Source organism: Saccopteryx leptura, chromosome 7, assembly GCF_036850995.1.
Source record: "Saccopteryx leptura isolate mSacLep1 chromosome 7, mSacLep1_pri_phased_curated, whole genome shotgun sequence".
Classification (NCBI taxonomy): domain Eukaryota; kingdom Metazoa; phylum Chordata; class Mammalia; order Chiroptera; family Emballonuridae; genus Saccopteryx; species Saccopteryx leptura.
The window spans coordinates 108,066,122-108,209,579 of record NC_089509.1 but is presented as its reverse complement, the minus strand read 5'-3'; the positions used below and the strand labels follow the sequence as shown (position 1 = coordinate 108,209,579).

Here is a 143,458-nt window from a genome sequence, read left to right as displayed (position 1 = left end):
CCGCCAAATGGGTTTCCCCCCAAACCGCAGCTCCCCCGGGCTCCCCGCGTGCCTCCTGCTCCCTCTTCCTTCAACATCCCCCCCCCCTTTTTTTCTGCAGTGAGAATAAGAGAGGCAGTCCTTCTCGCATGTGCCCAACCGGGATCCACCTGGCATGCCACCAGGGGGCGATGCTCTGCCCATCAAGGGCGTTGCTCCATTGTAACCGGAGCCATTCTAGCGCCTGAGATGGAGTCCATGGAGCCATCCTCAGCACCCGGTCCAATTTTACTCCAATGGAGCCTTGGCTGTGGGAGGGGAAGAGAGATAGAAAGGAGAGGGGGAAGGGTGGAGAAGCAGATGGGCGCTTCTCCTCTGTGCCCTGGCTGGGAATCGAACTCAGGACTTCCATATGCTGGATGCTCTACAGCTGAGCCAACAGGCCAGGGCCAACATCTTCTCCTTTCTGACGGTGCCTTTACTATCAAGTCCTGAAAGCTCAAATCATTTTTGTTGTTTTTTTTTTTTAAGCAAAATAAATGACTTCCATGTTATTCATTTGATTTGATTCCTGAATACTCCTCCTTTAGGGGTATTTTCTGTTGTTGTTAGTTTGGGATTTTTTTCTTTTTTTTTTTTGGTTATTGTTTGTTTAGTGCAGTCCTGGCTGAAGGCACTGCTGCTGGAGTCTGGAATTTTCCTCCAGCCCTAGCCAGCCACGCCCGCGTCTTCCTGCTGGCCTGTCCCAGAGGCCCTGTTCTGTGGCCGGAGCAGTGCGGTCTGTCCCCAGGCCTCCCAGCCTCCCCTGCCCAGGCTCCGCCCCCCTGGCCGGCTGGGAACCTCCGATACCCAAATTCCCAGGCTCCTCCCCAGACACTCTCAGACCCCGGTCTCCTGGGAGAGTATTTCCTCGCGGTTATTTTTTCAGCAATTTATAATTTAAATAGGTTATTTATTTATTTTTATTTTCAGGAAAGGTACAGTCGATATCTTTTGAAATGAAAACCTTCTGGGGAAGTCTGCAGAATGAGCACTCAATAATATATGGTATCCTTCTCGCCTTGCCCCTAGTTTATTTTTTCCTTTAAGTACAAGGTACTGTTACCAACATTGAAAGTCTGTGTTTAATACCTTCGTTTGTAGAGCCCGGGATATAATAGGTACTCAATGTTTGTGGAGGCAATGGACTTGTTGATACTTCCCCATAGGGTTAATAGTACCATACTGTGAAGGTTCAGTTTGCTCTTACGGCCAGTGAGTGACTTTGGCATACAGAGTCCATGGGCTTGCTATCTATCCCTGGAATGTGTTCTTTTCCTATATTTTGAAAGAATCATAAAGTTCCGCCCAGTTTATCTTATTTTGCAGAAACTGGGGTTGTGAAAGGTCTGTACTTCTTAGAGAGGGGAGAGGTGGTGGGTGAAGTAGAGTGGACTTGGACTAGCGAGTCCCCTGGGTTTCCTGAGAGTGTTGCGTGGGTGTGGAATTGAACAGCGTTGACACACCTGCTCGGTCTTAAGGCAGACACTGATATCTGGGCAAGGGCTATGGATCTGTATTTTTAAACATGTACCCTGTGGAGGATTTATTTTTTGCAAAGATAGCCAAAACCCTCCACCCTTCCTGGTATCCATGCCGCTTACAAGGCGGCATTGCAGCTCTTCCCATGGAAGAGGTGGTCCCTTCTGCACCTTGAAGCTGGGCTGGTCTTTGGTCTTGCTGGAGCCAACAGAGTGTAACAGAAGTATCGCTGGGCCAGTCCTGAATCGAAGCCTCAAAAACTTTGCTTGTTTCCACTTGTCCTCTTTGGTTACTGCTACCAGGTGAGCAATCTCAGTCTAGTCACTGGATTATTAGAGACATGTGGCCCCTGTCACCCATCACCCAGTTGACATCCGGCCAATCATCAGACAGGAGTGAGACCATACAAACTACCTGAGAAGTGACTGCAGACACAGATGGAGTCCTGCCAAGATCAGCCGAGCCAAGCGAACGCGCAGATTCACACCGTCAGCCCACAGATTGGCAAGCAACAGTAGACGGCTGTTTTAAGAAAATTGGTTGTGGGCCCTGGCCGGTTGGCTCAGCGGTAGAGTGTCGGCCTGGCATGTGAAAGTCCTGGTTTCAATTGCCAGTCAGGGCACACAGGAGAAGCGCCCATCTGCTTCTCCACCCATCCCCCTCTCCTTCCTCTCTATCTCTCTCTTTTCCTCCTGCAGCCAAGGCTCCACTGGAGCAAAGTTGGCCCAGGTACTGAGGATGGCTCCATGGCCTCTGCCTCATGTGCTAGAATGGCTCAGGCCACAGTGGAGCAAAGCCCTAGATGGGCAGAGCATCGCCCCCTGGTGGGCATGCTGGGTGGATCCTGATCGAGTGCATGCAGGAGTCTGTCTGACTGCCTCCTTCCTTCTAACTTCAGAAAAATACAACAACAAAAAAGAAGAAGAAGAAGAAACTGAGTTGTGGGATAGCTAGCCAATGCACACCCTAATAATGCCTATAGTTAAGTAAGCTTAGGAGATGTTAGCCTAGAACATATCTGCAACTTGATTAGAATAAAGAGGTAAATATGAATGCCAACCTCTATAAATCCCTTGCTATTTGGCTCTTCTGCCCCATTCATGAAACAGAAATGAAAATATAATTAGTAAAAGCTTATATTGACTTTTAATAGCTTAAAAATTCACTGAAAACTATAAAAATAAACATACTCCAGGATCGTCACAAACTTTCTAAAAAATGTATTTCAGTTTTCCCATCTCCAGATGCAAAAGATATACTTAATATCTAAAACAAGTAATATATCTTAATTGTGTTAATTCTAGAATAACCAACAATGGTATCCGAATGATTTTCAAGTGCATAATTTGGGAGCCTGGAAATAGATACTGAATTCTTTGTTTTCTAGCAATGGACACCTTCTGCACTGCTTCTCATCCCTTGCTTAATAACAATACTGTATTTTAATATTAATGATTAATACCTATTGCTGATATATGCTAAGATTAATGGCTTGATGACTGGTCAGGAAATCCTGTGTATGGCCACAGGCAAGTTGCCATAGCCAGTTATTAATCACCAAAAAGTGAACTATACTGAGTCACAGCAGCAAATGAAAGAGAATAAAAGCTTAGTTATACTGATCATATTTAATTTGCCGTTGGGCAACTAGAATGCATAATGCAAGGCATTATAGGGAAGTTATGTCTAGTAAAAATACCAGGAGTCAAGTTGCCTGAGTGATCTCAAATTTCCTTCTTCTTCGAAGGCTGAGGAATGAGCTACAACACGATCCCAGTGATCTGACAACAAGGAAAATGAACTCGTTTCTGAATTAACACATTGATTATAGATTTCACAGCTGCTTTCATCTCCTTTTGCCAGCTAATTAGTTTTCCTATTGGGGGAAAGAGAAAAGAGCAGCCTGGCATGGCCTTGCCTATTATAATATTTTGCTTAGACCCTTGACGTTTTAAGACAATAAAAAGAAAAATAGCACCATGAAGGTGATCCAAAAAATAACCTTTCTTTGAACATATTTGCCTGACAGTTAAAAATCACACCAAGTTTTGTTTAGCATAAAACAACTTTAGAAGAAAAAGAGTGTTTATTGTTTGAGAACCCTTCTTTATGAGCTATGTTATGAGATAGCATAACCATATCTCAAGTGGAAGAAGACTGAGGAAATAAAAACAAACAAACAAGCCAACACCCTGGCTGTGTAGCATTGGGGCTTCCTGGGGCTCGACTGTATGGCCGTGACAGTTTCCCTCGATCCCGTCTAAGAAGTAGACAGGGCATGTTCCTTTCCAGCCAGTCTGTCGATGGAGAAATCGCAGTTCAGGGACGTCACCTTGCTAAGTACACAGAGTGTACATGCTAGAATCAATAATCAAGTACATTTAAAGCAAGCAGGAAACATACACATCTATCTCCTCTCCTGCCTGTGCCTGCGCTAATTTATTGCAGGGGAATAATAAGATTAATTGTAAAAGGTAGACACTCACAACAAAGAAGATAAAGGGAGGACCATCAATAGATTTAAGATTTCAATAAATTTCTTGAAAAATGGAAAGCAGATGCAGGTACTGCGGATGGTCCAAGGGAAACACCAGTGGTCAAGAACAAGTAGAGATGGTGAGAAGGAAGATGATCTGCCCTGATTTGAAGAACCACAGGCAGCCTTGGATTTGGGGGTTCTAGGTACAACAGAGGGTCCGGGTAAACCATGAGCCTAAATATGGGACAGGAGGCAGTTGAAGTCTACAGAATACAGGTCAAGTCAGCCTCTACCCCCTGGAGCAGATGCCCCAGTGAACAGGCATTTACCCTTCCAGTAAGGAGAGGTCTTTTCTTAAAAATTAAATGAAAGATTTCAGAGAACTAAGGCCCTCGTTGTGGGAGATGGTGCCCCAAAGAAATGGTTTGTACAATTAATATTAGGGTTTCTAAAGCAAAAGAGATGGAACGCCATGCTTATATACTAAATTAGATAATAAACAAGCATCCTTCTTCTTTGTAGACCTGCTTTCCTTAGAAACACTTCTGGTATATGTGACTTTCAACAACACACATTTATTTATTTTTATTTTTATAAGTTGTTTCTATATATTTGGAAATTAAAAACTGAAGTAACTTTCTTATTCAGTTCTCTATCATTCTGGCTTAAAAAAACCACATATCTTAATATAACTTTTTAAAAATGTGAATTAGTTACTAGATTGGTCTTCAAAGCATTGAATATTATAACAAAAAAGTGAAAAAAAGACAATATAGAAATTATTAAACAAATCACTCAATGAAATGTATGAGGCTAGCCAAAATTTTAGAATACAATTTATTTTCATAAAAATACTTTTAACAAATATTACTGAGTAAAAATTAAATTGCAAATTTAATATAAGGCATTATTACAGTTTTTATTTAGAAGTTATACTTAAATATGTACATATATATATTGATAAAAGTCTAAAAAGATATTTAACAAAATGGTAACAGTGGTTGGCATTGGAGGGTGAGTTTGTACATAGTTTATATTTTCTTTCTTTTTATATTTTCTGAATTTTCTTTATAAACATATTATAAGTAATTTTATAGTTTTTGTCTTACTTTTCCACTTAACAGTATAATTTAAAGTTTTTTCATGGTAAATGCTTTTAGTACAAATGCTTTGTGTGATGCACTTAAACTCTTTTTTTGAAAACTGTGTACTTACTATATTACTATATCATAATTTATTTAAACATGTCCCTATTGTTGGATATTTTTGGAATTATAAATAATGCTAATGGAAAAATCCTTACTCAAAAATCTGTATCTTATTTCTGAGTTTTCTGAGAATGTTTTTCTAGAAGAGGAATTGCTAGACTTAGGAATATGAATTTTATCAAGGTTCATGGTATACATCTCCATATTTTATATTTGTAAATCTTTCTCCATCTCTAGTTTTTTCAAAATTTAATTTCTTAAATTTACTATTTAATAGAACTACCTTATGACCCAGCAATCCCTCTACTGGGTATATACCCCAAAACCTCAGAAACATTGATACGTGAAGACACATGTAGCCCCATGTTCATTGCAGCACTGTTCACAGTGGCCAAGACATGGAAACAACCAAAAAGCCCTTCAATAGAAGACTGGATAAAGAAGATGTGGCACATATACACTATGGAATACTACTCAGCCATAAGAAACGATGACATCCGATCATTTACAGCAAAATGGTGGGATCTTGATAACATTATAAGGAGTGAAATAAGTAAATCAGAAAAAAACAAGAACTACATGATTCCATACATTGGTGGAACATAAAAATGAGACTAAGAGACATGGACAAGAGTGTGGTGGTTACCAGGGGTGGGGGGAGGGAGGACAGGGGGAGAGTTAGGGGGAGGGGGAGGGGCACAGAGAACTAGATAGAGGGTGGCGAAGGACAATCTGACTTTGGGCGAGGGGTATGCAACACAATTTAATGACAAAATAACCTAGACATGTTTTCTTTGAATATATGTACCCTGATTTATTAATGTCATCCCAATACCATTAATAAAAATTTATTTAAAAAAAAAATTACTATTTAATACTTTTGTCATAGTTGTAAGATACAATTTTAAATTTAATTTTATCTTTAGATATTTAGTCAATATTCCCAACAACTATTGTTCAAAATCATTCCTTTATATTAGGTGCAATATCGATACAATATCTATGCAATATCTATGCACACTCAACTGGTTACACAACTACTTGCTTTTTTCTGACGATTTATTTATATCACCTTTTGTTGCTAAGAATGACACTATTTTGATTATCAAAGTTTTAAAGTGAGTAAATACTTACTATCATAAGTTCCTTCTTAACTGTTTTAAAAAACTTTCTAAATAATTCTTACCATATGAATTTTCTACTGTTGTGCCGTAGATTCAATTACCACAAACTGAGTGGCTTAAAACAACACAAGTTTCTTACGTCGCAGAATTTGTGGGTGAGAATTTCCCAGGGTTGATATAGGGTTTCCGATCTGAGGCTTGGAACCCTCTGCCAAGCTCAGGGGCTGTTAGAGAATTCAGTTCCTTGTGGTTGTAAGAGTCCATTTCCAATAGTGAAGACAGCACTAAGTTTCCATGATGTGATCTGGCAACAGAGAAAAGCAAAAATCACCAGTGACTACTTTCAGTCAACAACTTGTAAAAAAGCAAGAATTGGGTGACTGTGAAGTGTCCTCCAGACATTTTTGTGTTTTCAAACATTTGAACATTTTCAAATACTTTCAAACATCTTTGCAAACTAATGAATATAATGAGCTTGGTGGGGTCCTTATAGTGCTGGACAAAGTTAAAAAAGAAAAGGGTGAGTTCAAGGATTCACATTCCCAGCTCAAGTGGGATGAATAAATGTCCTGAAAGCTTCGGTATGTGCCCTGAAGGAGCCCCTGATCTGCACTAGCGGGCTGAGGTCACTGAGAATCAGTGTTTGAGTGGATTTATTACTTAAGATCTACTCAGCCATATTGGGAGGGTCCAGAAGACATACCTTTCAGCACTACTATGAAAAAATAAATTCATGAGGGGAACTCTGGCACCCATGAAGAGCAGAGTGATCCCCCTTCTCTAGGTAGCCCTTCCAGTGGAAGCTGTAGCCACTTCATTGGGAGTGCAGTAGTTTCCACCCCATACCACCTTATCTGCGGCTTTGCTTCCCACGGTTCTGGTTCCCTCCATTCAACCTCAGCCTAAACATCTTGTATATAGACTCTGCTGGATATAAAGTCTCTTTCAGTAATGCCTCTTCCCAATGCACCCAGATTGATACCCACTGGCCCTGGTCAAGAAATGGAAAGAAGACAGAGAGCAAGGAAATTCTGACCTCTCTCTTTTTTATTTGCTAAGGTTGCACCATGTTGCCAGTCATTGTTCTGGGCCATTTCATTTATATTCTCTTCCGAGAATAGGTGTGATGTCTTTTGCTTCATTTATTTTTCACAAGGGTTCATTGAGCCCAGTCATTAGCTTTTATAACAGAGTCCTGTGCCTTCATTCTTCATCATCTCTTGCGCATTCAATGTTTTTGTGTGTGCGTGACCTTTGAAAATGTGCACTCACTGGAGAGCTCCCTGGGGGACTTGGGTCGTTTTAGGAACTTCCTTTGCTGCCTCATGCATTTTTTTTAAATGCCCTTCCCTCTTGAGTCATACTCCTGTTTAATATCCTTTCTTTCAATCTTGGACACATGTCTTGCTACATCTAGAATGTCTTATAAACAATGAAATGGTCATGAAGGCAGGAATTGACCAGATGTGTTGATTTAGGCAAACAAAGCTTCCAGCTGATGACGTAGTGCTGAAGCCTCTCATCACTATAAAATCTCACTTTTAAGCTGACCTGGTTTTTTTTTTTTTTTTTTTTTTTTCATTTTTCTGAAGCTGGAAACGGGGAGAGACAGTCAGACAGACTCCCGCATGCGCCGGACTGGGATCCACCCGGCACGCCCACCAGGGGCGAGGCTCTGCCCACCAGGGGGCGATTATCTGCCCATCCTGGGCGTCGCCATATTGCGACCAGAGCCACTCTAGCGCCTGGGGCAGAGGCCACAGAGCCATCCCTAACGCCCGTGCCATCTTTGCTAAAAGGAGCCTTGGCTGATGTGAGGGGAAGAGAGAGACAGAGAGGAAAGTGCGGCGGAGGGGTGGAGAAGCAAATGGGCGCTTCTCCTGTGTGCCCTGGCCGGGAGTCGAACCCGGGTCCTCAGCACGCTAGGCCGACGCTCTACCGCTGAGCCAACCGGCCAGGGAGCTGACCTGGTTTTATATATCTTCATTAGGAAGCATCAGCTAGACCAGTGGTAGTCAACCTGGTCCCTACCGCCCACTAGTGGGTGTTTCAGCTTTCATGGTGGGCGGTAGCAGAGCAACCAAAGTATAAATAAAAAGATAGATTTAACTATAGTAAGTTGTTTTATAAAGATTTATTCTGCCAAACTTAGCGAAAATCCGACATAAAGTACTTGGTAAGTAATTATTATTATATGCTTTAACTTGCTGCTTTATAAATTTTATAAAGTAAAGTTACTTCCCTACTTTATAAATCACCATTACTGTGGAACTGGTGGGCGGTTAGAAAATTTTACTACTAAGAGAGATACAAAAGTGGGCGGTAGGTATAAAAAGGTTGACTACCCCTGAGCCAGACTGACTAGTCTGTAAATGATGGTGTCCTGGCATAGACCGTGGTCATGTGCTTGGACACTGAGCCCCTTCCAACATTCCCAGGTAGACATCGTAGACATCATCTCTCCTGTTGCCTAGTCAGAACGGCAACTCTGCTGTTGCCTTTAACCTCTGTGCTCCTTGGCCTGGAGCAACAGAAACCCCAGAGGTTCTCTTTCAGGCCCTCAGGGGGGAAATACTGGTCTTCCCAGGTACACTAGACCTTAGTCTGTACTCACGCCTGGGCCCCATCTGCTCCTTAAATCTTATCACCTTCAGATAATCCAGGTAATAAGCAGTCAGCACTGTCCATGTTACTGAGGACCACAACCCTCCACCCAGAATACTTACTAAACTCTTACAGTAACCCCTCACCACACTTCACTCTACTCAGTAACTTCCAGTTTTAGGAACAGGTTGCTTGGAGATTTTGAGGTCAGTTGGCTGGACAAGGTGATGGTGGGGGTGGAAGAAATAACCTCCTTCCATTACATGAGGCCAGTGGTTCCTGACTCTCCATCTCTCTGTCTTCCTCTCCACTTTCTTTTCTAGAACCTCTTACCTACCTAACCATTAAAAGTAATAGGGCCATACCTGTAAGTATTTAGTTAGACCCAGAAAAGAGACCTACCATTGATTTTTTTATGACAACTTTTACAATTCAGGGATATAAAACAACTTATTTGTCCTCAGCTTTGAACCTAACATAGCTATTTAAAAATGATATATAAAAGGACTCAGTCAATAACAGGTTACAAAGGAAATATATACGCCATTGATTTCAGATAGCTTTAAGTGCTATGAAGAAAATGAAATAGGACATGACAGACAGCAACAGGGAATCACTTTAGACAGGAAGGTCAAGGACAGACTCTATGAGTAGGTGGTACCCAGCACCCCGCAGAAGGATGGCTGTCACTGAGCCCTTTGGTCATCTGGGAGAAGAGCATTTCAGGCAAAGAGACACAGTGTGCAAAGACGCTGGGTGGGATTAAGCTTGATGAGTTTGAGAAAGAAAGAGAAAGCCAACGTTTGTTACAATATGCATTTTGCCTGGGATGGGCAAGACTACACCTCCATCTTCAGGGTCCCATCCGAATGACACCTTCATTTCTCAGTAAGAGTACATTGCCACACCTCTGCTCACAATAAAGAGAGGAGACAGGTGGGTGGTGGGTGATGCTTGGTAAAGCCATTCTTAGAAGGAATGACCTAGAAACAAGTTTGACAAAACACATAAACACTAAATATCACAATGGAAAAATCATTCTTGTCTACTTTTATGTGATATTATATAATATGGGAAACCACACCTGTGGTCATTACCCTTTATTGATGTCTGCGTATCCTTTAAAATGAAGGAACTAATTGGCATCTTTATAAAGGGACCGAGTACCCAAGAGGCAGCAGTCTAGAACTCTGAGTAATATAATCAAGAAGGCTTTAAACAATTGAATGAATCAGACAGACAAAAGTGTTTCACGGTATGCATGTCATCAGCAACAGAGCAAAATAAACTGGTTAACACTTCACTACACCTTCTAGGAAGGGACATGACAAAAATGTTTCTAGGAGTGAGAGGTGGTAAAACAGAAATTAATTTCATGATTCCTATTCTTAGCTGGGATTATAAAATGTCATTGATATTTTCTTAAGGACATTTTCATTTTAAAAAAGGTTTTTAAAAGACCACCCAAACTTAACTCCCAGTGGAGAGGTACAGCCAAGATTCCGTCAGTCCACGGTGGTGAGGGGGAAGGCCCAGGCTGAGTTCTTCTCTTATACTCTTCCCTCATTCTTGGACACCCAGTGACCAGAACAAAACAAAGTTCTCCTTTTTCTTCCTCCAGTCAAAAAACAAGTCTCCATGCATACTCACTCAAGTGGTCAAGTGGTATTCAAGCATAGTGCAAGTATACATTTACTTCATTCTCTGTATTTCTGCTCTACAGAGCCAAGTCTTTCAAAACACTAATGATGATCAGGTTATGGTACTGCTTGCTCAAGTCTCAGATGATCCCCAAGATGGTTCTCTTCCCCACGCCCAGTATTCACCCTTTGCATAATTCCCGGGACTACAACTAGAATGAACTTTACCCTCGCAATTAGGTTATGTTATATGTCATAGATGACCTTACATTAGGGAGATTATCTGGGTAGGCTTGACCTAGTGATATGGGCCATTTGAAAGCAGGAATTTCTCCTGCTCGTCACAAAAGAGGAAATCAGAGATTGGGAAATGGAGGATTCCATGTACTCTGCTGACTGGAAAATGGAGGAGGCTATCTAACCAACAATGTGACTGGCATATAGGAACTGAGGGAAGCCTTTAGAGCAGTGGTCCCCAACCTTTTTTGGGCCACGGACCGGTTTAATGTCAGAAAATATTTTCATGGACCGGCCTTTAGAGTGGGATGGATAAATGTATCACGTGACCGAGACAAGCGTCAAGAGTGAGTCTTAGACGGATGTAACAGAGGGAATCTGGTCATTTTTAAAAAATAAAAGATTGTTCAGACTTAAATATAAATAAAACAGAAATAATGTAAGTTATTTATTCTTTCTCTGCAGACCGGTACCAAATGGCCCATGGACCGGGACCAGTACCGGTCCGTGGCCCGGGGGTTGGGGACCGCTGCTTTAGATGATAGCCTGTTGACTTTCAGAATAGGAGTGTAGTACTACTACCACAAGGACTAAATTCTGCCAATTATTTAGAGGGGCTTGGAAGTAGATTCTTCCCCAGAGCTTCTAGAAAAGAACTTAGCCTGACTGACATATTGATTTCAGCCTGTGACATTCTGGACAGAAAATCCAGCATGTGCCTTCTGATTTATGGCACTAAGAGCTAATGAATGGGTGTTGTCTCAAACCATCAAGTTTATGGTCATTTGTATGCATCAATAGAAAACTAACACAGAGGAAATAGCTCTTTGATTAACTGAAGTCATGGTGTTTTTGTCTGTCTGTTTTATGATACCCTCAGCCTCAGAGTCTCACTCCTGCTCCAGGAAGATAGAACACCTCAGTGTTCTCCCAAGCCCTGAGGAACACACAGATGTATAACCCCAAGATGGGTTCTGGGTCTCAGACCAAGAATTATTAGAAATACACTATTCAAATATTTGTATTTTTTTTCCAAATCTTTCTCCTTCTATTCTCTGATATGCAGGTAGGTCTCTTTCTCATTATCTCCCTTACTTATTAGATATTTTCTTAGACACAGTGTAGGAGACAAGCTGTGGGCTGGCAGGGTAGTTATAACCTATGGCTGAGTTTAAGACTGGGCCTTTCCCACTCTTTTAATACTAAGGTCTCTTAACACTAAGATCTTTTAATACTAAGATCTTTTAATACTAAGATATTTTCAACACTAAGCTTTTCCCCTCACCCTTGACTGTTGCATGATTTAGGTCAGGGGTCGGGAACCTACTGCTCATGAGCCAGATGTGGCTCTTTTGATGGCTGCATCTGGCTCACTGACAAATCTTTAATAAAAAAAATAATAACGTTAAAAATATAAAACATTCTCATGTATTACAATCCATTCATTTCCTACCGCTCTTGTTCATGGTTGCAGGTGGCTGGAGCCAATCACAGCTGTGCTCCGGGACAACACCAATTTTTTTTTCATATATTTTGGTGTCCTTGGTGCATATATATTAAGAAGTGTTATGTCTTCTTTATACAATGTGACCTTTAACATTATGAAATGACCATCTTTGTCTCTGGTTACCTTTTTGTTTTGAAGTCAGCATTGTCAGATGTGAGTATAGCTACACCTGCTTTTCTTTGAGTATTATTTGCTTGGAGAATCGTTTTCCAACCTTTCACTTTGAGTCTACTTTTGTCCTTGCAGCTTAGATGCGTCTCTTGAAGGCAGCCTACAGTTGGGTTTTGCTTTTTTTTATTATTAATTTTAATGGGGTGACATTGATAAATCAGGGTACATATGTTCAGAGAGAACATCTCCAGGTTATTTTGACATTTGATTATGCTGCCTACCCCTCACCCAAAGTCAAATTGTCTTCCCTCACCTTCTAACTGGTTTTCTTTGTGCCCCTCCCCTCCCCCAACCCCTTCTCTCACCTCCCCCTCACCCTGTAACCACCACACTCTTGACCATGTCTCTGAGTCTCATTTTTATGTCCCACCTATGTATGGAATCATATAGTTCTTAGTTTTTTCTGATTTACTGATTTTGCTCAGTATAATGTTATCAAGGTCCATCCATGTTGTTGTAAATGATCCAATGTCATCATTTCTTATGGCTGAGAGGTATTCCATAGTATTATATATATGTACCAAAGCTTTTTAATCCACTTGTCCACTGATGGACACTTGAGCTGTTTCCAGATCTTCGATACTGTGAACAATGCTGCCATAAACATGGGGGTGCATTTCTTCTTTTGAAACAGTGCTATGGTGTTCTTGCAGTATATTCCTAACAGTGGGATAACTGGGTCAAAAGGCAGTTCAATTTTTCATTTTTTGAGGAATCTTCATACTGTTTTCCACAGTGGCTGCACCAGTCTGCATTCCCACCAGCAGTGCAGGAGGGTTCCCTTTTCTCCACATCCTCGCCAGCACTTATTCTGTGTTGTTTTGTTGATGAGCGCCATTCTGACTGGTGTGAGGTGATATCTCATTGTGGTTTTAATTTGCATTTCTCTAATGATTAGTGATGTTGAGCATTTTTTCATATGCCTATTGGCCATCTGTATGTCCTCTTTGGAGAAATGTCTATTCATTTCTTTTCCCATTTTTTGATTGGATTGTTTGTCTTCCTGGTATTAAGTTTTACAAGTTCTATATAAATTTTGGTTCTTAACCCCTTATCAGACATATTGTCAAATATGTTCTCCCATTGTGTAGTTTGTCTTTTAATTCTGTTCTCATTGTCTTTAGCTGTGCAAAAGCTTTTTAGTTTGATATCGTCTCATTTGTTTATCCTTTTATTTCACTTGCCCGTGGAGTTAAATCGGCAAATATATTGCTGCAAGAGATGTCGGAGAGCTTACTGCTTATGTTTTCTTCTAAGATGCTTATGGTTTTAAGGCTTACATTTAAGTCTTTTATCCATTTGGAGCTTATTTTTGTGAATGGTGTAAGTTGGTGGTCTAGTTTTATTTTTTTGCAGGTAGCTGTCCAATTTTGCAAACACCATTTGTTGAAGAGGCTGTCTTTACTCCATTGTATGCTCTTACCTCCTTTGTCAAATATCAGTTGTCCAAAAACGTGTGGGTTTATTTCTAGGTTCTCTGTTCTGTTCCATTGATCTATATGCCTGTTCTTATGGCAGTACTAGGCTGTTTTGAGTACAATGGGCTTGTAGTATAACTTAATAATCCAGAAGTGTGAGACTTCCCACTTTACTCTTCCTTTTCAAGATTGCTGAGGCTATTCGTGTTCTCTTTTGGTTCCATATTAATTTTTGGAATATGTGTTCTATATCTTTGAAGTATGTCATTGGTATTTTAATTGGTATTGCATTGAATTTATAAATTTCTCTGGGTAATATAGACATTTTAATGATGTTTATTCTTCCTAACCATGAGCACAGTATATGCCTCCACTTGTTCATATCTTCCCTGATTTCCTTTATCAATGTTTTATAATTTTCTGAGTACAAGTCTTTAATCTCCCTGGTTAAATTTATTCCTAGGTACTTTATTTTTTTTGGTTGCCATGGTAAAGGGGATTGCTTCCTTATTTCTCTTTCTGACAGTTCATTGTTAGTGTATAAAAATGCCTCTAATTTCTGCGTATTAATTTTATATCCTGCCACCTTGCTGAATTCATTTATCAGGTCCAGTAGTTTTTTGACTAAGACTTTAAGGTTTTCTATATACAATATCATATCATCTGCAAATAATGATAGTTTTACTTCTTCTTTTCCAATTTGGATGCCTTTTATTCCTTTTCCTAGTCTGATTGCTGTGGCTAGGACTTCCAGAAACAACACCAAATTTCTATTGGATAATGCGTAACGTAAACGGGTCATTGTGAGGTCAGGAAGTAAACTTCCCTCCTTTTAATCAAGTAGTCAGCTAGCTAATTGCAGAAACCCTTTTGACAAAGAAGATGGCTAAAAGAAAAAAAAGATGAGGAGTATTGTACTTTTCATCAGGAATGGACAGAGGAATTCACTTTTGTGGAGAGAGCAGGTTCTGCAGTGTGTCTACTATGCAATGATAAAATTGCATCAATGAAATAGTCAAATATAAAGCAGCACTTCGACACACACCATACTACATTTGCATCAAAATATCCAGCAGGGGACAGCAGGAAGAAAGCATGTCAAGAGCTACTGTGCAGAGTGCAAGCTAGTCAGTAGCAACTCCGTGTTTAGACCCAACAAGGTGACTGGAATTCGGCTACCTTTGCTGGTGCTTTAGCAATTGTGAGAAATGGAAAGCCATTCACAGATGAGGAGTATGCTAAAACATTCATGCTTGATGTTGCCAATGAACTTTTTGACGACTTTTCAGATAAAGACAAGATAATAAAATGAATAAAAGACATGCCTCTGTCAGCAAGAACTGTTCACGATTGTACCATCATGATGGCAAATCAAATTGAGGCAACACTAGTGAAGAACATAAATGCAGCACCATTACTTTCTTTTGCTTTGGATGGGTCAAGAGACGTAAGCCATTTATCCCAGTTCAGTGTGATTGCAAGGTATGCTGTCGGTGAGACACTATGTGAGGAAAGTCTTGCTGTTTTGCCTATGAAAGAGACAACAAGAGGGGAGGATTTATTTAAGTCTTTCACTGAGTTCGCTAAAGAAAAAAATCTACCAATGGATAAACTTATTTCAGTGTGTACTGATGGTGCTCCATGCATGGTGGGGAAAAACAGAGGATTTGTAGTGCTTCTTTGTGAACATGAAAAAAAACCCATCCTAAGTTTTCACTGCATCCTATATCAGGAGGTGCTTTGTGCTCAGATGTGTGATGAGCAGCTAGATGAGGTGGTGTCACTGGTCGTTCAGGTGGTCAACTTTATTGTTGCCTGAGCTTTAAATGATCACCAGTTCAAAACACTGCTGGATGAAGTTGGGAATAATTATCCTGGTCTACTTCTGCACAGCAATGTGCGTTGGTTGTCAAGAGGGAAGGTGCTCGGCCATTTCATGGCTTGTCAGAGCGAAATCCGGACTTCTCTTGAAATGAAAAATGTCAAGCATCCTGAGTTAGCTAACACTGAGTGGCTCCTGAAGTTCTACTATCTCATGGACATGACTGAACATCTGAACCAGCTCAATGTGAAAATGCAAGGCGTTGAAAATACAGTCTTATCCCTTCAACAAGCAGTGTTTGCATTTGAAAACAAGCTGGAACTCTTCATCGCTGACATTGAAACAGGTCGTTTACTACACTTTGAAAAACTGGCAGAGTTTAAAGATGCATGCACAGCAAGTGACCCTGCTCAACATCTTGATCTCCAGCAGCTAGTGGACTTCACCTCTAATCTCCTGCAGTCTTTCAAAGCATGCTTTGGAGAATTTTGTGAGTGCACTCGTCTTTTTAAGTTTATCATCCATCCACACGAGTGCGCAGTGGACAGCACTGACCTCAGTTACATCCCCGGTGTCTCCGTCAGAGATTTTGAGCTACAAGCTGCTGAACTGAAGGCCTCAGATATGTGGGTGAATAAGTTCAAGTCACTGAATGAAGATTTGGAAAGACTTGCACGGCAGCAAGCAGAGTTGGTGAGCAAACACAAGTGGGAGAAATGAAAAAACTTCAACCCATGGACCAACTAATTGTCAAAACTTGGAATGCACTTCCCGTCACATACCACACACTGCAGCGTGTGAGTATTGCTGTACTGACAATGTTTGGCTCTACATATGCATGTGAGCATCTTTCTCACATCTAAAGAATGTTAAGACCAACCTACGATCATGTTTAATGGATGGAAGTCTCAATACCTGCATGAAGCTTAACCTTACCACGTATCAACCAGACTACAAAGCCATCAGCAAAACCATGCAGCACCAGAAGTCGCATTAATGGTAAGAAGTACTTTATTCATCATTGGTTAGCAACAGCATAACAATGTTATTAAAAAGAATTCAGAGACTTATTGTACCTTAAAAGTGTTGGTTTTACATAAAATGCACACATTTACTTGTATTTAGTATTAAACATATTGTATGTCTCTCACAGAATTACATTTTAAAATACAGTGTGTTTGTAAAGTCATGGTGCACTTTTGACCGGTCACAGGAAAGCAGCAAAAGATGATAGAAATGTGAAGTCTGCACCAAATAAAAGGAAAACTCTCTCAGTTTCATACTTATTCAGTGCAGTTCGATGTGGGCTCATGCACAGATTTTTTAGGGCTCCTTAGGTAGCTATCCTGTATAGCCTCTACATCAGGGGTCCCCAAACTTTTTACACAGGGGGCCAGTTCACTGTCCCTCAGACCATTGGAGGGCCAGACTATAAAAAAAACTATTAACAAATCCCTATGCACACTGCACATATTTATTTTAAAGTAAAAAAAAAAAATGGGAACAAATAACAATATTTAAAATAAAGAACAAGTAAATTTAAATCAACAAACTGACCAGTATTTCAATGGGAACTATGCTCCTCTCACTGACCACCAATGAAAGAGGTGCCCCTTTTAGAAGTGCAGTGGGTGCCAGATAAATGGCCTCAAGGGGTTGCATGCGGCCCACGGGCCATAGTATGGGGACCCTTGTTCTACAGATTCGTCACTGATTGATGGCCTACCAGAACGAGGTTTCTCCACCAAACTGCCCGTTTCCTTCAACTGCTTATCCCACCGAGTAATGTTATTCCTATGTGGTGGCACTTCATTATAAACGCGCCAATATTCACGTTGCACTTTGGTCACAGATTCTAATTTAGCGAGCTACAGAACACACTGAACTTTCCTCTGTACCGTCCACATCTCGACTGGCATGGCCGTGGGCTGCTCTGCTGTATACACGGTGTTACGTCATCATCTGCACATGCGCACATGCTGCCACATCATCCTACAGAAACTGGGAGGGTTTTCCTTTTATTTGGTGCAGATTTCACATTTCTATCATCTTTTGTTGCTTTCCTGTGACCGGTCAAAAGTGCACCATGACTTTACGGAGACACTGTATGTAGCGTTCATGGCTCTCTCAGCCAAAAAGGTTCCCGACCCCTGATGTAGGGTGGTGCACTCTCATAAGGAATCCAATTTATGCCTCAGATGAGTGGCTTTGTATCAGAGACTTCCCTATTTGTATGTTGACTTAAAGGCTTTAATTGTCTATACTATATAATAAAGCAAAGACCGAAGCTCGCTCTCTCTAATCTTGCCATCAGCATTGCAGAGGCCTCCCAATCCCATCCTTTTTTCTCGGTGAGTCTGTTTTCTTAATTCCGCACTGTTCTCCCTCAGGACCTGGAATTACTAGCTGTGCTGGTTTGTGGCACATAAGAATTTAGCCTTTTTAAAAATCTGGGCTCAATATAAATGGACAGAATGAACAGAAAATGGTATATGTGACAGACAAGGAAAAAAGAAAAAGAGAAAGAAGAGAAAAAGGAAGAGGAAGGAAAATGTATGGAAAGAAAGAAAGGAAGGCAGGAAGAGAGGAAGGGAGGAAGGAAGGGAGGAAGGAAGGAAGGAAGGAAGGAAGGGAGGAAGGAAGGAAGGAAGGAAGGAAGGGAGGAAGGAAGGAAGGAAGGAAATAAGGAAGGGAGGGAGGGAGGGAGGAAGAAAGAAAGGAAGGGAGGGAGGAAGGGAGGGAGAGAAGAAAGGAGGAAGGGAGGATGGAAGGTAGGAAGGTAGGAAGGAAAGAAGGAAGGAAGGAAGGAAGGAAGGAAGGAAGGAAGGAAGGAAGGAAGGAAGGAAGGAAGGAAAGAAGGAAGGAAAGAAGGAAGGAAGGAAGGAAGGAAGGGAGGAAGAAAAGGGGGAAGGAAGGAAAAGAGGGAGTTTTCAATTATCCATTGCCACATAACACATCACTCTAAACTTTGTGGCTTAAAATAACAGCTAATTTATTATTTCATGTGGGTTGATTGGCTCAAGTGGATAGCTCTTCAGCTCTCTATAATATTGGCTAGGGATGAAGGCATCTAGAAAAATAACTTATGTTGAATGAGGTGGTAAAGATGGAGAGCTAATCTGATTCTTTTTAAGCACTCTCTCCTTTGCCATGTGAGGACAAGAGGGCAGCTGTCTATAAGCCAGAAAGAGAACGCTCAGCAGGAATGAAATCAGCCAGTACCCTGATCTTTGGCTACAAAACCCAAGAAGACAGCTGACCCGTGATATGAACTGCTGTCTGGGAGCTCAGCTGAGGCTGTCGCACCACATGTGACATCTTTATGTGCCTTGGGCTTCTCACAGCATGGCAGTTGGTTTCAAGAGGCAGAAAGAAGAAATGGTACATTTCTTTAGGTCTGGGCTCAGACATCCATGAACATGACTTCCTCTTCATTCTTCTCAGTCATATGAACAGCTCAGATTCAAGAAGAGAGGAAATAATCTGTACCTCTTAATATGAGGAGGATGTACGTGCACGGATTGGGGGAGAATTATTGTGCAACGTCTTGGGAAACTCACAACCACAGGAAACAAAAGAGAAGTACACACACCTGCACTGCAGAGATCAGAACAGGTCAGATCATGTAACCTCTCCCCTCAGGATATTACAACCATCTACCAAGTGGTATAAAGCCTGCTCCAGCTCTTGAACCTCTCCTGAGTCCGAGTTCTTGCACTCTGTTCCTGGATCACTGCCTTTGAGACCCTCTGGTTCTTAGCTGTTTCTCAGACCCTCCAAACACTTTCTTATCTCAAGGACTTTATCTTTGCTCTCTTGTATGGAATGGAAAACACTCTCCAGTTACCCAAAAGGTCCCTCCCCTCACTTCTGGCTCTCAGATTGGAAGTCAGGGAAGCGTGCCCTGACCATCCTACGTCAGGCAGCAGCCTCCATTGTCTTGCTGCTGTGAACTACACCGTGTGCCCGCAACAGGCCTGCACTTGGCAGGGGAAACAACTAATGTTAAATGAGGTTATAAGGATGGAGACCTTTCTGATTCTTTGTAAGCACTTTTTCCTTCTCTGCCGTGTGAGGACAAGACAGCGGCTGTCTACAAGCCAGGAAGAAAGCTCACCAGGAATGGGATCAGCCCGTACCCTGATCTGTGACCCTCCAGCTTCCAGACTGGGAGAAGCTTCTGCTGTTTAAGTTACTTGGTGTTTAGTATTTGGATGGCAACTGAAAATGACTAGGACACCCAACAGCCTCTGCCCACCTACCCTGCCAGGTTTCTTCCCACAGCCCTTTATGCCCACCTGGACAAAGCTACATTTACGTGTTATATGTATGTTGTCAGTCGTCCCCCCACCCCCACCCCGGCCAGACTGCATGCTCCAAGGGGAGAAACTTTGTCAATAAATATTTGCTGCAAATTTGGAATGAATGGATAAATAAGGAATATTCTTGTGCATTAATAAAGGTAAAAACAGCATTGTTTCTAAAATCCTAACACCTCTCCCCTTCCCCCAGCAAAGACAGCAAATGTTTTCAAGAGGGAGTGCGGCTGAAATACGGCAGGGATGACACTTCATTTAAACCGTATGAACAGAGGGGAACGGGCACCAGGCAAGTGTGATGCTGGCGGGGGATTTTGGACAGCGCACAGCCCAGACTCCCGAAGGTGGACATATTTCCTGTTCTTCCCTGTTGTACACGTGCATGTATCTGGGTGCCCTCCCCCTCAGGAACCTGTCAGTGCAGCACAGGTTTGCGGGTCTGTCCACTGGGGAAAAGCGGTTCAGTTCATTCCAGACCCGTGATGTGTGTTTTGCATCTGTGGCGACACCGAAGGTACATCTCAGGGCACCTTCTGAGAGCTCTGGGGGCTGGTTTCCATAGCAGGCTTGCTGGCCGTGCCCACAGAGACATGGCATCATGAGCCCGTGCCAGAATATTGATGCCAGAACATTAACCCTGTAGAGGAGGTCATCCCTATCTCGTTGACCAAAACCAAAAGGCTACCTCTGCCACAGACGCCGGGAGAGAACTGGGAAGCAGCGGAGACACCTGCTCCTGGGGCTTCGTGAGCACATCACTTGCCTGTGACATTTATTAAATGCAGACTGTTCAGTCTCTCTGGCCAACGGCTAAATAAAGCTGCTGATGGTGCAGCCTGGTTTACCGACCGGGAAACGGATACGGCATAAATTGTGTAAGGTCGGGTCGCAGAAGGAATTAAAGAAAAATCAAGATAAGGAGTTGAGGAATTCAAACTAATGGTCTAGTTTTTACTGCCAATTCCACAGCGAGAACATAAAAGCCGGCACCTAAGAGGTCACACTGAAGGGACACTTTTCCAGCTTCCGAACCAGAAGACCCAGCTCAGTGTCCCTGTGATCAAACCATTTCTCTGAAAATGCATCCTCAGAAGGAACCTGAGTGCTCTAGGGCGCAGGTCCGCAGAAACGAACTTGACAGGCACCTTGGATGACAAACGGCCATGAACGTGGTGGCTTAAAACACAGAAATTTACTCTCTCACATTCCTGGAGGCCGGAAGTCTGAAATCAAGCCTTTGACCACCTTCTGCGGGTTCTGAGAGAGAGAGTCCCCTCTTTTCTCTGTCAGCTTCTAGTGGCTCTGGCTGTCTTTGGTCTTCCTCCGCTTAGGGACAAATCACTCCAATGTCCAATGCCCGCCTCGGTCTCTCCAGGGGGCTCCCCTCTGTGTCTCTCTGTGTCTTCCCTTCTGTCTCTCACAGGGTTCTCACCACTGGGTTTGATGATATCACCTGGAGAGTCTTGTCTTAATTACATCTGCAAAGACCCTTGATCACATTCTAAGGTGCCAGGGGTTAGAACTCCCAACATTTGGACAGAGTAGGGGAGAGACGCTATTCAACCGAAAACACTCTCTTAACCTAAACTCTAAGTAGGCTCCCACTCTCCTAGTCACAAATGCTTGCGTTACTTGGCTTTAAAGCACGGAGGAGATGCATGGCATTGAGCCCTTCTAACCTGTTATACCCTCTCCCTCTCTAAAGACCTGGGCTATTCTTTCTTCAAAATCTTCTCCATTTATAGCTTCTCAAATTCATCTAATATTTGTATAGATTCCAGCCGCTCCCTCCCCCACGCTCACTTGTTTCTCAGACAACTTCATTTTTACAAATTCTTATCTAGTTACAGAGTGTGTTGAAAAGCATATGGGCTGTAGATCCTGACCCTGTGACTTAAAACTCTGTCATGCCACCTTGAATGAAGTGCCCATCTACAAGACTGAGTCTCCCTATCTGCAAAACAGGGTTTGCCGGGTGAATGGAGGTCATTATATATAAAGCACTGGACTCACTGTCCTGTTAATATGCAGCCAGGGCTTGGTCAATGCCATCCAGTGTTACTGTTCTTCTAGGGAACACATTTTGTCTGAGTGTCATTCAGTGCCTTACTTTAGGTATGGCGCAGTAACAGGCATTGTGTGTGTGTGTATGTGTGTGTGTGTGTGTGTGAGAGAGAGAGAGAGTGTGTGTGTGTGTGTGTGTGAGAGAGAGAGAGAGTGTGTGTGTGTGTGTGTGTGAGAGAGAGAGAGAGAGAGAGTGTGTGTGTGTGTGTGTGTGTGTGTGTGAGAGAGAGAGAGAGAGAGAGAGAGTGTGTGTGTGTGTGTGTGTGTGTGAGAGAGAGAGAGAGAGAGAGTGTGTGTGTGTGTGTAGGGAGGAGGTTCTGAGACCAGAGAAGAAACATCATCACCTTGAAAAAATGCACAAATAGATTCCTTTCTGTTTTGAAATTATTAGAGGAGGAAGGCTCAGTAATGCCCTGGGATCAGGACGTGGCCTGGACTGGGCGGACCAGGCTCTTTCTGTGTCCAGGCAGACAGGCACTGGCCCCATTACTGATAGCAGGTGTTTATCCTAAGTTAAACCTCTGCCCAAAATAAATTACATTTCAATAGCAACCTTTTTATCTTCTGAAAAACTGCTTTTGTAGCAGCTTCCTGGCAATTTTTACCAACAAAATAAGCCCATCACCTTCTAATTTTCTCCGTGATTACTGATTTTCAGCCATTCAATCACCTTTTAGCAGGCTTCTCTTCTTTTAAGCGGTGCTGTTTTGATTTTCCCAGCAAATTCTGCAGGTCTGACATCCACGCGGCCAACGCCTTTTGAGCGCCGGCGCGATCAAATGGAAGTCCCTGCCTCGGACCTCTTTGGCTTCCCTGGTGCAATACAACTGTCGGCAAAAACGATGACCCAGAAACACTGCCAGGCTCCCCGGGTGTCTTTCAAATCATTAGGAGATTTAATAATGATCACTTCAGTTGGATGCTAAACATATTTTCCTCTCTGCCAATTTCATGGGAATGACAAATCCACATATTGTTTGTAAGATGGAGCTTGTGGATTGTCACCATGAATCATAAGCATGATGTTGATAACACAATTACTCAGGCCCCTAATCTTCCTAGATAGCAGAATGCCACTATATTCTAGGATCACGTTAGCCACTATTACTTCAATCCTTTTTGTCCTTACAAAGCTCCTTTGTAATTTATTCTTTTTTACATTTTATTTTTCAGTTACAGTTGACATTTAATATTATTTTATATTAGTTTCAGGTATACAGCCCAGTGGTCAGACAATCACATACTTTACAAAGTGGTCCCCCTGATATTTCCAGTCCCCACCTGGCACTGTATGCAGTTATTACAACATTATTGACTATATTCCCTGTGCTGTACTTTACATCCCTGTGACAATTTTGTAACTACCAATCTGCATTTCTTCATCTTTTCACCTTTTCCGCCCAATCCCCCAAACAGTCATCAGTCCATTCTCTGTATCTATGAGTCTGTTTCAGTTTTGTTTATTTAGTTCTTTAGTTTCCACATATAAGTGAAATCATATGGTATTCGTCTTTCTCTGCCTGACTTATTTCACTTAGCATAATACCATCTAAGTCCACTCCTGCTGTCGCCAATGGTAAGACTTCATTCTTTCTGTGGCTGGGTAGTATCCCATTGTGTAAACGTACCACCACTTTTTTCATCCAGTCATCTGTTGATGGGCAGTTGGACTGCTTCCATATCTTGCCTATTATAAATAGTACTGCAGTAAACATAGGGATGCATATAACTTTTGAATTATTGCTTTGGGTTTCTTCAAATATGTACCCTGGAATGGAGTTATTGGATCATAAAGCAGTTCCATTTTTAATTTTTTGAGAAACCACCATGCTGTTTTCCATAATTAGGGATTGTTACTTAAATCTTGACTCCTTTTTTAGGTCCAAAGGTTACACACTAACATCCCATGTAACTAGTTCAGCTCCCAAATAAATTTTGTTTGGAAGATATAGTATAAAAAAACTTTTGTTTGGGGGTTTTTTTTCGGGGGGAGGGGTTGCCTTTAGGGGTCAAGTGCTTTCCCATTCAATATGGTCCCTAACAGTCTCTAGTGCATTTTTATTCACTTATTTACTACCTAAAGGCGTGTGAATTGGTGAGCCCTGGAGAAATGTAACAATACAATTGGAAGATGTTCAGTAGTGTTGGCTGACCGGTCTGCTTAGAGTTACTAAAAACTCGTGGTCTGCTAGGCACACCCATGCGGAGCTGGCTCGGTAATCCTGACTCATGGTTTTATATTTCACGCTTAGTCAGACAGTTAATTGACAGATTGTTCGATTCCAAGAACCACACGGTAAGTTTCATTGAGTTACAGCACTTGGGTATTTCTTAAGCTTTGCTATAAAAATACCAGAAACAATATGCTTTGAAATTTTCCCTCAGTAAAACACTTATTTTTTCATTTAACATTTTATATAGAATCTGGCCCAATAAAGCTCAGAGCACAGTTTAAAATGTACCCAGGAGCTTGAGTTTACATGGCAGAGCCAACAACACCAAACAGACCTAGCCGTCTTTCTCACATGGAAAACTCGATCTGCTCAAATCGGTAGGTGTTCCCTGGAATAAATGTTCCTTTGTCAAATATATTGGGCCAACCCTCTGATAAATATAGGTAAATCGTTTGTGCTGTAGGACACTTGTGTCGTGACAATACTCTGAGAGAAGCAATAGTACATGTCATTTCCCAAACTCATTTATCCAGGAAAACCTTTTTGTCCAGAACATCTGTTCACCAGTATTCCAAGGCACAGCCTTTAAGAGTGGCTGATGCAGACTGATGGGCAGAAGTTTTGAGAAATGCTTAATACTTCCATATCATCCTGGTGACTGAGCCACCCCTAAAAGCCATCAGACCCGTCTGTGACCTTCAGCAGGTCTCAGAACTGCTGTGAATCACTCTTTCTTCATCTAGAAAGTGAATGTGTTCAATTCTCTTCCTGTTTGAGTAGTTTTTTATTTTCCCCCAAGCTTAATAAAATCTTATGTGGCAATTTTCATTAAATGACTAATGGGAAAGAAAGAAAAAAAAAAGACTACTATGTTATAAAACAGTTCTTGGTCTTCCCAGGCCTGCCCGATTTTGCACAGAAAACAGTTAGAATTCCAAGGCCAAGTGGTAATTATTTTCCCAGAGACTCATTTCATTTTCCTGAAGTGGCATTTCAAGCCTTTGAGTGTGAAGATCACTAAATCTGTCTGCCGTTGGCTGCTTCACCAATTCAAGATTTTTAAATGGAATTATCATTAAAACCCTAAGACAATCTCACTTGAGTAAAAAAAAAAAAAAATCAAGAGAGCCTAATGAAGTTTATTATTTGGTTTCTTAATCTTGATAGAAATAGGTGTGGAGGAGGTGTTTCCAGTTTATCCATGTGTTGAGCCTTCTTTCTTTACAATGGTGAATGAGGAACCACAAGGCGATGGGCCCAGCTCCTCCCTTTCTGAGTCTTTACTTCCTGGTGTTTAACTCTTATGACTCATCCTCAGGATTGGCTTAAGTGTTCTGGCAACAACCCACTATTTTCAACAATAATTTGTCTTTTTTTTTTTTTTTTTTAATTTTGACAGGAGAGGAGGCAAAGACAGACTCCTGCATGCGCCCAGACCGGGATCTATCCAGCAAACCCACTAGGGTGCGATGCTCTACCCATCTGGGGCTGTTGCTCTGTTGCAAGTGGAGCCATTTTTAATGTCTGAGGCCATGGAGCCATCCTCACTGTGCCCGGGCCAACTCACTCCAATTGAGCCATGGCTGCAGGAGGGGAGGGGGGAGAGAGAGAGAGAGAGAGAGAGAGAGAGAGAGAGAGAGCAGTGACAGGGGGTGGGGTGGAGAAGCAGGTGGGCACTTCTCCTGTGTGCCTGATGTCCATATACCAGGCCGATGCTCTACCGCTGAGCAAACCAGCCAGGGCCAATAATTTGTCTTTTGATACTTCAGGAATAAGATAAGTAAAAACAGTTAATACAAATAAAAAATACAGGCCACCAACCTCTTCGATTTATGACTCTTCTTTAGAAACCTAAAAAATGGAAAAATTAATTTATGCTTGTTTCTCAACCTAAGAAAAAAATAAGTTTTCTGTACTTGCTTCAGCAGCACATATACTAAAATTGGAACGATACAGGGAAGATTAGCACGGTCCCTGCGCAAGGATGACACGCAAATTTGTGAAGCTTTCTTATTTTATGAAAAAAAAAAAAAAAAGAAAGAAAAGAATTTCTGGTTATGGATGAGAGCAGAGTTTTGTCTGAAAATAATACTCCAATTAGGTAAAAAGCTTATACGATAGCACATTCAAAAGTAAAATAAATTCTTTTTAAACAAGTCATTCTTAGCACTATTGGTTCTTATCAAAGACGCAGCCATATGCTTTGGCTTCTCTTTCAGATGATAATTTGTACTTGAAGAATGGAAAGTCTTTTGTCATAAATCTGCGTGACTTTGGGAAAAACTACTACCTGTCTTACATGAGAAATTGCTTATATCATTAGTGGGCAATTTATACATAATGGCTCTAACAAAGGTTGGAGGAAATGAAGAAAAGAAAGCATTTTTGGGTCGTCGTTTTAACCCATGTCTATTGGTTGCAAGAGATGGAAATCTAAATCAAATTTGCAGTTCAGCAAAATCATCAGTCGGTGGCTGGGCAGTCTGGGGGCGCAGGTATGGTGAGATCTGAGCCTGTTTGTGATGCCAACTCTCTTTCTCTGAGTCCGTCTCCATCTCTCCATTCACTTCCGCCGAGATGTAACCTCAGGCTCTTTCTGCATCTGGCAGCGAGTTGTCTGCTCTTAGTCCCAAGCCCACTTCGTTCTTACAGGTCCTGGTCCTGGAAGAAGAGAGAGACTCTCTCCCAGCTTTCACATATCAAATCTCATGGAAAGGCTCTGCAGGGTCATGTGCTGATGGCCCAACCTATCACCATGGCCAGAATAACAGGCTGCTCTGATTGGCCAGTCTTAGATCACGTGCCCACCCTAAAGTCAAGACAAACGGAGAGGCTCTCCAGCGCAAGGGGGGGGGGTACAAAAGACACTCCTGAAACCTCGCAGCGCTGGAGAGCTTAGGGTGAGCACACAGCTCGCCTGGTCTCCTCTCTCCTGTACGACTCTGCTGAGGGCTCCTGATGGGGGTGGTCGCCCAGAGCACATTTGCAAAACCTTTCCTCCCCCATTATCTCCTTTCTAAGTGATGCTGGTTGATTGGACACTTGAAAACTGGGCACTCAAAAATGTAATAAGAATAAAAAGATTAGTGAGATAAGATGCCTAGAATTAAAGAAAAAATTTTTTTGTTTTCAATTTCTTATTGGAAAATTTGGATTCACATAAACTTCAGGAATTCCTCCCCTACACTTTGCAATTGCTTAAAATAAGGTTACATATTTTTTAAAATACTGCCCTACTCAAATATCCGCTAGCCCAGGACTTAGTCAACTGGCATGAAAACTGTAAGTCACCTCATGAAGGCAGAGTCAATACCCGAAAACATCTGCTGAAGACTCACTTCCAGGCCCACCCAATCCTGCAGAAATAAGTTCAAAGTCCAAGAACAAACAGTGATGATTTTCCCAGAAACTTATTGTATTTTCCGTAAGCGGTGTCAGGTAGAATCCATGATTCATAGTTTAACATTCTTAAAATTCTGACTGGCCCTCTGAGTTACAGTGTACACATCTGCTGTTCCCTTGCCTGGAGCCCCCACCTCCTTCCACATGTGACTGGCCCCTTCTCTCCTCCCTTCTCCCCTCCACAGAGACGCTCTCCTGCCCACTCAATGACAACGGGTCACTCATCAGTTATTTTCTCCCTGAGAGTCCTGTTGCTTCTCTTGTGGAGCTAATCACAGTTGAATGCAGGTTTATTTGTTTCTTTACCTGTTTCCTGTTGGTCCTAGATTAGTCCCCATGAAGACAGAGGTGTGCTTTCTGTGCCAGAGCCCATCCAGCAGCTAGCATTGTGCTTGACACATTGTAGAGAATGAAAAATGACTGAATAGAGTATACCAGAAGAAAGAACTAATTTAGGACTTCTTGGTCATTGGCCAAGCTGAGAAAAGCATGGGGGAGCAAGCCTGCTAGGCACAGACCATTTCTGTCTGGCAGAAATAGGGAAGGTGAGGAGGCACAGCAGGAGGGAAGGGACCGGAGCCTCTGCCTGAACCATCATCTGTAATTCCTACCATCTTTCTGCTTCTGTTTTCATATGAATTCCCCACTTTCTGCCCCAGCAAAACTTACTAATAAGAAGGAGCAGATAAACTCTTTCACTGTCTTGTATATGATTCAGAACAGATTAACACTGTAATTTTTAAATACAAACCACAGCCTCAAAGTCGTATGGATAGGTTTCAGCCAAGGATGATAGGGAGATTAGGAGGTATTCTGAGAGTCTGGAAAAAAAAGGGAAATATACAAAATGTTTTCTATGATGTCCTCATTTTGTAAATAAATAACATCATCTTTTCTATGATTCTATACTTCGTAGACATCCTATGTTTCTTACTTAATGCATATGTCCTATAACATATTATGTATGTGAAGGGAAGGGACTACTTAAAACTTATACTTTTAGAAGGTTCTGGGGTTAAGAGAAAATTAATTCTTCTTGACTAGAAGTAAAGAAGGGACAAGGCTAATAGTCTAGCACCCTGGAGAAATTTTTATAAGTGGCTGTGGGGTAAGAGACAGAGTAAGCGCAGACGCAGACGAAAGGGGAAGAGGGAGGAAGAGGAAGATAAAAGACCTCTTCGTGTTGATAACTTCGAAAAGCATGATTGGAAAAAAAATATTTTTGCCTGGGGCAGGTAACCAGGGTTTAAAGTGTGTTTACTTATGTATAGAAACATTTTGTTGTTGTTCTTATTGAGATTTGACACTGAGGTCAAAAAATTGTCTAGCCAAGATTGAAAGAAATCAGATTTCTAAAGTCTACCCCTTTGTGACACACCTTGTTGGCTTACAGGTTTCTAATGTTTCTTAAAACACAGGCGTGCATTTGGTCTTTCCATGGGTGTAGGTCCAACCGGTGGGGAAGGCATATAATGTATGTTTAAGAAAACCTCTAGACATCCATGCTCGTGTGGATGATGTCTTTACATGGTAGCCTAGCTACTCTGTGTAAGGTCTATTGTTTCTGGACTAAGACCCTCTACAGATATGTTCTTCTGAATCCTTGCAGCTGAACTCACTTCCAACCTATCACCTACCTCTCCAACTTGCCAGTTCCGTGCTGTGAGGAGGATCTATGCCATGAAGCAGACTAAATACTAGATTCCAACTTACTTAGGAAAATGTAAGTGACGCTATTCACAATTAGAGACACTGGGACTTGCTTTTTGTTTTCTTCCTTCTGGAAGCCTCCACTGGAGATTGAAAGGTGGTGAAATGAATCCCTGAGTGGCAGCCAACATCTCAGTGCCAGATAAGACTTGCTAATGCCACAGCCACAAAGAGAATCAGACTTGACTTCCTTCTACGTGTGGTCCTGATAACGATGGCATCAACCTGTACGGAGGGGCCTGAGCCCAGTGCTCAACTGGCAGCTCATGTCCGGGTCACGTGTTTCCATGAACCCTGGTAACCACTTTTTTGTAGTCAACGAACTAATGTGATAGCAATTCTGTGCCTTTGTCTTCACCAGCAAGTCTGTTAAAGGGATTGCTCAACTTTTCAATAGCTCTGCTTTTAGCATGAAATAACAAGTCGACACTTCAGTAAATACTGCCATTTCTTCAAGCATTTGAAATATTTTGAACAAACCGCAAAAGCTCTGAGTTTCCTATGTCATTTATAACCATTTTGAATGGACACTAATGTTCAATTCAATTTGTTTTGGGGATTTCCACACTAACAAACCATATTCTCTCTGTCAAGTGGTTTTGGGAATTGTGAATACTGGAATTTAATTACACGGACATATTTTCCCAGTAATGGCTTGTTCAGGTTTGTCCGTAGATATTCCTTGGGTCAAAATAAGCTGCTCTCTGAAAAATACATCAGAGAAACCAGTTAGAAATGGAAACACCTGAGATGAGGCTGCAGTGTGAACTAAGAGACTAACAAAACTCCAGAATGGGCTGGTGCACACTCAGTATAGTTTATAGATGATGTGTTGTGCAATTGTGTATCTGAAACCTGTATGTTTTTGTTAACCAGTGTCACCCTAATAAATTCAATAAAAAGGAAAAAAGAAACCCTCCAGAATGAACACAGTTTTCATTCCAGTCACTTGACTCTGGATTTCAATGAGCCACTTCTAACTTCCCGTTTTACAAATGCGGCCCAGAGAGGTTGAAAGTCTGGTCCCAAGTCATGGAGCTGGTTAACGGCTGAGTTAAGATGGAGCGCTATACCTTGACTATAAAATGAAGCATTGCCTTTGCCTATGATTCTTCTCAAATCAAATCTGTCATCATTTACTCAATCAACACAAATTTACTGAGGTGTCCAGCATCAGGACGTCACTGTGAAATAATGCAGAGTGGGCCTCAGCACTCATGGAGCCTACATTCAAGAGGGTGAAATAATGAACAAATAAGTAAAATGATGACCACTTAGGATATAGGTTATAAAGGAAACAAGCAAGGGGCTGACAGAGGGAATAACAAGGAAGTGTCCAAAGACCCCACCTTGGGTCCCACCTTTCCACAGAGAAGCATTTAAAAGCAGAGACTTTTAAGGACAAAGACAGCTGTGAGAAGACTTTGGGAGACGTGAGAAGACGCCAGGCATTCGGAGGTGTTCTCATTGTTGTCGCTCATGAGAGCAGTCTAAACGGTTCTGTGATAGAAGACTTACTTTGATGTTCAAAGATGAACCATGCCCGTCCCCCATACATACCTGGTTTAACTCTTCATTCAACTCAAACAATGTTTCCTATGTTCCTAAGAAGGGGGCTCTTCCCGTTACTCAGAATGGGACCCACACTCTTATCCCTCCTCTCCCCCACCCCACCCACCTGCCAGAAACAACAGAAGCAGCTGAGTTGCTTGGGTCCCCACTCCTAGCCCTGCTCAGAGGAGCTTGACTCCTCCCTGATTAAACTGAGGATAAATCTCCCTTGCAAGGAAAGCAAATAATAAAACATAGGACTTAGGAAATTATTCAAATAGCTCACGAGCAGATGAGAATTCCACCTGCCCTCATCAGTTATATTTATAGCGTAATGAGCTCAGTTCTGCACAGTTTACACACTAAACAGATGTGGGACTGAAAAAGTACACTTGCATTGACCTCCTGATTTGATGACACGGAAGGTTTTGATCGCACCGGAATCCATTGGCTGTCTCCAAATCTGTCCCATTAAAATATCCCAGAGCCACTGATGTTGTTTTCTCTGTAAATCTTTTTGTTTGTTTGTTTCAGTCTCCCATTTGGACACAAACAGGAATACTTTCTTGAAGTTTCAGCCAGCCCTCACTAAGATTCCCTCGTATTAGACCTCACACATTACAATACGAATATTTTGTAAATAATGAATGTAAACCCATCCTGTCTGTCTGACTTAGTAAATAACTTGACCGCTCAGATAATCTTGGATCTGACTGTTCAGCCTGCCCAAATCCTGGTTGCTCTCCGCCAGTGGGTCCTGCTGGAATGGTACTAATGAGGCTGCAGCTACAGATTCGGGTCCCCTGGGAACTAATTAGCTTCACGCAGAGACAAAAATTCTTCCAAACTTTCCACAGAACCCCAGCCATCTATTGTGGAAGTACACTCACTGGGGAAGAATGGGCATTCTAATTCAGTCTTCCCAAATCTACAGATCCCTCTTATTCTCAACTAAGTTTCTTGCAAGAGAGGCTTTAGGCTCATTAGCTCAGCCTCCTTATTCCAGAATTATTTCTTAAACATCTGGATTCCTTCTTCCTCCCAAAAATCCATTAAAATAATTCTTGCTAAAACGACCAACAATCTGCTAACTGCCTCAAGTAAGAACCATTCAGAGCGAATCCACTTCTCCGAAAAGGAAGAACAATGATGAACACGGTCCCGCCAGTGGACGGTAAGTGAGCTCACTGGGCGCTGTGCTGCCAGGCCCCTTCCCTGCTGCTGGGGTGGGTGGGGTCTGGAGACTCCCAGAGGAAGTGCCCTTTGGGGATCCATGTCACCTGAAGGGCCATCTCTCCCAAATTTTTGTGCCTTTCTGGGATCAGCCGGCAATCCAATAACCGTTTGAGGAGGGGAGTGAATAGGAAGGTCCAGACCTCTGACCTTAAAGCAAGACCACCCTGAGGGGCCATCCTTGTTCTCAAGCTCCTTGTGGAATAAACCGTTTGTTGCAACTGCCGTGACATGACACCACCCCTTAATGAGAACTACACTGGACTCTTTTCACCATGGAAGGGACAGTGTTTGCTTCTGACAGGCAAGTGAACACATTTTGGAGGATCTAGATTTGACTTTCTTCTCCACTGGGCCTCAGCCGGCAACACTAGCTGCGTGCTTACAGAGCCTTTGAACCACTGACATAGATTCCGTATCACAGCATACTGGACCAAAGAGCGCACTTTATAGCAAAGAGGAGTGGCAACGGTCACGTGACAGTAGGATCTACTGGTCCCATTACTTACTGCCCTACTCAGAAGCTGCTGGCCCAATAAAGCAATGGAATGAAACTTTGAAGGCGCATTTAAGGTGCTATCTTTGAGATCGTCCCCTGCAAGGTTGCTGCCTCCTTGCAACTAAGGAAAGATCCAGCATAAATCAGTGACCATCATAGGGTTCTGGGCCCACAGAAGGTACAATATATGTATCTAGAACCAAAGGGTACAAGTAGGAGTGGTCCCATCCGTCAACATGTTTGGTGATGTGCATTCGGTCTCAATAGCTCTAGTTTCCATGGACATAAAGGTCTTAGTTCCCAGGGAGGAAACACATGCACCAAGGGGTAAGCAGGAGTCCCATTGAACTTTAAGTTGCCAGGCTCCACTGTTCACGTTTGTCTTCTTATGCCAAGAGGCGAGAAGGCCAAGCAGGTTGTTTCTACTCTGGCAAGAAGGATTGATTCTGCTCACCAGGAGATTAAGGCGACTGGAAGGGAAAGACTATGTTTAGCACCCCGGTGACCTACTTGCACTTTTCTTGGTAGTCCCCTGCCCGGTGTGGACAGTGAGTGGATGAATGTGGCGGCCATCGCCTGGGAAGGGCATAGGAACCCGTGCTCAGAACACTCAGGGGTTGAGGTTCTGGGTTCTCCCAGCAGATTGACCACCTGCACCAGCAGAAAGGACAGCTGAGGGTGAGGTACCCGGACGGGGAAGATCAGCTACAGTTTGGAGACCAGCTACAAGGGGCCTGCAGTTTATCCTACTAACCGTTTTCTTATAAGTTTACCCAGGGAAGGAGATGGGCCAGGATCCTGGGGAGCTGTTCCCAGAAGCTAGTATGTGAACAAGATGGGATCCCAGCAGTGTGAAGTGCAGACAGCAGGGCGTGTTGTACCCAGTGCCCCACCAGGTGCTCCCTCTGAAGGCCAAGGCACTCACCCCCCGCTGCTGGGCTGCTGATGGCAGACTCTCGGAGGCGTCCCCTCCCTTCAGGGCCCTTCGCACAGCTGTCTCCACATGGTCCTGCCTTCTTGTCATGGCGGCCGCGTCAATGGCTGGACAATCCCAGAAGAGTGTAGAGAATCAGCCCCTTTGCCTCAAAGCCGGGCAACTCTGACGGGTCTGACTGTGACACCGATTGTATTTCCAAAGCTGTCAGGTGTCCCCGAGGCCTGGAGAACCAGAACATCCTCGGTTCTGGTCGCCTCTGGTTCTCTGACTCCAGACTACACGCATAACCCTTCTTTGAGGTTCTCTGACCATTCCAGAGAAGGTTCTCTCAGGTTCTCTGACCATTCCAGAGAAGGTTCTCTCAGGTTCTCTGACCATTCCAGAGAAGGTTCTCTGAGCTTCTCTGACCATTCCAGAGAAGGTTCTCTCAGGTTCTCTGACCATTCCAGAGAAGGTTCTCTGACCATTCCAGAGAAGGTTCTCTGACCATTCCAGAGAAGGTTCTCTGAGCTTCTCTGACCATTCCAGAGAAGGTTCTCTGAGGTTCTCTGGCCATTCCAGAGAAGGTTCTCTGAGCTTCTCTGACCATTCCAGAGAAGGTTCCTGAGGTTCTCTGACCATTCCAGAGAAGGTTCCTGAGGTTCTCTGACCATTCCAGAGAAGGTTCTCTCAGGTTCTCTGGCCATTCCAGAGAAGGTTCTCTCAGGTTCTCTGGCCATTCCAGAGAAGGTTCTCTGAGCTTCTCTGACCATTCCAGAGAAGGTTCCTGAGGTTCTCTGACCATTCCAGAGAAGGTTCCTGAGGTTCTCTGACCATTCCAGAGAAGGTTCTCTCAGGTTCTCTGGCCATTCCAGAGAAGGTTCTCTCAGGTTCTCTGGCCATTCCAGAGAAGGTTCTCTGAGCTTCTCTGACCATTCCAGAGAAGGTTCCTGAGGTTCTCTGACCATTCCAGAGAAGGTTCCTGAGGTTCTCTGGCCATTCCAGAGAAGGTTCTCTCAGGTTCTCTGGCCATTCCAGAGAAGGTTCTCTCAGGTTCTCTGGCCATTCCAGAGAAGGTTCTCTGAGCTTCTCTGACCATTCCAGAGAAGGTTCCTGAGGTTCTCTGACCATTCCAGAGAAGGTTCTCTCGGGTTCTCTGGCCATTCCAGAGAAGGTTCTCTGAGCTTCTCTGACCATTCCAGAGAAGGTTCTCTCAGGTTCTCTGGTCATTCCAGAGAAGGTTCTCTCAGGTTCTCTGACCATTCCAGAGAAGGTTCTCTGAGCTTCTCTGACCATTCCAGAGAAGGTTCTCTGACCATTCCAGAGAAGGTTCTCTGAGCTTCTCTGACCATTCCAGAGAAGGTTCTCTGAGGTTCTCTGACCATTCCAGAGAAGGTTCTCTGACCATTCCAGAGAAGGTTCTCTGAGCTTCTCTGGCCATTCCAGAGGTGCCACAAGACATGAGATCTTTTCTGTACTCACTTAGGCAGTTTAGACGGAAAAGAACATTGAGTTAAATTAAAGCTAAGTGGTGAAGCTAGTTACTTTATTAGAAATGCTTCAAAATGCTCTCTGCAGAGTTAGGCACAAGTTGGCTGTGTATTCCACAAACACTTACTACCTTCTCTGGTGTGCCAGGACTTTTTCTAGGTGCTAACTTGTCAGAGGTAGGAAAGCCTAAGGAAAAGCAATGGTTGTTTAATACAATGTCCATTTCCTGAGGTCCACGTTCCTCCTGCAGACGAGGGTTGGACATTGGTGTGTCTGAGTGGAGAAGACCCACTGGAACTCCGCTCAGAGTTCTACCTCTGACCCTTTACTTGGGGTGTTGCAGCTCACCCTGCAATCCACTTGCTTCTGAATGTACTCTCTAGACATGCTGTCAGGGGACACAGTGTCCCCAGGAAACACTGAACGAAGAGGCTGCATCCTTTCAGTTCTAGTTAGTACAACCTCCTCCAAAATGCTTCAGAGACTTCTCTGGCCTAAGTAACCCATCCACTCATGGTACACTGGGCTGAACCACCCATGGTAACCCACACATATATATATTTATATTATTACTTCACCGCTTTGTTAAGTGTTATCTCCCCGAATAGTGGATGGGCACCTGGAAAGCAGGAACGACATCCTAGCATTGTCTTTGCTCAGTAACCATAATAGGTATATGATCAGGCCCTGGCCGGTTGGCTCAGCGGTAGAGCGTCGGTCTGGCGTGCGGGGGACCCGGGTTCGATTCCCGGCCAGGGCACATAGGAGAGGCGCCCATTTGCTTCTCCACCCCCCCCTCCTTCCTCTCTGTCTCTCTCTTCCCCTCCTGCAGCCAAGGCTCCATAGGAGCAAAGATGGCCCGGGCGCTGGGGATGGCTCCTTGGCCTCTGCCCCACGCGCTAGAGTGTCTCTGGTCGCAGCAGAGCGACGCCCCGGAGGGGCAGAGCATCGCCCCTTGGTGGGCAGAGCGTCGCCCCTGGTGGGCGTGCCGGGTGGATCCCGGTCGGGCGCATGCGGGAGTCTGTCTGACTGTCTCTCCCCATTTCCAGCTTCAGAAAAATACAAAAAAAAAAAAATAGGTATATGATCATTTGTTTAAATGAGTATTAAATGAAATTCATCGACAGTTGGAAAGTGACTGAATCTTGACACTTTTCTCCTCAACGCCCGCAATGGCTTCCCATCACACTCAAAGGGAAAGCCAAAGTCACGAGAGTGGCCACCAAGGCTCTCTGTGTCTCAGCCACCTGCCACCTCTAGGGCCTCAGCTCCTATTGGTCTTCCCCTTGCTCATGTCTCTGGCCTTCTTTGTTCCCTGAACACACTCTTTCCTCAAGACCCGGCAAGAGTCACCAGATTCAGCCAATAAGATACATCATGCCCAGCTCAAGTGGAATTTCACTTCTTGGTATTTGCGTCCCATGCAATGTTTGAGACATACTTATACGAAACACATTTTTTATTTAAGTCTGAAATTTAACTTAAACCTGACATCCTGCATCTTCACTGGTAAGGCTCTGTGCTTCTCCCCCTGCGTGGATTGCTCTGGCCCTAGGTGTCTACGGGGCTGAGCCCTCCCCCACTTCCCTCCGATGTCACCTCCGGAGGGAAGCTGCCCTTGGCAGTGTCTGAAAGAGCTCAACACCCTCAGCAGCGCTGCCCTCTCCCTCCCCGTTCCCAGGCTGACTCTAGCACTTGTCATAACCTATTTTTACAGGCTGTTGTCCATGTTCCCCACTGGCATTGCCACCCCGTGTGAGCAGGGACTTGTTCTATTTACTGATGCATTCCTCAGTCTTGGGACAGAGTCCGGCATAGGCTAGGTCCTCAGTAACTACTCACTGAAGAGATAAATGTGAATGGCTCATAACTAGCTTGAAAGTGTTGATTCTATAGAGACTATTTGCACATAAGTATCCAAGTTTTAAACTTTAATGTTGCTCTCCTTCAGGAGTTATATTCTCCCTCGTTCTCCCCTTCACCTACCGTGATACCCTCTCCCCATAAGAAGACATCTCAAACACGGCCGGAATTTACCCTGACTTAGCCTTCTTCAACTGTGCCCCTCATTGGCTCCATGCTGAATGCCAGCTTGAAGACATAGATGTCACTTATTCAGAAGTTACAGGAAAACATTTAAGTTCTCATCCCTTAATTGGCAGAAAAGTATAGCACCAGAGGTCCCACTGATACTTGAATTGGAAGACTTGCTTGACCTTGAGTTTTCCCTGAGATGTGGTGTGGGCCAATTTCTCTGTAATTGACAGTCTGGGGAAGGCAGAAATGGACATTAGTAATAGAGAGAATAACTCATGTTATTCCATTCCATGCTTCACTTTTCTATTTGTCCCTTGCCTGGGGATAGGGAGAAAAATTGCCCTCTGTTTTGTTATAGAGTTCCGGTAGAAAGAAAATTGTAGCCATTGTACCAACTACCAGGTGAGACATACTCTTCTCATTCCTATTTCTCTTGCACTTGAAGGATGAGGCATTTTATGTAAGCATCTGATGGGCAGTCCCCTGGTTTCTGCAAAGTTGCCAAGAAGGAAAGGGAATCTGAGATCAGCCATCTAGTGCCCAACAGGACAGCTTCTTGCCTTCTGAATCTGAAGACTCCAAGGATAGGTTTTTCTGTTTCTGGTTGAAGAACTTGTTGAGTTTATGGGGAGATTTTCGGTATCGCTTCCTACCGCGCCATCACTGTGACGTCATCCCTCTGCCTTCTGAATCTTTGCCCACAGCAGGTGTTTGAGCCAGAACAGTACTGGTCAGTCTAGACTACATGGGGCTCAGAAGAAACTACAGCTCGCCAACACTCTAACAGTGAAGAGCTTTGTGACTTTCTCCTGCTCCTGCCACCGCTGACACCTCTGGCCAGGGTCCATCAGCATGTGTCTGACCCCCTGCCAACGGACACTTGGTTCCAGGCTCTGCCTCAGGAATCTGAGGTCCCCGCCAGGCACTAATCTTCATGGTTTCTTTCACTTGTTCAGAAATGGTTAGTGATTGTCTGGCTTCCGCCCCACCAAGGGCCTCTGCCTGGCTTTCAAACCCTCATCATCTACCTTTTCCCCACCCAACTCTCTAAGTTCCACCTTCCTTTCTGGTCTACATCTGCCTCCGAGCACGCTTTCTGAGGACTCCCTTAGCCAGCTCTACACCCGAAACTCGCCTTGCCTTCAATGCCCACAGCAGCCTTGAGATCTGGAATAACTATACGGAAAATAAAAACCAATCTGAGGATGAATACATTTTCACATGGTCCCAGGAGCACAGCACCGACCACCTAAGCTGGAGGCTCTTTTCTACAAGCAATAAGAAGAGAGGTCTTTGTTGGCTCAATGGCTTTCCAACAGTGGACTTCAAACAAGCTCATCTGACCAAATTTGGGGAATCTTTAGTGTCATGATGCTGGCTAAGTAAAGGCTGGGCTACGATTTCTTTCTGAGAAATCAAAAAGAAACATCAATATGCTCAACACTGATTATGCACTTAATTCTTACAACAAACTTATGCAAATGGATTCTTGTCCTCATGTTAAGGTTTTTAAAAAGCTTGGTCAGATGAGAAATGCTCCCAAGTTCACAGTAAAGAGTGAAGCCAGGATTTGAACACAGGCCGAGCTGACTTTGAAGCTCTTGAATTTTAACCTCTCGCTTATTCCACCGGTGGTAGAGATTTCAAGCAGCCGCACCATTAGAACACAAAGGGGTGAACAAAAAGAAGGTGGGTTCAGAGGATCGAATGTCCGGATAAACTGGCAGCATCGTATGGCTAGGAATTGGTCAATGCATTATTTCTTTACATTTTCATGGATATTTGAAAACAGTAAAACCACAAAGTCTTCAGAGAACACCATGTTTGTTCAAAAATTTTCCATGCTGAACTTGATATTGCTTAAAAAATATTAAACATCTCAATGTGATTAATTATACTCCTTGGGGAGAATCAATGTTTTATTTTTCTAGTAGTTTGGTAGAGCTTTTTTTTTTTTTTTTAAGGTCTTCCTTTCAAAATCTAACTACTTAATTCAAGTAAGTCCCTGGGCCTCACATAGCCCTGTCTTCCATTGAAAAATGCACCGCTCGATCACTAAAAAAAGTAATTTACTTACATCTCTTACAGAATATCAAAAGGGATCAAATTCTTAAACCAAGAGAACACATATTCAATCCATTTCCTCTAACACTCATTTCTCTTCCATACGGAAGTTGTTTTAAATCCTCTCATTTGCCAAATCCCCAAATTCTTTCTGAAATTTAATCCACATGACCTCTCTTTCTCTCTCTCTCTCTTCCTCTTCTTTTTCCTCTGGTCACTATTTCTCTTCACAGTTCTTCTCATTTGACATCACACACACACAAGATTAGCAGAGTTGTGACATTTTTAAGTGTGGAAAATTAAAAATGGCCACAACTTTTCATACCTCTTTAGATCTCTACCATTTGCAATGTAATTTTGTAGCTTCTGCTTTGAGGTTAAAATAACAGTGTGCCTGTTCCAAGATTAAGCTTGAAAAAAAAATGCCTTGACTGTTTTGTCTTGCTTTCTGTCTCTCTGGAGCCTTTTGTAAGAGGAAAAGAACCTCATTAATCCAACAGGTAGCCCTCCAACTTAACACAGACAAGACCAACCAAGACCAGAAGAATCACCCAGCCAACCCACAAACTCGTGAGCTAATTAATATTGGCTGTTTTCAGCCTCTACTTTTTTGATTGGTTTGTTACACAGCACTAGCTAACTGCTACATTAGTGAAAAGGGGAAAATCAGAATTGGAAGCAGAAGTGAAAGAGCATATAGTCACTGATAAACACATTTTCTTTCCTTTTTGTAGAAGCTGATAATTATCCGTCAGAGTTTCCAGCAGTCAGCACTGACAGGGTTTAGTGTTACCATTTCCTTCTTTTTGTGGCATAATCTACCAAAATAACTTTGATTAAAATATATATATATATATTTTTAATAAACTTTTTATTACAAATGTAGAACTCTTTTCTAGTTGACCATAACAATGTAATCTGCAACCTCCCTTATAATCCAAAGCAAAGGTCTTTTACTGCCAACCGCATGGCTTCTGGTCAGAGTCCACTGCTTGAGGGTTTGGCTGAGAGCAGTGCCTACCTATCAAAGAAGCATTGATCATAATCTATGAAAGGTTCAGGTGTGAGCAGCAGCAATGTGTAAGTCACTGGTCCCTGACAGAGCAGTAATGAAATCCACACAGTGGCTGCAGCCACTTAGGATATATTCCCCTTCTGAAGATATTTGTTGGCCTTCAGACATTTTGGACCTAAATTGTTGTGAAGTAAAGGTATATACCTCTGACATATTGCCAAAAAACTGCTTTGATTACATCCAAAGTCTATCCCTACAAAATATTCTATAGCTTGGTTTTTTAAAAGCAGAAATATAACATAATAATGATGAGAAAGCAGTTCCTCCAGTTTTAACACATTTTGAGATAAATTCAATTAGGAGATAATATGTAATGTCACCATCTGGTGACTCCCTCAAAATGTTATAACGATCTCCATACCAATAATCAACATTTTATTAATGCCTTAAAGCAAGAAAAGATAATTTTTAAAAGAGCATATGGGAATTGTTTTGTAGTGTTTAATAATCTCGTAAAGAACAGTGTATCGAAATGTCTTCGGGGGTGCTCTGCTTACAACACAGAAATCGACTGAAACTAAATTAAGCAAAAGGAAACTTATTGAAAAGGATATGGGATGGCTCTTACAAGAATAATAGCCAAAACAGCTAAAAAAAAAAAAAAAAACAGGCTTCAGAAAGGACAAGGAACATGGCAGCCCCAGGGGTGAGATGTTACCTCTTCAAATTGCCTTTGTCATGATTAACAGTCTTGGGCTATTTTCAGGCTTTTTGGGGCCATTTTGCTACAATTTCAGTTCCAGGAAGAGAGTATCTATTTGGCCTAACTTGTGTCACTTACTCAATTTTGCCCAAGGGAGGGCTGGGCCATCTCAGTTGGTGGTTCCCACCAGGACTGCTTCCAATGGGGCAGCGTGTTTGTGAGAGTCAAGGTGGTAGCTCCCCAAGGCAACAGCAGGGTTCCATAATCTGAAGAAAGAAAAATGGTTGCTGGGAAATCAAACACCACAAGTCTGCACAGATGTCAGACTCAAAAGACCTTGGGAAGCTGGATAAAACTTAAGTAAAGACCCTTCCTCAATCCCTCCCTCATCGTCCGCTCTACAAAGTAGCTTGTGAATATTGTTTAAAAACACTCTATGCACAAGGTCTAGGGCAGGGGTCCCCAAACTTTTTACACAGGGGGGGCCAGTTCACTGTCCCTCAGACCGTTGGAGGGCCGGACTATAAAAAAAAAAAACAACTATGAACAAATCCCTATGCCCACTGCACATATCTTATTTTAAAGTAAAAAAACAAAATGGGAACAAATACAATATTTAAAATAAAGAACAAGTAAATTTAAATCAACAAACTGACCAATATTTCAATGGGAACTATGGGCCTGCTTTTGGCTAATCAGATGGTCAATGTCCGGTTCCATATTTGTCACTGCTAGCCGTAACAAGTGATATGACGCACTTCCAGAGCCGTGAGGCATGCATCCCACATCACCGGAAGTAGTACTGTAGGTGAGCGACGCTGTGCTTTGTGGCACATCCTGTGCTCCTCTCACTGACCACCAATGAAAGAGGTGCCCCTTCCGGAAGTGTGACGGGGGGGGGGGCGGATAAACGGCCTCAGGGGGCCAGAGTTTGGGAACCCCTGGTCTAGGGTGAAGGTAGGAGATAAAGTAGTTTGAGGGAATTTGAAAGGCGAGAGGGTGTTAGCTTTCAGTTTAATTGAGCATGGAGAAGTACCTGTTATAGTCTCCAAAGCAAGGGGAAAAAAGGGAATAGGAGGCATGGAGAAGTGAAAATGAACAGAGACGATGCAAAGTAGAGGGAAGGAAATAGATCCATTATGAAAGGAAAAAAAAAAGCCACAACAATGATTCCTTCCCAATTAAATTGTGTAGACTAAACAGACCCAGAATCTGTGTTTGCTTACGTTAGCATCGCTGCATTTTACACCTTAAATGTAGCTCCAAGGATACCATGAACAATTCTAATTTTTGTATTTTTTAAAGCTGATTCTATTAAAACTATCTCTATCCCTTTTTTTCTCTGGACCTAAACTGACTCTTTCCTCTTATAATTAATTTACTCTTGGACTATTATTAGTGATCGTGAAGAATAACATGGCATTACATTTTCTATAAATATCTTCTTGTGTGCTTACCATTTTTAAACTTATCTCCAATTCTGCTATGAATCAAGCTGAATAATTAAAGCAATCTTTTCCCATCAGTCCTATGTATTCAGGCTTTTAACGAGCTTTACTGAAAGGAGATGTCACCTTCACTGTGCTTCCAGATGTGTTTGTTCTCTACTCAGAGTGGAAATGCCTTTTTTTTTTAAAAAAAAAAGGAAGAAGAATTATACTGACCTGACTTAAGGTTGATCCCCATCCTTTACTTAAAATATATGCATGTGACTATCTTCCCACACAAATATGATGGCAGAGTTTCCCTAGAGTACATTAAGGCACCTTTCCCATCTTTGGTGGGAAAGGGGCAGAAGCCATAATAAGAAGAAGCAAGGGTAAGGTCAAGGAATAGTCCCCAATCAAAGCAGCCAATCATGAAATAAAATAACAATATCAGGTCATAGTTATATGTGGCGGAGTACATGATTAGGTCTAGTACTTGACAAACATGATCTCATTTAATTGCCTTATCTACCCTTGATTTAAGGTTATTCCTCTTACCTGCAGATAAAAACAAGGATCAGAGGTTGAAAAAATTTTTATTAAAAATGACACTTGTAAGAAGTATCAGAATCATAACTCAGATCAAGTAACCTGGCCCCTGGCCCAGGCTGGAAACTCCTCCCCCCAAGGGAGTTGTCCAACGCTGGAAGGTGAGATGGAACACTCAGTGTGGTGGGCACGGCCTGAAGGTCCTGGGAGAAGGAGGAAGGCCAGCGCCCCCAGAGGGAGAATTTGATAAGGGCTGGGTAGGATATGAGAAATCCAGTCAAGCCTGCACAGCCCCGCCAGAGGTTGGGCCTGGTTTCAAGTCTTAGCAAGACCCACGTGGGAAGCAATGTCTGCCTCAGGCATGCCCAGTGTAAAGAACAGAGTGACTTGCTACCTGATAGGTCACTTGGGCAGAGCCCAGGAACCAATCAGAAACAAGCCTGGCAGCATGTCAGCGGTGGCAGACCATTAGGGCCATGCTCAATGTCTGACCCTGAGCCCAGAAAAACGATCACTCAAGAGTCCCTGAGATGGAACCAAATCAGAACCTATGTACTCCCTACCCCACAACAGCCCCGCTCACAACCAGTACTGCGCATGCACAGTCACTGTAGCCATCCAGGCTCCTGATCTATCGCCTGCCGGACCAGAACCCTTCAAAGTCAGCCCCTTCTTGCCCCCCCCCCCCCTCCAGTGAACTGGTCCCAGTTCCTCAATACAGAAGCCATTTGCCGGTAGCACTGTTTCATTCCAAACACATCCTCCCTAGATTCACAAGGCATCCACTCATGCTGGCCACCATGACTATGCGAGCTTTTACTACTACTTCCTGTGACCTTCCTCCCCAAGCCGGTCCACCTGGCTCCTGATGCCAGGTCAGGTTAATGCCATCTTACTTGGTACTTTAGATGGCTGGCTACCTTCCTTGAGCAGGATCTCCCGAATGGTTACTCCCAGCTCTATCAACTCTCGTGGCCCCAGCCCAGTCTGAGGCAGCTTACTCTCCTACCGGCCACCCACCAGCCTGTGGATGAGGTCCCACATACTTGGGAACTAAACTTGAACACGTCATCATAACGGGTTGCAAAGTAGAAGCCCAGTTTTACTAACCAGCCCTCCGTGGCGGGGCAGATTGTAACGAGTGTCCACACAGCAGGATTAGGGCTGCTTGAGCTGCCTGATTCTACACAAGAAGAGCTGGGGCCCACGGAGAGCGACACGTCCCCGCTCTCTCGCGCGTGCCTCCCCGCTTCTGGGCTTCTGCACCGGATGTTCTGTTATGGGGGACCTGCCCCCTCTTACTTCTGTCCCAGGTTTCCCCAGGATATCTACTAGCTTTTCCCATTTTGAAACTGCATCTCTCTTCTGCTCGTGTGTTTGTTTAGGGGGACGAAAGCCACGGAAGTCTTTCCTGCTGGTGTCCCGCTGGCCCAGCTCCGCGCAGGGGGAGCGTTGCTCCTTCAGGCACCGCTGCGCTGTTAAAGCTGCTGGCTTCCCTCCCTTCGAGCACCATCGAACCTCCAGGCGAGCCTCCCAGAGGACAGCCCGGGCGTGGCTGCTGCCCAGCCGCTGTCAGAAGCTCGCCCAGAGAAGCTGTATTTCTGGAAGTCTGCGGCTCTTCCCCTAGAGCCCAGACTGTTCGTCTGAGAAGGAGAATGCGTTTCAGGAGTCATTATATCTGTATAAAAAATTTTTAATATGCCTTTTCCTGCCATCAGGGTCCATAGCTTTGATCAGATCCTCTTCCTCACCCACACTTCCTACGTCCTATTAGTATCGCACCTGGAATAGACCTGCACCTGCATTCCCCCACCATCACCTGGTCCAGGCTCTCAGAATGGCTACCATAGCCTCCCGTTGGCCCCCTGCTCTATGTGCTCTTGCTCGCCCCCACCAATCAGACTCTCAGGACAACCAGGATAATCTCTGTAAATGCCGGTTCGGCTGGGGCAGCCTGTTAACTTGAGAGGGTGCTAGGCTTCCACTAAATATGTTGCTTTTAGCGCCTGCGCTTCCTGGTTCTTTCTGCCTTCTGCGCACGTTCCATTTTTACCAGCCCCGCCCCTGCGACTGCAGTGATCCTGAACCAGGAGGGATGTTCGGAGAGATGGCACAGAGAGAGCTGGGAGAGAAGGTGAGGTCCCGGTCACCCAATGGGCCTGCTGGCTGAAGCTGGGGAAGAGTGAGGGGGTTGGGGGAGGAAATGAGAGGTTCCAGAGCTGCTTTAGAACTGGGTGCATAGAAATGGAGGCTGTAAGAAGTGCTGTCTGTTAGAAAGTATATCCTGTGTTAGCTGTTGTAGTGGGTCAACTAGTGTCCCCACCCAAACACATATCCACACGGAACCTCAGAATGTGACTATATTTGGAAATAGGGTCTTTGTAAAAGTGATTGGTTAAGGTGAGGTCATATGGTGGATCAGAGTGGGCCCTAAATCCAGGGCTGGTGTCTTTATAAGAAGGCCACCTGGATACACAAGCAGAGACACGGACATGCAGAGAAGAAGGCTGTGTGTGCGAGGGTGGAGGCAAGGCCAAGACTGGAGAGATGCAGCTACAAGTCGAAGAAGAAATGCCCAGGGTTGCCAGCTACCAGAAGCTGGAAAGGGCGAGGAAGGATTCTTTCGTAGGCCTTTTGGAAGGAGCAAAGTCCCTGTCCAAACCTTGATTTCAGACTTCTAGCCTGCAGAACCATGAGAAAATAAATTTCTGCTGAGAATAATACTCTGCCAACAATCCCCTCTAGAAGGCAGGCATAATGATCTGAAATTTCTTTGTCTTTTGATGACAGTGTTTTGCATTTGAATGCAGTGCTGTGGCAGGACTGAGCCCCAAGGTGCCCAAAATGACATGGTTAGGTTGCCAATCATGTCACACCCAGATGATAGCCCTTCTTTCTTCTCTGAGGGGAGAAAAACCCTTACTTACTATGGTCTCTGAGATGGATGGAGGGTACGTCTTCTGGACCCTGATGGCCCCTCTAGACTTCGGTGTGACATTCTCTCCCCAGTCCGTCTCCTCCTGTCCCACTGGCTCAGCCCCCTCCAGGGCTCCTGCGCTTCCCACCCACGGCTCTGCCCACACCCTTCCCCTCCCCAGAATATTTTCCTGCTTCTACACTTGCTTCAGGACCTCAGTTCACACATCGCTCGCTGAGTAATGGTTTTACCTTAATGTTGTCACAGCCAAACCTGCTGAGAATTTTTATGAGTTTATTTGAGCCAAACTGAGGACAATTGCTGGGAAACAAAATATCAACAGATTGAGGAAATGTTCCAGAGAGTGGCCATTTTGCAGCTCCTTTTATACATGAGAGTCACAGGAGGAGATGAAAAGGGGGTTCCATCAAGTCCATTGGTGGTAGATGAAGGGGGTGGGAGGAAGCAAAGTGGGGAAATCTCTGGGATTACAGAAAAAGTAAAACTGAGTGACACACACTTTTTTTTACACCCATGGGAATAGGATAGTTAATAATTAACAATTACAGGACATAGACGTGTATGCAGGGAACAAGATAACAATGAAAAAAGATTACTCTGACATTTTAATGGTGTATTATCTTAGATGCAAAAAGAGAATAGACAGGTTCATTAAGAAAATGTTTGACCTTTGCCAAAGAAGCTACTGGTCTAGGATGTGACTACCTACTGCGAACAGATTTAAGAATTTCATGTTCAGGCCATCCTATGTGGTCACTTTGGGTCTCTGAGGTTATAGGTCATGCAGGCCTCCCCTGAACTGATCAGGTTTAGTATGTGATTCCTTCTCTGTCTGCAATCTCACCCTTTCCCAGTCTAAAATTGTATCCTTCAGTTATTTTCACACAGTGATACTTTCCCTTCTTAATATTTATCACAGTTTGTTTTTATATGTGCATGTTAGTATTTGATCAATCTCTCACTATTGCTTCCCTTCCTCAGTAAATATTTATTAAATAATGAATGAATGGGTAAATTATGGAAAGTGCCATGGGTCTCAAAAGGTTAATAATTGCTTTAAAATATTCTAAAGTAGGGCATATTCATTATGATGCCTTTAGCTGTAAGTAAAGGAAAGAATACCTCAAAATTGACAGAATACTAAAGGATATTTATTATCTTATATAACAAGGGGTTGTATAGGTAGGGGGCCTCTTGTGTTGGTTAATTCAGAAGCTCAGTGACATCATGAAAGATCCATGCTGTCTCCATCTTTTGTCTCTTCATCCTCAGCATGTTGCCTTACTTGATCTCATGGGTCACAAGATGGCTGCTATCATTCTGGGCAACAGGTGGAAAAAGTGGTCTCTTCTTTCAGGGTAATTCTCTTCTTATCATCAAGGCAACCTTTCTCAGAATCTGTCCTGCCAGTTGACTTCCCAGAAAAATCTTTTCGATCTCTAAATCAAGCATTGGCAAAGAGAATGGAATTATCATAATCAGCCAGGATTAATGGGGTATTTGCTCCTAAAACAGGTTCCGGAGAGATAGATGGAAAGATGCCTGAACTAATCCCAATTCTTTTATCAAGAAATGCAAATGGCCTTCACAAAGAAGCAACTGTGTCTGCTACAAACTGATTGACAGTTAGTGTGCTGTAGAATATCATAAACCCTCCACTGGTGCCTTGCCAGATTTGGATCTGAATATATAATTTATTATATAAATAGCCATCCTGATATGTTAATAAGTATCAGATAAGAATGCTATGCTGAACTGATTGTACTGCTGTGGTGTGGTGCAATGTATCTTTTCTCAGGAATAAGAGGCAAGAGGCATAAAATATAACCGAGATGTGTGCCCCGGAACACATGAAAACCTTTTCTCATGAATAAATCACAGTAAGTGTTCAGAATAATGAATATATAGGTCTAAAGAGAAACCAAGTAGATCATTGTATACCTATAGATATAATTTATGCATCAACATGTCAGCATTAGAGACTTTTGGGAGGTGGTGCATGCATCAATAGACGCACAAATACATTATCGCCAGAACTTGGTTTCTAAATGCTGTTCTTAAATAAAAGGAACCAGAGCTCCTTGAAGAATGATTGATTCTAAGGCTGAGTAGAGAAAACACAAGATGAGTTTGGAGCATCTTATGGTCCCTAAAAGCAAGGAAGTGATGAGAAGACCCAAGGATGGGAGTGTGTCAAAGAAACATAGAAAGAACTCCTAATGTTCAAAGCTGGACAATTTGAGCAACAAGATGAATACTGTGGTATTGTATTCAGCTCCAAATATAAAACAATTAAACATAAGTGTATACTGATGTAAATACATAATTGAATGAAATAAATACATGGAAAGAAGGGACAGATCTTCCTTACAGAAGAGTCCCATTTAATATGTTTTACCTCCAGAAGGTGGAACTTGACTTTTTTGAGTGTGAGCTGGATCCAGTGACTTGCATCCAAAGAATAGAATATGAAGAGGGGGGAAGTAGTAACTCTACAATGGAGAAATGGCCAACATCACTTTAACTGTATAAGGAAGGTTAAGTTCCCCAGTGATGATACTGACAATCCTGATGAGATGTGAGAAGAAGGGCACCTCACTTCTCTGGTCTTCTTCTCCCAAAATCTGCAGTCATGATTAATGAGGAAAACATCAATCAAATTTAAATTCAGCCTGACCAGGCAGTGGTGCAGTAAATAGAGAGTCAGCCCGGGATGCTGAGGACCCAACTTTGAAACCCCGAGGTCGTCGGTTTGAGTGAGGATTCATCAGTTTGAATGCAGAGTTGCTGGCTTGAGCTTGGGATCATAGACATGCCACATGGTGGCTGGCTTGGGCCCAAAGGTCCCTGGCTTGAAGCCCAAGATTACTGGCTTGAGCCCAAGGTCGCTGGCTTGAGCAAGGGGTCACTCACTCAGCTGCTGCTCCCCGGGCAAGACACATATGAGAAAGCAATCAATGAACAACTAAGGTGCCACAATGAAGAACTGATGCTTCTCATCTGTCTCCCTTCTTATCTGTCCATCCTTATCTGTCCCTCCTGCCCTCTCTCTCTAAAAAAAATAATAATAATATTCAGAGACATTCTACAAAACACTACAAAATAGTCCTCAAAACTATCAAGGTCTCAAGGTCATAAAAAACTAAGCAAGGCTGAGAATTTGTCACAAACCAGAGGAGACTAAGGTGACATGCTGGCCAAATCCAATGGGTATCTTGGAGCAGACGGAGGTCATTAGGGGGGGAAATCTGGTAAAATCCAAATAAAGTCTGGTGTTTAGTTAGTGATAACGTGCTCATTTCTGTGTTCATTTCTAAGTTTTGATAACTATAAGATGGACTCTCCAAAGTATCATTGCAACTTTTCTATAAACCTAAAAGTATTCCCAAATAAATAAGATGTTTGTAAGTGCGGGTTAATACACAGTAGGCTGAGATCCCCTGCTGTGAAAACCTATCCTTGTATTGGGCAGCGATACTGAAGAGCTGGCCTGGGTCCCTGTCACAGATGTCATTGTTACTCTGCCTTCATTCCCTCCATGATGGAATTTCCTAATTGTGCTTTGGCACAACGCCATCAACTCAACTGAAAAGATATAGCTATGGTCTGAATGTTTGTATCCCTCTCACAATGCATATGTTGAAAACCTAATGACCAAGGTGATACTATGAAAAGATGGGTCATTAGAGGGATGATTAGGTTGTAACGGAGGAGCTCTCATGAATGGGCTTAGTGCTCTTATAAGAGAGATATCATAGAGCTTTTTAAGTTCCTTGCCCCTGTAAGAATACGGTGATAAGTTTATGACCTCCAACAGAGTCCTCATTGGACCATTCTGCTACCCTGGTCTCAGACTTTCAGCCTACAGACTGTAAGAAATGAATTTCTGTTGCTTATAAGTTGACCAGTCTGTTATTTTATTATAGCAGCTCAAATGGGCTAAGAGAGAGATATTATAACATCATGACATAAAATTGATCAACTTGCCTGACCTGTGGTGGCACAGTGGATAAAGCATCGATCTGGAAATGCTGAGGTCGCTGGTTCAAAACCCTGGGCTTGCCTGGTCAAGGCACATATGGGAGTTGATGCTTCCAGCTCCTCCCCCCTTCTCTCTATCTGTCTCTCCTTTCTCTCTCTCCCTGTCTCTCTCTCTGCCTCTCTCTCTCCTCTCTAAAAATGAATAAATAAATAAAAAATTAAAAAAAAATTGATCCACTTGTTGCTGGCACAGGACATAGTAGTGTCTCCAGGAATATCCACAAGAAATAGTTTTTAAAACTATATGCGAAGGTATTTCTCCTAAACGACTTATCTTGAAGACCTTAGATCAGGGGTCCCCAAACTTTTTACACAGGGGGCCCATTCACTGTCCCTCAGACCGTTGGAGGGCCGGACTATAAAAAAAAAACTATGAACAAATTCCTATGCACACTGCACATATCCTATTTTAAAGTAAAAAAACAAAACGAGTACAAATACAATATTTAAAATAAAGAACAAATAAATTTAAATCAACAAACTGACCAGTATTTCAATGGGAACTATGCTCCTCTCACTGACCACCAATGAAAGAGGTGCCCCTTCCGGAAGTGCGGTGGGGGCCGGATAAATGGCCTCAGGGGGCCGCATGCAGCCCACGGGCCGTAGTTTGGGGACCCCTGCCTTAGTGGCCAGGAACCTTAGAACCAAATCTGCTACTCACCTTCAGGACTTTCAGGACTTCAGACATGGCTACTTGGGAACCATTCTCATTCCTGGCTTCATGTTGTCATCATACCTTTATCTGGCCTTTGTTCAAATCTCTTCATATAGGAACTGTACCCCTATCTCCAGATCCACAAGCACCCAGCTCAGCGCTTGGCTCATAGAAACAACTTACACGTGCCAGGCACACCCCAAACTCCTTACAAACCTGGACTCGTGTGAACTTCTTGATGAAGTTAACAACTTGATAGAGTAGCTCCTACTGTAATCAACCCATTGTACAGGTAAAAAACTGAGGTTAAGTTACAGATAGAGTAAATGGCTTAGCTTGGATTTGAACCCAGGAAGTCTAACAGCAGTGTCTGTCTATGAGTCTGTTCTTAACCACGTAAAGCCAAATGGTTTGTGCAATGAGAGGGAGAGAGGGAGAAAGGAAAAAGGAGGGAAGGAGAGATAGAGAAACGGTGGATCTCTAGAGATGGTGTTAAGTGAAGGCGGAAGGCGGTGCTGGTTGTTGCCCACAGTCCCAGAGGCTGAAGGCTGCTAAAGATATACGGTGGCACTCCACTTGAAACATCTGCATCACTGAGGGATGCACTGCTCACTATTTGGGGTTGAAGACAAGACAAGATCTCATTAAGATGCAAATATTATTTGAAAGGAAGTGAAGCAAATGTTTAATTTTATGTATCACTTTAGCTAGACAGTCTTCTAGAATGAAGCACAGGGCAGGTGACTTCGGAAGTATGGAAGAAAGGCCCCGAATTTCTCGGGTGTCCCACGAAACAGGAAGAGGAGGAGCCCCACTTAGGAAGGCTGTAGGGAGCCTGCATGAGGCAATGCAGGGTTCAGAGGAGAAGGACTCACACGCTGAGGAAGAGCATAGAAGTCTCACCATCCTGGTCATTTCTCCAGGTCTTCCTGGTGCTGCAGGTCCTCCTGGACCACCCATGCTGGGAGGAGTAGGGCCACAGGAGTCAGAAATCTCCCGGATGTACCACATTTTGTTTACTTTCCTCTGGTGAGCCCCGTCCTTGTTCTCATGCTTTCAAACCAGGAAATCGAAACTATACATCACAGTCTCAAAGAGACCACATTTATCGAAAGCACTATTTCCCATTTCTTGCATGCAACACAGGATGCCAATGAAGCAGCACAGAATCTGGAAATCTGAGTTTGAACAATGATCATAAGATCTGTTTCTAGGTGCTTTTAATATGCTTTTTGTTTTATTTCTCTCAACAAGACTGTGAGGTAGTATTATACTTTAACAACAAATAATTGGAGGTGTGTAGACATATTCAGGGACTTACCTAAGATTTTAGGACAGAAAAGAAGAAAGTCTAGATTTTTTTTTTTTTGTATTTTTCTGAAGTGAGAAGCAGGAAGGCAGTGAGACAGACTCCCATGTGTGCTTGACTGGGATCCACCCGGCATGTTCACTAGGGGGCGATGCTCTGCCCATCTGGGGCGTTGCTCTGTTGCAACTGGAGCCATTCTAGTGCCTGAGGCGGAGGCCATGGAGCCATCCTCAGCGCTTGGGCCAACTTGCTCCAATGGAGCCTTGGCTGCAGGAAGGGGGGAGAGAGAGAGAGAGAGAGAGAGAGAGAGAGAGAAAGGAGAGGGAGAAGGATGGAGAAGCAGATGGGCACTTCTCCTGTGTGCCCTGACCTGGAATTGAACCCAGGACATCCACATGCTGGGCTGGCGCTCTACCACTGAGCTAACCGGTCAGGGCCAGGAAAGTCTAGATTTGAACACTGGTCTCTTTGACTCCAAGCATGGGCTCTTACCCAATCCTTCTGGTTTACCTATGTGGCCTTGGGCAAGCCATTTGGATTCTTGGACTCCAGATGCCTTGTATATTAGGTAGGTGGGTTAGATCAGTATTCTTAAACTTTAATGTTCATTAGTCTCAAGATGGTATCTTATTAAAATGTAGATTTTGATTCAAGAGGTCTGGGTTAGGGCAAGAGATTCTGCATCTCTAACAAGTTCTTGGGTGATGTTGATACTCCCTAAGGACTACATCTTCAGAAATAAGGGCCTTAGACTACGCCAGTGCTCAGAGGCGTGTGTATAGAGTGACATCTGGCAGGCTTGTTAGAAAACTCAGAATCAAACGACTGCCACACACACAAAAAATGTTGATGTTGGAATGGATTTCCAGGTACATTTTTAATAAGAACCTCAAAGATGATCTTGCTGGCTATCTTTGGACTACACTTGAAGAAATGGTAGGCTATTGATCTACAAGGTCCCTTCTTCACTCCAGAAATCTTTGAAGAAATGCTCAATGCCGAGATGTGCTGGCATTAACAGCATATATTAATAGATACAGCCAGTCAAAGCTCACACTTACAGACTCTCTTCGCTATTGAGTTGCTTGTTCCTAAATCCTTTGAGGCGGGAATATGCAACATGTAGACGGGCAGGGTTGAAGAGGACTCTCTGGGGTATGTACAGAAGTAGCGCTAATGAGTGACACTAGGTCACCGTGTCAGAGAGAGCTTCATCGCTGATTTTTACCCTTTAATAAAAACCAGTCTTCTCTTGGGGTCTTATAAAGATGGGGGTATCATTATCCTCATTAGATGTTGTGTAAGAAGAGGTGGTAAGTGGAAGCAGATGAGGGAAGTGGAACGCAGGGTCCTTCCCCACGTTGAAGACACTGGTGACCTGGAACGCCGGGAAATGCCCTGTACTTAGGCACCACGTGGCACACGGCAGCTCCTGCCCGGTGACCAGACGCAGAGCGCGCTGGGCAGCCTGCCAGTTTTAACAACGTTGTTTTTGTTGTTGTTGTTGTTGTTTAACTGAGAAGTCCTTCTTGAGAGTTTATAAGATGGTTTTTCTCACTCTGTGGCCTGGGTAAGCTTGGACGATTTTTGAGTGGGGGTATCTTCCTGAGAATTTGGAGACAACCCGACATAGTTCTCAGAAAGCTTTCTAACCTGCTACGAAGTTAAGAAGTCATGAAAACAAAACCTTTTCTTCTATTTAGAACCAAAAATCTCGGAACGTTTGTCTTCATTTGCTCCTCCACTAACATCTGTCAGTGGGGATTGTGAGTAACTATCATAAATGCTATCATTTACTAATTTCTACAATGTGGCAGGCACCATAGGAGGGGCAGCAGAAGGGTTGGTATGAAAGAGAATCAACAAACCAAGCCAGACCAGTGAAATTGACTGTGTGCTTCAGAATTATCAATAGAAATACCATGAACTGAATGTTTGTGTCTCCCCAAATTCATCTGTTGTAGCCCTGACTCCTACTGGGACAGAATTTGGAGATGGGGAGTTTATGAAAGTAATTCAGATGAAATGAGATCATGAGGATGGGGCCCCGATCTTATAGAATTAGTGTTCTTATAAGGAGAGACATCAGAGCACTTTCTCCCGCAACAAATGCTTGCAAAGGAGAGGTCACGGTGAGCACAGGGTCAGAAGACAGCCCTCCACAACCCAAGGGGAGAGCCTCCCCAGAAACTGACCATGACGGCAGCTCGATCTTGGACTACCAGCCTCCAGGCTTGTGAGGAAATAAATTTCTATCATTGAAGCCGCCCAGGCTATGGTATTTTGTTATGGCAACTCAAGCTGACTCATACAGGTAATAATATCTGTGCAGCTCTTCGGACTTGACGAAGTGCTTTGCCTTCTTGCAACAATCTTAGAAAAGATACTCTTTTTCTCCTTTTAGACTTGAGAAACTGAGGTCCAGAGAAATCAATGATGTGCCCATGGTCAAAAATTAAAAGGTGGCAGAAATGGGACAGGAACCAGGTCACCTGGCCCCCAGTGCCCAGTCTTCTGAGTTCCTCCAACATTCAGCAATGCAGAGAGCTGCAAGAGGGGAGGACAGAGGACATGAAAGAAACAGCAAAGCAGAAAGTCTGCCCAGGCATCAAACCTAGCTTCATCTGTGAGTAGCTACCACATTTTAGAGCAGTAAAATTAATTGCATTTTTTAATTCATTTAACCAACATTTATTAGGCCTTTTCTGTGTAAGGTACTGTGCGAACATTTTAGGATATATTAAAAAAATATATGGCCACTTCCTTGAGGTCAGAGTCTAAACCAAATACTTAGATGCAAGACCGGATGTGGTCATGTAAAATAAGCAACCCATACTTAGGGCTACAGGAGCGCGGAGGGAAGAGACAGCAATGCTGGCCCGACTGAGGGGGACACTGTGACGGAAGAACCTTATTTCAGTGGCAGAAAGGGGTGACAGATTGTCTCCAAAAGTGGGCGCAGCCATTGCTTCCATCCAGCATGCCCGTTTCCGATGTGATTTTTCCCACTCTTCTTGTTATAGACTGAACTGTGTCCCCTCAAAATTCATATGTTGAAGTTCCAACCCCCAATGTGACTATATTTAAAGATAGGGCTTTAAAGGAGTTAATTAAGGTTAAATGAGGTCAGGAAGATGGTCTTATAACCCAATAAAGCTGGCATCCTTATAAGAAGAGACACTAGAGAAATCTCTCTCAATCTCTCTCTCTCTCTTTCTCTCTCTCTCTCTCTCATCCTGTGTTCTCAGAAAGGGGCCCCACCAGATACCAACCCTGATGGTATACTCAGCTTAGATTTCTAGCCTCCAAAGCTATGAGACAATAAATGCCTGTTGTGTAAGCCACCCAGTCTGTGATATCTTGTTATGGCAGTCCAAGGTGATTGCAGTATCTCTTGTCAAAAGGTAGAGTTGGCCCTGGCCAGTTGGCTCAGCAGTAGATCGTTGGCCTTGTGTATGAAAGTTCCAGGTTTAATTCCCGGTCAGGGCACACAAGAGAAGCGGCCATCTGCTTCTTCACCCCTCTCCTTTCCCTCTCTCTCTCTCTCCTTCCCACAACCATGGCTTGAATGGTTCGAGAAAGTTGGCCCCGGGCACTGAGGATGGTTCCATGGCCTCACCTCAGATGCTGAAATGTCTTGGTTGCTGAGCAACAAAACAGCAACCCCAGATGGGCAGCACATTGCCCTGTAGGGGGTTTACCGTGTGGATCCCAGTCTGAGCGCATGTGGGAGTCAGTCTCTCTGCCTCCCTGCTTCTCATTTAAAAACAAACAAACAAACAAACAAAAAACAAATAGAGTCTGTTTCTCCTACCTGAATCTGAGATAACCCCGTGACTAACCGGAAAGTGACAGCAAAAGTGACATTGTGCCCAAACCACGGCTACTCCTTAAGAGGTTCTGTAACTTAATTTCTGTTTTCACTCTCCTATTTTCTTGAGCCATCACATAGAGAAGTATGAATACTGCTGGAAAACCCATGTAGAGAGAAGCCTTTCAGTTTAAAATACAACAAGAAGGAAAGGCCCACGAGGTGGAAATGCTGGAGGCGTGAGAAGAGTGAGGGGCAGCATCCAGCTGAGGGGCTGCACAGGACTGAGGCCATCTTGAATCCCGCAGCTGCACCAGTGAGATCAGACAGCGTGGGCCAAGCAGAGAACCGCCCGGCGGAGCCCTGCCTGGACAACCTACAGACTCACACCAAACAAAGTGGTTACTTGAAACCATTACGATTGGGATAGTTTGCACTTCAAGCTTAAATTACTGATACAGGCAGAGTGAGAGATGGGTATTCAGAACAGAGAGAATAATTTGAACATTATCAGTGATTCTGATTGATAAAACCTTTAGTAACGTATCAGAAATGAATAAGGAAATAAGGCTAACAAGGCGGATTAGAGTTAGATTGTAATACATTTTTATTGAGCACTTACTATGTGAATCTCAGTTAACCCCCTTTTATGGATTGAATACTTAATTCTCACATAACCCTATGAGTAACTTATATATAATTATTATCTTCCATTTTACAGATAAGGAAACTGAGGCCCAGAGGTTACATTACTTGGGGAAAAACTGCGTAGTGGTGAGACTAGAATTTGAACACAGGCAGCCTAACTTGAGAGCGTGTGACCATGACCTCTACAGAAGATTGCCTAAGCCAAGGAATTTGGACCTCAGTGACAAACCTGGAGCTATTTTAAGCAGGTAGTGGCCTGATTGCTGCAGCACTTTGTAAAGATTATGCTGGCAGGGGCGGGCAGCCTCTGAGAGCCCAGAGGCTACGAAGGATGCTATTGGAGTGGTCGAGGTAGGAAATGATAAGGGTATGAACTAGTCTGAAAAATAGTAGGAAAGGGGTGACTAAGAGGGATATGGGAAAGGGATTCTCTCAGGGAATGGCTGGATATGGGATGAATCAAGGGAAGGGGAGGGATCATAATTTATCCCCATTTTTCTGGCTTTGGTGACCGAGATGGTGGTCATCCCTGCAAGACACTTAGGGGGTGCAGGAGGAAAAACTGCTTTGGGAATGATGAGAATAAACTGGTTTTAGCCTTGTCACATGGGAGGTGATGATAGGGTGTTAAGTGGAAGTTTCTTCCAGCCTTTGACGATATGTGAGTGGGAACTTGAGACAGTGGTCAAGACCATCTGTAGACCCAGGTTTGGAATTGCCCCAGAACTAAGCCAAGTTACACACACCTAAGTGCATCAAATAGGGGTCCTTGGTTGCCAGCAACAGATACTGAATGTAGCTACAAGTAGGAAAGGCGCAAAGGAGCCCCCTGTGGATCTCTACTTAGAAGGGGCAGGGACCATGGTGGTTCTGGGAGCTCAGACGGGAAGCATTCACAATCTCATCAGGCTGGGATGAGTCAGCTGCAATGACTTTCCTCACTTCCTTCAGGATTCCAAGTCCTGGGAGGCGATGCGGTTAGCTTGGTGGCTAGAGAGAGTAAAGACACCTTGGCTCCCATTTTTGACAGAGAAGCACAGAGAGCAGGAGAAGTGGTTCTCCAAAGCAAGCCAGATGCAGCTAGCAAGAGAGGGGAAGAGATACTAGTGGCCACAAACCAACCGGCGTTCCCTCCGCGGGGAGAGAGTGAGGAGGAGAGAGACCCAGCAGCCGGCAGGCAGGTGTGCAGCACCAGGTATGGAGAAGGTGGATTGGATGAGCAAGAAATAAAGGCTGGGCAAGGAACGGGATAACAGGCAAAGAAGTTTCCAAAGATGGGCAAAACAGCAGAGTTAAATGCCGCCCAGGGGTCGGGGTGGGAAAGAACGATGAAAAACCGCTGGGGCTGGTGTGGGAAGTTATTGGTAACAGAGCTTTGATGGAGAAGGACGGTTGCGAGAGGTGCAGGCAGTGGGGCAGGTAAGGAGACGGGGCAGAGACCTGTACGGAAGCAGGGAGGCAGCACCTTTTGTTCGGCTGTGAGAGGAAGAAGAGTCAGGCTGTTGTTTGAAGGGGTCAGTATCACAGTGACCCTCAGGGTTTCCTATCCCATTCGGCCCAATAAATGGTATAAGCTGAAAAGAATACTCCGCTCAGCACTTAGTAATGTCGTCTCTCTGAAGCTCTTGGTGAAAAGTAGTGACGAAAATGGGAGAGTGTGAATTGATGCTCTGGTTTAGTGTTTCAGAAGTTACAGAAAGAGGAAATTGGGTTTGTTTGAAAGCCAACTTAAAAGGGAAATAAAAAGACAAATGCCTTTTATAAGCTTTAAAAAAAAAAATCAGAGCGATGCAACAGTCCCAGAAACTAATTGTATAAGTGAACTGTTATAGCCAGCCTCCTTTCCCCCGGCCGAAACAATCTTACATAACAGCATTTGCATCTATAATGTTGTGTAACAAGTTGTCTTGTGGGGTAATGTGTTTTCAGTGGGGGTTCGACAGGAGAGGAGCAACTATTATTATCTAATTATCAAGACATCAGTCACTCTTCCAGACAAAACACCATTACCCATTGGAAGCTAAGGAGAGTTTTCACTGAAATACAAGGTCATATTGTTAGGGGTATGGGGGAGCAGGGGAGTGGGGTGGGGGGATTTTCATCTTCTTCCAAAGCACTCAACACTGGACCTCTTCCAACAGAGGAAACGAGACTAAATAGATCATTTGTTTTATTCTGTTTGGGCATTTCTTGCGTTTCTCCCCACTGTGGCTCATGGACACAAAGCCCAACTCAGAGACTGGCTGGGGCTGGCTACACTCCAGGTCACCTTTTTTTTTTTTTTTTACTTTTTCAGGGAATAAACAATTTGAAGCTCTCTCCAAAGATTAAGGCAAGCCACACAATTGAAGGACAAAATGAAATTCTGCAGTGAATGTAAAGTTGCAAAGAAAGAAGCAGGTAGGAGGCTTTCATGAGTCGGATTTCTCGAGCAGGACCAAGGTAGAGAGGCGAGGCAAATGCTGATGGAAAATGCACATCTATGAGAAAGAGATTTCAAAGAAGGTCAAACACTAGGTAAACAGCTCTTCCTGGGCACCAGCGGAGGTAGGAACACAGCTTCTTTGGGGCAGTCCCCTTCTGATGGGTGTCGAAGTGCCTGGTGACTGTCACTCGAAAGCTTGAGAGATTGCTTCTGTATCCTCTGATTGGCATCAGGAAGGCTGACCAACACCAGCCTTGCCCACTCTGTAATAAGCATAGTTGGTATTCCTGGCATATACCGCTGGCAGAATGAGTCTTTGTCTTGAATCATTTCCTTTGGGCGACACTCATTGGCAGTCCCATCCAACGTCCGAGGAGAGAGAAAGGCACATTAGTGGTTGGGCGTGGTTGAGCATATTAGTTACCACTGCATCCTGTCTGATTTCAGAATTGACAAGTCATGTACAGTATTGCTCAAAATGTTCCTTCGACAGGACTGGATAGGACAGGGAAGTGAGTGGCAGTAAACCATTAAAATGTAAACAAAAGAGGTAAGTCCCAAACACTTCTGATGCTCTTTTACATATAAAGAATCCGGAACCTAAACACACCCTAATCAGTAAAATAGAACTTAAAAAAAAAACAAACCCAAAAATAAAAAACGTTGGTTCCAGTAAAACAAGAGACGGAAAACCTTTAAAATAATATTTGTGCATTTCTTTCAATGAGTAACTTTACTTCTTTAAAATTTAGAGTAATGTTACTAAAGACTTAAAATTGCAAATAACAAAGTGTTTGGGATAATGCGTCAATGATAATGTGTCAATGTAGCAATGTTAGTATCCTGATTGTGACGTTATACAATGTTTTTTTCCAAAATGTTACCAATGGGGAAAATCTGGGCAAAGTTTACAACAGAACTCTTCTGTGTTATTTTTTCTAACTGCCTGTGAACCTCCAGTTATCTCAATACAATTTTTTTATTAAAACAAGGGATTGAGACAGAAATGGACGTGGGGAATCAGGCTGGCTTTTATAACTTGGCTTCACCCACACTTCTTGGTCCTAGTTTGTTTCTCCACTAGTCCCTTGAATGACGTCCTTCCCTGTGGAAGAGGCTATTGATCCCAGCTTCTCAAACACAACAAGCTCATACTCACCTCCGGACTTTTTCTCCTCCTCGAACCCCCTCCCCTCCATCCCACTTCTTCCCAGTGCCAGTGCCCTGTCCCGGGATCAGCACTGACCATGTCAGTAGCCACTAGGCACTTACTCATTCACCAACCTTCAGCTGTCATTTCTTGAGCAACTATTGTACTACGTCTGTAGTAGTGGCTTGAGGCACTAGGGACTGGGTGAATTGGAAACCATGCTGAACTGGTTTTTCTTCCTTGCTTTCTGGGAGTATATATTCACGTGAGGAAGGGTAGGAGAAAACTAGCCAAGAAACAAGTGAAAAAAGCCAACCTAACCATGATGAGGTCTATGAAGTAAGCAGTAGGTGGTAGGAGGAAGGAAGTGGCTTTAGCTCAAGCGGTCAGGTAAGGGTTACTAGAGTAGGTGACATTTCACTTGAGACCTGAAGTCTAAGGAGACAGCGAGAAGATCCTGAGATCACGGGGATGGGGGTGGGAGGGGTGGTGGTGGCATTTCAGACAGAGAAAACAAGAAAAAAGTATTTACAAGTATTTAAATTCTGCTCTTAATTGGATATAAATAATGAAACAAGTTGTCTTTTTGTGGACTGCTTCCTTTTTAAGGGTCACACCGCCCACAGCTCTTAGAGAGGCTGTGAATCCCCTTAGGCTAGCCCAGATTTTACACTTAAAAGCGACTTTCTCACCCCAACACAGGCACACACTGTCTAGCGTGCTCGCCCACGCGCCAGTTGTAGATTCCGAGTTGCTCTAATCAGTGGCTGAAGCCTCAGCTCAAGGCTGTGTCTGAGATGTACCACATTTCTTTCTCACAGCTGGGGCCCTGGGCCTGCTGCTAGGGTTCTGCACTAAGAGCAACATAAATTATGTCACTAAGTTGGGTCCCCACAAACCTAAGTTGATGCAAAGGAGGACCGAAGACCGGAGATCTGGGGAATGCAGCTGGGAGCTGGACGGTAATTTGTCGCCAGTCCCAGGGGTCTACGCCTCGCTGTTGCGCACAAGGTCCGGTCCCCTCCGCTGTAGTTAGCGGTTGGGAAGGGCTGGATTCCCAGCACTCTGCGGGTTCCTCGTGCTGTCACCGCAGCCAGAAATCCAGTTTTCTGAATTCCCCTCTGCCTTCCGCCTACGGTAACCAGCTGCCCCTCCCGTGTCCCGGAGGCCGGAGAAGTCGGCTCTGGGCACCCTGTGAAGCGCCTTGAGGAGTGATCTGCCCCTTCCCGGCAGTGACCTGGCACCGTTATCCCCATCACCCGGACTGATCGATGGGCACTGTCCCGGGGCGCTCCCCTGTCTCTCCCAGGGGATAGCCAAGACGACTCGCCCTGCGTCTCAGGGACGCGCCACGAGCCCTAGGGTCCCTTCTCCTCCCACCCACACTCGGACCCCAGCGACCCACGTGCAGCTCGGCCCCGGCTAGCGCCGCACCTCGGGGTCGCCGCGTCTCCCGGCGCTTTCCGGGCGCAGCCCCGCTGCCGGGACCCCTGGGGGGCGGCATCCGCGAGGCGGCGGCCAGAGCGGGGGCGCCCGGCGTCCCGGCGCGGGGACGCTGCGGCCCGCTGGCACACAAAGGAGGCGGCGGGAAGGCGGGGCGGGGCGGGGCGGGGGCGGCAGGAAGGGGCGGGGGCCCGGCAGGCGGCGATAAAGCCCCCGCCGAGGCGGCCACTGGCTAGCGCTCTGGGGCGCACGGGCTGCTCCAGCGACGCGAGGCTGCGGACGCCACCGCCTCTTCCTTCTCTGACCCTCCTCCTCGCCGCCGCCAACGCCGCTCTCCGGCCTCCGCCTCCCCCCACGCCGCCACCCGGCTGCGGTTCGGACCGCGCTGCCCTCCGCGGCCGCCGACTGGGGATCGCCAGCGTGGGGCGGTGAGTACGGGCTGCGCGCCCCGGCCGATCCCGGGCGCCCGGGCCGGGAGGGGAGCGGCCGGCGCTGCCCTGCGCCGGGGACGGTCCCTCCGCGCGCCGCCGGCTCCCCGCCGCGACCTTTCGTCGGGCCGGGCGGCTGCGGGGCGAGCGGCGCCCCGGAGGCGGCGACGTCGAGGTGGAGCAACTTTCTCAGCCGCCCTCAGACTGCTGCGTGCGCGCCCCGGCCCCTGTGCCCCGGAACCCGGGCAGGACCCGCGCAGGACGAGGACGGGCCGTGCCGCTGGGGCGCCCAGGTGTGCCCGCAGCTGGGAGTCCCGGGGAACGCGCGGTGGCTGCCGTTCCATCCCAGCCGGCGCCCGTCACCCTGAACCTGAGGTACCCAGGTACTCGCGGACGTCCCCTGCCCCGTGCTTTGCCTGTGCGTCGCCCTGCAGGGAACGACAAACGGACTTAGACTTATTGTTCCCACTGCCTGAGCCAGGTGAGGTGACCAGTGGTTTGGGAGAGAGCCTTTCAATTGGCCTCTGGCACCCGTTTTAACCCTATGGAGTAGGTCTTTGCTATTTTCATCGAATGTACCAGTGGAAATTGCGGTGCTGGTTAGTGACTACAGGTAAGGTACTCAGAAATTCTGGACAGAACTGGCTATTTGCCTGCAAACTGATTGGGGAGGGAAGGCGCCGATTACATAAGACTGAACTCTACCTTAGGTATTGAGGAAGATGCTCTGGAAGGTTTTAATGTTTTAGTAAACGTCACATAAGCCTGTGTGTCTCTTGAGAAAGCTCCAGTGCTGCTGTGTACTTTGCAGGGAACGTTCTTATATTTAGCATCGACATAAAAAGGTGTTTGAAGGTTTGACTTCCTCTTTTAAGCCAGGAAACAGTTTACTTCTCTGAAGTGTTCAGGAACAATTTACGTGATAATTTGTTTCTTTGGAGATTTATGTCAAAAGTTAAATACAGATAACTGAAAAAAAATGTCAGCATTGCTAATTTGGCTATCTAAAGAGCACTTCCAAAATCAAAGATACTTTCAAGGCTGTCTGCATGTCGGAATCAGTAATTACGTGCTGTTTGCAGCGTTTCAGCAAAAATTTTCTGTAGCTATTCAAACGTGGGTGATAGTCTGAATAATTTGAGGTCTCTTTCAACCCTTAAGTTTTGATTCTCTGTTAAAATAATGTTTGAAAATATTGTACAGTGCAGGGCAATTATTGAAGGTCATTAAGATGTCATTTATCTTTTATTCTTTAAAAATGAATCTGCCTTGGCCCTGGCCGGTTGGCTCAGCGGTAGAGCGTCGGCCTAGCGTGCGGAGGACCCGGGTTCGATTCCCGGCCAGGGCACACAGGAGAAGCGCCCATTTGCTTCTCCACCCCTCCGCCGCGCTTTCCTCTCTGTCTCTCTCTTCCCCTCCCGCAGCCAAGGCTCCACTGGAGCAAAGATGGCCCGGGCGCTGGGGATGGCTCTGTGGCCTCTGCCTCAGGCGCTAGAGTGGCTCTGGTCGCAACATGGCGACGCCCAGGATGGGCAGAGCATCGCCCCCTGGTGGGCAGAGCCTCGCCCCTGGTGGGCGTGCCGGGTGGATCCCTGTCGGGCGCATGCGGGAGTCTGTCTGACTGTCTCTCCCTGTTTCCAGCTTCAGAAAAATGAAAGAAAAAAAAAAAAATGAATCTGCCTTGGCCGGTCACTTGGCATATGGGTGTGTCCTGGGTTCAATTGCTGGTCAGGCCACACAAGAGAAGCAACCATCTGCTTCTCCCCTTCTCCTTCTCCCTCTCTCCCTTTCTTTCTCTCTTCTCCTGCTGCAGCCAGTGGTTTGATTGGTTTGAGCGTACGCCTCAGGCACTAAAAATAGCTCAGTACTTGAGCATCGGTTCCAGGCGGTGTTGCTGGGTGGAACCTGGTCAATCACATGCAGGAATCTCTATCTCCTTTTCTCTCACTTAAAAAAAAAAATCCTGGGCCCTGGCCGGTTGGCTCAGTGGTAGAGCGTCAGCCTGGCGTGCAGAAGTCCCGGGTTCGATTCCCGGCCAGGGCACACAGGAGAAGCGCCCATCTGCTTCTCCACCCCTCCCCCTCTCTTTCCTCTCTGTCTCTCTCTTCCCCTCCCACAGCTGAGGCTCCATTAGAGCAAAGATGGCCCGGGCGCTGGGGATGGCTCCTTGGCCTCTGCCCCAGGCGCTAGAGTGGCTCTGGTCGCAACAGAGCGACGCCCTGGAGGGGCAGAGCATCGCCCCCTGGTGGGCATGCCGGGTGGATCCTGGTCAGGCGCATGCGGGAGTCTGTCTGACTGTCTCTCCCCATTTCTAGCTTCAGAAAAATACAAAAAAAAAAAGAAAGAAAGAAAGAAAGAAAAAGAATTAAAAAAATGTCTGTACAAAAATATTGCTGCCTCCCATGAACTTCACATATGACTCAGTCTCCAAATGATGTTAATTTTCAGTTCCAGACTTAAGGGATTAAATACTAATCAGACTGAAGTGGCAGAGTTTGGAAATGCGGTAGTGACTTAGCCAGGTCCTGGCTGCTCTTCCATGTGGCTTCCTCTTCCATCCAGCCCTTCTCCCAGAGCACGGTGGACTTTGGCTCCTGGGCTATATTTCTCCTCTAGTCCCGGTCCCTGTTGGGGAATGCTTTCCATCCTTGACAGTCTCAAATCCAAGGACCTACGCCCATTCTAACTACTGAGTCCTCTACATCCAAATCTTGCCCTTGCCCACAGATGATCAACTTGTGAAATCAGAAACTTCTGCATTTCAGCGTCTCTGAACCACCCTTCCAGGTTGCTAACTGGCCCTCCCATCACAACTCTTCTTCAACACAGGGAAACTCACCCCTGCCTCCTCCCCATGTAGCAGGTGACTTCGCGGCCCGCTCTAGCGTGTAAGTAGAGGCCACGGGATTAAATTCTCTCCATGTCCTACCCCATTTCCCTCTCATAGATATTTCCGAATTTATCCAGTCATCCAAGAGATCTTCTTAAGCATCTGCTGTGTCCAGACCTTAATGTGTGACAAATTAGGGACTCCACATAGAGGGTCCCTGCTCTCTCCAAATTGTTGTTCTTGTGGGAAGAAACCAACAGCAAACCGAACTGTGCTGGGATAAAAACGTATGATGATAGAACATGAGTAAGGTTGAGTAATAGGAAAACATCAAGTTGGAGCGGGAAACTTAGAGAAGGTTAAAGAGAAGGCCTCCCTGGGGCAGTGCCTAATGTCTCCCTGTGAACCCTTTTCTCTTTTAATAGTATTTTTAAAATCCCCTCACCTCCCTTATCCCTGCATCCTGACCTCATCTCCAGCTACCGTCGTGTCTCCCGGGCTTCTGAAACAACTGCACACTTCCCCGGCCACCCCTTCCTTCCGAGTTCTCTGCAAGTTGGCTCAAAGCTCCCCAGAATAGAAGACCCCACGATTCCTGAGCGATTCAACCTGCGGGTGCTCTCCAGACCTCGGCGTGGAATTAGACGTGCATCTCTCCTTCCTTTCTGGTGCGTTCTTCCTTCCTTTCTGGTGCGTTCTTCCTTCCTTTCTGGTGCGTTCTTTCTTCCTTTCTGGTGCGTTCTTTCTTCCTTTCTGGTGCGTTCTTTCTTCCTTTCTGGAGCGCTCTGCCTTCTCTGGTGGCCGCCTCCTCCTGCCGCCTCTTCCTGCTCTTCCTCCCGCCGCTCTGGCATCTCCTCTGCCTCTTGGGGTGACCCGGGGCTCTGTTCTTACTCCTCGTCTGCTCTGTGTCGACAGTGGGTGACCATGTGCTCACAGCTCCAACTGTCACCACATACAAAGTGAGTCCCAAATTGGTGTCCCCAGCTAGTTACCTATATAAATAAGCTGGTGGGCTTATCCATGCACTTTAGACAAAAAAACAAACAAAAACAAAACAAAAAACCCAAAACAAAACAAAACTACCATAAAAGTCCAAAACTGGTGTCATTTCTCACCATCTACCCCAGAACCTGTTTCATCCTTAGCCAAAACTTGTCTGAACTGTTTTTGATGGATCTGTTATTTTTAACAACTATTGTGGTGGTGACTCCACCCTTCACCAAGGTGCGGAGCAGGAACCTCGCGGTGATGCTGGACTGTTCGCTGGACTGTTCCAGCGCTCCCGCCTCCAGACAGCTGCCCAGTCATATTGCTTCTCCATGCTGCAAAGTCCTGGACACCTCCGCTGTAGTCACGTTGGCCCTGCCCTGCCTTAGAGTCCGGAACTGGCAGAATGGTGGCCAGTGTGCCACCTCCAGCTGGCAGATGTCTTGTTGGCCTGGACAGAGTATATAAACATTGAGTTATATTTAGAAATATTAAGATGTCACTTGGATTTATAGCTTCTCCTGAAAGTCAGAAGACCTGGAACATTACATTCCCATGTGGCAACAGCTGGCTGGCACGGAGTTCCCAGTGCCCGGTGACACTGGGGGTGGCTTGCTTTCTGGTACCCCTCGGACTTGTGGTCCTCACTTCCAGTAGCTTCCCGGCTCCCGTGGGTGCTGAGCTAGCGGCCACAGTCTGGGAGACTATTGGCTGGGAGACCCTGGCAGCCTGCGATTCCCTCGTGGTTCTTCCCTGGTCTCCTGCCTGGCGTCTCCCACCTGGCTCGCATCCCTTCCAACCACCTTCCATGTTATTACGGGGTGACTTTCCTCCTGCCCTTCAAACCCAAATCTGCTGTGTCCCTTTTGATAAAAACCCAATGCCTCCCTCTTGTCTTTGGGACAAGCCCTGACTCTGAAAATGTGATTATGCTTATGACAGGTTAGGTATCAAGAGGTGAGCTCTTATCACCATTTCATGGTGGTGTACCCAAGTTTTGGTAAGGAAGGTGGTGGACACATACATCTCGGGTTACTTCACCTGTGTTGACATGCAGTCTCTGCTGTTTACCATCTCCATGGACCTCACCACCCTCCTGCCCTCTCACACCCTCCCTGAGAGGAGGTGGGGCGGGGTGGATTCCATGTCCCAGACAACAGTGGGAAGACTAAATTTGGAGGTACCAGCTGGCGCTGGAGTTCTCAGCCTTTGGAACATGGCAGGCCCTATTATACGCACGGTGCCCAGAGTCAGACAGTGTGTTCCCGAAGGCGCGTCGCTTGTCCTGGCTGAGAACTCCTCAGCACTCAGCCAGGCAGCATTCCACAATGCTCCGCCTTCCCCCACAGCGACGCCCCAGGCTACCAGCCATTTGTGATGACCTGGCAAAATCTAAGCTTTCTTCAGCCCCTTCCCACCTCCCTGCCTCGTGCCTTTCCCGAAACTTTATTTTCTTGCGAACCTGAACTTCCTGCAGACCCCTTGCACCCGCCTTGCCTTTGCCACTGCTGGGCCTCCGCCTAGGATTTTTTTGCTCCATTTTCTGTCTGCATTGATTGTCTGGGTGACTTCCCCCTTTTCAGATCTTGGGCCCAGTATCACCTTTTCCCAAAAAGTCCTCCCTGAAAATCACTGCCCCCAGCAGCGTGTGCGCACACACATCCGCCCGACCCTGTGGATGGACGCCTTTCCACGCCAGACAGACTCTAAGACCCATGCAGACATGCCTGGGTTTTAGTTTCATTTGCAACCGCAGTAGTGACCCAAAGGCATTTAATGGATGTCTGAACTGAACCATATTCCTTTTTGTTATAAGTTTACTACATATTTCATGAAAGAGTGCTTGTTTTTCAGGCTTCAAGGGGAGCTGTCTCCCCAGACCTCCACCCCTGGTTCTGGTACTTATGCATTTAATATACAAGAGGGGGCAAAAGTAGGTTTATAGTTGTTGGTATGGAAAAAGACCTGCAGGTTATGACTGTTACAATAGCTTTATTAACTCTGCCGTGCTCACAACTGTAAACCTAGGTTTGCCTACCCCTGTATATCTTCACGTTAAAAAAAAAAAAATCTTTGATCAACCATGTCTTCTGAGATGGACCGTTACTTAGGAAAAAAAAAGCAGGAATCGTCTAATACAGAAGTGTGTCTGTGTTCACCTTCGTTATCCTCATCTGAACCTTTCCTGGCTTGGGTCAGTCCTCCTTGAGGTCCGTGGGCTGGGCTGTACCCTGTATTTCATGATCTGTACAAGAAAGAGGAACGCTTTCTGCTTGGTTTCCGTTAGGCTTCTCGGTGATGGTGATGCTGCCTTCTTGCTGACTTTTTTCTTTCCATAATCGTTTTTTGGCCACTATTATCAGCCAAGTGTGGTGGGAAGAGCCTTGCTGTGAAAGAGGGTCTGGGCTCTGCCTGCAGTGATTTGAATAGGTGACCATCTAGAACTTCTTTGTCTGTATATACATTGGGTCAGTGCATGTGTGAAAATAATGATCTGAAAGGTGTCTTATTATTTTAAAAAATGTAACTTATAGGTTTATTTTCCTGCCTGATCCAGCTTTCTCATAAATATCAGATCTAGAGGAAATTTTAAAGAAATACTTTTATGTTTATCTACATGAAATTCTTCTTTTTCTTTTAAACCTGTGAAATCCTTCAGCTGTTTCTTTAGTATTCAGAAATAGCATTAAGGGCCAACATGAAGATTTAAGTTGTATTCCCCCTTGGAGGGATTTATAAAAATATATATATTTTAAAAATTGGGTCCCATATACTTGGTTCTTCTTGGTAGAGCCTTGTTTTCACCCATAAATGTACCTATCTTCTTTTTCCAAAACTATCTTTCCCCAAGAATAGATTACATATCTGATCTGAAACATCAATGTTGGGTTTTATAAAAATTACCCTTTGTTGTATAATGGACTCAAATGTAATACACTACATACAGCTTGAAGTGATTGGTTATCGTTAAGCTCAAATTTGATTAAGAGCACTGGAATGTTAGTATCATTTTATTTCTCTTTTGAGATATACCACCTTTCACCCAACAGGCCAAGTCTGTTTAAAGTCAACGACTCTCCCTTGTTCTGATTAAATTTCTAGGTCTGGGTGTCAGCCTAGTCCAGAGAAACTGGCGCCCCCCCCCCCCCCAGGGGCTCTCTGTGTGTGTGGATGCCCACCGGGCCTGAGCAGTCTTCAGTTTGTAATTCCATCCCTGCCTTTGGACAAGCGCGTCCCCTACCTCATCATGTAATTCCTTCACAGGTTGGGGTGGGCGCACCCTGGCTCACAGTTAGATCTGGGGCACCCCGTGCTCTTGCTTCCGTTTGACCTCAGACTTGGGCGTTTGCTTCAGAAGATCATTCCAGAATCGGAATCCACTGTGCCTTTCTATTTTTATCAGTTCATCCTTGAGAGGAAGATAATGGGAAGGAGATTTTCCTGTCAGAGGGGAAAAAAAATCCTTTGAAAAGGCAGAAGGATTTCTTGGAGTGACTGCAAATCCTGGTAAATATACTTTGTTTTTGTTCTGTCCCCCTGCACCCTGCAGTGAGAGCTCTGGTGACCTGGGGCATTAGAATTAGTTCTTCCCCTCTACTTAGTGCCAGCTCATCAAAATAATAATAATAATAATAATAATAATAATAATAACCGTTTGTTTTTAGCCTAAGCTCTTATGGACCAAATCTTGAAAGTGGGTATGGATATGTGAGAGAGTTTGATGCCAAATACACTGCTCACAAAAATTAGGGGATATTTCAAAATGAATAGGAAGCGATAAAAAAAAAAAGAAGCATTTGATTTTTTTTTATAAACAAGAACATCAGAAAAGCAAAGGACAAGTCAAAGGAAATTGTTCTGTCATGCAAATGAGATGCAAACCCAGTTATCCTGATTGAGTAGCAAGTGACAAATCAAATGCTTTTTTTTATCGCTTTGTATTCATTTTGAAATACCCCCTAATTTTTGTGAGCAGTGTACAATGTCCACTCAAAATGAGTAAGGCGATTGTAAATGAAAATAGATTTTTCTTTCTTTTAAGAAATGCTGTGTAAATAATGGCAGTGTTTGCTTCCTCTACTGTTTCTCTTTTCATTTTTTAAAAATAAGGAATCCACTTAGGAAGAACTTATTTTTATTGAGGATTTGGTTACTGTTTAGATTGTATGAGCTATGAACTACTGTACCTATTATCTTTTGGTTAAAAGTACAAAACTCATATCAAAGTAATTGACAGAAAAACCTAGAGCACCCGATGGGTGGCTGGTTTGGATCAGCACCCCTGAGGCACAGTGGAGGCGCTGCTGGCCCTGGCGGGGGCTGGACCGGCTCCCGGCCTTAGGGCTCTCTTTTCTCCCTCCCTGTCTCCTGTCTCTGGAGATTGTCTTTGTTCAGGGACCATGACTGTAGCTCCACGCTTACCTCCCTACAGCCTCCTGTTCAAAGAGGAAAGAGGGTCTTTCTGCCAGTTCCAGTTGGAAAAATTCGAGGAAGGCACCTGACTGGCTCAGTTTGAGTCATATGCCTTTCCTTGGCCAGGGGAATGGGCTATTCTGATTGGCCAAAGCCTGAGTCACATGTTTAAGCATGTGGTCAGGAGGCGAGGAAGTATTGACAGAGGTGTGCTGGACTGGCAAGGTTCCCCAACTGCCATTAGTTTTGTTTTCAGTTGGCAGGGCTCTGTGGTTTCCTCGAGCCCCGTGTCCGCCTGTAGGACAGATGCAGTGTCCTCCCCATTTGTACAGTTGGGAGAGAAGGGTGTGGACCAGCCTCGGTGTCCTCGGTCATAAGTACAACCTGGGTGTGTCCATGCCAGAGCCTGAACCCAGGTCTGTGGATGTGTGAACTGTGGGCTGACACCATGACTGTTCAAAGATTTAGATCCCATCCATTTTTAAATTTCTCAGAAAGAAATTCCTGCCAAACAGTATGCCTCCTCTCAAACAAAACACCGTCTTCTCACTTTGCTGCATGATATCCTTTAATAATTAGCCAAAACACACGAGACAGGAAGAGGCTAATATTTTTGTGTTATGTTTGAAGGAATGTTTCTATGCCTTGGACCTCTCCCCCTTAGACACTGGCTTTATCATGGGATTCAAACTCTGAGATGAATACTGACCTTTAGGTTGAAAAGGTAAGGTGCGTTTACCCGGAGTCCAAGGGAATAATGTAGGCTAAGCTGGAAATTCAACATGACCAAAAACTAAAGAGTGGGACGTGATTTTTAAAAGATGCCTAATTGAACTCCTCAAACATACAGAGACTTAGCTTAGAATATTGTTTGAGATGTAACTTTTCTTTTCATAGTTTTTATAGTTACTTTTTAAGTTACCTTGATTTCAAAATTTGTCAGATCTAAATATGACATGTCTCCATCCTACCCCTCTTCCTTGGTATAGGGTAGTAATTAGGACTGTGGAGGATTTGGAGGCCAATGGTTTTTGGTCTGATCAGTTACTAGCTGAAGGCCAGGAGATCATAGCCAATTTGCTAAATTGGTCCAAGCCTCAGTTTCTTCGTCTGTGAGTTGGGCACAAAGGTAACCATGTCTTAAGTGTAGCGAGGATGAAGTGGAGGGTGTACTTTAGGTGCTGAGCACAGGGGCTAGAATGGAGCTGACTTCCAGGGCACCTGGTGGTGATGGGGGATGGGGGCAGGTGTTTGTCCAGGTGAGCATTCAAGTCCTCTGGGACTCAGTGTTTTTGTTCTGTCTTTGACCTGGTGAATGATTGACCTGCTGTGTATGTTCACATGCTTTGTTCCAGACTCCTTCCTGTAACACTCTTGGTTGGCTGTACTCCCAGTGATCAGCTGGTCACCTGTCCTTCCCCGGGCTTCCGGGGCTTCCAGGGCTGGCTGTGGAGCAAAGGATGGCCGATACAGGAGGCCAACCCCCTCTCGCTTCTCCTGTATGGGGAAATGTGAACAGCTGGGCCGCCAGGAAGTCTTCCTAGGGTCTCATTTCAGGCTCGCCCTGTCAGGCTGGGTGCTTTTCCTTATATTAGTTATGCAGAAGGAATAAATGTCTGCAGAGTAAGAGATAATCTATTTGGTTTACCGTTTCAGTCTTTGCAAGTGTAGCATCCAGAGTCTTCTCTTTTTGGTCTTGTTTTTCAGACTGAAAAGATCCTTCTTACTGTATCCAGTGATGTCCAGATACCCAGAAATAGCCACTGGCAGCACATGCTGAATGTACATGCGGTCATTTAATTATAATTCAATTCCTTCAATATACGAAAGCGTTCTATGAATGTTGAATTAAGCTCAGCAAATAGTCCCAGATAGGAAAGGTATTCTGTGCTGCCATTCATAGGACTTTTGCAGAATTTATTGGCAAATACTCATTTGGGATTTTATGTAGCACTCAGCATATGCCCACACCTGAATTGTTCCTTGGACAATGGGACGGGAGATGCCAGGGACATTCCATGTGATGGCTTAATTATAAAGAGAACTTCCCTTCTAAAGATGTGAATTTTCTCTTTGCAATTAATTTACCGATAGACTCATATCATCTTATGCCAAACCTGTGTTCATTTCTTAATGCCTTGTTAATGAAAATAGCCATTTGGAGGATTGGCCAGAGATGCCAAAGTATTCAAAGTAAACCTGTTCTTGTGCAGCATGGGGGTAAATTATGAATATTCAAGTACTAATCATACTAATGTGAATTAATTCAGCAAGTCCCTGTAGCACAGTTGTGTCCATGCATGTGTATCACTTATTAGCCTAACATTTCTGTGAGTAGGATAGTATGAGTTTTCACATACACCACAGCAAAGTCATGCTTTTGTCTTCCTGTCTACCTTGTGCTCTGCTTCGGTGTCTCTTTAAGGTCTGTTCTGCCTCAGGAACCCTCGAGGATTTTTTAATCAGTGCTGTTATTCTGGACTCTTTCCACAACACCTGCCCAAAAGATGCCTGAAGGGAGAGGGGAATGAAAGATGATGGGCCATTTGTCTGTCGAGTACTGTTGGGCACATTTTATATATGATCTTGTCGAATCCTAACGGCCCTTGTAAGGTGGAAATCAGTCCGAGCTAATGGGTGGCCCTGAGATTCAGGTGTACGGCGTGCCCAGCTGAGACCCACCCCACCCCTGCCCTCGTGTCTCTGTGGCGGAGATTTTCGGGTCAGTGAGCGACTGAGGCGGAGCAGTGTGGCCGGGCCAGACGCAGAGCCCACAGGTGAGGGGTCGGAACACTGCTGCACCGAGGATGAGTTGGGGAGTCGGTGAACCTGGGTTGAGAGCCCAGCTCTGTGCTTCTGTGCTAGGTAGTTTTGCGGCCGTGAAACATTTCCTTCTCGGTGCCCCATTGCCATAGCTAGACAGTGGGGCTGGTAAGGGTGTTCCCTTCCTGGCAGACAGAGACAGGATTGTCCCCGTTTCAAGCAGGGATATAGGATGTACAGTGATCTAGGTCACTTGGCAAAGTCAAGGCTGCTGTGGCAGGTTGAGAGCTCATGTCACTGCTCCTGCCACTCACCCTTGAGCAGCCCCCAAAGTACCCCACTGACCGGGGACAGTTACCATCCGTTCCTGAAAGCCACCTGTCTGGCTCATGTCTCCTTTCTCAATGTTGTTCACTCCCATGATCTCAGAGAGGATGATTCCCAGAGAATAAAGAGATTCCCCAAGACTTACTCTGGATGAGTCTGCCCACATGGGTCTCCAAAGGACTGGGAAGATGACAGCTCTGTTGTATTTGGGTGACATTCAGTTGGAGAGCTAGTTTTTGAGCCCTTACTCTTTAACAGGTGCTCTGAGGGACACAGAAGTATCCCCCCTAAAGAGGATGACCTTTGAGGATCTTGTGTGTTTGGTCAGGACAGGCATGTCTGTGATACTTGAACAGCATGAGATGGTCTAGAACAGTGGCACACCGAAGTGGGGTGGGGGCTATTAGGGGTGTATCGTCTGCAGAGGATTTAGACCCAGTAGTGAAACCACATCAGAACTGCTTTGCTTTTTTTTTTTTTTTTTTTTTTTTTTTTTTATTTTTCTGAAGCTGGAAACGGGGAGAGACAGTGAGACAGACTCCCGCATGCGCCCGACCGGGATCCACCCAGCACGCCCACCAGGGGCAATGCTCTGCCCCTCCGGGGCGTCGCTCTGCCGTGACCAGAGCCACTCCAGCGCCTGGGGCAGAGGCCAAGGAGCCATCCCCAGCGCCCGGGCCATCTTTGCTCCAATGGAGCCTTGGCTGCGGGAGGGGAAGAGAGAGACAGAGAGGAAGGAGGGGGTGGGGGTGGAGAAGCAAATGGGCGCTTCTCCTATGTGCCCTGGCCGGGAATCGAACCCGGGTCCCCCACATGCCAGGCTGACGCTCTACCGCTGAGCCAACCGGCCAGGGCTGCTTTGCTTTTTACTGTCGTGCACCACACTGGTCCTCCACCAGAGCGCAACTGTCACCCTGACCCTCAGTACTGCACTGTGGTCATAATCTCCTGCCAAAGGGGTGCTACCGCTGAGATGTTCACGGGGTCAGACTGAGGTGGTCAGTGGGGACTGAATCATTGGGAAGCTGCCCGAGGTCCTCACTTCTCCCTCTTGGGGCAGAAGGAGTCCAGGGAACTAATGTGTGAGCTGACAACTGAGCAGGAGCTGTGGCCGTGAAAGCTCTTTCCCAGCATTGCCTCCCTGCGTCCTCACGCGGCCCAAGTTCATTCCGCAGGTGGGGCAAGTGACGGACCGTGTCTAGGTCCCGACTTCCTCCCACGTGACGTGAGAGCTGTACTGGCCACAGTCCAGGAGTCCCGGGGCTCAGCAGCACCAACACCAAAGCCCCTGACATGTCGAGGTTTCTTGAATGTCAGTCACAACTCATCGTAGCGTGTGCTGGTTCGGGCTGTCTGCCCAGTGGGCAGTGCTGGCCCATCACCAGTAAACATGTCTAGGTAGCCCTCGTGGGGGATGTGGTCATTTTTTTTCTTTCACAATAACTCTCCACAAAACCCTTTTTTGCCCTAGATTTTTCAGAATTGCTGTTTATTGACTTGTAGTAGTCATAAAAAGATGGCCATTTCGCCTCTCACATGCTCTTTATGGTTAAGTTCAAGGGAAAGAGTAGATCCCTGAAAAAAGACACTGAAAGTCTTCATGGACAACCGGAGACAGGAGGGAAGCATTAGTCGCTTGTAACCTTCATGTCGCTCAGCGTCCATGGCGACGAGACTGGCGAGGATGGCACTGCATTGGGCCATTCTTTTCGGGGTCGTGCTTGAGAGCCAGCACAGTTCCAGAGCCATCCTTGATGAGCCCTTAAAAAGCTCTAAGAGGTAGAATTTTCTATGTGCAAATAGTGTCCTAGCTTTAAAACCGTGCATGAATATAATGTAAAAAACTTCTCCCACATTGTTTCCCAGAGGAAGAGGGAGCTGACAGATACTTGGGTCCTTACAAAATCTTCCGTTGTACCAAGGTGCTGATAAGGTGATTGCACTGGATGGACGGAGACTCCAAGTGCAGGGGGGAGGCTCGCGAGCCCACAATCCGCTCTCTGTCCACACTGTGAGCGCTTCTAGAGTTTGCAGGATGAGAAGGTGTGTTTCACAAAGGCAGTGGTGGTGAATTCAGATTTAGTAATTACGCTCGCACTCCTGACTGCACAGTTGCCCACTGTCGAGTGTTGTGCCTGTTAAGGTGAGATACTAGTTGTTGCAACAAATAAACCCAGACCCGTGCATGGCTCAGATATAATGGAGGGTTGTTTTCCACTTGTGTAAAGCCAAAGTGCGTGTGTCTCAGTTTCAAACCTGGTGATTCGGTGACCCTGTTTTTTCATTTTGTGGCTTGTCTGTAGTTAACAGCTGGTTTCCAAGGGCCTGGTGCTTGGTGGTATCGAGCTGGTGGAAGCAGAAAGACCGTGGAGGATTGCATATGGCCGGCTTAGATGGGCCAGGCCCAGGAGTGGCGTGTATCACTTCTGTTCCCATTTCACCGACCGCATTTCAGCCTTATGGTCACTCCCACCGACGGCAGAAGCTAAGACAGGCGATCCAGCTCTGTGGTTGGGGCAGAGAGAAAATGGGTTTGCTGAGCAGGTAGCTACTACTTCCCCTCAAGTGAAATTTTATGCAGACTCTTAAAGACCACTCTAAAAGGGAACATGGTCGGTAATAATGCTGTGAGGATCTTGAATATATTTTTTCCTACAAGGGCCACTGTCCTGATGCTCCGTGAAGGGCTTCTGATGGAGCAGGACAGGTTTTTCAGGGACAGGGTCACACCCAGGCTTGAAAAGCTGTCTCAGAGGCAGCTTGGAAGAGAAGGAGGTGATGTGCTCAGGAAACCTGTTGGACAACCCAGAAAGTGACGGCAGGCCCGGAGAAGACGCCTGGGGAAGCTCGGAACGAAATGCTTCAGGGCAGGTGCGACTGGAAAGAGAAAGTGCTGTTTCCAACTCGTCCCTCGCAGGATGCTACACATTGGTCATAAAGTTCGTTTCGTCAGCTTGACCAGAGCTTGGGTGGGAGTGGGGAGGGGCTGTTGGGGGTCTTCTCACTGGGAAAGGGGGCGGCTGTCTCACTGGGAAAGAGCAGACATTGAAGCACCTGCGAGTAGGACCCAGTCAAAGAAGACTCTACCCTGGGAGAAGGGCTGCCCGCCAGTGTGGGCGAGGGCCGTCGGATGTGCATCTGGGACCGGAAGGAGAGGCGAGCGTTCCCGAAAGGGATCAGGCCCCATCCTGAGCGCTGACTGCGGGGATGAAGAAGGACCTGGAGGGCAGACTAGGGCGAGGCCGGCGAGAGTAGCACCTCTGCGCTCCCCCCCCCCCACCCGTCTGGGGGAGGCCTCTGGCCACATCTGCCTCCTGGTGGCGGACAGGTCCGGGTGGTCTCTCCTCTTTCTTGCTGTGTGACGTGGGCAGGTGACTCAGTCTGCCTGCGTCTCTGTTACCTCTGATATCTGTATGCCGAAGGGCTATGGGGCGTTCAGTGAGACGACATGTACACAACAAGAGCTCCGTGAAGGCCGCCTCCCCCTGGCCGGCTCCTCCGCGTGAAGGCCGCCTCCCCCAGCTGTCTCCTCGGCAGCCACTCCCCCTGGCCGTCTCCTGGGCAGCCACTCCCCGGCTCCGCTGCTGGTGGGCGTCTTCTCCAAACCGGCTGTGAGGAGTTGCGGAGATCCCCTCTCCCTGTAAAGCTGGGACACACAGAGGCTGGGCCCCCGCCATCCCTAGAGATGCCTTAGTGTAGTGGCTTAGCAGACCTTAGACAAAGGTGACCAGAAGAACTTTCATGAAACACTGACTTCTTTCTTTCTTTCTTTGTTTTAGAGAGAGACAGGAAGGGAGAGACACAGGAAGGGTGATGAGAAGCATCACCTCGTAGTTGTATCACTACAGTTGTTCATTGATTGCTTCTCATATGTGCCTTGACCAGGGGGCTCAAGCTGAGCCAGTGACCCCTTGCTCAAGCCAGCGACCTTGGTCTTAAGCCAATGACCTTGGACTCAAGCCAGCGACCTTAGGATCATGTCAAAGATCCCACACTCAAGCCAGCGACCCCATGCTCAAGCTGGTGACCCCAGGGTTTTGAACTGGGGACCTTAGCATCCCGGGTTGATGCTCTATCCACTGTGCCACCGCAGGTCAGGTGAAGTCATTGACTTTTAATTCCAGAACTCTTGTTCTTCTGCCTTAGCTTTGAGTGTGGGGAGGTAAAAAGGCCGGTCCTATGAGGCATAGTTCTGTGGTGCCTGAGACTTGTCACATGTTCTCAGGACAGTGTTCTCATGCGATCCTCATCGCAACCCTCTGAGGCGCAGGATGGGGCAGGGGACTATCATGGATGTTACAGATGAGGAAACTGAGTCCCAGAGCAGGGGTGTGACTTATCTGAGGCACAGGCCACTAAGGCCAAAGGTGAACCTCAGGACTTGGGTGACTAAAGCCAAGCTCGGAATCATGCTTCTCGTCACGTCGGGTGGTTTCTAAGGTCTGCAGAGTTTCGCTGGTCAGATGGTTGCAGGGGGAAAACATGGGATTTTATTTCTTTACACACTCTTCGTACTGAAAGAAGTGAGCAAAGGACTGAGAGAAAAGCTGAGGAGCCTTCTTAAAGTGGTTACAAATTGTCAAGTATCTTTCCCACCCCAGGGTCCATCCTCCTATTTTAGAATATTTCCAGAACCTGTGTGTTACCGATATAGTATATAGTTTTTATTTACTTCTTTAATTTACAGTACTTTGGAAGATGTCTCTCTCATCTGACTTGCCCCCCAGAGGTTAAAATGATAGAACCAGGAACCCATTACCTCTCATACCCATTCCCACTTCCTCTGCATGACTGTTTTGCTTGTAATGCGCATCTAAAACTTACGCGGGGGGTGGTGGGCGGGCTGAACCTGTTTGTGCCTCTGATACCATTCCCGGGCAGAGAGGGGACTGAGTGACAAGAATCAGAGTGGGGAACTGAGAAAGAGAAGGTGAAAGTATGCCTGAGGATCACAGAATCCTTCCTGGGGCCGCCAGAACTTATCTCAAAGCATCCCTGGTCATCCAATGAAATATGGAATTCGTTTTTTTGTGTGAAATCTTTAATATATTTGAAGAGGGCTTAAGAAGCATGTTGTCTGTTTCCCTGAACCACTCATCCCTGAGCTTCGTAAACGACCTTGCTTGGGGACCGAGGTGTGTTAGGAAGCCAGCAGAGCCACACTGACCTCTTCCTTCTCGGGTTCTGAAACCCAAGCTCAGTGCTTTGCTGCCTTCCCTCTGTCTGCCCCTGGGGGAAAGGTTGTGAATGAAGACTCAGTGGTGCCAAGGGAGAGGAAAAGACACAGGATGGGTCACCAGTTGGTGCTGCCTTTTTTTTTTTTTTGCATGTCTGCGATGCTGACTGAGTAGGTGGGTTGTCCTGAGATGGCGTTGTTAGGGGCATGAAGCACAGAAGCTAGATTTTGTCAGGACCCCCCAGGGCTATTACAGGTCAGAGAGACTAACAGACACCGGACTTGGAAGAGATGGAAGAATGGAAAGCATGAATGGTGGATTAGCCTCTTCCCCACAGTAACCAGATCTTCCTGTTACGGGAGGTTCATTGGTGAGGACAGGAAGAATACAAGTGAGAGAGATAATGGTTCAAGTCACAGCACTCAACCTGAGTTAGTTCCCTACGGCAGTTCCTGGTCCATCGGCGCGCAGGAGCCTGTTGTCAGCAGACTTCCACACGGTATATTAGAGATAGAATAAGACATTAGCCCCTGGTGACAGGTTATTGAAACTGATAGTTTCTGTGCCCTGTCGTTTCTAACTCAGTTTCTTAATTTATAGAACAAAAGCTAAGGGTTCAAGTTTCGCATAGCCAACCAATAGCACTAAGTTGTGAGTAGTACTTTAATTCCTTTGATAACTGTGCATCAAGTGTCTGCTGTGTCGTTTGACTTTAAAATCTGATGTGCTTCATTCTTTGCTAGTTTGATTCTCATTCGTCAGTTGCCACTATTCCAGTCGCTCTCTCGTCTTGGCTGGTGGGGTGAGTTACGGCTGCTTTTCTGACTTTCACCTCTTACTAATTTGCTGTATAGAAGGACATTAACGATTGAATTTAATGTGATTGCATATAAAGTAAAGACAGATCAAGACCCTTGTTTGCCTGGAACTCTGATTTTTTTTCTTTTTAATTTTCCCATTGATTTGAGAGAGAAAGAGGGAAAAGGAGGGTAGAAAGGAGAAAGAGAGAGAAGCATCAACTCGTTCCATTCACTTGTGCACTCATTGGTTGCTTCTCATATGTGCCCTGGCCGGGGCTGCTGTATCCACTGTGCCACCCGGCCAGGGCTCGCCTGGGACTCTTAAGGCTACCCGCACGTTCTACCTTGTTTCTTAGTCCTTTGAATACATTTAGCCTCTGTTCTCTTGGCTCTTAGGGTCAGGCTGTGCTTCCCCTTCCTCCTCGTAAAGTCTTCCTTCGTGCTTGTGGTGGCGCAGGACCTCAGAAGCTGTTCCACTAACCAGGAAAGGGAAGCACAGGACTGTTGTTCAAGGTCTAAAGCTCTCCTAGAAATGGAAGATGACCGTGAACCTTGCTTTTAACTCCCCTTTTCCCCAGACCCCAAAACTGGGCACTCCATCTTGGGCGCGCGTTGCTCTGACAGTCCCTTTGTCATTGTCATAGACCCTGCCCATTCCCATTTGATCAGCCATCAAGAATACTGCAGCATCCTTCTAACTCCAGGGCAGTCCTGTGAGCGGTTAGGAGATCACGGCTTGGGCTCCGAGTGAGGGATGCTGGGTGCGGTCCCTTCCTCCGGCAGGCATAGTCATGCTGCTTGGGAGATTTCCTCTGGGCCACCGACATTGGAATCAGTCAAGAAGTCTAGGACCGTTTTCTCAGGAAACACAGCTCTATTAAAGCCATTGTTTTGAAAGTCACTCAGAGCATTAAAAATCTCAGGTCATCAATTCATAGTGTGAAAATTTAAGAGGGGTTGGGGCTCCAGGCAAGCAATATTGACTTAAATGTGTGGAGCACTTTAAGACAGCATTTGATTGTACATTTTAAAACAGGGAACACAAATTGAAATTCCTCCTGGGTGCTTTAAATCATGCATTATATGTGTGGTATTTTCAATTAGCTACAGAAAAAAAAATTCTGTTCCGTGTGGCTCTATTTTTACAGCTGGGAATTGCTCTAAGAACACAATTGACTATTTCATACATGTGAGATTTATTTAAATGACTCACGGGGCATTTGCAATTTAACCAACAATTGGAAATATTGTTGCCCTGCAGCAGGTAAAATGAGGAAGTCATTTTACATTTCTGAAGAGGTGCTCCAAGCCCAGTAGTCTCAGGTTAGTTAGTCCAAAGAGCAGTGTAGACAGGGAGTTAGAGCCATGTTGATATTCAGTCCTCACATTTTTTTTTTTGACAGAGACAGAGTCAGAGAGAGGGACAGATAGGGACAGACAGATAGAAAGGGAGAGAGATGAAAAGCATCAGTTCTTCGTTGCGGCACCTTAGTTGTTCATTGATTGCTTTCTCATATGTGCCTTGACCAGGAGGGCTACAATAAAGTGAATGGCCCCTTGCTCAAGCCAGCAACCTTGGGTACAAGCTAGTGAGCTTTGTTCAAACCAGATGAGCCCATGCTCAAGCTGGTGACCTCTAGGTTTCGAACCTGGGTCCTCCGTGTCCCAGTCCGATGCTCTATCCATTGCGCCACCGCCTGGTCAGGCTCAATCCTCCCATTTCATTCCCGGGTAGTGCCACACAGAGGTCAGAAAGAACATGCTCAACTGCCTGAGGATGTGGGGAGCGTGCCCGCAGGAAGGACCCAAAGCACCAAGGTGTTCTCTGTTTCTCTCCTGTTTTCATGCATCAGACACAGAAAAGAGATCAGCTCAGACAGGAAGAGCCCCATCCTTTCCCCAGCTCTTCTCTGACTTCCTGTTTCTTCCCCATGTCCATTCTTTGCCACCTGCTCTGCATCAGACATCACCTAGTCTAGTGTACTGATGCAGAAAGCTAAGCTGAGTCGGGGATGGACCACCCATGCCCTCCATGGTGGTTCGGGAACATGACTAGGAGTTTGGAATACGTGTTTCCATTAGAATGACGTTGTAAATGGTGGTTAGGTAATACTGTATTAAATGCATTATTGCTTATGTTATTCACACAAAGTCTGGTTTATTAGACATTTTGTGGGTAGAATTATAGTCCTAACCACCAGTTTTTAATTTTTCTCTGGATCAGTGGTTCTCAACTAGGGGTAATCAATCCTTTCTCTCCTCTCCAGAAATATTTGTCATTGTCACCAGACATTTAATATGTTTGTTACAATTGTGTGTGTGTGAGTGTGGTGAGGGTACTAATAGCATCTAGTGGGCAGAAGCCAGGGATAATGCTAAACATCCTATAACAGTGGTCCCTAACCTCTGGGCCACGGACCGGTACCGGTCCGTGGGCCATTTGGTACCGGTCTGCAGAGAAAGAATAAATAACTTACATTATTTCCGTTTTATTTATATTTAAGTCTGAACGATGTTTTATTTTTAAAAAATGACCAGATTTCCTCTGTTACATTCGTCTAAGACTCACTCTTGATGCTTGTATTGGTCACGTGATACATTTAGCCATCCCACCCTAAAGGCTGGTCCGTGAAAATATTTTCTGACATTAAACCGGTCCGTAGCCCAAAAAAGGTTGGGGACCACTGTCCTATAATACACAGGACAACCCCTAACACACAGAATTATCCCACCCAAATTGTCAATAGAGCTAATGTTGTAAAAGCTTGCTCTAGAATTTCTTTTAAAAAACTGGCCTCCCCAAATCACTTGGATTGCGACCTGCTTATAAGATAGTAGCTTCTGTAATCAACGTTAGTGCGTGAAGTGAATAACATTGATTGTTGAAGGCCTGCCTTCCTCATCAGTGCCTTGATTATGTAAGTTAGATGCTGGGGAAAAGTGGTGGGCCAGGCAGACAAGGTCCCTGCCCTACGCGCAAGCACGAAGAGAAGGGGAGATGACAGATGTTTTCATCGGAAGGCCTGTGCGTCCGGAGGCCTGAGGCTGGAAGGGTTCTGCGCCCTCCCTGGAAGAGAGTGTGTCTCTAAAAGGAAGCCCAATCCAGACTAGGAGACCAGCTGACAGCCTGTGGGGGTGTTCTGCATTTTATATAAGAGCTTAGGGGAGCCATGGGAGGGCTTGATGCAGATCCTGGTGCCAAGACCATGATCAGCCTTCCCCATCGGCAAGGTCACCGGGACGGAGCGGATGGTGAGTTGGCTACGGGAGACTAATGTCTTCTTCCAAGGAGGTTGGTGGCTGGACTGAGAGCAAAGGCAGTGGAGAGAGTAGACCATTCAGGAACCATCTCAGAGGATGAACGATAGAGTTTGCCAGTGGTCCTAACGGGGCCAGGGAAAGGATGAAGAGATGAAGAGTGACACCCAGGCTTTCTATTTAGATTCTCGGGTGGATGGGATGCCTCACCTTACTGAGCTATAGAACCTGGGGGAACAGCAAGCCTAGGGATGAGGAGGGCTTTTTCCTGACATTTCTATGAAAATGAATGAGGGGGCTTCTATATCTTTCTCTCTCTCTCTCTCTCTCTCTCTCTCTCTATATATATATATATATATATATATATATATATATATATATATATACACATTTTTTTTTTTTTGGAAAGAGGAAAGACAGGGTATTTAAGTCTGCTCTGCTTGCTAAAATTTAAGCTATTTCTCCTGGGTTATTCTTCTTTTCAGTTACCATTACAGTAGGCTTTCCAGTACAGCTGAGTTATTTCTAAATGGCTTCTTTGACCAGTCGTCGAGCATTTTCAGTGTGGGGTATTTCCTCCACCTAAGCAAATAAAACAGTGATGAGACTCAGCTTACAGTCCACATGTTGCCTGTTGCGTCTCTTGACCGTGGAGACAGGGCTTGTCTGGCTTCGCTACACTAAACTGTTTTAAAAGTTGTTTTAGTCTAATCACGCCTCACTTCAGTTTATGCTGGTGGGAAACACTTCTCCTTACTCGTGAGCCCAGCAGCCTTGGGAAAAGCGCAGCGCAAACCAGCAGGGCCTGGTGCCCATTTCTAAGCCCGCCGGTCGCCAGGGGTCATTTCCTGACCCCCTCCCCAGGGCCGTCTGTGGAGGCTGCGTGGGGACTGGCTTCTTCTTCCCAGAGGGCAGGGCCACTCAGACCACCTTCCTCGGGCACTCGTGCCCAGAGGTGGAACTCTGATGAAGTCACATACGAGAGGGAGGGACCCTTGAATCCCTTCTACGGCAGAGAAATAAAGAAAATGGCCCACGAGGGATAAAAGGACCACAAATACGGGAAAGGCAGCTTTTAAAATTCCTTTCCGTTTCCAGAAATTGGGATTTGGGGATATTTTGCAGTTGAGGGGACTGTTAAAATGGGTTGGCAGGGAGGCCCTCACTGGCCTGAGAGAGAGCCCTGAGGACACCTCAGTCCTCCGTGATGGCGACAGTCGGCGACAGAGCCAGCCTAGACCGAGCCCTCTGTGGAGCCAGTAACTGATGGAAGAACCTGAGATGTGTTGTTCCCCTCTTTTCATGCTTCAGAGCAGCCCATAAGAGTACCCATTTTATAGATGGAGAAACCGAGGCACGAGGAAGCTATATAGTTGTCAAAAGTCACACAAGTAATTGGTGGTAGAGCTGGGTTATGAAGTTGGGTGGTTTGTCTTAGGAGCCTCAGAGGCTGAGAGAAGTCTAAGATTTGAAGCTGTCATAAATTATGGGAAGGCACCATTATGCAAAAATATTTTTGGTACATATATACTTTTTTAGAATATTGGCATTTTTAGTGTGCTTGCAGGATTGGAAGAAGAATTCATGTTGATGATAAAAAGATCTGTCTGAGGGTGCATCAGTTTGCTGACTAAAATTTTAAAAACTGTTTTTGGGGCAATTTTTTGCCATTGTTTTTACTTTTCATATTGACAGAGTTGTAGATCCCTGTGCAGCTATAAAAATAATAGAGAAATATCCCATATACCCTTCACCTAGTTCTCCCAAAGGTAACAGCTTGCACAGCTACAGTAGATGACAATAAACACTACAACTGGGAAACTGACATCGGTACAATCCCTCCACCTTTTTCAGTTTTCAACAGTTTTACATGTATTCGTGTGTGTGTGTGTGCGCGCGCGTGCACGCGCACGCGCTTCTGTGTAATTTTATCACCTGTAGGTTATGTGGCCACCACCACTGTCAAGATACGGAAGAATTGCATCACAAGAACCCTTTATAGTCACACACACACCCCTTTCCTGCCCTAACTCCTGGTAACTGCTAACACGTTCTCCATTTCTATAATATTTTTTCATTTTAAGACTATTTTATACATGGAATTATATAGTGTGTAACATTTTGGAATTGACTCCACTCGGCACAATTCCCTTGAGATCCATCTCAGTTGCTGTGCGGAACGACGGTCAGTTTCTGGTTACTGCCGGGTAGTGCTCCGTGGCGTGAGTGTGCCGTAGTTTGTTTAACCATTCACCCGTGGAAGAACGAACATCTGGGTCATTAACAGTTTGGGGCTATTATAAATAAAGCTGCTGTGGACATTGGTGTACAGATTTTTGTGTAAACATGAGTTTTCATTTCTCTGAGATAAATATCCAAGATCGCTAGATCATATGGTTAAATGCATGTTTAGATTTGTGAGAAATTGCCAAATGGTTTCCCAGAGCGGCTCTACCGATTCACATTCCCACCAGCAATGTGCGGGTTATCCAATTTCTTCTCTGCATCTTCTCCAGCATTCGGTGTTATCATTAGTTTTTATTTTAGCCCAATGTGCTTTTAACTGGCGCTTCCCTAATGGCGAATGATGTTGAACATCTTTTCATGGGCTTGTTTGCCATCTGCCTGTCCTCTGCAGTGAAATACCGGTCCATATCTTTTGACCGTTTTCTGATTGGATTGTTGTTTTCTGATTGGATTGTTGCGTTGTGAGAGTCCTTTATATTTTCTAGGTTCTAGTGCTTGTCAGACACAGGGTTTACAAATATATCCTCCGAATCTGTAGCATGCCTTTTCATCATCTTTGCAGAGTGTTTTATAGAGCAAATATATATTTTTTTAATTTTGACGAAGTCTGGCTTATCAGTTTTTCCTTTTTGGGGTCATGCTTTTAGTATCAAACTAAGAAAAAATAGGGTTTCAGTTCCTGCCTCTTCTCATGTGCAGAACCTGACGGTTGAGAAGGAAGGCCAGGGGTGGGGGTGGGGGCAGGATGGACGTTGGAGTATGAATGATTCTTCCAGCTTCTGCCCAGTTTGGACTCCGGTGTATGTCATGATGAGCTGTTTGTCAGGCTATGGCCCCAGGGTAGACCTTGTCTTACAAGGACTATAAGGTGACAGTAGTGTAAAAATAAACCTATTTTCAGAAACTCAGCTTCCAGAACCATCCATCGTACTGCCTAACACACGGCCTTTTGGTGCCTGAGAGCCTCTGTCTGGGACACTCTGTCCTGTCCTCATCCCTCTCCCCCTTCGTCCAGTCACAGCCAGCTCAGCCTCCCACGGCCACCCACGTGGCCCTCCCAGTGCCGCCTCAGCCCTGTTGACCCTGGGGAGCGGCCATTCCTTGTGGGGCGGCGTTGGCCTGTGTCTTGAGGGGCTTGAGCGGCGTCCCTGATCTCTGCCCACGAGACAGTAGCACCCTCCCCACGTGTTGTGACAACCAAAAATGTCTCCGGACATGACCGAATGTTCCCCGAGGGACCGAATGTGCCAGGTTGGGGACTTAGTGTCTAACCATCAGCTCCAGGAGAGTAGGGGCTTCCTGCGTCACCTCGGCTTCCTGCCGGTCACGCAGCGCTCCGCTGATGTTTGTGAAATAGACAGATGGACAGATTCTGCCTACTCCCTGCATGGGCGGAGTTTTATACGTGGCAGCCTTGGAACTAGCACCCCGATCTCAGGACCAGGGCGGGTTAGATGCGAATTTAGCCTTGGAAACGAGGGGCCCTGTCTGCACTGTAGAGTCTGGGCACCCTGGTCCTTGTCCCGGGCCAACTGCGATGAGAATGCCGAGTCTGGCATGCCCGCCCGATTGAAGCCCACACCGGCTCCTACCACCGCCGGAGGGGGGCCCTCCCCACCTGGGAAAGGGCCTCATCGTGCCCAGTGTTCCCACTGGCTCCCAGCTCTCCTGCTGAGACGGGAGGGCTGCCCAGCAGGCAGCGGGGACCCCCGCAGGGGGCCTTGTCGGGTTGATTTGCCACAGGGTGAGTGGAGACCCAGTTTAAGGTGAGCCTGCTGAGTGTCCTGCCCCCTGTAACTGGGCGCCGTCCCCTTTTCATGAGAGAAGGGAGGAAAGTAGGAGTTTGGGTTCATTTTTGCCTAACTAATTAGTCCTGAGAGTTCCCATAAGAATAATTTAGGGTCTGTGTGCTTGTTTGAGGTTTTTCCTTCAGTACTTGGTGACTCTTTCTTGAGCCTGTATGAGAAAGCTGGTTTTGGTTTAAAAGAAAAGAAGGGACTATGGTGGGGGTAGGGGTGGGAGGGGAGAGACCAGGCCGTGGGTGGGCAGCTCGGACCCACGGGCCACAGGAGGCGGTGACTGGGTGTGTCAGCCATGCCCCACCCCGTCCCCTGCTTGCTGCGTTATGGGGAGGATGTCAGCGGTGCACGGAGGAGGGTCCACAGCATCAGGAGGCTGGGCCTGGCCTCCTCCAGCCAGGGGCGGCTGCCCGGTGAGCGGGCCTGCCCTGGTCGGGGCACAGGAGGCGCAGGGTGAGGCGGGCACCCACCTCTTCTCAACAGGCCGTCCGCGAGCCCGACTAGATGGCAGCTGCCAGCCCGAGCTCTCAGCCCTGCTAACGCAGACCTCCCCTCCTAGGAGCCACAGAGCTGAGGCTGCTGGCTTCTGTCCTCTCCCACGTGGGGGACAATGCCGGCCAGAGCCACGGCGACAGTGGCTGTCGATGTGTTGGTGCTTTGATAAGAAGCAGTCTGTGACTTCGGACTGAAGCCTGGACGCTGAATTAAGGAAAGTCAGTGGTATCTTCGTGCAGCAGCCCCGGGCAGAGTGGGGACGTGTGCCTTCCCGTGCGCCAGCAGCACGCCTTCCTTCAGGGTCAGTCCCTGGCCACTCACGCTTCAGGCCAGATGGTCCCGTGTGCTGGGAGCTGCCTTGTACATCCGAGGTTGCTTAGCAGCAACCCTGACCTCAACCCACGGGATGCCGGGAGCACCCACTCCCAGGCATGGGAACCAGAATGTCTCCAGACATTGCCAGATGTCCCCTGGGGGGGGGCGGTGGAGCCCCCTCCAAGTTGAAACACCACTGCACCAGGATAACAAGCACTCCGTTCAATTCTTGTGCCTTGTAAAGCTGTGGCCACTTGTTTACTCCGAGTGGCGATTGAAGCGCAGGACAGCGAGCTAGAAAGGAGGCACTGTTGCTGTCCTTTCCCCAGGACAGCAACCCTTTCAACTCCTGACCCTTTCAACTCCATCGCAGAGGCAGCAGGACACACTGGCCAAGAGTGTCCGTTTTCAGACATCTCTTCACGTACGATCTGTAGGTTCTGGGTATGTGGTTTAATTTTTCTGGACTTCCGTTTTCATCTTGTGTGAACTATAAATACTCATGCCTACTTCTTAAGTTGAGGGTACAGCTAGATGTTGAATGTATAAAGCTCCAGGTAGAGGATCTGGCCCATTGTAGCCACTCAATAAAAGATGATGGCCATTATTTTTGAATACTTAGGAATCTATTCCACAAATTTGGAGCAAGTTGGAATTTTTAAAAGGTCTTTTTAAATTTTTTTTTCCATTGATTTGAGAGAAATGAGGGGGAAAGGGAGAAAGAGAAACATCAATATGTTGCTTCATTTAGTTGTGTACTCACTGATTGCTTTTCCTACGTCCCCTGACCCGGGATCAAACTCGCGGCCTTGGCATGCTGGGCGACACTTTATCCACTGAGTCACCTGGCCAGGGCACAAGTTGGAATTTTTAAAGTTAGCAATAAAAGTTGCCACTGCCTAAAATAGCAATGGGCTCAGTTCATTTCCACCAAACTACGATTTATTTCATAACCATTCCTGAGTTGCTGCTGTATACCAGGGACTATGCTAAAGGCAGAGAATAAAAAAATTAATAAACTGTAATCTGGCCCTGGCCATTTGGCTCAGTGGTAGAGTGTCGGCCTGGCGTGCAGAAGTCCTGGGTTCGATTCCCAGCCAGGGCACATAGGAGAAGCTCCCATCTGCTTCTCCACCCCTCCCCCTCTCCTTCCTCTCTGTCTCTCTCTTCCCCTCCCACAGCCAAGGCTCCATTGGAGCAAAGATGGCCCGGGCGCTGGGGATGGCTCCTTGGCCTCTGCCCCAGGTACTAGAGTGGCTCTGGTTGCAACAGAGCGACACCCCGGAGGGGCAGAGCATTGCCCCCTGGTGGGCAGAGTGTCGCCCCCTGGTGGGCGTGCCGGGTGGATCCCGGTCGGGCGCATGCAGGAGTCTGTCTGACTGTCTCTCCCCGTTTCCAGCTTCAGAAAAATACAAAAAAAACAAAAAACAAAAAAAAACCAAAACGGTAATTCATGCCATTAGATATTTAATATGTAGATATAGTGACATTAAATGATTCAAGTCATATGCATCAAAACAGAACCACCACTGGCTAGAAAAACTCAGTATAAAATGGTCTGTGGGTTGGAATAGGGTATAACACTCATTTCAGTGTATATAGAGGACTCTCACTATATTGTTTCTCAACTCTCTGTTTTTCCTGTAACTACGATTCTTGTATTCAAGTTTTTATGATCCGTGCTTGAACTGCTGTTCTTGTGCTCTGTGCCATTTCTGCTCCTCCTACTGCCTGTCTCAGCTGGTCTGAGTACCTGCCGTGGTGTTTTCGTAAACATAAATGGCTGCTTGCTCCGAGTGATATGTGTTCATAGTAGAGAATAATATATATATACACACACACACACACACACACACACACACATACAGAAAAGTATTAAGAATAATATACTGGACTCATCCCCATCATTAGAAATAAATATATAAATAATATCTTGATATCCATCTTTCTAGTCTTTTTTTGTGCTTGTGTATTATTTTTACATAGTTAATTATACTGTAGTTTTATTTTTTCAGCTAAGGTATATGCAGAATATATCTTTATGGTATTGTGTTAGATAGATGTCATGAACTGACCCTTATTGTTAGATGTCATAGGTCATAGGTCATGGTCTCCCAGATGCATCCCTGAACCAAGGACACAGTGCAAATGATGCATGGAGGAAGGGGCCCCTGGTGACACAGAGAGTTGGGGAAACGGGTATTAGAAAGGGGAACAGCAAGTCAAGGAGGGGATATTAGGCAAAGTTCCCTCTCAGCCTAATGCTGGAGAGCTCTGGGGATCTGTGTTACCTCGAGACAAAGAAGCTGGGCTCTTAAGATTCCCAGAAAGGAGTCAGTGGCTGTTGGTCTCCGGGGTGGAGGAATGGTGTGTGTCAACTCCCAGCCATTTACAGCTCAGTAAGAAAATGGGCTCCAACTCCCAGTAGCAAGTCTCTGAAGGTGACAGGTGCAAACTGTTAGCAGTGAAGCCCACAGGAGCTAGAGGAGAAGTGCACAAAGCTGGAGAAAGGTCACCCACAGTGTCCCTTCCATTGGAAGTATAGGCTGCAGTGGTAATTGGTATTGCAATTATTTATTGCAAAGAATATTGGAAGTATTTCCACAGTGAACATTTTTAGGTTTGTCTTTTTTATTATTACCTTAGGGTTGATTGATAAAAGGGTATTACTGGAGCAATAGACATACACATTTTAAAGATCAAGCATACCAAAAATTGCCTTTCAGAAAGATTTTTTATCAATTTACGCTTCTAACACATACTTCGTATTTTTTACTAGCAATAATCTAGAGATCATCAGTTCTCACTTATGAATCGAGGGCCCATCAACAACATCAGTTGTTCTAACAAGTCAAAAGAGTCATGTTTATGGTCCAGCTTTGAGTCTAGACTGAGTAAATAATACCTAAAAATATGATTTTTGAAATGTATCCAGATGCTGCTATAGAAAAAAAGAATTTGCAGTATATTAAAGTGCTTATGAATTTGTGGCAGTTTTCAGCATGTATTTTTACAAGTACCAAAAATATAATTAGTCATGAAGTATCTCATATACTTTTATGTCTCAGAAAGGTGCTCCCTCTTTTAAAAAATTGAGAACCACTGATCAGTATCACTGTAATGTCTTGAGTCATATCTCAGCTATTGATTAGGGAGTCACCCATGTGAACTGTTGCATCTTAACGATTTGTCAATAAGAAATTTGTCTGGGCCCTGGCCGGTTGGCTCAGTGGTAGAGCGTCGGCCTGGCGTGCGGGGGACCAGGGTTCGATTCCCGGCCAGGGCACATAGGAGAAGCGCCCATTTGTTTCTCCACCCCCCCTTCTTCCTCTCTGTCTCTCTCTTCCCCTCCCGCAGCCAAGGCTCCATTGGAGCAAAGATGGCCCGGGCTCTGGGGATGGCTCCTTGGCCTCTGCCCCAGGCGCTAGAGTGGCTCTGGTCATGGCAGAGCGACGCCCTGGAGGGGCAGAGCATCGCCCCCTGGTGGGCAGAGCGTCGCCCCTGGTGGGCGTGCCGGGTGGATCCCGGTCGGGCGCATGCGGGAGTCTGTCTGACTGTCTCTCCCCGTTTCCAGCTTCAGAAAAATACAAAAAAAAAAAAAGAAAAGAAATTTGTCTGTAGGACTTCATGTCATAAATACAACAGATTTAGTGATGTAACTCAGCAGATTAAAAACCATATCTCGGCACCATGAAAGATTTTTTGGAACATACTCACCCACCTCCATCCCCATGATGATCCAGCTCCTCCATTCTCTTACAGAGACATCAGAACACGCCAACATTGTCTTATTCTAAGTCTCAAATAGTCTAAGGAAGCTATAAAGATACAGGCAGGGCTTCACCAGGGTGGAAGTGTTGCGTTTGACCCATTTTCTTAGCTTGATCCTTGACACTTTCTAAATAGCTGTTGGAATTAAGAATCAGAGACTGTTCCAGCTCTTGGGGGTTGAGGAAGGGAGCCAACATTTACTGAACACCCACTCTGAGCCCGATACTGGGCTAGTCGCTGTCTCTCGGTTTGTTCGGACCAGGCTTGAAATTTGATTTCTAATATGGTACAGGGGAAAGCTGAGGGTGAGAGAGACTGTGACTTACCCGGGATCTCTTGCTTAGTGGATAGTAGAATTGGGATTTGAACCTTAGATCAATTTTCCCTGACACTCAGAGGAAAGTAGAATAAATGTCCCATAAGCTTATATTTAAAAAAAAACAAACAGTTCACTAACAAAACCCTAATCACCTTCTTCTTCCTCCATAGCCTTCCCCATTTCACCCCAAAAGAGATTTAAGAATAAACGCTATGGGGATGAAAGGCATGTGGATGTCAGTTAGAAAATAGTTACTAAAATATGTGTCTCTTCATTGAAGGAAACTTTTAGACATTTTCGACTTGTATTTTAATAGCTGGGCATTTCTTTCTTGAGTCTTTTTTAGTTCATTTTGGGCTAAATTAATTAGGATCATAGATCAAGTATACACTTTGAAGACTGATAAAAATTTAAGAAAGAATTGAAGAAAGCCTCCAAGCCTCTCCCCCGTATCCTGGGAGAGCAGTTAGAACCACCACAGTCCTGTCACTGTGATCCGTCAGCGTTTCCGGTTTCTTCTTGGAATTTTTAAAGATGCTGACTCATTCTGATACTACTCTGTACACTTCCCAGGGCATCCGAATTCACTTTACTTTCACTTGTGCATCTAACTCTCTGCCTTAAGAGAACGTGGTCGATGTTTGGAAAATGAAGACAGGTTTGGGCGGCCGTAGCTCAGTAATGTCTGTAGAGGTTTGAGAGGCCAGAGTCCTCTTCCACCGCTCTGGGACCATATTTAAGGCTCAACCCCGACTGTTTGTGCATTAACAACTCCTGTCACTTTGCAGACCTGCGGCTGAACCCCTGAAAGTCTCTAACGTGCCTCTTGCTGGACAGCCTGAAGAGTTAGACTTTTGCCTGTTGGTAAAGGTATTTGGTAAGAAACATTTGGCAGGACGCTAGGCAGTTCAATCCTACTTAAGGCCACTTCGAAGCCTCAGTTTGGCAGCCTAATACCTTGCCTTCACTTATATTTCTTCAGGAAGAAAAACCATTGGGAGCTGTCAGGATTCTGATATAATCGGATGTCCTGTTTTTCTCTGCATCCTGCTCCCCCTCTAGAGGGAATGGTTATCCAAAGGCAGAATGGCACAGGGCTCTAAGCACTAAGAATAAGGGTCCTGGGCGCCCAGAGCCCAGGAGGATAGCGGAGCTTTCCCAGTGCTTAAGAAAGGGCGGCGCTCACTGAGGGGCGGGGGCTGGTGGTCATACATTCTCCCCCAGATAAACGAGGGTATTCTTCCCTGTCATGCTGTGTGCCAGTTGTTCATTTCAGACACTGGCATGGTTAGCATCCCACTCTTAGGAAGAGGTTCAGCGCCTTCCCGTGAGGATGGTCCGCTTTGATTATTCCAGCCCAGCTTCAATGCCCGGCTCACTCCCCCAACTTTTCATCATTGAGCGTGCCCCCGCCCTGGGCTCCATGGCCATGGGAGGCAAAGCGACTCACAGGGAGGCAGCCGATCTCTCATATTATGAACTTCAGTATTTGGATGTAGTCCAGAGAGGGATGTAAATGCATTTTGGACTTCCCATGTTAGCAGCGCCCAGTATTCCCAGAGTTAATTTAGAGTTTATTAGGCAAGCACACTTCAGATTGTGATCTCTAAATACTTCCTCCCACTAAAAAGAACCAGAGCTCCCTGGAAAAGTGACTGATTCTACTAAGGACAGGAAATGTGTAAAATGAGCCTAGAACATCTTGTCAAACTGGAAAACAAAGAAGCTAATGAGACTCCAGGTCATCTGAGAGGTTCAGGAGCCATACTGACGAGGCTTATCTTGAACATTAATAAGGGTAATAGAATCTCAGTGTATCAAGGCCCTTAAAATATGTTTAAGAACATGAGCTTATAATTATACTAAGAAAACAAGCAAATAAACAACAAAAAACTCCCTCTGGTTACCTCTAAGAATGCTGGGTAACCAACTTGTGAGCACAATGTAGGGAATTACTCAAGCATTTATTCTGCCTTTGCTACACAGATTGAATCTCAGGATAACCAAATAGTTGGATATGGAAAGTTTATTTTTATAGAAGTGTTCCAACTAATGAAGAAGGAAAGGTAGAATTACAATAGCATTGGGCAGCCCCTAATACAACAATGCATTTCAGCAACGATCATGAGTAGGTGTTAAGGGGACACACACACACACACACACACACACACACACACACACACGGGCACGCACGCACACAAAGACAAATGGTTGCTGTCTCCTTCTTCCAGCACCAGGTACAGTAATACCTCCATGAAATATTCTTACAAAGAAAGGAATTGGAATCTGGTCAGCTTCTAGAGCAGTGGCTATAAGCTCCCTGCAAAGAGCCAAGTAGTGAAGGTTTCCGGCTTTGCAGGTCGCGCGGTCTCTGTTGCAGCAGGGCGACTTGTTCAGCTGGCTGCTGGCGCTTGAACGCAGCCACAGGCACATGGAGAGTGTGGCCAGATCTGGCCCAGGTGCGTGCTCCAGGTCCGCCAGTTTACAGGAAGCACAGTGACAGCATCACGTGAATGCAGGTCCAGCCAAATCTCGACTGTGGGAAACTCGACAGGTCACATAACCTGGCTTCTTCAACCAACATGTTTCAAGGAAAAGTTAAAAATAGCCTGGCCTGTGGTGGCACAGTAGATAGAGCATCGACCTGGGGACACTGAGGTCGTGTGTTCAAAGCCTTGGGCTTGCCTGGTCAGGGCACATAGGACAAGCAATCAGTGAACAACTAGAGGGCAACAACTATGAGTTGAAACTTCTCACCACCCCCACCTCTCTGTAAAATCAATAAATAAAATCTTTAAAAATAAGTTAAAAATAAGGCCGCTAGAGGAGCGAGGGGGAGGGGGACAAGCGGGGGCAATGGGGGTGGAAGGAGACTTTGCGTGGGGCATGGGGGGGCATGGAGGGCCTGATGTGGTGTTCTATTGAGTGAAACACTTGAAACCATGTCAACACAATAAATTAAAAATAAATTAAAGAAAAGACCAGAGAAGCAGCCCTGGCCAGGTAGCTCAGTTAGTTAGAGCATTGTCCCTTTATGCCACGGTTGCAGGTTTGATCCCAGGTCAGGGCACATAATAACTGGAACTACAAATCAGTGTCTTCCCTCTACTGTCTCTGTTTCTCTCTCTCTCTCTCTCTCTCTCTCTCTCTACTGATTGAAAATCAATAAATAAAAAATAATAACAGTAATAAAATAAGAAGAGGAGATATATCAACCAGTTGTACTATGTGGAACTTATTTAGATCCTGATTCAAATAAACTATATAAAGAGAAAAAAAGAGCATGAAAGGAATTTGAATACTAACTAGATATTTAATATATAAAAAAATTAATAATTTTTGAGTGGGATAATGATATTGTGTGTGTGTTTGTGTGTGTGTATAAAGATACATATTCCTTAAGTTTAGCATATGTGTTGAAAATATTTTAAATTATATGATGTCTAGCATTTGCTTCAAAACAATCTTTGGTTTTAGAAGAAATAAAATAGGCCATGAGTTTGCATATATTTGAAATCATTCATGACATAAAGATTTTAAATAGTATATATGTATTTTAAAACAGATATCACTTTAGACAGTTTTTTAGAGAATGAAAGGGGTGCAGTCCTTTCCAGTGATAAGACACTCTTGAGTCCTCGGAAAACAGATGGGCATCATCTGGCTAACTAAGGGTTGTAGCCAGAAGAGTCTTTCTCATTTCTCTCCAAATTGTTTACATCTTATTTGTTTTAGTAGATAGAGCCAACAGGTATCTCATTAGCTCACGAGTTATATATAAAATATATTTTATATTATTTCGTAAAAAAGAATTTATTGCCTGGCATGCGATGGTGCAGTGGGCAAAGCGTCGACCTGGAATGCTGAGGTTACTGGTTCAAAACCTTGGGCTTGCCTGGTCAAGGCACATAGGACAAGCAATCAATGAACAACTAAAGTGAAGCAACTGTGAGTTAGTACTTCTCGCCCCCCCCCCCATCCTCTCTCTATAAAATCTTTAAAAATATATTAAAAAACGAAGTTATTATGTTGAAAGTAAGCTTTATTTTCTGTGATGAGCTCTGCTAGTCTCCCATTGTTCAGTGGATTGGCATTCGTTCAGGGCGAGAGTCTGGTCACAGAGCTTTCACAGCCTAGAGAGGCGACTGGAGGAGTGGAGGGGGCTGTGGCTTATGGGAAAATGCGTTCCCAGTCCCTCAGGTGGTTACCGTGCATGCTGTTGGCCTGAGCAATGAGAACTCCATGTTACTGGAACTCTCATTCATTCTCATTTCTCCCGAGAATAAATCTAGGCTGGATGTGACATCTTCTAACTTTTAATTGCTTAAATATTTTTATGACGCCTTGCGTTCCAAACCAAACAACTTGAGCAGCTGGATTGGTCCGATGGGTCAATCTCTGGTTTACTATCTGCCAATGGTAGGTGCCCAGCGAAGACCCTGTGGGCTCTAGGATTCTGAAGCCCCATGGCTCTGCTTTCTGTGAACTTCCAGTCTAGTTGGGAGGGGGAAAAATACTTAAAAAACAGAATGAGAGGTGCAGATGGGAAATGCTATGGGAATTCGGAGAAAGGGATGACTAGTCCTATCTGGGACAGCCAGGGAAAAAGCTTCCCACAGGCTGTAGAAGGAGTTGGGGGAATCTCTGTGTTAGTAGGTAGAGAGCAAGACCAGGGTGTGGGCAAGACCAAGGACTGGCAATAAGAAATAACACCCTTTAAGAGGAGAGTTGGTAGATTTCACAATCTAGGGTTTTCCAGGCCAAGAAAGTATCCTGAACAATCAGGCGGAAAGATGCAGCAGTTGAAAGTATGGCACTGAAATTCAGCTGAGGATCTGAGCTGCAGGTCTGAGCTCATCTGTGTGGAAGTGACTACTAAACTCATGGGGTCTGCCACTGACAAGTGGCACATTTATAAATGTAGGGGTATGCTCTTAGTTTGTCATTTGCAAAACTAACTACCAACAATTATTCCCTACACGAAATCTCTTTTAAAGCTCGAAGCAGTACCCAGTTACTTCAAAAATATTCCTCACACTGAGAAGAAGTTTGGAGTAGGGAAACCAGAAGTTTACAGGGAAGAAGAAACCTACATTTGGAAGCATGTGCCTGTAATGATGGCTTTATTTATAGGTTTATGACTTTCCTCTATTAATGGCTTAAACTAGAATTTTTTTTTTATTGTTGTGAAAAGATTATTCAGGAAAAGGAAACTTATTGACGCTATGTAATACAGTTGGGCAGCATCTTTATTCTTCCTCTCTTATTTGAAAGTTTAAAGTGTAATTTCTTTTTCAAATAAACAGGAGGTTACTGTGTTCTTCCCATCATGAGAATCTGCTTGTCCTCTGGAGACTAAGCCTTTCAAAGCCTGAGAATGTTGACAGTTATTCCATGTAAAAGACTGCCTATTTGGACATGAATATGTGTTGGTATTAAGAATTTTATAAGCCTAAAGTAATTGGTGGATCAGTATCCACTCTCCTGGCTATGGAACTTTGGAAAAAAGCAAAAGCTTGGTCTTAGACGTGTACATTAGCCAGGTGAGTTCAGACGAGTGAACATTTAGCCTAGGAAACTGAGGCCAAGAAGAAGTTATGCCCAGAACATCAATCAAAAACCACTCGGATTCCAAGTTCTGCACAGCTCTGACACTGTCCTGATGCGCTGTTATGAAACTGCACATAGACGTCTCCCAAAAAACCTCCCGAATCCAAGAAACCAAGAAAAACACCCATGGCAGCCTTCCCCCACTTCATAATGGAACTCTTCTTTTAGCAAAGATTTATAACCAAGCAAAATTCCGCTCAATAAGATGGCTGTTTATTGGGAAGAATGCCTTTGCTGACTCGAAGACATCAGAGCTGTTAAATTTCCGTCTGTCGCTGATCCTTTATACCTGCTTTACAATTTTTTACATGAATCTATAACCTTTAGGTGAATCAGCTGCAAGCTATCAGAAGCAAAACCAATTTTATGTCTTTTATGAGTGTGCAGATTCAAATATTTATTCAAATATTTGCTAATCCAGGAGGATTTCCTCGGGAGGCCTGGGGGTATGGATTAAAGGGCGTGCTGAAGGCAGAAGTTTGAATAGACTACAGGGCAGGGGGCAGCAACTCGGACTGAGGAAGTTGGTGCCAGTCATCAGAGCTGACCGTCTGTAACAAAGGTTGTACAAATTGTTTTATGCTTACCATGGCTCTTTGGTATACTTCATTTTAAAGAGGAAATTTATCTCCAGAAAAAAAAAGAAAGAAAGAAAGAAAGAAGAGAGAGAGGAAAGGAAGACAGACACGATGTCTGTTTTTAGATAAAATGAGTCAAGCTTCCCATAATCAGGATTTGGAAGCTCCCCAGTGTCCATCAGGCTGAAAGAAACTCGGGATTGTCATGCTATTAGAGCCAATCCTAGGTGCCAAAGCAAAATAGGCCATGCTGGCCATACAGCACGAGCGTATGTAGGTCACTTACCTGTTTTGAATTCAGACAGGCTGCCTTTAGACAATTATTTTACTATGAAGCTCTGGAGAAACTCTGAATGCCCTAAATTAAAAAAAGGGGGGGGGCTTGTTTTATAAAATATAAGGAAATTGCAATCTCACCTTGAATGATGGCCTCAGTGGTTCACCTTGTGGCCCTGTGTGGGGCGGGGGGAGGGGGTCAGACAGGGGATCCTTGTTGCCAGCCCTCTTCCCACCCCAGTGAATTTCACTCTCCTTGGAAAACGGCGCTAACAGTGAGGCTTGGACTCAACACAGTCATTCTCCTAGTCACATTCAGTAAATAAGGTTTCGATGCAATGAAAAATAATTAGCAAAAATAGAAAGTATATGAGCCATCAGGTTTAATCCCATGTGTATTTATTGAACATCTAGTATGACCTGGCAGTGAAAGGGGACAAGTCCATAGAGAGGAAGGCGAGGAAACACCGCTGCTGGTTTTGCTTAAAACTTTCTTTCTTCTTTCTTTCTTTTCTTTTTCTTTCTTTCTTTCTTTCTTTCTTTCTTTCTTTCTTTCTTTCTTTCTTTCTTTCTTTCTTTTTTCTCTTCTCTTCTCTTTCTTCCTTCCTTCCTTTCCTCCCTTCCCTTCCCTTCCTTCCTTCCTTTTCTTCTTTCTTTCTTCCTTTTCTTCCTTCCTTCCCCCTTCTTTTAATCTCTAAAGTCCTACCCATTTTGTTTTTTATTTTTTATTTGCAGCTTACATTCAGTATTGTTCTGTATTAGTTTCAGATATATAGCATAGTAACTAGACAGTCATGTACTTTAGAGTTTCCCTCCTTCCTTGATATCTTCAGTACGCACCTGGTCCACTACATAGTTATTGTGATGTTATTGGCTACATTCCCTGTGCTGTGATTTACATCGCTGTGACTATTCTGTAACCCCAATTAGTACTTCTCAGTTCCTTCATCTTTCTCACCCAGCCCCCTAGCCTTTCTCCCCTCTGGCATCCCTCAGACTGTTCTCTGTATCTGTGAGTCTGTTTCTGTTGTGTTTGTTAGTTTATTTTGTTTGTTAAATTCCACATGTCAGTGAAATCCTATGAGATTTGCCTTTCTCTGTCTAACATTTCATTTAGCTTAATATCCTCAAGATCAGCGATTTTCAAACTTTTTCATCTCATGGCACACATAAACTAATTACTAAAATTCTGCATCACACCCAAAAATATATACTTTTTGCCAATTTGACAAAAAAAAAATAGATATAACTTTGATTCATTCATACCAGATGGTTATTGTTATGTCAGCTATTGTCATTTTTTTTTATTTGACAATCCAAGGGGAAAAGAGGTCAGTGCCCCAGACTAGTCGGGTATTATATGTTTCAGGAATTCTTACAGCACACCGGTTGAAAATAGCTGGTTTAGATCCATCCATGCTGTAGCAACAGGTGAGATTTCATTCTTTCTTCACGACCAAGTAGCAGTCCATTGTGTATATGCACCGGAGTTTTTGATTCCTCGTCTCCTGATGCTTTTCCTTTCCCTGAAGTGTGTAGACCTCACTTCCCCCTCACCTCTGAGCCCCTGTGTCCTAGGAAGCTCCCCTCCTTCCTGTTCTCTGCAGATGCTCCCAGCTTCCCATGCGGGAAACTTGTGCTTAGCAGGAGCCCGGTTTGCAAAGGAGGAACCAAATCAGCCACGTCCCTCATTCTGCTTCACTGTCTGCCACTTGTAGGCTCTGATGGAGTGAAAGCATTTGCTTTTCCATAAATACATGTAACTCTCCTACCTCTTACTTGTCACAGCCTGAGAGAGCTCAGCAAGGGGTCATCAAGGCAGAAAGCTTTCTCGCCGGCTTTGGGAATATCAGTGTAAACGGTGCCATCTCACAGTTGATAGATTTACCAGATTTTCTGCCCTACTGTAGATTTAAGGGTGTCACTTAAATTTATTTTAATTAACAGTGCTTTCATTAAGAAAGGAATAAGTTCATGTAAAAAAAAGTCGAGTGTACAGTGTGTCGGTATAGTCATAGCAACCTGAATGGTCTCTCCCTTAGAATGACATCTAGGAGCCATTTCAGGCTCTGCGGGCCCTTCGGGGTCTGGGTCCTCCTTCCCTCCTCCTCCTCCTCCTCCTCCTCCAGGTTCCTTATGTCACAGCCTCCCGACCTCTGACACCAGGTGGTCCTCACCTGGGGGGGGCTCATCCCTGCCATCCTCTGCCTGACTCTCCCCTTGGACCCTGCTCGGGGCATTGCTGGGTCTTCCCACCATCAGGTCTTGTCACGCCTGTCCCCTCCGCAGAGGTGGCTTCCCTTACAGCAGCCCTGTCGAGCGTTGCCCCGCACCCGCCTGTCATTCACGGCCGTCACTGTGTTTGGGTGTCCTGTCCCTGGTCTCCCTCCGAAGTTCCTTTACTGCTTCCTGCTGTGTTTCCTGCCTCCTGTGGAACGGAAACTCCAGCAGGGCAGGCAGGGGTCTTGACCCTCTTATTTGTGGTTGGATGCCCAGTACTCGGGGCCTGACACCCAGTAGGCACTCAGTAAATGTTGATTCAGTTGAATAAACGTTGGTTATGAGTAATAAATACCAGTTAGAAGAGTGACCGGCTTGTGGGGGGCGGGGTGCTACCAAGCGTGAGTTCACTGCCTCTCCCTCCCTGTCCTCCTAAGAGCATTATATCGTCAAAACCAATTTAATCTGCCCTGTTCTAGCTTAACTATATTAAGGTATCCAGTTATCCTGTGTCCAGTAAATCGTATCTGGTTGAGTACAAAGTCGTATGGCAAAGCGTCCATTCAGGTGGGATTTAAATGCCGTCTTTTGGATCTGATTTTTCAGGTGGGCCTTGCCGGCAGGAGCCATGACGTGGCGATTCCCCTTCTTCCTGGTGGTCGCAGTGACTCTGCCCTCCGTGTGCCTCCAGTTCAACCCGCAGCCTCTGGAGGAGCTGGGCTCTGACATCGGGATCCAGGTCTTCAATCAGATCGCCAAGTCGCGGCCTCAGGACAACATCGTGGTGTCCCCGCACGGGATCGCGTCGGTCCTGGGCATGCTGCAGCTGGGAGCCGACGGCCGGACCAAGGCGCAGCTCACCGCGGCCATGCGCTACGGCGTGAAGGGTGGGGCGCGGGGCGCTGGGGAGTGTGGGGGGCGGGCGTGGGGGGGCTCGGGGCTCCCTGCTGGGGCGGAGGCCGGTGTGTGCTCCCGGGCGGAGGTGCTGTGGGGCTGGACGTTAGAGCTGGGTCCTGGCCCCAGCGGGGCTTTGGGTCCGTGTCCCTGCATCTCTCAGTTTTCTCGTCTCTGAAAAGAGAATTGCCCATCTCTCTGCCTCCATGGCATGTGGGGCTACAGTACATTGACTGTGGATATACTTAAAATTTTTTTATCTAGAAATTAGGTTTAATGAGGTGACATTGGTCCATAAGAACACACAGGTTTCAGGTGAACATCTCCATTGCGTGCGAACTATTCATTGCGTGTGGGCCCGTCACCCGTAGTCAGATCACTTGCTTTCACTGTATATTCGGGCCTCTTCACTTCCTCCCACCCCCCCTTGGGTAATCACATCACAAAAAAACTAAGAACTGTATGATTTCACACGTAGGTGGGATATAAAACTGAGCCTCATGAATGCACTTTTAAGAATACCACCTGGGAAGGCGGGTGGTTGTGGCGTGGAGAGCCCCGTGGAGGAGCCTGGGAGTGATGGGCCCGCTCTGTGCCTTGACTGGGGTGGTAGACACGCGAGTCTGCCTGGGGGATAAAGTTGCATAAAGACACACACACAGGCCCTGGCCGGTTTGCTCAGTGGTAGAGCGTCGGCCTGGCGTGCAGAAGTCCCGGGTTTGATTCCCGGCCAGGGCACACAGGAGAAGCGCCCATCTGCTTCTCCACCCCTCCCCCTCTCCTTCCTCTCTGTCTCTTCCCCTCCCGCAGCCGAGGCTCCATTGGAGCAAAGATGGCCCGGGCGCTGGGGATGGCTCCTTGGCCTCTGCCCCAGGTGCTAGAGTGGCTCTGGTCGCAACAGAGCGATGCCCTGGAGGGGCAGAGCATCGCCCCCTGGTGGGCAGAGCGTCACCCCCTGGTGGGCGTGCCGGGTGGATCCCGGTTGGGCGCATGCGGGAGTCTGTCTGAATGTCTCTCCCCATTTCAGCTTCAGAAAAAAAAAAAAAGACACACACACACACACACATACACACACACACCCCGCAGGCACGTGCAATCTGAATGAGCTCTTGGGGACTGCCCCAGTAGCACCAATTTCCTGGTGGTGGCACTGTCCTGTGGTCATACATAATGTCACCCATGGGAGAAACTGGGTGAAAGGTACATGGGACTACCCAATACACCATTTTGCAACTTCCTGTGAAGCTGTAATTATTGCAAAATAAAGGCTTACCAAAAAAAAAAAACTACCTTTTTAAAGTAAGGCCCAATGGAAAAGGCTGTTTTCTTGAAAGAAACCCGTTTTTAATGAGCCATTTCCACCTGACCTGAGCGCGTCCGAGTCCCAGCACAGCGGTTTGTGCCTTAGCTGCTGTTTCCCCACCCACCCAGTACCACCATCCACCCGCCTCCGCCACGGGGCCGGGGACAGGGCCGCAGAGCTGGCCCCGGAGGCCGTCAGGGCTCTGTGACCTTGAGCCAGTCAGTTCCCACCTCTAGGCTTTAGTTACTTAATTGGAAAATGAGGGACTTCTCCTACCCGCATTCCCCCACTGCCGCTGGCCGTGACATTCTAGGACTCTTGACTGCGTTGACACCTTCAGCTGGAGAGGAAGACGAGGGAGGAGAGGGCTTGTGCCCCTCGGGCACTGTTGGCGGGGGTCTCAGCGAGGCCCCTGAGCCGCCAGTGCCGAGGGCGTCCCCACCCCCAGTGCTGGTGACAGGCGTTCGAGTCTTGCAGGCTTTTGAGTCTTGCAGGTGGTCGCAGTTGGCTCACCTGTGGGAAGCAGGGAAGACTGACGCTCGGAACACGCTCTGCTGCCCCTCGCTTGTATGTTTGGAAACCCTTGGTGTTTCATACCTTCCCAGTGAGTCGCTGCTAGAATCTAGGGCCTTTCCTGCGGCCACCTGTCAGCCAGCCCACCTCCCACACAGGAACTGGATTGGGCGGTTTTCTTTCGAAGCTGAGCCGTGCTGATTTTAAGCAGCATTTCTAAAGTTTTGATGATCTGGGCCTGTTGGCAACACTCCCTCTACCGCACCCTTTCTTTCCCCCCAAACCGCTGCGACTTCCCTTGACGGGACACACCGCTCCTCGGGAACCCAAGCGGTGGCCCAGGCCCTCTTCCCAGCCCAGCCTCTGGGGGCTCACACTAGTGATGCTCCCACTGGGGATGGAGGCAGGACAGTGTGGGCAGAGCAGATTTTCTCAGCAGGAGAGCAGGGCGCGTGGAGGAGGCCGCGTGGCTGAAAGGGACAGGCCTGGGACTGGGCCTCTGAAGTTGGCTGTCCCCTGACTTACAAATGGGCCTGCCCCACAGCAGGGTGTGAGGGGTGGAGCCAGGGGTGGAGTCCGAGAGACCTGAGAAAGGTTTAGGGAGCCCGGAGTCCCGGCCCCACCCCTGGTTAAAGGGTTCGGAGAAGAAACCCTCTCAGAGTGACAGTCAACTCGGCAGAAGGCCATCAAGGTCCCTCTCCAGGGGCTTTTAGGCCAGGGTCCTTTTGCAAGGGGAGTAAGAGGGGCCTGTAATACAAGCTCTCTACAGGAACGCATTTCATCCTCGTAGCTGATTTCCCTCTTTCCCGTGGGCCGAAAGGAAATGGAGCGTGCACGAGTGGCTCTTGTGACATAAAGCTTATATTGCCATAAAATTAACCCCCTTCCTTTTTGAGTCTGATATCAGGTAAAAGTCACATTGCTCTTGGATGGTGGCACCGTGGCTATTTCTTATAGTCGTTCAAATGCTTATTCTATTCTTTTTTTTTTTTCTTTCCAAACTACAAAAAAGGGAATCACGTTTTCAGTCTTGGGCAGGAAGGGAAACAGCAGCCAGGATTGTTAAGGGAGAAAGAGAACGAGGTTGGGAAGACTGCATCCATGCCTCCCTCTGTGGCCCCGTAACGGAGGAGCCTGCCAACCTTCCTGTTGACCTGGTACCAAGAAAGTCCCCCGGGGAGTGAGGGCCACATGGGGAGGTGCTGAGAATACCTCAAATGAGCCTGATTTGACGCTCAAACTGTAACCGATTTTTAAGACCTGTGAATAGTTGTACTTTATTTTAACCTCTGTTTTCTTAACACGAGGACACTGAGACAGCAGAAGACACCATCTCTCGCTGCTCATGTCGTCTGGTTGGTCCTGTTGTTATTCACCAGAACAGAGCTGATACTCTGAAAAAGAACTTTCCGAAGTTCTTGTGGAAACATTGCTGCATTTTCTCTTTGCCCCTCGTAGGAGTTGGTAAAACGCTAAAGAAGATCAACAAGGCCATCGTCTCCAAGAAGAATAAAGATATTGTGACGGTGGCTAACGCCATGTTTGTGAAGAACGGCTCCAAAATCGAAGTGCCTTTCGTCACGAGGAACAAAGATGTGTTTCAGTGCGAAGTCCAGAACGTGAACTTTAAGGATCCGGCCTCCGCCTGTGATGTCATCAACGCGTGGGTTAGAAACGAAACCCAGGGTGAGTGGGCGCAGCTGCCCGGGCAATATTTCGGATGTGCTGACACTATGTGAATGAAAACGTGAGTTAGACCCTGAGGTTCCAGCGTGGGTCTGCAAGTCCGGCGGCCCTGGCCTTTTGTTGTGAAAGGCCAGGGCCCCGCTGACCGGTGTGGCTCTTCTTTCTGAGCAGACCCCACGGCTTTATCTGCCTTCCTTCCCTGTCCATGCCACGACTCGCATCCCTTGGCACGGGCAGCAGAGCGGAATACAGCCCCACAGAGCCTCTTCCTTCCTCGCTGCGTCTGGTCCCGAGCCTGAGCCCACCGGCCGTTGTCTGTTTTGCGAGTCTCTCTGCTCATTCCTTCCTGCTTTAGTCTCTGTGGTCTCCTCTGCCCGGAGTGTCCTTCTCGGCCTGTAAGGTTCAGGACTGATCTCTCTTCGCCTTTCCTGCCTCTTGCTTCTGGCCCCTCGGGCAGTAGGTGTCCCCTCTCCGGCTACACTGGGTCTGTGGCCGTGCCTCTCCTGTGCCCCTTCCTTGTAGCCCTGGCCACACTGCATAACGATTCCTGGTTTCCTGGTGTCTCTTCTCCTGGGAAGCTGAGCAGGTGGCTCACGTCAGCATTTTAAACCTGTGAATTTGTAAACTGGAGGTCCGGGTGCAAAGATCCAGGAGCAGGGGTAGGTCCAGAGCACGAGAGGAAAGTCGAGTCTGGACATGTAGCTTTGGGAGTCATTCTTCCTAGAAGCGAGAGTTGAGAGCACAGGATGGGAGGAGAAAAGAGACTCGTAGGGAGGAGCAGCTCAGAGACAAAATATGGGGAAACTGAGGCTTTCGGGTCGTGTTCCTCAAGGTGTGGTTCCTGACGCACCTGCGTGACGATCGCCCGGGATGTATGTTTAGAATGTAGATCCCTGGGCCCCAAGCTGCTGAATCAGGATCTCCGAGGGAAGGGCCTGACATTCGGCATTAAAACAAGTTCTTCCTTCGTCTGCCTCCACCACCCCTCACCAGACTTACCTACGGGAATGTGTGAGAGCCATTCCAGGGGCTAGTGCAGAGAGGGCCAAGCAGTGCTCCAGAGGGTGCAGGAGAGCCAGGCTGGGCTGGGAAGCCCATGGCACCCCTCTCAACAGCACCCTGGACAGTGCAGCCATGAAACCACCAGGAGACCAACCAACGCAAAGGGTGTAGAGGTGTTGCCGAGCCTGTGGCTCTAAGAACAGCGGTAGGAAGCTGATGGCACCGAGACGCTCGCTGGCTGTTTGCCTGGCATGTCACTGTGCCCTCCCAGCCTTCTGCTGCGCTGCATAATGTTGAATCACATTAGTATACCACGGACAGCTTTCAAAACGCGTGAATGTGCATCCCCACCGTCAGCTGCCTACTGCATCCCCGGGGATCCGGCAGCAATGAGACGCAGCTTTGTCTCTTTCTTTAACAGATATCTTTAATACTCTCTTTATTGCCCTGAAATGAAATTTATAGCCAATATAACCTGCATTTATATTTTTGAAATGAATACATATTGGCCCTGGCCGGTTGGCTCAGTGCTAGAGCGTCGGCCTGGAGTGCGGGAGTCCCGGGTTCAATTCCCGGCCAGGGCACACAGGAGAAGCGCCCATCTGCTTCTCCACCCCTCCCCCTCTCCTTCCTCTCTGTCTCTCTCTTCCCCTTCCACAGCCAAGGCTCTATTGGAGCAAAGATGGCCCGGGCGCTGAGGATGGCTCTATGGCCTCTGCCTCAGGCTCTAGAATGGCTCTGGTTGCAACAGAGCAATGCCTCAGATGGGCAGAGCATCGCCCCCTGGTGGGCATGCCGGGTGGATCCCGGTCGGGCGAATGCGGGAGTCTGTCTGACTGCCTCCCCGTTTCCAACTTCAGGAAAAAAAAAAAAAAAAAGAAATGAATACATATGATGCCAAATTGTAATAGAAGAAACAACAAAAGTCATCTGTGTATGTATGTAGTTCAGTGGGCAGACCCCTGGGTACCAACCAAGACAAGGATTTGCATGTGTGACACGGAATCCACAGCTACATTACCGTGGTTGGTGCGATCTTTTTCTGAAGCGGTACAAAATTCTTGGTACATTTCCAAATAAGTATAGTCTCTACTCGATTTGCATGGTCTCTCACATTCCTGGCAAATTTGGTGCACATTAAAAGCATGTCCCTCCAAAAGATACATGCGTTCACATGAGAAAGAGTAAGGCTCTGGGCTCAGATAATGATAAGCAGATTTCTCACCGACGTGAATATCCAGCAGGTGTTTAAAGTTACGCAGGAAGAGAACACTTCTTCATTGTTTTGGTACTGTTTTGAATGTTTAGGACATGTCACATCTCTGGCCATTGTCCATTCAACCAGAAACACTCCCCCAAATTTCCAGACGGCCCTTTGGGGTGAACTGGCCCACTAAGAAGTACTTGCCTATGTAAAGGGTCTCAGAAAGACTCTGGAGATTAAACAGTCTCTGTGTGAAGACTGCCAAGTTCGTGCCGGAGAGAGTGGCAGTTTCTGCCCTGCAGAGTGGGAGAACCAGCACAGAGGCCCTTTGCAGGGTGCCAGGCCTGTGGGGTGGCCCCACGGGGCTGCCCTGCCCACCTCTCTGCAGCCTCACTTCCTCTCCCATCACGCACCCCCAACATGCGTGTCCTGCTACCTGGAATACTTCTCTTCCCCTTGTTCATGTCCATTCAACTCCACACTGTCACGTGAATAGCATAATAGTGACAAGTGCACGTTCTGAGTTGGAATCTCAGTTCTTCCATTTAAATAAATTTCGGCCCAGTTATTTAACCTCCCTGTGCCTCAGTGTCCTCATCTGTAAAGTGGAAATATCATAGTGATACTACTGGAATAGTTACAACAACATTAAGGCTGTTGTGGGGATAAAAAAAATAATACACGTGTTCAAGTGTGAGCTGTTTTTATAGCCACTAGCTCAGGTAATGCTTCCTCAGGGAACCGTCCGTCCCTGCCTGACCTCGCCGACCGGGTCAGGTCCCCCCCTTACTTGCCCGCACACCTTGAGTACTTCCACTTCAAGGTAGTTATTCCATCTGCAGTTTCACACTTTCCCGAGTCATTTATGTCCATCTCTGCCTTGGGGATCCACGTCTCTTTGAGGGCAGGGCTCATTGCTTTGTTTTGTTTTGTTTTAATCTAAAAGAGTGCGCGGCACCTGATAGGTCGGCATCTGAGGATGGACGGGTAGGTGGGCGGTGACTTGTGGGCGGGCACCTGGAAGGAGGCCTGTCTGTGGCCAGTATTGAGGGCGGGCGCTCCTTGCCTCTATTATTTGCATTTCTTACTTTTCTCTCTTTATCCTTTCTTTTTATTTTTTCACACCGCCTTATAATATCTTAGTCCCACCCGTAGCCATCCAAGGTTTTATTTATCTTAGCGAAAGAAGGCTGAGGAGGTTTCTTCAGACCCTTAGTGAGGGCTGACTACGGGCTGGACACAGAGCGAGCCGGGATTTTAAGGAATGAGTGACAGGGCCCTTGTTCTTGCACGATTCGTGGTTCAGCTGGAGGAGACGCACACGTTAAATTTGTCTAGAATAAAATACCTGGGTGTCTGGGTGCTGCTGCGCACTGGGCTTTATGCAGACTTCCAGGAGATGGGTGGAAGGGTCAGAAAGGTGTACAGAAGAGGGACCATTGAGTGACGTCTTAAAGGCAGGTAGGGGTTGGACTAGGTGATGTTCCCAGCAAAGACAAGAAACATTCGCTATGGAGGAACCAAGTCTAAGGAGCTTGCAGTGGCTGGAGCACAGAGTTCCAACTTCCTCCCACAGTCTGTTGGCAGGGGCGGGCCTTGTATTGAAGAATGGCTGTGTAAAGCCGGTGTCTTTTCCTTCAGCTCTTGAGGGAAGGGGGTGTTGGTGCCCCCTAGTGGGAGTAAGGAGTCATGAAACTGTCTTGAGTACACTGTGGTCAGGGAAACCTCTAAATGGGCTTCTCTGTCATAATTTATTTAAACATATGTTTATTGTACATCAGAATGTTCTTGGGCTCCATTATAAAGGATTTAAATCTCTCTTTATCTCTCTACTAAATTAGAAATTATTCTTCTTTAGAAACCATTGGTTTTACCCTTACCATTTAATACATTATCATTGGCATTTATATTCACTCTTTAAAATATATATATATGCTTGGGCTAAAGTCTGCATTGAACTAGTTTTCAATAACTGGGTATTAGTAATCTCTCTTAAACACACACACACACACACACACACACACACAACTGACTCTTTAATTATGAAGCAAAGGAAACCTCAGTGAAAAACCGAAGTGACAATCAAGCACAGGTGGCATTTTGAAGGATGTTCGTGATTTCACTAGAGCATCTCAGAACAATGGTGGTTTCTCCTTCCTTCCGGACACAAACCACAAACAAAGTGGACCATCCCGATGTTATGTGAAGAGCATTTTCCTTCAAAGTTGGGAGTCCCAGGACAGACCTGATTTCTTCTCATCTCTGTAATGTTGGCACCTAGCTGGACCCCTGACCCATAAATAGAGACACCAATTTTAACTTCAACTCTCTTCCTTAACCACGGATCAACATTTCTATGATCTTAAGAGCCATGAAACATTTACTTACCTTTGATAACATTGCACAGGATAGAGTGTTCCTTTATTTTGACTGGGATTAAATCAGCTCGGGTTAAGAGCGCACGACTGCTTATCTTGTGTTTGACCACAACCCCTCACGGGTCCTCACACATGTCAGTTATTAGCAGAAATATGGAAATTAAATAAAGCTTATTTGGATGATTAAAATGTTCTCAAGCGTAGGGCTTCAGAGAAAGAAGCCCCATGTGTAAAAGAAGTCCTTGATGAAAAATTTGGTAATCATTACATAGACGAGATCTAAAGTCTTTCCTGGTCTCTGATTTTTAAGCCGTGTTCAGCTTTAATTTTTAGTGAGGAAAAGAATTAGGAAGTATGGAAGGGTGTTGTAAAACATTGCTTTTAAAAGCCTTTTAAGAATTCTTTTGATTTTTTTTCATGCTACTTGATCCCGCGGCCGCTGCCTCTGCCCTGAGGTGGACGCCGGTCCTGAGAATGTCCCTTGTTTGTTCTGTGACCCCCCCAGGGAAGATCGACAGCCTGCTCTCCCCAGACCTCATCGATGGCGGGCTCACCAGAATGGTCCTGGTCAACGCCCTGTACTTCAAGGGTTTGTGGAAGTCGCGGTTCCGACCCGAGAACACAAAGAAACGTCCGTTTGTGGCAGCTGACGGGAAGTCCTACCAAGTGCCCATGCTCGCTCAGCTCTCCCTGTTCCGGAGCGGTGAGTTCACACGTGTGACCGTTTGGGAGTGGAGTGTGCCGGCCACAGAGAGGCCCTGGAGTGCTTTCACTGAGTTCAAAAGCATCCTGCCTTAAAAAAAAAAATAAAACTGTTTAAAGAGCAGAGGAGCGGAGGGCAGAATTTGTTTTTTAAAAGCTCACGGTAGTCTTTGTATTATCTGCAAAGGTCATGTATTTTGAAAAAGACCGCAAAGAATTCCAGAAATACGTAGGTGTGTTTGTGCATCAGTCTGTTTCCAGATTCCCACTCTCCTTGGGGCTTCTAGCTCATACCTACCTACGCATTTACTTCTCCATTTGGTTGTCTGGTGAGCTCTGTTTCCATAGATCCCTGCACAGTTGCCCTCAGCCCTGTAGTCCTCTCTGCCCAGTGTTCCTGGGCTCAGCAAGTGGCGCCAGTAGTCACCCAGCAGCTTAATCCACACCTCCTTCCCCATCCACGCTCCCCACACTCCCGTGGCTCCAGCCTGAACACAGACCAGAGGCAGCGGAGCTCTGAGCTGTGTGTTTTTTACGTATCTATTTCAATATCTTCCGAAAGCAAAGCCCGAGCGGTTCCTTAAGGGCTCAGGAAATGCATCAGGTTACTTGTGGTAGAAGGTAATTAGAGGGACATTCATCTCTTTGGGCTCTCCTGATATGACGTATTAAAAATATTCCCTCTGATCTTACATGCTGATAAGAGTCCTTAGCATTCCATCGAGCCTGCTGATTACTTCCTCCCTGATAGGACTTAAAATAGGGACGGGGGTATTTTAGGGAGTTTTCCGGAAACGGGTGCGTCCCCGGAGCGCCGCCCACAGAACGCTCTGAGTCTTCTCTCTATTTTTCGTATTCGATTCTCTGCCTTTTATTTCTCATGGAAGGCTCTGCTGATCACCATCCATCTAAGAGAAAAGGGTGCTTTCCCCCCTTCTCAAGTTTTCCCTTTCTTTTGAGAAGGAACGAGCCTCCTTCATTCACGTTGTAACACACTCTAGAAATTATCCTCCTTAAAGAAACAGTCGGTCTGCTTCCAGAAGATAAAGAATGCAGGGCCTCGGCGGGACACTTCTGAGGACAGCAGTCTGGGACGGTGACAGGCTCCCTGCCCTGACCCCAGGTTCCCAGATGCCTTTCTCTTTTGTGACTCATTCCACCCAGGAGTGGAGCTCAACCCAGGGTGCTGTGCTTTCTTTCTCGTGGTGGGTCTCTTCTGTCTCTCAACGGCTGGAGCAGCGACCGCACGCTCCAGACGGGAGGGAGGTGTTTTACAAAGCTGCTGCCAACCGGAGATGAAAATGTTTGCTTCGTGCGGCTTCTGTGCGGAGCACTGTGCATATATGTTCTCGTTTAATTTCCACAGCTCTGTAAGGGAGGCGGTGTTACACCCCATTGTACAGATCAGCAAACTAAGACGTGGAGTTGAGGAATTTGCCCAAGGCCCCCAGCCAGTGTGCGTCAGGGCCAGGGTTGGAATCCAGGCCCTGTGATAACTCAGAGGTCGCATCTTTGGCCCTGGCACTTGCCCAGTATGAGACCACGCTGCGAAAGCAGCACGTCAGTGACCGGGTGGGAGGAGGGGACAGGTGCTGTTTTGTCTTCTGGCTTCTCCAGCCACCGAGTCCAGATAAGCGTGGAAGGGGGATGTTCTGAGGCATCCTAGCTGACGTTTGTCATCAGCTCCTGTCATACGCAGAAGTGGGCCAGGGAGAAGTGAGTCACCAGCCGGACGGAAGTGAGTGGATGCCAAACGGTTAGTGAAAAATGTCTCCAATGGAGGCTGGATTCACTGGTGGAAATGTCAGCCCCTCCCCCTTCTTCCCCGAGGCACGCACTCAACTCCTAAGTTTTTATTATTCATGACCTCAATCCTTATCTGAACATTAAGCACTTCTAGAAGTGCTTAATGAATGCCTCCAGGTTCTTATTTCATGCCCTAGAGAAATCATTTATTAACTACTTCCCAAATTTCAGTTTTTAAAAATTAGCTCTGCCTGAGTAGGGGACTAATGTTTTCTTTGAGGATTAAAGGGCTTATAGGGAAGTGGTTTCTTTTTTTTCTTTTCCTCCTCACTTTCTCATTGATTTTTAGTTTCTGCTGAGACCATTGGATTAAGCAGGGTAAAGTTAGAGACGAAGGAGCCAATATCGGAATCATAGGTGCCCCAAGACAGACCGGGCTACAGTGAATGTTCACGCGCAGCAAGTGCCCACACTTCTTCCCTGAGCGGAACCTGCAGTGGTCAGCCGTTCTGATTGCTTCTCTGGAACGGCTGGTTTTTCATTCACCTCGTTAATTTTTATGACTCTCCCGTTACCTGCTGAATGGAATGGTTTCACAGGATCCCTGGGCGTGCGTGCTGTGTCGGAGACTCTCTCCCAGGGAGTTGGTAGCGTCTCTGGGCCCCATCCCCACCAGGGCCCAATGAAAACCACACTCTTCCTCACTCTAGTCAGCGGTGCTCTGGTGTGTTGGTCACTTGCTAAGTGTCTTGAATATTTTACGTGCAATAAAAGGGTTCCCAGGTCAAATTAGTTTGGGAAACCTGGGGATAACTAGAGTTGAACTGTTTTCTGCAGAATGTCTCAGAGCCTTTAAAATATGGCTGTTATGCCTGACCAGGTGGTAGTGCAATTGTTAGAGCATGGACTGTGACACAGAGGACCCAGGCTTGAAACCCCAAGGTCACCAGCTTGAGCATGGGCTCATCCGGCTTGAGCGCGGGGTCACTGGCTTGAGCGTGGGATCATAGACATGACCCCATGGTCACTGGCTTGAGCCCAAAGGTCACTGGCTTAAAGCCCAAGGTTGCTGGCTTGAGCCCAAGGTCGCTGGCTTGAGCAAGGGGTCACTCGCTCTGCTATATCCCCCCCTCCCCCTTCATCAAGGCACATATGAGAAAGCAATTAATGAACTAAGGTGCCACAACGAAGAATTGATGCTTCTTATCTCTCTGCCTTTCTGTCTGTTCCCATCTGTCTTTCTCTCTGACTCATCTCTGTCTCTGTCAAAAAAATAAATACATAAATAAAATATTGCTGTTATAATCTGCAAGCAGGGTCAAGGGCCCAGTGCTTCCTGGACTTACTGGGATGTGGAACCAGTTTGTATACTGAGCATCTTGCAAGCTGTGTATTCTCTGGGTTTTTATTAGTGAGCACAAGTAGCGCGATGTATCTCAGAGCCCTAATGGGAGTTCCCCGAATGAACGAAGAGGGAGTCAGAGCAGGGAGGTGGGAAGCTGGTCTTTGGCCTTAGACGGATTGAGTCCGAGTCCTGATGTTCTGCGTCTCAGCCATGCGTCCCTTGACGAATTACGTAATTTCCCTAAGTGTAGCTTCCCCAAAAGCAACATAGACTGCTTATCCCTCTCTCGGGGGGCACCATAGAGTCTAAATGTGTTGACGTGGATGGTGTGGGCCTGGCTAGAGTGGGCCGAAAGAGTGGAAGCTTTTTATCCCCTTTCTCCCTACTCTTCAACATGCCACATAGGCTTGGCCAGAGGACTCCTCCTAAGGCAGCTCCATTCGTTCCTTTATTCCTGTGAGAAGGGTTAACTTCCTGCTAAGCTCTGTGCTCTAACTGCCTTATGACCTAGTTAAAATCACCTGAACAGAATGGATGTGATTTCAGGACCAAAGGCATTCCGCTAAGACATGTCTAGACGGAAGGAAGGGAATTCTCTACCCGGGAAGGAAGAAATAATTGTCCTTACCTTTTGTCTCTTGAAGAAAGCTATTTGGTGAAAAGGGAAGAAGTTCTTAAACTGCATAGCTCCCTTCCTTGAAGCTGCCCCGGCGCTCAGCAATCCCTCCCGCCACCTCTGGAAGTCATCAGGGACACGCTGAACCCGCCTCTGATTTCTTTAGGGTCGGCAAGCACCCCCAATGGCTTGTGGTACAACTTCATCGAGCTGCCCTACCACGGGGAGAGCATCAGCATGCTGATCGCGCTGCCGAGCGAGAGCTCCACCCCACTCGCGGCCATCATCCCGCACATCAGCACCAAGACCGTGGACAGCTGGACCAGCATGATGGTGCCCAAGAGAGTGCAGGTGGTCCTGCCCAAGTAAGTGGCCTCCTGTCCCCACAGGGGGTGCTCAGTCCTGGACGGCGGTTGTGCCGGATACCAGACAACACCAGGCTAAGATCTGGCTCATTGTGAAGCCCGTTTTATTGTACAGAAGTTGTTGCAGGGCAGGAATACAAACAAGGCTTTTTGTGAGTTTGTCATTGTCCCCGTGTCTCTGACGTGGCCCGTTACTGACGGAGGAGAAGGAGAGAAGGCAGCGGCCTCGGAGCCACCACAAAACCACAAGCTCCTAACGTATCTCATTCTGTTCAAAAGTCTGAAAGACACAAGCACGGCATCCTGTTAGTCTGATGAAATTCCCAAGCTTAGTAGTGGTCTGAGTCTCGATAGGGAGCTTCATGGTGGTCATTTAAGTCTTAGCTGAAAGTCCCTGAAGACTGAGGTCCAGAACCAGGCGGTAAGGAAATATTTTGAAACCACCAGGCAGAACTGGTACCTAACTATCTGCGGAAGTTTTTGGTCATACCCTGAAAGTATAAGATGGGCGGAATTTGAGCTGTTAAGATTTGGGTCCAAGGGAAGAGGAATCCCAGGTTCTGTCTGAATCCTAAATATCTTAACAGGTTAGATCTGTGAAAGAGGCAGTGATGTCCCCTTTCTATGAGCGTTTTAACATTAGTGTTCTGCCCATCTCTAGGGCTTTTAACCACCCAGACCTCGGGGGGCAGAGAGGACCTTACAGTTTTTCCTTTTCAATCACCGAGTTTAGAAATCAGAGAAGTACATTGATAATAAGTATTAGTAATCCTCCCAAGATTAATTTTTGTTATAAAATAAGCCTTCACACAGGCAATGCTTGGTATAGATGAATAAGATGCTGATTTTGTAGGCAAATTATAATTAGAATGGTAGGCTACCGTTCCGGCCCACCTGTGATGATAATCTGTTCGCCTGGCCTGTTGTTTGTCCCACAGGACGTGATCAAATCCGCTCAGACATCTTCTGATGATACAATGAGTAGCCGACATATGTATGGTTATAAGGCCAGAGAGCCCACACATAGCCAAGAAGTCTGGGTGACGCCCAAATACAGTATTCATGACACCTGTTCCTATGCTTGTTCTCATGTGAACAGGACGGTGCTTTCAGAATCCCACCAGGAACTAGCAGGAATGCATCTCCTCTCTCTTGGCCATCCCCAATCCCAATAAGGATGGTGGTTCTTAAAGCATCCAAGGCGATGGCTCTTTGATTGGACGAGGGGAAGAACTAACTGTAGATATTGCCGAGTGTAGACAACTCGTCAACACCTGCATCTCCTCTCTCTTGGCCATTCCCAATCCCAATAAGGATGGTGGTTCTTAAAGCATCCAAGGTGATGGCTCTTTGATTGGACGTGGGGAAGAACTAACTGTAGATATTGCCGAGTGTAGACAACTCGTCAACACCTGCATCTCCCCATCAGCGCAAGAGGTGGTGCGAATGTGGCTCTTCCCGAGAATGGATTAGGGGGCCTGTTGCACACAGGGGGCGAGAGCGCCCCTGCTGGCGACTACTGTATGTGCTGCTAATGCCAGCGGAGGGTTTGAGGGATGTTCTCTACTTACCTTGGGACCAAACGTCACAGTACAATTTAGGGTGACTGGTGTTCAGAGCGTGCTTAGGAAAGAATCTGTAAGCAGTTTTTCCACTGGCACGGATCATGTCGTTTTCAGTGGGATGGTTTTCTCCCCCGTTTTCTCTTCCACGCCAGGTTCACAGCCATGGCGCAGACAGACCTGAAGGAGCCGCTGAAAGCTCTTGGCATCACCGAGATGTTTGACCCATCAAGGGCAAATTTTGCAAAAATAACAAGTATGTTCAGTTTAAAACTTATTCCTGGATGTTCAGTTTAAAACTTACTCTTGAAGACTGTGTTACAAACTGAGTCTCCAATTTATTTATTTATTTATTAGAAAGAAAAGGTCAAACTTACAAATGTATGGCCCTGAAGCTCTGCAAGGTTTAATGTGCTGCATCAGCCAATGACACGATCGGCCCTTCCACGCGTCAGTGAGCGCAGCCAGCCTTCCCCGCCTCTCACACGCGTGTTTCCTGCGCAGCCCAAGTGGCTCCGTGCAGCTCAAGAACCATTTTGTGTGCTGTCTCTGTTAGCGAAGATGTTGGCTCTTAGTTTTAGATTCTTTTCTTCTTTCAAATGCACACTTTTCCCCCTGTGTTTGAAAAACCAAGACATTTTGGGCTCTCGAACACTTGCTTATGTCCACCAAACAGCAGCAGGCGTGCACAATAGCCAGATACGTATTCTGGAATCTCATGCCCATTAATCTGAAATGATATAAATTCAAAAGAGCCTAATTAGAATTTTTCTTTGCCAAGGCTTCTAAGACACAGCTGGTATGTTATCCCTTCTTTTGCCCGTAAAGGGACCTTTTCCTGGAGCTGGGTTTGAGTGGTTAGTCCTTTGCTGTTGTTGTTGTTTTAACTTGGAGCATAGCCACCTCCTCCCAAAGAAAAGTCATGACTTGAACATTATTTTCACCCCCTTTTGTACGTTTCCTCTTCAATGAGCAGGAATCAGTTCAGCAGCAGCCTCAGCTGTCTGCTAGTGAACCCTTGAGCACCTGTGTTTGGGGAATAAACTTGGCTCCCCTGGTGAAATTGCGCTCCACAGGTATTCTGACGGTCTCATCCTGTTAGCCGAGCGCTTGTCCTCACCCAGTGACGTTAGTATCACCTGGGAGCTTGTTTGAAATGCACGGTATTGGGTCCAACCCAGACGTCCGGAATCAGAATCTTGACCAGATTCCTCAGCCCGGTAACATGTGGGAAGTGCTGTTTTAACCTGCACTTTCCCCTTCACGCTCCTCCTGTGTCACCTAAATACAGCATAGGGGTTTCAGAGGGAAGACCAGGTACCCCAAATTCTCCTGCAACATTCTGCAGGTGACCGGGGCCCTGCAGAGGGGCCTCTCGCTCACCATGGGTCATATGTTAGAGCCGAGCATTGATTGGTGCAGACAATTTACAATCGGATGACCCAGGAAGCACTATTTCCCTTTGCACCCAGCCCGCATTCTGTCAGGGCTAGTGTTAACCTCCGTCTGCATTGCCCCCAAAGGCGGCACCCAGTGGGCATTGCTGGTATAGCAGAGATTTGCTGAGAAGGAACGTGAATTCACTAAAGCAGGGGTCCCCAAACTACGGCCCCGCGGGCCGCATGCGGCCCCCCGAGGCCATTTATCTGGCCCTCGCTGCACTTCTGGAAGGGGCACCGATGGTCAGTGAGAGGAGCATAGTTCCCATTGAAATACTAGTCAGTTTGTTGATTTAAATTTACTTGTTCTTTATTTTAAATATTGTATTTGTTCCCGTTTTGTTTTTTCACTTTAAAATAAGATATGTGCAGTGTGCATAGGGATTTGTTCATAGTTTTTTTATAGTCTGGCCCTCCAACGGTCTGAGGGACAGTGAACTGGCCCCCTGTGTAAAAAGTTTGGGGACCCCTGCACTAAAGGTTCCAGCGAGTCTGGCCCTCAGACAGCCTAAACTCTTCTCATATTTGACCCTCTTCTCTCACCGAGATGCCCCTGAGATGAGTGGATTGTGTTGTGAAAATCTAGAGCTTCCTCTGCCACTAACTGGCCGTGTGATTTGAGGGCAGGTTGTTGTTTTGTTTTAAACACTCTGGGCCTCAGTTTCCCCATCTGTGAATGCCATCTGAAACCCTTCCTAGGTCCGACGCTGTGTCAGTGAAAGGCAGCGTTGGCCTGCTGCTTCTGCAGACCCGGGCATCTTCCGTAAAGCTCCGTTCCCTTTATTTCTTTAATAGCATCCTCCGTGGTCAGAGCGGAATTGCTAGAGGCACTGCCGTTTCCGGGGTCTGGGTCTCCCTCCCCCCGGTGACCTCACAGCTGGCTTAGCAGATGCTGCAGTGACTGCCATCCGATGGCCTCTGGTCACTGGGGCTGTAAGGTGTCAGGGGAGACTGACACCTCGGAAGAGCTGGAATTTGCCGTGACTGAGGTTCCCTTTCCAACTGAACAGAGGTCTGCTTAGCAAACGAATGCTGGCTTTTTGTCTTCTTTTCTGGAAACAGGGTCAGAAAACCTCCATGTGTCTCACATCTTGCAAAAAGCGAAAATCGAAGTCAGTGAAGACGGAACCAAAGCCTCGGCAGTAACGAGTAAGCTGGAGTCCCGGGCGGGTGGGTTCTGGGGCGGGGGGTGGGGCGCGAGCGTGCCTGGCTCCCCCGGCACCTCCATGGCTTATACAATAAAGGAGAACACAGAACAATCTCAGGTTTTCTTTTTACCCCCTAATTATCCCTGTGAGACTGCCTGAATAGATGTGACGAGCTCTGTGAGCTCATAAAGTGAAGAATGTCCTAGCTACACTTGTGACTGGGTCAGACATATCTGGTCATTAAAAGATACCATGTACACCCACTTAGACACCTTATGGCCTTTCTAAAATAAATTTAATATTTATTCTGTTAAAATAATGTTTCTTAATTGATTTTTAAAAGAGAGGAAGAGAATGAGAAAAGTATCCATTTGTTGTTCCCTTATTTACACATTCTTTGGTTCATTCTGGCATGTGCTATGACCAGGGAGCGGAGCAGCAACCTGGCGTATCAGGGTGTTGCTCTAACCAACAGCGCGACTGGACTGGGGCTAATACAGCATTTCAAACTAAGACCTCGAATAAGAGGCCTTGGATTTTTAAGATGCCTCTTATTTTTTCTTGGTGATCACAAGTGACATCTAAATTTTGCCAAAGTTATTAACCAATTTTTCCAGCTAGTAGAACTATCAGGCTTGGTCGGCTACATCATTTGCAGGACCTCACGCAAATGAAAACATGGAGCCCCTTGTTCAAAATCGATTAAGAATTTCGAGACAGCAGCAGCAGATTGCTAGACCAAGTGTGAGGTCCTTGTGTCGGCGGGGGGGGGGGGGGGGGAGGGGACTGCCCAGGTCATCAGGTCACGTCCACATGAAGCCCGGCCCGGCTGCATTAGTCTTCCTGGGCTCCACACCAATACCACAGACCAGGTGGCTTAGCAGCAGAAACACATTTCTCACTTCTGGAGGCTGAAGCCCAAGATCACGGTGTTGGCAGGGTTGGTTTCTCTTCAGCATTCTCTCCATAGCTTGTAGATGGCCTCCTCCTCACTGTGTCCTTTCTCTGTATGCGTACACCCCTGGTGTCTCTCTCTCTTATACGGACACCAGTTTTATTAGATTAAGGCTCCACCTTCATGACCTCATTTAGATAAATACCTCCTTAAAGGCCCTATGTCCCAAATACAGTCACATTGGGGTTAGGGCTTCAACATACAAATTTTGGCGGGATTCAGTTTAGCCCGTAACACCTGCTAACTATGGAGTTGTTTCTAACAACCCTGAATTGAGCGGTTTACCCCCAGCATAGCTGCAGATGTTTCCTTTGTAACCTCAAGCCCAAGTCATTGATGCTTTCTGGGGTTTGAACAAGAGGACAGGGTCAGTGCAGCAGGCATGAGGCAGTTACGCTGGGCGCTACCCTCTGCAAGGCCTTGTCCCAGGCTTATTGAATTAAAGCCATCCTTGGTAAGATGGCAGAGTAAGCATGTCTGAGACCATGAACTGAAGACGTTTGCTTTCTGGTCCTGGCTGGGTAGCTCTTTCTCTCTCCGTCTGCCTCTTTTCTCTCCCTCTCTCCCCCCTTCTAAAATCAACAAAACAAAATTTTTAATTAAAAAAAAAAGTTTGCTGTCTAAGTCCCGTGTCTACGCCAGATGAGCTGAACAGCATCATAGGTCCCAGATGAGTGGTTTCTGTCTGTGTTTTCCAGCCGCTGGTCCCCAGAAGGTTAGAGTCTGTCATTGTTGGGTCTCTAATCTTCATACAGTGTCAGGTGGTTAACTCTTTGGCAGCCCGGCACAAGATTTCAGGTGGACCAGCACTGGTCTGCAGACCAGTGGTTGAAAACCACTCGTCTATGTTGCCGCTGTGCAGGAAACCCAGATGGTGCCAGGGGAAGAGGCGCAGGCTCGGTGTCCGAGCTCGAAGCCGGGCCTCGGTCCTCAGAAGGGCCCCGGACAAGCTGGGAAGACCAGCTGCTTTCATCTGGAAGGCAGACGGAAGACGGAGCAAATAGAACCAGTACTGACGGTGACGAGGCTCTGTGCTGAGGGCTGTCCTAGGTTTATGTCATTTCATCCTCATAGAAACCCTGCAGGCGTACATACTTCTGTTAAAACGGTGCTTGTGTAGACTGAACGAGATGGTGCTGTGAAGGGTCTGGCCCATGGCGGGTGTTCAGGACATGGTGACCGTTGGGCCTGCTGTAACATGGCCAGCCCATGGGACCATGTGGCCTCGAATGCCACCATCGAGGAGACGCCGGGCCGCACGCTGGGTGTTCAACACCTTTCCTCTTCCTCCTGCAGCTGCAATTCTGATCGCAAGGTCGTCGCCTCCCTGGTTCATAGTGGACAGACCTTTTCTGTTTTTCATCCGACATAACCCTACAGGTGAGTGCTTCTCTGCCTCCACTGGTCAGTTGTTAGCATTCAGGGAGGTAGAGTGCCATGGTAGTGACAGCCGGCCGTGTGCTTGTCATCTGGGTCCCATGTCACACGAGTCACAGGCACTTTAGCTAACATAACCACCCACCTTGGAGAGAGGAAAATCAGGCTGTGTTTACAAAGTGTGATGAAATTTTTCAAACAAGGGCAATATTTTATGTTCTTTGTTTTGTTTTGTTTTGAACATACAGAGCTCCGCAACCCTTTGGGGCACTTCGACATCTATTGATTTTTTTTTTTAAATAAATGCAATAATTAAATTTTATAAGAAGCTAGATGTCATCAACCTTTGCAAACCCACTCCATGGTTCTGACTTGAGATTTGTTAAATCGGTCCGTCTTGGCTCTTTGAATCGTTCATTCAAACCTCAGCTCCATTGTTAAGCATAACAGTAGTTCCTACCCCTCAGTACAGTTCTGAAGAATAAATAAGATTGCCTTTGGGGAGACACTGGCTTCAAGTTGGTACAGAGTAGAAACTAACAGACTTCAACTGTTACTCTTTTTGAAATCAATACTATAAACTCGTTTCTTATCCTCTTGTCTCATTGCATCTTTAATGTCATAATTAGTGTGCTCCCGACCTGGATAGTCCGCAGTGGGAGCCTCTAGCCACAGGTGGCTATTTCCCTTTAACTTTTAATTAATTTAAATGAAATACAATTTTAAAATTCAACTTCTTAGTCACACTAGCCATATGTGTTGGGCTCCATAGCCAAATGGGACGAGTGGCTACCACATGGGACCAGGAAGATAGAAATCATTTCCAGTTCTGTTTGAGAGCAGTAGGTTAAACTCAGCCCAGGAACCTTCCCTTGACTGCGCCTTCCACTTTATTTCAAAAGAACTGCGTTTTATAGTCATGCATTGTTTTCCTTGAATTCCGCAGGTGCCTTCTTATTCATGGGGCAGATAAACAAACCCTGAGAGGAACGCGGAAGAAGCCATGCGGAGCCCGCCGGCTCTGCTGCGAAGAGAAGGCTCCTTGCCTACATCTCTCATAGTTCTGTTCAATATTTTTGTACGTTACTTTCTTCTTCCAAACTAGTTCTTAGGAACAGAGACTCGATGATGCGAGCATTTCTATTCCAGGATGTGTTGAAGGGGGGAAAGGGGCAGGATGGCTACAACACTGTACTGAGCAAGGAATAGGAAGGCTTCCAAATGTTTAAAAGATTCTTTAAACTACTGAGTGGTTACCTAGGTAACAACCCTCTAGAGTATTTACTATCCAGTTCAGGATTTTTGTTTTGTTTTGTTTATATGTATGGCTTCGCAGAAGAAATTTAATCAGCGTGAGGAGAGGGGTGGGAAGACATTTGATGGTAGCTGTTACATTTTTATGGAGATCTATTATTGGCCTTTTGAATTTGTTGTTGGTTGTGGCTCCATCCACAGTCTTGATAGTAAGCATTATTTGAGGGGGGCGGGTAGAAATAGTGAAATCTCTAGCCTCTTTGTGCGTTTGGGATGTTGTTGTTGTGTTGTTGTTTTCTATCATGCATGTACTCACTAAAATAAAGTTCTAAAAACGAAAGTCTTGCTGGACAAGGTTTGCTGTTGTGCAGTGTGCCTGTCGCTCTGGTCTGTAGTCCTTGGATTTGCATTTTTGTATTTTGTACAAAGTAAAAATAAAGTGTGATGAGTAGTAAAAAAGAAAAGAAAAAAGAAAAAAGCTCTTTCTCTGCTATTTGAAAACTCAACACAAGCAACGGAACCTTTTAGAAAAACTTCAGCCCCCTCTCGGAACCCTTTGCACTTGGGTTACCCGCCGGGACCCCGGGCTTTGCGCACTTCGGTTACCCGCTGGGACCCGGGCTTTGTGCACTTGGGTTACCCGCCGGGACCCCCGGGCTTTGTGCACTTCGGTTAACCGCCGGGACCCCCGGGCTTTGTCCTCCTCACCTGGCAATCAGACACGTTCCCTGTCGCACCCCTGCTCAGAGCGTAGGTCGCCTTAGAGGATCCGCTGTCTCCTTAAACCCACCCTGGTCGCAGCTGCCCGTTCGCTCTCTGAGGGCTGAGTGCTGTCAGCAGAAGCGGAGATTCTGTAGCCAGGGCCGGGAGAGATCGCTGGGGACCAAGGTACCTCAGAAATCAGAGTGGCCTGACCAGGCGGTGGCGCAGAGGATAGAATGTCAGACTGGGATGTCGAGGACCCAGGTTCGAGACCCTGAGGTCACCAGCTTGAGCGCGGGCTCATCTGGTTTGAGCAAAGCTTACCAGCTTGGACCCAAGGTCACTGGTTCGAGCAAGGGGTTACTCGGTCTGCTGAAGGCCCACGGTCAAGGCACCTATGAGAAAGCAATCAATGAACAACTAAGGTGTCGCAATGAAAAACTGATGATTGATGCTTCTCATCTCTCTCCGTCCCTGTCTGTCTGTCCCTGTAAAAAAAAAAAAAGAAAGAAAGAAAGAAAGAAAGAAATCAAAGTGAAAAGCACCTGAAGCGGAGGGCGGTCCGGTGGGCCTGAGCCCTGAACAGGCGGGTTCTGATGATACCTCCGGGTAGCTAGTGTCAGAACTGAGTGGCAGGACATTCTGCTGGTGTTCGAGAACTGGCTGTTTGTGTGCGGGGGAGACCCGCATGTTGGAAAGGGGGGTCCGCATCTTGATTTGCTAAGTAGACATTTGAGCAAAGAAGTTATCATATAAATTAGATGTCACGTTGAGTCTGGGCAGGAGTGAGGCCACAATTTTCCTAAAGGAACAACATGGAAAAACTGAGACCAACAACCAGGAAAGTCCTCTTCCGACACTGAGTGAGAGGAGATGCCTGGGACACAGGGGGAGGAGGAGGAGGCAAGGGCTCACGTTGAAAGCCTGATGGGAGATGGCCTGTCCGTCTTCGTCCTAAAAAGGAAACGATAGCAGGTGACCTGAAGGAAATGTCAAACATGAGAGAATGTTACAAAAGGACACGAGGGAGTGGCTTTTGTACCCGTCACTCTTCGTCTTTCTGAAAGTGACGCATGGTGATACTTGCTCTAGACGAAGGGAGCTAAGAAACCAAAGGAAGGAGAGCAGGGACTTGGTCTGAGCCAGCAGAGCAGCAAACACCACCTCCGGGGACTGAGCCGTGGTGACCACCGGGGTAGAGACGAGCACTGGGCAAGCTGCTGGATCGTCTAGGTCCTCACCCTCCCGTGGGCGCTGAAAGACACTGTCCCACAGAGAGTCCGCTTCGGGTGGCTAGGTCACGGAAGACGCCTCTGCCTCTAAAGGCCTTGTTTCTTTAGAGATCCCCCCACCCTCCTTCCCTTTGACCCTCTCCCAAATCATCAAGAAAAGGGATGTAGATGAGGAGACATGCTGCTGAATGAGAAATCACTGTTCTCCAGTGATAAAGATAAATTGGGCCCTGGCCGGTTGGCTCAGTGGTAGAGCATTGGCCTGGCGTGCGGGAGTCCCAGGTTTGATTCCCGGCCAGGGCACACAGGAGAAGCGCCCATCTGCTTCTCCACCCTTCCCCCTCTCCTTCCTCTCTGTCTCTCTCTTCCCCTCCTGCAGCCGAGGCTCCATTGGAGCAAAGTTGGCCCGGGCGCTGAGGATGGCTCTGTGGCCTCTGCCTCAGGTGCTAGAATGGCTCTGATTGCGGCAGAGCGATGCCCCAGATGGGCAGAGCATCGCCCCCTGGTGGGCAGAGCATCGCCCCCTGGTGGGCATGCCAGGTGGATCCCGGTTGGGCGCATGCGGGAGTCTGTCTGACTGTCTCCCTGTTTCCAACTTCAGAAAAAGAAAAAAAACAGAACAGATAAATTAGTAATGTCTGCACCAGGGGTCCCCAAACTTTTTACACAGGGGGCCAGTTCACTGTCCCTCAGACCATTGGAGGGCCACCACATACAGTGCTCCTCTCACTGACCACCAATGAAAGAGGTGCCCCTTCCAGAAGTGGGGGGCGGGCGGATAAATGGCCTCAGGGGGCTGCATGTGGCCCGCGGGTCATGCAGTTTGGGGACGCCTGCAAATTGAATGTTAAATATCAAAATGGAAGGGAATGTTTACATTTCTTATTGGTACACCTCCTCCATCTGACGTTGATCATCCCAGCTACCAGAGGGAGGGAGAAGGTGACAGACCCTGTGCTTTTCCTTCCGAGACAAGCAAACAATCTCAGGACTGAGAAGGGAGCCCTAGTGGCAGTTCCTGAGGACCTCTGTGGACATCATTGTCGTGTTAATCTGAGGACAATCCGCTGATCATTGAATGCACTTGTCTTAATAACTACATCACCTACTAAATAGTCTCCCCTGGTCCTACGGCCAGTTTTCGTGCTGTGGGGATGATACCATCTGTGACGTCCGTAGAGGAAGTGGCCTGGGGGAAGTCAGGCAAACCTCTCCTCCTCGGACTGTTCCCAGAAAGGGGAGCTGGCCCCACGGGGCTTCCTAGAGCCGCCGGTGGTGTGTGGGTGGGTTTCTGACTTCACGCGGGGAAGATTTCACAGCACGAGTCCAGGCGGTGATGAGAGTAAGTTTATTAGAGCTGGGGACAGAGGAGCCAGGAAGGGCCCGGGACGGAAGGGACAACAGGAGGGAGCCCAAGCATCGCTGCTTCGTCTAGCTAGAGACCTGACGGGAAAGAAAGAGCCTACACGCGGGTATGTTAGAGAAAGGGGGCCCTGGGGACAGGGGAGCCAGGAAGGGCCCGGGACAGAAGGGACAACAGGAGGGAGCCCAAGCATCGCTGCTTTGTCTAGCTAGAGACCTGACAGGAAAGAAAGAGCCACCCTGGCCGGTTGGCTCAGTGGTAGAGCGTCAGCCTGGCGTGCAGAAGTCCCGGGTTCGATTCCCGGCCAGAGCACACAGGAGAAGCGCCCATCTGCTTCTCCACCCCCCCCTCCTTCCTCTCTGTCTCTCTCTTCCCCTCCCGCAGCCGAGGCTCCACTGGAGCAGGGATGGCCCGGGCACTGGGGATGGCTCCTTGGCCTCTGCCCCAGGCGCTGGAGTGGCTCTGGTCGCAACAGAGCGACGCCCCCTGGTGGGCGTGCCGGGTGGATCCCGGTCGGGCGCATGCGGGAGTTTGTCTGACTGTCTCTCCCCATTTCTAGCTTCAGAAAAATACAAAAAAAAAAAAAAAAGAAAGAGCCTACACACGGGTATGTTAGAGAAAGGGGGCCCTGGGGACAGGGCGAGCCCCAGACGAGCTGCTGCCGCTGCCCACTGCTCCCCTGGTGGCAAGTCTGGTGAGAACCCTGAGAGTTCAGGAGACGCCCGCCTGTGGGGGAAGGAGAGAGGGAGGGAAAGGCTGGGGTGAGCTCCCAGAGAGAGAGTTTGAGAGGGGACCTTTGTTTTGAGAGTTTTAAAGGCTGTAGTTTAGGGGAGGTCTTAGGAGAGATCCCATAGAATATTCATTAGTTTATCCAGGTGTGGCTCGTTAGGGTCATGGTCTCTCCTGATTGGGCTCATTATTCATTGCCCACCTGGTTTGGCTGCTTATCTGGGCCTGGAACAGAAGTACAACTGAGGCCTAGATGTCACCTCTAGGGAGGGGACTTTCTGTATCTGGCTATAAATTGCTCGGCCAGTTTGTTTGGCTATCTGCCCCATTGTACTTGCCAAGAGATTCAACCAGCTTTCTGTTATCCTGCCTCATAACCAGAAATATTCCTCCCTGTCAGTGACCTCATTACTCACCTCCTCCGCAAATCTCATTAGATCAAAATCAGTAGTTCACTTTTGCAATTTTAATGTCCAACAGATGTGTTAAAAAGGCATGCTGGCTGTGAATATCAAATAATGGGGCTCTCCCTCACCGGAAGGGGGAATAATTTAATGTTTTTAATTTTCTCGGTTGTTTTTCTCTCAGAGATTTTCCTTCTGGCTTGGTCCTCTGTTGTCAGTGAGCACTGACAGGCAGTCGGGTGCATGAACAAGAGCGGAAGAGTGTTGGTGAGAAAGCTCAGGCAGCTTGCTTTGTTTAGGGGGATATGTGCTCATGGTTATAATTTTTGGTGGCATGAATTTTCTCCTGGAAAAATTCATAGTTTGCAGGACGGGGTTCACTCTAGCCATCACTCTTGGTATTCTACAGGGAGAACCATGCTTTCAAGGGCCCGGCAGCCAACCGAGGCTGGGAGCAGAGCTGTCGGTCCTGGGGCCAGCGGTCCGGGGCTTCACAAGCTGAGGTTTGAGAGACAGGCGGGTCAGCTCTGAGGGGAGAACAGACGTGGGCGGCACACTGCCCACTGGGCATCCTCAGTGGGCATGCCTCGCTGGGGGACGTTGTGAGCTGGCCCCCTGATGACAGAAATGTCCACATTCGGTTTCATGAACTGTCAAGATGGACACCAAGAGATTGGCCTCCATGGTCAATGCATTTTCTTCCATCCTCAACAAAAGTAGGAGAAAAAAATTGCAAGTGACCCAAGAAAAAACTGCCTTTAAAAATTTTATCTATGGAAGCCCTCCCATATTCCCTCTTTCCAGTAAATACGAAAGATCTAAAACACCGGGACCTTGGCGTCAGCAGTGAATGGTTCATCCATTCAATTCTCGACTTGACATCCTGAGGGAAGAGCCGAGCTTACTTCTGCCCACGTCATAGAATATTAGAGCTGTAAGGGGCCTAGAAAAGTCACTTGTCACTGTAATCACCTATCCCACACATAACCTCTCCTGTACAGGGAGAAAAGGCATGGTCCCCTCTAGTGGCACTTTGCATATTACAGAACTGGGACGTGGGATTAGAGCACCACCTTGTGGCCAAAAAATATTACATGTTGAACATGATAAACGGCGCCTATTCCATTCTTGAGTTTTGAGTTCTTAGTCATTCTAGTTCACTTTCTCATGAGTTTGTAGACATCAATCACATTTTTGGCTAAGGAACTTTTTTTGGTGCCATTATATTTTGGGCTTAGGAATTGGAGTGGGAAGAGGTGAGAAAGAATGTTGGAATTTCAAAGTAAATGACTCTAATGTCTTTCTCTGACGCCAAGTTCTACAACTTTTATATCCCTCCCACTTCCTGTGGTCATAACTGTCTTCTCAGCATGGTTTAGACTTTAGTAAAAAAAACCCACGCCTGACCTGTGGTGGCACAGTGGGATAAAGTGTTGACCTGGAAATGCTGAGGTCGCCGGTTCGAAACCCTGGGCTTGCCTAGTCAAGGCACATATGGGAGTTGATGCTTCCAGCTCCTCTCCCCCTTCTCTCTCTGTCTCTCCTTTCTCTCTCTCTCTGTCTCTCCCTCTCCTCTCTAAAATGAATAAATAAATAAATAAATTTTAAAAAAAAAAAAAAACCCAGTCCTCCAAAAGGTCCCGAAATGCTCTTGGTTACACATCCCTTTCGACATCCTTGTACCCAAGTTCTTCTTGCGCCTACATCAAACGTCTGCAGGATCTATTCTCTTAGAGCAAATTAACTAGCTGTCCAGAAACTATCTCATATAGAAGGGCAAACATACGCAGTTTTGGTCTCTGCCTTCCAGTCCATCATATGCTCATGGGTGCTTTTAAAAAGTAGAGCTTAATTTAGGTTCAAAGAAGACTTGACTTAAAATTATGTTGAAATCACATTCTGCACAAGGAACTTGGATCACTTGGCTTGCAAAATCGTTTTTATGAACTAGAGCTGGCTTTGTTCCTGTGTCAGTCTAAAAGCATTCAAAGTTTAGAAGCTTGAAACTGTAAGGGTGAGGACACGTCCCCTCCAAGCTTGTAGTCGAAGGTCCTGCCAGTGGCCTGAACAGGAGACACTTGGGATTGTGTTATCAGCACTACCTATGGGGGTTGGGGAGGGATTACTGGGTTTGCAACTATATTTTTATTTTATTTATTTATTTATTTATTTATTTTTTTTGTATTTTTCTGAAGTTGGAAACGGGGAGGCAGTCAGACAGACTCCCGCAAGCGCCTGACCAGGACTGACCAGGATCCACCCTGCAGGCCCACCAGGGGGCGATGCTCTGCCCATCTGGGGTGCTGCTCTGTTGCGACCAGAGCCATTCTAGCACCTAAGGCAGAGGCCACAGAGCCATCCCCAGCGCCCGGGCCAACTTTGCTCCAATGGAGCCTCGGCTGCGGGAGGGGAAGAGAGAGACAGAGAGGAAGGAGAGGGGGAGGGGTGGAGAAGCAGATGGGCACCTCTCCTGTGTGCCCTGGCTGGAAATCGAACCCGGGACTCCTGCATGCCAGTCCGATGCTCTACCACTGAGCCAACCAGCCAGGGCCGCAACAATATTTTTAAAAACTTTCAAAAATGCTCACCTAAAATTTGAATACATTTAGAAGCTGGCATTTTGCACATGCTGGATTAGTACGTTTATCATCTTTTGCTTCCCAGAAACCTCCCATGGTCTCTTCTCCTCTGGTGTCAATGAGCTGCTTATGAATCATGGTTATTGGTCACAGATGACACAAAGTGTGGCATGTCACTGGGTTTGGTCCTCTGTCCCTATGTTCAATTATTAGGAGTTCCTGAACTCTCAAAAGAAAGGTGAAATAACTTACATTTAACCTACCAATCCAACCAACTACGTAATTCTCAAACCTCCCATTCCAAGTCTGTTAGCTGTGTGATCTTTACACCTTCTTACTGTGACTAAGTTCCACGTTCCCAATCAGGCTCAGAAGTTTCAAAGGTCCTTGACCTTCCTTTATAAAAAGACTTCATGGTTAAAGAGCTATCAGCGCAAACATTCTCCCTTTCTCGTCTCAGCTCCCAATTCCCACTTTCCTTGTTAACCCCGGGAGTGACTACTGGCCCGCTGAAAGTAAATATACTACTCTTGTTGCCGGGCCTGTGGCGGCACAGTGGATAGTGTCGACCAGGAACGCGGAGGTCGCCAGCTCGAGGCCCTGGGCTTGCCTGGTCAAGGCACAGAGGACAAGCAAGCAATGAACTCAAGTGAAGCAACGATGAGCTGACGCCTCTCATTCCTCCCTTTCCACCCCATAAAACTCTGAGGAGAATGCTGGGAAAAAAAGGATTATTACTGTTGCCAAAAAGTGAAAAAGAAATAAATCACGAGAACTTACAGATGGATTATTGAATTGAACACAAGGGATTAATAAACCATAAGAACACACGTAAGATTTATCCTCTACGGAGTTAAAAATGTTGGTAAAATACTTAGAACAGTGCGCGGGGTACAGAGCGCCCAGGAGATGGAATATTAAATTGATAAATACTTTATTTTCCATTATCACTGACATCAATACTTTAAGCTGCTTTTGATCTTTGTTTTCTTTAAAAGCACAAAGAGTATCTTTTCTGCCATTTATTTTATATAAATTGAGTAATTAGGAAATGAATTAGTATACAGATTTTTAAACGTACACAAGACTCGAGTGATTGTGTAAAGACCCAATTGCTGCAATATACACCTTACCTTTTAAATGTTGAGTGGTAACATTACTATTTAAGCTAAAATTATATTTGAGAGGCAAAGTTCACTCACCAGGGTATATCAAATTAAACTACAATGAAACAATTAGAAAATGTAGCTTTTTTATTGGTACTACAGCAAAGTTCACATAAAACATATATTCAAACTATGACATCTCAAAGCTTGAAGGGAATAAAATACACCTAACTGCACAAGTTATACACAATAAAATCAATGACCTAGGAAAAATTTATTGAAAAAATGTCAAAATAGACAAGAGGAAAAATAAAAAACAAAATAAAACAACAGAGGCCCTGGCCAGTTGGCTCAGTGGTAGAGCGTCAGCCTGGCGTGCAGGAGTCCTGGGTTCGATTCCCAGCCAGGGCACACAGGAGAAGCGCCCATCTGCTTCTCTACCCCTCCCCCTCTCCTTCCTCTCTGTCTCTCTCTTCCCCTCCCGCAGCTGAGGCTCCACTGGAGCAAAGTTTGCCCAGGCGCTGAGGATGGCTCCATGGTCTCTGCCTCAGGCGCTAGAATGGCTGATTGCGGCAGAGCAATGCCCCAGATGGGCAGAGCATCGCCCCCTGGTGGGCATGCCGGGTGGATCCCAGTCGGGTACATGCGGGAGTCTGTCTGACTGCCTCTCCGTTTCCAACTTCAGAAAAATACAAAAAATAAAATAAAATAAAATAAAAAATATAAAAAAATAAAACGACAGATGCCCTGATGAATACCTGTTTAATTTTAAGAACTCCGTAGGAGGAGTAACAGACTCCTTCATGATCTGAAAACTGTCCCGCCTCGAACGTCGCTGGCATTGCCTCCACGCTTTGCTTACAAACCGCAGGTTCCCCGCCCGCTGGCTAGCTGGCCGTGACAGTCCTCTCGGCCCTGGAATTGTCTGGGGACCTCGAATAGTCCCACGGCCGCCTGTTCTCAGTGAATCCATAGAGCTTCCTAAGTGCCACTCGGGCCGCTTCCTCCTCTGCGACCAGGACGGTCTCCCCAGGTCCTTCTGCAATCAACTTCTTGTCACTAGAATAAACAAGAGCACACTCTGAAACTCCAGGGGCCTCACAAATCAGTCCACTCACCAGCTCTGCCTGTGACTGATTCTGGCAACACCGCCAGCAGCCACAGGAACATGGCACCATTTTCTCTCTTCACAGCAACAGCAAGTGACCTGCTGCTGAAGGCTGTGCTTAGGGCTCGGCGATCTGAGAGCGAAAGAGTGGCTCATCGTTTTGCTTTGCACTTAGCTGGACACTAAAGATGGAACTGGGTAACGCTCCATCTTCTCCTCCGCGATGTCCTCCCTGCTTTTATAGCTACGGAGCCCTGCACCACAGAAAGATTTGAAAAACGTTTCCTGAAATGCTTAGATATTCACTGTTTGCATTTAACACTAATCCACCTGAAATAAATTCGAGGCAGGTCAACTGTTTACTAAGAAAACAAAAGTCCTGAACATGAGCTGATTTATACATTTTGTGAACAACTAAACCCTTCCTGTTCCAGTTTGTGGCTCTGCTGAAGCTGTTGCAGTGTGGATTAGGGTCGAATATGTAAAACTTGAGTTGAAACTTTTATTTTTTCTACAGAAATATTTAGATTAACATATATACTCCCTGGCCTGACCTGTGGTGGTGCAGTGAATAAAGCGTCGACCTGGAAATGCTGAGGTTGCAGGTTCAAAGCCCTGGGCTTGCCTGGTCAAGGCACATATGGGAGTTGATGCTTCCTGCTCCTCCCCCTTTCTCTCTCTCTCTCTCTCTCTCTCTCTCCTCTAAAATGAATAAATAAAAAATATATATATATAAAAAAAGAAAAACACATATATACTCCCTGAAATTCTACAATAGTTATTATTAGCATGGAAAGGTGAAGGGATTAAGAAGTACAAATTGGCAGTTACAAAACAGTCATGGGTGGCCTGACCAGGCGGTGGTGCAGTGGACAGAGCATCAGCCTGGGACACAGAGGACCCAGGTTTGAAACCCTGAGGTTGCCAGCTTGAGCGCAGGTTCATCCGGCTTGACCGTGGGGTCACTGTCTTAAACATGGGATCATAGACATGACCCAATGGCCACTGGCTTAAGCAACGGGTCACTCAATCTGCTGTAGCCCCTGTGATGGCACATATGAGAAAGCAATCACTGAACAACTAAGGTGCCACAACAAAGAACTGATGCTTCTCATCTCGCTTCCTATCTGTCTATCTGTCTCTCTCTTGCTAAAACATAAAATACAATAGTCATAGGTATTAAAGTACAGCATAGAGAATATAGTCGATAATACTGTAGTAAGTATCCACAGTACCAAGTATAATATCAGCAGATCACTTTGTAAATTATATAATTGTCTAGCCATTATGCCGTACACCTGAAACCAATATAAAATAACACTGAATGTCAACTTCAATTGAAAAATAAAATTTAAAAAAAAAGAAAGAAAATTCGGGGGAAAAAAGTAAGACACTATCAGCAATCCATAGGTTACCTATCTTTCCCTAGGAATGACCAACAGGAAAGAAAGAAGTACGGAGATAACCACAGGAAATGAGATTCTGAACACTCCTTTGATGCAATCAGAGGTTACACTAGGAATTGCACAAAGTCCTTTTTCAAGGCTTCCCCGCAAGGTCGTGAAAGATGAAAGCTCCCCTCACCAGTACAAGCCGACGAAGTACACAGGCACGGCTGTGGCGCCCCCACTCTGCCTGGTCAGTCTGGGCTCAGGGGCTGGGAGCTTCCTTCTCGCCAGTTCTTCCACCAGGAGCCCCATGGGGTTGACGAGCTTCCAGATCTCAAAGAGTTCTTTTCCAGTCAGTTGAGTAATTAAGAAGTCCTGCATATAAAAATACAATTCATACATTTAAATTAGTGTAAATGAGAATCATAATGCAATGTATAATTCTAACAGAAATGAAACACTTAAAGGGAAAACAAAACTTACTATTCCTTTTCATTCCCATATAAGTTTTATTACAAAAATCATAGTTGAAGGTGAAATCTTGCCTCATAATTTAGAAATATATTCTTATCAGTAAGAAAAATATTTTTAAAGAGTTCAATTAATAAACAGTAATGACTCTGGCAGAAACTCTTGTGAAAAGGTACTAGGGGCCTTAGAGGACAGCACTTCTTTGTCTAAGTTTGTGATTTTAAAAAAGCCATTTAAATACAAAGTTCACAATTCTGGCAGCTGTGCAGCTGGGAGACCCCAGCCAGGCCGAGGTCGTCAATTCCAGCATGTGAGACGTAAAATGGGAGACAAGACCAGCTCATGACTTAGGAACAGATACCTGAATTAGCTGATAGGTCTACACCTGGAACTGGCAGAGGCACTAGAATGTGGTAAGCAAATATTCCCATGATCTCGTGACCACCTTAGAGAAATTTCAAAGTGACCACAAATTGTAGAGATTCTACGATGCCACAGAAGCTAGTGATAAAAAGAAGGGAACTCAAGGGAGGCGTTGTGAGGATTTCTGTAGAAGTCATTAACTCTGGGAGGGGAGGGCAGGGTATGTTGCCCTTTTCACCTCGAGCCCAGAGGCCTTGAAAGTGTCTCCTCTGCATCGGGGGTGGGGCAGCTGACACCCAGCCTGGCTTAAAGGCAACAGGCTGGCAAAACCTGCCAGTCCCAGGAGGGTGAAGTCTGCAGCTATGTCTAAGCCAGTGGTCGGCAGACTCATTAGTCAGCAGAGCCAAATAGCAACAGTACGACGATTGAAATTTCTTTTGAGAGCCAAATTTTTTCAACTTAAACTATATCGGTAGGTACATTCCTTATCGAGGTGGCGCCTGCACGTGGTGTTTTGTGGAAGAGTCACATTCAAGGGGCCAAAGAGCTGCATGTGGTTAATGAGCCGCAGTTTGCCAACCACTGGTCTAAGGTGTAACATTCCTAAGACCCGACGTGGAATGCCCAGAGAAATGCCATTTTTAAAGAAATCTTTTCGGGAAACCGGAATATGAACAGGGAAGGCGCAGCCAACACCACGTCAAGGAACACAGTTGGAAGCTTACAGCAGGGGACACAACGCCCATTAGACTGTTTTAAACATTGACCAGGCTCAGAAAGCACTACACCAACTCACAGTCATCAAGCCAAGTCAAAATCTTCTGCTCTTTCTCCTTCCCTGAGCTCCTACTCCAGAAGGGGGGTCAGGTAACATACCTGCTTCCCAAAGGCAGACAGGCAGCCCACTTCCCACAGGCCTTAGCTGGGGAAAGAGAGATTCTACCCATGAACACACCTGAGTGTTTCTTAGCACAGGTAGCCTTCTCTATAAGAATTATCAAAGTTATCAAAACCAGATGGAAAGATGCCAACAGCAAGTGATGCTGGTTTAAGAGACATAACATGCAAATGTCTGAATCAAGATTTTTCTTTCTTTTTCTTTTTTTACTTGAAGTGACTGTGTGAACTTCTCATTACGCGAGAGCAACCAAAAACTCATGTTATCGTGCAGAGGATAAAAATTCTTCCAGTTAATTTCTAAAAGGCCCATGGCTGTCAAGTCATACCAATTCTATTTTGTTTGAATTGGCTAGGCTAGCAGCTAAAGGGAAGTTAGATGTGCATCTCAAGCACTCAGAAAGCCAAGATTTCAGCACTGAAGCACGAAGGTTCCCGGGCACACGAGGCCCTCGATCGGGGTCCTTCGGTCTCAGTCCCTCACTGCACCGCCACTGAGCGTCTGCTATGCAGGCAGCACCCTCGGCCCGAGGATGGAAGGCCAATGACGTGGTCTGCAGTGCTTACAAACTCACAACTCAGTGTTGAACAGTCACCCTAATGTTGTCCTCCATGAGAGAACTGGAATAGTTAATATACTACCGTAAGAAAAGCTTTAAGTCTTTCTCAGTGTTGGTAGCAAAGACATTTCACACACAACCTTCCAAGGTCATATAGCACAGAACTGAATTACAAGAAGAAATCTTCCTTTCCCGTCTACCTCAGGTACGTCCTGGCAACGCTCCATGAATAATGACCCACCCTGAGGAAGAGGGCAGACCTCCCAGGTCCGCTGCTCTGCAGCAGGGCCCCAGTCACTGCAAAGAAGGTCTGCCGCAACACGGCCGGGGGCACCGGAAATGCCGCACTCAGCGTCAACTGCTCCACAGCGAGGTTCCTCGCCACGTGACACACCACGTCCTCCCCGGTGAGAAAGTCAACGAGGCTTTGAACGCCTTCGCTGGGCAAGTCTGGAAATGCATCCTGGAGAAGTTGCGCGAGGCACATTTGTGAAAAAGATAACCCTTGCTCAGATAGTTCTTGATTATCTTTAATATTCAGAAGAACAGCTTCTTTCTCTACTCCAAGTTTTTGCCGTTTGGCCTCCTCACTTTTAATATAGCAGCTATTAACAAACGCAGTTTTGAGAAGATCTAAGGCGAAGGTTTCCTGTAACCGATGTCCAAACGCTTGTACTTCAGCATGGTAATCCCAGTTGGGTTTCTCTGAACTGAAAAGGTAAAGCAGAAGACAGTAACAGATGGTCAAGAGAACAACAGAATGTTACTACAGTGCAAAAACTTTTCACTGTGAGGCAATTTCTGGAATTGTATGAAGTAAATTTGAAAAGTTTCATTTTACTGCCTGGTTTTGATTTTCTAAAAGTTACAATTCAAGTCAGATGATTATTTGTTCTTTGCTAGATACATTGTTGGATACATTTTCCCTTTGAGCCAACTGCTACATTAAAGGGCTCTAAGCATAGAACTACACTTAATTCATAGGTGTTAAATACAAATTATAATTTCACAGGTTCTAGCCATAATAAGTATACTGTATTTATTTACCTTACATTTTATTAGGTTTTGAAAACATCCATTTGCCCTGGTCAGTTGGCTCAGCAGTAGAGCGTCACCTGGCATGTGGAAGTCCCAGGTTCTATTCCTGGTCAGAGCACACAGGAAAAGGGGCCGTCTGCTTCTCCACCCCTCACCCTACTCTCTCCCTCCCCCCCCTTCCCCTTCTGCAGTCATGGCTTAAATAGTTCCAGCAAGTTGGCCACAGGGAACTGAGAATGGCTCCATTGCATGCCTCAGGTGCTGAAATAGCTTGGTTGCCAAGCAATAGAGCAGCTACTCAGATGAGCAGAGGATCACCCTGTAAGGCGCTTTCCAGTGGACAGGGTGGATCCCCAACCACGCACATGCGGGAGCCTGTCTCTCTGCCTCTTTGCCTCCTCACCTCTCACTTATTAAAATGAAAAAGAATACATCCATTTAAGCTAGCAATTAAGTAGTCTAGTATCAATAGTATAAGTAGGTTAAAAGTTCATAATCACTCCCAAGAACAACTAACAGGTCTGTTTTTAAAGAAAGACAAACCCAAAATAAACTTGTAAATAAAAGAGGGCAGCAAAGTATAGCTTTGGGTTGTAAATAAGATGTGTATATAACCCGTAAGTTTCTTCCAACTATAAAAGCCTAAAATGACTAACCTTACAATAATCAAATGTGAATTTAAAAGAAATGTTTGTTGTTGTTGTTGTTGCCTATTAGGAAAACAACTTCAAAGCGATTCACTGTTACATCTGTTGTAATAGAAATAACATGGAATTCAAATGCCCATCATTGGAGCTATAAAATAGTACCGCCACAGGTCAGACACACTATTAAAGAGAACAAGATGCAAAATCTCATGCACGATAGGGTCTGACTTGGATCTAGGAATACGTATCTGCGCCCACTTCCACTGGAACTTCTATTACTGGAACAACATTAATTAGGGCAAAAATCTAAAGCTAATACGTTTCCCCTTCACTTTAAAATGTGGACTTGTGGTGAAAAACACTTAATTTTTTGTTCCTTCCTCTACATCGCACAGCTGTGGAGTGTTCTCTTCCCTCTTATCCGTACCCAGACTTCTCGGGCATCACAGAACAGGGGCGACGACACCAGCGCACACAGAGGGGACCGTGCAGCCGGCCTCCCGCTCACAACGCGCAGGAGACGGGCGCCCATGCGGGCGTCCAAGTCCCGGGCAGCCCCGCGCTCTCCGCGCGCACAGAGCCACTGCCTTCGGCTCGGTCCGCGCGTCGCCGTCACACGCGTGTCTGCACCGCACACCCCCGACCTCGCACCAGGCGCGCGCTAGCGAGGACTACCGTCCCCGCCCGGGCCCTCGATCGCCGCCCTGACCCCGTCCCGAGGCGGCCCCTACCGGCGGACGGGCGGCGGCGGGGACCGGAGCAGGCGCCGCCGCTCTAACTCCTTCTGGAAGCGGATGGCGACGCGGAAGTCCTTCACTCCCCGAACCGGCGGGGAGAGAGTGGGGGCAGCCGGTGCCAGGAGGCAGCGAGGCCCCCGCAGCAGCAGCCTCCCCAGCGCGGACGCCATGGCGAGGGAGAAAGCAATGGAGGGCGGAAGGAAAGACGTCGGACGAGTATCGCGGTGGCACAGTCCCCCCGGACTTAGGGAGCTGAGCTAGGCCGGGGCGGGGCCGGCACGCAGTGGGAGGGGCGGATGTGGTTGAGTGTTACTGCGCGTGCGCGAGCGCTGGCCATTGTCAAGCCGACTACTCTTGGGTGAGCCAGTTGTGAGGAGCGTTTGAAGCCAAAATTTCTGAAAGAAGTTGCCTCACCTTGTCAGTTGCTGTCTTGTTCCTTCCTTTCTCGTTAAAGCAAAACAAAACAACAAAACTCGTTCAAAGAAAACACTACTTCTCAAAAAAAGAAACTACTTCTATGCAACTTGGTCTTAGCTCCTGACCATAAATCGAGCCACTTTTTGAGCAAGTATTTACTTGGTGTGTCTCCAAAAATCTTCCTTTCAGGACCCCTGGACTAAGAGATACTCAGCCAAAACGAAATTTTTTATTTTAAAACAACCTAATAGTATAAACCTTTTAAAATGTATCAAAAAATAAAATAAAATAAAAGCAGACAGGAAAAAATACATCAACACAGTAACAGTGGCTTTTAATTGTCGTGTCTTTTTTTTTAATCTTCCTATCTTTAGCAATATCACATTACTGGCCTAACAAACTATTAATATGATTTTGTTTAAATCTAATCATTTGTAAAGGAAAACTTGTCTGAATTCCCAATTTCGAGTTGCCTGCTGAACATTAGTGGGGCACCTCTTTCTGTGGTCTCGGTACTCGTTAGGGGCAGCAGCGTCCCCTGACGCCACCCAGCCTGGGAGCCTATGACTTCAGCTGTTCTTATTTCCACAAACACCTTTTGTCTACTTGCCAAGTCCTTTTCCATTTATTTCCGCAGCAGCTGCCTGATGGAGATTCTTACCTCTCTCCCAGGTTAATTGTAACTGGCTCCAGACAGGTCTTACCGTGCCCTCCCTGACCTGGACCCAGTTCACCTACATTCATCTTCCTGAAACGCAGACCCAAGCATGCATGTTACCATTTAGTTCAAGAATTTCAATATTGAAGGCAGATTGACACTTGCCACAATCTGGTGGGTCCACTGCCCCTGTGCCCACCAGTAATGCTGCTGCTGCTGCTTGTACCCAGACTCCTCCTGCCCAGCACAGGTGCTGTCATTGTCATGACTGCTGCTACCATCCTGCCAAAGAGCAAGCTGGCTGCGAGACCAGGTGGAGCCGGTCAGTGTCAGTCAGCACATCAAATGTGATGTATGTCAGTCAGCACATCAAATGTGATGTATTTCAGCTAACAAATGAAGAAAATGAAAGAATTGCAATATCACCACATTGCAACTCCTAATAAACTAATAATTAATGGATCTAAACAATCAATGGTCACAGTGGCTGCGACCAGAAAAAGAGAGACAGTTGGACATTATGAACCTCCTGGTGGAAGAAAACACTACTCTCTATGACAGGGGTCCCCAAACTTTTTACACAGGGGCCAGTTCACTGTCCCTCAGACCGTTGCAGGGCCAGACTATAAAAAAAAAAAAAAAAAAACTATGAACAAATTCCTATGCACACTGCACATATCTTATTTTAAAGTAAAAAAACAAAACGGGAACAAATACAATATTTAAAATAAAGAACAAGTAAATTTAAATCAACAAACTGACCAATATTTCAATGGGAACTATGCTCCTCTCACTGACCACCAGTGAAAGAGGTGCCCTTCCAGAAGTGCGGCGGGGGCCGGATAAATGGCCTCAGGGGGCCGCATGTGGCCCGCGGGCCGTAGTTTGGGGACCCCTGCTCTATGAGGTAGTCTTGCCAAAAGACCAAACCAAAACCAAAGCAAGCCTCTAGATCTAATTACTAGATTATAGGCTATGTAGTGAATGAAGACGCCTGTTCGGTGACACACCAAAGAGAAACAATCGCGAAATTCAAGATGTGGGAAAGCTACAAGACAAAGTGATCTGATTTCTTCAACAAATAAATGCAGAGTAACAAAAAGAGGAAGGGAAAATCTATAGACTTAGGAGACATAATCAAATGTGGACCTAGTCTGGACTCTGGTTAGAATCAATCAAATGAAAAAAAAAAAAAAAAAAGGAGACATGGAATATTTGGATATTGACAAATTTTTTTATAATACCAGAGGATTATTGAGAGGTTTACAATGGTGGTATTTTAGTTTTGATTCTTTAAAAAAAAGTCTTTGCTTTTAGAGATTTACATGGAAATATTTACCTGTGAAAAATAAGGCATCTCAGATTTTCAAAATAATCGGGGTAGAAGTAAGTGGGGTATTCTTGAAATAAGCATGACTTTGAGTTGTCAAAAATAAAATAAAATAAAGTTGAAGGCAGATTAAGCCCATCTTCTGCTCAAACCCTCCAATGGTTTTTTTTTGTCTCACTTCAGGCAAAAACCAGAGTCCTTACCACTTATCAAGGCTCAACATGGTCTGGCTGCTGAGCCTTCTGCCCCCATCCCTCTGTGCTCCTCACGCACTCCCCTGCCCCCACCCCAGTTGTCTTGCAATCCTAGAAAACCTTGCTCTTGTGCTCTTTGCCAGCAGGGCATTTTGCCCGTATTTTCAAAGGGCTACTGCATCCTTTCCTTCTTGGCTCAAATGTCATCATCTCCGGGAAGCCTTCCCTTGCCACCTGTCTCAGATTGCATTCTCTAGAAGCAGATGCTGAGACAGAGGTTGGCGCAGAGGGTATTGATTAGGGATTCACAGCTTGAAGGAAGGGAGATGTTGCAGGAGTTGGCAGATCAAGTCAGCTGCAATGCAGGCTTGGCAAAGCCTCATCCCACCCAGGAGAGAGTTCTGGAGCCAGTGTTGCCCATCAGTGTGCCCCGGGTCAGGTTGAAATGGCCAGGCCTGAATATCCGTGTCTCATTTAGTCACTGAACTCAGGCTGCCCCATGGAGGGCATGGCTGAGCCATGGTGGCTCTCTGCAGCTCAGGCAGAGCCTGAAAGAGACGAGAGCCGGAGACTGCCTGCCGCCCTCCCTCCATCCATGAACTTGGATCTGTGGAGTGTATCTCCAGAGCGACCACATCATCCTATGTAAAATTGCAACACCTTGTAGGGTCCCAATCACACTTCCCAGCTTTACTTTCCCCATAGCACTAGCATTTCACATCTGTTAATATACTGCAGGGGTCGGGAACCCTTTTGGCTGAGAGAGCCATGAACGGTACATATTTTAAAATGTAATTCTGTGAGAGCCATGCAATATGTTTAACACTAAATACGAGTAAATGTGTGCATTTTATGTAAGACCAACACTTTTAAAGTACAATAAGTCTCTGCATTCTTTTTAATAACGTTGTTATGCTGTTGCTAACCAACGATGAATAAAGTACTTCTTACCATTAATGCGACTTCTGGTGCTGCATGGTTTGCTGATGGCTTTGTAGTCTGGTTGATACGTGGTGAGGTTAAGCTTCATGCAGGCGTTGAGACTTCCATCCATTAAACGTGATTGTAGGTTGGTCTTAACATTCTTTAGATGTGAGAAAGACTGCTCACATGCATACGTAGAGCCAAACATTGTCAGTACAGCAATACTCACACGCTGCAGTGTGTGGTATGTGATGGGAAGCGCGTTCCAAGTTTTGACAATCAGCTGATCCACAGGTTGAAGTTTTTCATTTCTCCCCACTTGTGTTTGCTCGCCAACTCTGCTTGCTGTCATGCAAGTCTTTCCAAATCTTCATTCAGTGACTTGAGCTTATTCACCCACATGTCTGAGGCCTTCAGGTCAGCAGCTTGTAGCTCAAAATCTCTTATGGAGACACTGGGGACGTAACTCAGGTTGGTGCTGTCCACTGCACACTCGTATGGATGGGTGATGAATTTAAAAAGACGGGTGCGCTCACAAAATTCTTCAAAGTGCACTTTGAATTACTGCAGATTAGATGTGAAGCCCGCTAGCTGCTGGAGATCAAGATGTTGAGCAGGGTCACTTGCTGTGCATGCATCTTTAAACTCTCCCAGTTTTTCAAAGTGTAGTAAATGACCTGTTTTAGTGTTGGTGATAAAGAGTTCCAGCTTGTTTTCAAATGCAAACACTGCTTGTTGAAAAGATAAGGCTGTATTTCCAATGCCTTGCATTTTTACATTGAGCTGGTTCAGATGTTCAGTCATGTCCATGAGATAGTAGAACTTCAGGAGCCACTCAGGGTTAGCTAACTCAGTATGCTTGATGTTTTACATTTCAAGAAAAGTCCAGATTTTGCCCAAACAAGCCGTGAAATGGCTGAGCACCTTCCCTCTTGACAACCAACGCACATTGCTGTGCAGAAGCAGACCAGGATAATTATTTCCAACTTCATCCAGCAGTGTTTTAAACTGGCAATCATTTAAAGTTCGGGCAACAATAAAGTTGACCACCCAAATGACCGGCGACATCACCTCACCAAACTGCTTGCCACACATCTGAGCACAAAGTGCCTCCTGATGTAGGATGCAGTGGAAACTTAGGATGGGTTTCTTGTTATGTTCACAAAGAAGCGCTATGAATCCTCTGTTTTTCCCCACCACCATGCACAGAGCATCATCAGTACACACCAAAATAAGTTTATCCATCGGTAGATTTCTTTCTTTAGCGAACTCAGTGAAAGACTTGAATAAATCCTCCCCTCTTGTTGTCTCTTTCATAGGCAAAACAGCAAGACTTTTCTCGCATAGTGTGTCACCGATAGCATACCTTGCAATCACGCTGAACTGGGATAAATGGCTTATGTCTGTTGACTCATCCAAAACGAAAGAAAAGAATGGTGCTGCATTTATGTCCTTCACTTGTGTTGCCTGAATTTGATTTGCCATCATGATGGTATGATCATGAACAGTTCTTGCCGACAGAGGCATGTCTTTTATTCATTTGATTAAATTGTCTTTATCCGAAAAGTCTTTCATAAGTTCATTGGCAACATCAAGCATGAATGTTTTGGCATACTCCCCATCTGTGAATGGCTTTCTGTTTCTCACAATTGCTAAAGCACCAGCAAAGCTAGCTGAATTCCAGTCACCTTGTTGGGTCCAAACACGAAGTTGCTGCTGACTAGCTTGCACTCTGCAAAGTAGCTCTTGACATGCTTTCTTCCTGCTGTCTCCCACTGGATATTTCAATGCAAATGTAGTATGACGTGTGCTGAAGTGCTGCTTTATATTTGACTGTTTCACCGATGCAATTTTATCATTGCATATTAGAAACACTACAGAACCTGCTCTCTCCACAAAGGCGAATTTCTCTGTCCATTCCTGCTGAAAAGTACGATACTCCTCATCTTTTTTTCTTTTAGCCATCTTCTTCATCAAAGTTTCTGCAATTAGCTAGCTGACTACTTGATTAAAAGGAGGGAAGTTTACTTTCTGACCTCACAACAACCCGTGTACTTTATGCATTACCCAATAAAAATTTGGTGTTGTCTCAGAGGACAGCTGTGATTGGCTCCAGCCACCCGCAACCATGAACATGAGTGGTAGGAAATGAATGGATTGTAATACATGAGAATGTTTTAAATTTTTTAACTTTATTATTAAAGATTTGTCTGCAAGCCAGATGCAACCATCAAAAGTTTTTGCCATAGGTTCCCGACTCGATATACTGTGTACTTTATTTACTTTGTTTATTACCTGGTTCTTGCTCTGTAATGTAAGTTCTAATGATAGAGAACGTTTGTCTTGCTTAAACCCAACTATATTTAGAATGGTGCCCGGCTCATAACAAGCACTCAATAAATAAAGAAATTGGAGATAGTATCTAGGACACAGTCATCATTCAGTGAGTGTCACCTACTAGCTTTCACAGATTCTCAACTGCACTCTACTTCTTCACACTACCATCTCTGAAATGCACGTGTCTTCCAAATAATGGCTTTTTAGAATGACTATAATATAGTTGTATTTTCTGAAGGTTCTGGTTTGGGGAACAATTTCTCTTCCCTGCCAACTGCTCAATTCTTGGGTAAACTTTACTTTGTGTGGACAAAAAAAGGGGCCACATACTAAACCTGGCAAGCTCAGGGGAGGACCCTCATGGCAGGCCTTTCAAACTGAGAGATTGCGAGTAACCATACAGGATGGTTTGAACATGAAAATTCCTAACTAAATGCAGGTCATGGCGGGTAGTCACATCCTAGGCCTGGAGCTTCTTTGACTAAGGTCAGTCCTTAACTGAGCCTGTCATTTATCTTTGTGCATCTAAGATCACACACCTTTGAAAGGCCAGAGTAATCTCCTTTTCCAGACCCCTCAGGGCTCCAGACAACAGAACCCCTCCTTGTTATCTTCTCTCCCCCGTCCCCCACCATCTCTCTGTGCTGTAAAGGTTAACTCTCCAGTACCCACCAGTGTAAGAGACACGTGTGTCGCTCCGCTTTGCTTTTTATATAGCCCCAGAGATTTCCCCACTTTGCTTTCTCCCACTCCCTTCCTCTACCACCAAAGGATTTTTGTAATCTCTATGTCTCCTCCGTTTAGTCTAACGTATAAAATAAGGAGCAAAGAACAGCCATTCTCTGGAGCATTATCTCAATTTATTGAGATTGTGTTTTCCGGAAA

At 46.1% G+C, this 143,458-nt stretch overlaps 2 protein-coding genes and 1 non-coding gene across 4 annotated transcripts; 2 read left to right on the top strand and 1 right to left on the bottom strand.

Moving 5' to 3' along the window:
• Positions 1 to 26,179: 26,179 nt before the first annotated feature.
• On the top strand, positions 26,180 to 26,286 carry LOC136379194 (U6 spliceosomal RNA). The gene has a single exon (XR_010746691.1). It is a non-coding gene; the product is annotated as a U6 spliceosomal RNA (small nuclear RNA).
• Positions 26,287 to 61,506: 35,220 nt separating this feature from the next.
• Positions 61,507 to 121,729, top strand: SERPINE2 (serpin family E member 2). Of its 2 annotated transcripts, none has more exons than XM_066345753.1 (9): positions 61,507 to 61,715; positions 100,507 to 100,787; positions 104,069 to 104,296; positions 109,386 to 109,583; positions 113,456 to 113,654; positions 115,372 to 115,472; positions 117,718 to 117,804; positions 120,055 to 120,138; positions 121,082 to 121,729. In XM_066345753.1, exons 2-9 carry the CDS (start codon positions 100,529 to 100,531, stop codon positions 121,117 to 121,119), a joined length of 1,194 nt encoding a protein of 397 aa, XP_066201850.1. In that variant the 5' UTR covers positions 61,507 to 61,715; positions 100,507 to 100,528; the 3' UTR covers positions 121,120 to 121,729. The 2 variants fall into 2 exon arrangements, with proteins under 2 accessions (XP_066201850.1, XP_066201849.1); XM_066345752.1 differs by lacking the exon at positions 61,507 to 61,715 and adding an exon at positions 61,772 to 62,098.
• An 8,521-nt stretch (positions 121,730 to 130,250) lies between these two features.
• On the bottom strand, positions 130,251 to 136,919 carry MRPL44 (mitochondrial ribosomal protein L44). Its single transcript, XM_066345925.1, has 4 exons — positions 136,708 to 136,919; positions 134,533 to 135,001; positions 132,197 to 132,375; positions 130,251 to 130,563 (listed from the first exon to the last, which is right to left on the bottom strand). The coding sequence occupies exons 1-4, from the start codon at positions 136,881 to 136,883 to the stop codon at positions 130,392 to 130,394; spliced, it is 996 nt and encodes a 331-aa protein (XP_066202022.1). The 5' UTR covers positions 136,884 to 136,919; the 3' UTR covers positions 130,251 to 130,391.
• Between the last annotated feature and the right edge of the window lie 6,539 nt (positions 136,920 to 143,458).

Excerpts from the sequence above, each read along its gene's own strand:
- SERPINE2 (XM_066345753.1), top strand. The coding sequence starts at position 100,529 with ATGACGTGGCGATTCCCCTTCTTCCTGGTGGTCGCAGTGACTCTGCCC. Across the intron at positions 100,788-104,068 it reads CATGCGCTACGGCGTGAAGG|GAGTTGGTAAAACGCTAAAG; the intron begins GTGGGGCGCGGG and ends TGCCCCTCGTAG. Across the intron at positions 120,139-121,081 it reads CATCCGACATAACCCTACAG|GTGCCTTCTTATTCATGGGG; the intron begins GTGAGTGCTTCT and ends TGAATTCCGCAG.
- MRPL44 (XM_066345925.1), bottom strand. The coding sequence starts at position 136,883 with ATGGCGTCCGCGCTGGGGAGGCTGCTGCTGCGGGGGCCTCGCTGCCTC. Across the intron at positions 135,002-136,707 it reads CCGCCGCCGCCCGTCCGCCG|TTCAGAGAAACCCAACTGGG; the intron begins GTAGGGGCCGCC and ends TTACCTTTTCAG. Across the intron at positions 130,564-132,196 it reads TACTTCGTCGGCTTGTACTG|TGACAAGAAGTTGATTGCAG; the intron begins GTGAGGGGAGCT and ends TGTTTATTCTAG.